At 42.0% G+C, this 144,179-nt stretch overlaps 1 protein-coding gene across 1 annotated transcript; it reads right to left on the bottom strand.

Moving 5' to 3' along the window:
- Window positions 1-51,275: 51,275 nt before the first annotated feature.
- TGFB2 (transforming growth factor beta 2) lies at window positions 51,276-135,376 on the bottom strand. The gene is made up of 7 exons (XM_081218878.1): window positions 133,643-135,376; window positions 82,900-83,063; window positions 60,852-60,984; window positions 60,618-60,728; window positions 58,907-59,084; window positions 57,381-57,534; window positions 51,276-54,079 (listed from the first exon to the last, which is right to left on the bottom strand). Exons 1-7 carry the CDS (start codon window positions 133,986-133,988, stop codon window positions 53,921-53,923), a joined length of 1,245 nt encoding a protein of 414 aa, XP_081075004.1. The 5' UTR covers window positions 133,989-135,376; the 3' UTR covers window positions 51,276-53,920.
- Between the last annotated feature and the right edge of the window lie 8,803 nt (window positions 135,377-144,179).

The following is a 144,179-nucleotide window of genomic DNA, read 5'->3' as shown; positions in this document are numbered from 1 at the left end:
CTGAGGTTTTCAAGGCACTTTCCTTTTTCTTTTTGGTCAAAAGTCTATTCTTGCTAGAAAGAGGAAACTACATCCTTTCCTAAGGATCATGAAAAGTAGTATGATCGCGTGGAATAAAATGGAAAGAGCACATGGAATGGGAATCAGGAGACCTGGAGTCTTGTCCTCACCTCAGAAGACACATGATCCAACTGTTGCAGGAAGGGGAACCCCTTCCAGGGCCCGAGAGTGGGGTCTTGTCTAACACTCGGAAATGAATTGCGTGAGGAGACACATGTGCTGACAAAACAAAAGACTTTATGCCCTGGTGGAGAGCAGCAGAGTAAGGGAACCCACGAGGACTACCCTGCCATGTGGCTCGCAGTCTCAGGTTTTATGGTAATGGGGTTAGTTTCCGGGTTGCCTCTGGCTAATCATCTTGCTTGGCTCATATTCCGTCTGACTTGACGTCCTTCTTGGTGGTGTGTGCTTCTCTCAGCCAAGATGGATTCCAGCATGAAGGATTCTGGGAGGTTGGTAGGACACATTATGGGCTGACGTCTCCTCCCTCCTTTTGTCCTCTCCCAAGTTCTTCCAGTTAGTTTTACAAGACATATTTTGGGCTGGCATCTCCTCCCTCTTTTTTTTTTTAAATATTTATTTATTTGGTTGTGCTGGGTCTTAGTTGCAGCAGGCGGGCACCTTTAGTTGTGGCTCGAGAGTTCCGTAGTTGTGGTATGCAAACTCTCAGTTGAGACATGCATGCGGGATCTAGTTCCCTGGTCAGGGATCAAACCTAGGCCCCCTGCAATGGGAGCACAGAGTCTTAACTACTGCGCCACCAGGGAAGTCCCTCCTCCCTCTTTTTGATTCCTCCCAAATTCTCCGGGTTGGTTTTCGGCTGTAGCACCGTGTTCCTTATCGGAACCTCCTGCTGCTAGACAGCTCACATAAGTGGTTATCATCATGCCTGGCAAAGACAGGCCGTTTTGGTCAATGGTTCCCTAAGACAACCTCAACAGGTCTCAGTTTTCTCATCAACAAAATATGAGGATTAGACTAAATTATCCCCAAGACTCCTGCCATTGTGAAAGTCTGTGACTTATGAGATTTTGTTATCAGATATTGGTCCCTTCCTGCAATGGGGCTGTGCTGGACTTCACACTTGTATGAACAGATGTGGGTCCAAATTCTATGAATTTTATCTCCTTCATCTGTAGCAACAGTTAATGCGATAAAACAAACAAACAAATGGAAAAGAAAATGTAATTAACTGCCATTAGTTAATAGCTGTTAGTCTGACTGAACTGTTCATGTTTTAACAAAATGATAGTCTGAGAGGAAAAAAATTAAGAATACTATATACATAAAATTGAACAGAGTTCATTAAACAAATAAATCTCATAATTAATAGCATACAGAGGCAAAGAATTAGTAAAATGTAGAATAGGGGTGGCAAGGTTGCTAGCATTTTATATTAGACTTATGAGCAATGTGGAGAGAAGAAAGATATAAATGAATTAGAAAACATCTAGAAAATCTTGGGAACAAAGAAGCTATTAATTAGCTGTAGTAGCTATGAGGGGTACCTGGTATAAAACTCAGTTTTGTGGGCTTAATACCTTCTTATTGATAACCATATCATGGTTATACTATGATAGAGAATTAGAAAAAAAAATAGTCACTTTCTCTCCATCTGGGAAGCCAGGCCAAACTCACTGAGAGAGAAACCGTAGTGGTCCATTGGACTGCACAGAAATATAGGGTGGAAAGTTGCCCATTCGAAGCTCACCACTTCCGACACCTGCCTTGTTCTCTGCTGCATCCCCAGAACTTATCACAATGCTGGCACATGGAGCAGACTCAGCAAAAATTATTGACTACATTTGCACACGAAACAAGAGTGTAATCACCCCTTTATTTTTTTCATCTTTATCAGTTATTCAAACACTATGAATCAATCACTCCACTAGTTGCTGGCCATCAAATGTATTCTGAGCAGATGTGTTTCCACTTTAAGGAAAGCTCACTCTGGCAAGGGAGATAGACATTAACCAGATAACCACATAAAAATGTAACATGCAGTTATAAATGACAATATATACCATAAAGGAAAAGGTAGAGCAATGAGAAGAGAAGCCCCAACTTGGTCCTGGTCAAGGGTGAGAAGGCCTGTTCCAGAAGCTTCCTAGAACAATGACTTTGGACTAATATCTGAAAGAGGAGTAGCAGTCAATCAGGCAAAGATGGGGAAAGAGCAATTTAGATACAGGGAATAGCATGAGGTAGAACAAAATTTCTTTTAGAAGAAATTTTGAAAGAAAATCATAGTAGCCAGAGCACAGAAAGTGAGGAGAAGCAAGAGGAACTGGAGATGTTGGCAGCAGCTGCATCCTGCAGGTCCTTAGATGCCATATTAAGAATTACCATCTGAGGGGACTTCCCTGGTGGTGCAGTGGTTAAGAATCCGCCTGCCAGTACAGGGGACACAGGTTCGAGCTCTGGTCTGGGAAGATCCCACATGCTGCGGAGCAACTAAGCCCATGCACCACAACTACTGAAGCCCACATGCCTAGAGCCCGTGCTCCACAACAAAAGAAGCCACTGCAATGAGGAGCCCACACACAGAAACGAAGAGTAGGCCCTGCTCGCCACAACTAGAGAAAGCTTCGCAGCAATGAAGACCCAATGCAGCCAAAAATAAATAAATTTATAGAAAAAAAAAAGAATTGCCATCTGGAAGAGCCCATTACTGAGAAGATACTTGGTGTAGGCCACTCTTCTATGAACTGAGCATACCAAGAAGGTAAGGCTCAATCCTTCTCCTCAAACAAATAGAACTCTAGTTCAGGAAAATAGGATTTGTTTTACATGATTTTTTTTAAACAGAAGGTAACAAGTATTTTCTTCTAGGGACCAATAGAGTGGGTCCCAGGCATTCAAAGAATGGAGCGTTCACTCGACTTGGGAAGTTGGGAGAGCTGGGAAGCCATCCCAGAAGAGGAAGACCTTGACCTGGACGGTGAAAAGTGAACCAATTCCATAGAGGTTCCAAGAACGAAGACCAGAGGGAGAAATGTGCAAAGATGCTTGGGGAGTCATCTGAAGATGCTTCTGACATGATCCACCTGATGGTGTAAAGTCAAATGAAGAGGAGCATCAGACAAATCATCATATAAACACCTACACAAAATGTCTGTGTGGCTGATTTCAACTGAGTTTTTTCCTGAATTCCATCAAAACAGAGTAGATGACACACACCAATTTATTTGTTTTGAGTATGTATCCCACAAAGATTAATTTAGCAACAGCACAGTCTACATGTAAATTTTTCCATCTGCAACAGAAGGAAAATACATCTGCTCATAGCAACTTACCCAAGATTCAAGAGAATGAACCAGTGAAAGAAGGAAGTGTACTTAGTCACTTGTATCATATCCCTTGGGATAAAATCAATGCACATCCCTACACTTAACATATGTTGTTTGTCTTTGAAACCAGCTTTGGTAATTTTCTCATCACAATATCATGTTAATGAGTGTGTTTCTAGAATATTTTAAGTAGTTCACACACATTAACTTATTTTATCTTCACACCTACACTATGTGGTTAGTTCTGATGTTTTCTCCATTTCACAGTCGAGAAAACCACAGCACAGAAACTTAACCCAGGCCACAGTTGATCAGGGCAGGAATTGGGATTTGAACCCAGGACATCTGACTCTAGAACTACACTCTTACCTTTACATTATACTGCCTCCCTAATGTACATAAGCTGGGGTAGGCAACATTTTTCTAGAAAGGCAAGAAATACTTTCAGCTTTTCAGGCCATATACCACCTCTGTCTCTTTTTTTTCACTGTTGAAATGTGAAATCAGCCACAGATAATAGGTAAACAAGTGAGCATGGCTGGAGTGGGCTCATGGCAGGTTTGACCCACCCATGACATAAGCCATCATCGCAAATAAAAAGAGAATAATTTTTCATGTATGTACATAGTATGAAAGGGATTTTGCTTATTGGTGTTATTAGGCCTCATTTGTACTTATTCATTTATTTATTCAACAAATCTGAGGCCATACTCTGTGCTAGGCACTTTTTTAGATACTAAAGAGACATGAGTGAACCAGATAGCTTCTGTTCTCCTGGAGCTACATTCTGGTGGAAGAGATAGAAGACAATAAACAATAGAGATATGCTAGATGTCTAATAGAATATCAGAAAAACAAAGGAGGACATGGGGATAAAGACAGACAGTGGCTGGTTCTGCAGAAAGCATGGTCAGGGAAAGTCTCCCTGATGGGAAGATGTGTGTAGAAGTGGTGTTTGAAATCTAGGGGCTGGGGGAGATCCCCCAGAGAGTATGTACAGTTTGAGAAGATAAGAGGTCCAAGGACTGAGCCCTGCAGTATTCCAACATTTTGAAGCTAGTAGGTGAAGTTTCCAGCAAATACTGAGAAGGGGCGGCCAGTAGGGTAGGGGGAGCATGAGACAGTGATGTCAGGAAGCCAAGTTAGGGAGTGCTTCGAGAAAGAGAGTGAAACCAGCTGTGACAAATGCTGCTAACACTTACATGGAAGAGCTCTAAGAGGTGCCCATCAGTTTGGGGGTGAACATGTCCTTTGTGATTGACAAGAGCATTTTCAGAAGAGGGATGAAAAGCTGACTGGTGAAACTTCAAGAGCTAATGAAGGAAGGAAAGGAAGATTGTAAGTGGAAAAACTCCTGCTGGGAATTTTGTTCTAAGGAAAAGAACTAGAACAGGGTGGATAACAGATAGTGTGGCATAGAGGAATGATGTTTATTTCTTCAGTAAGAAGACATAACACAATATGATTTCATATTAATAGAAATAATATAGTAGAGAAGGAAAAATTGTTGAAGTGAGACAAAGAATAAATATACCATGTTTGAAATTGATATCCATCTGTAGAAGGAGCATTAGTACAATTTAGGTGTTATTTATAATGTTGATCTCCACCTGGACAAGGTACATTAGGTACAATTTAGGTATCATTCCCATGTAACAGCTCAGTGGATGAAACATAGAAGCAGGATTGATATCCAACCAATACCTCCCATTACAAACATAGAAGTTGTCTGTGGTCACTATCTCTTCTGATTGTTAGGTGCAATTCCAGTTGTTAAATATTTTGATGAACATCCTTACTCAGAATTCTTCATGAGAGTCATAACTTTTACACATAATCATTGTATACATAATCAAAATTTCCTAAGGGGCTTCCCTGGTGGCGCAGTGGTTGGGAGTCCGCCTGCCGATGCAGAGGACACAGGTTCGTGCCCCGGTCCGGGAGGATCCCACATGCTGCGGAGCGGCTGGGCCTGTGAGCTATGGTTGCTGAGCCTGCGCGTCCGGAGCCTGTGCTCCGCAATGGGAGAGGCCACGACAGTGAGAAACCGCGAACTGCAAAAAAAAAAAAAAAATTTCCTAAGAATCTTTGCTGTTCTATAGACATCAACAGCAAAACCAAAAAAAAAAAACAGCAAAACTATAAAAAATGCATTAGATTTAGAACACCAGGCATAGCTTAGTGATGTTCAGATTATTGGTTGCTTTTAGCTAAAACACATCCCCCTCTCACTCTACTACATTTTGGGTAGTCATTCAGAGTGGCTGGGTGTGAGCATTTTTAGAAATCTTAGGTCACTCCAAGTAGGATGATATCTCATACGCAAACCGTTGTGTTTGTGGGTTTGCTTAACTAATCTCTGGGTGATGTAGGCACAGAGCACATAAGTTTTGCCCATGAAAGGACTGACTGAGAGCCTGAACGTGCCTGGCCACAGTGAGGATTTCTGCAGAGTTCATGATATTGGACCTGCTGGAAGAGCAGCCAGCACTCGCTGCATTTTTGAGATGCACAAATGCCTTTGGAGGAAAGGTAACTTTTTTGAAGGAAATTCCACAATCATTTTCAAATTCCCAGGTCTAGAGACAAAATCAAACATTAATTAGACAGCATCCTCATAATCCTGTGAAGAGCACCGAAGGAATAATGCCAAACTTCCTTTAAGATATTTTCCATTCAGCATTTTCTCATTTCATTTTATGCAACAGAACATACAGATTTAGTGTAAGAAGGGGGGACATTGGAGTAGACTCCTGAGCTCTTTAAAGGCAGTCACCTTGACATTTGTGTATCCCACCAGATGGCACTAGGCAGGTGTTTGATAAATGGATGGATGAATGAATGAATCAATGAATGGATGGATGAGAAAACATACCTGAGGAATCATATGTGATCTCTCACACACTGATTCTGTTGTTTCTACCCCATGATTTATTCATCTTTCCCTTGTTTCTCAAACCTAAGTAATTGAAGTCCAATTTCTCAGGCCAGATTTAGTGAACAAAGCCTATAATTATATCTGAAATGTTTATAACCTACTACCAGAGATGTATTTGGGGTATGCTTATTGTGTTGCTGATTTTTTGTTTTGTTTCTTTTCCTTCTTTTTTAAAATAACAGATCTATACTTGCTTAGCCATCAGACCATTCATTCATTCAACACACTACTGTGATATAGATCAGTGTCCTAAATGCAGGAGATACCAAGTGAAGGAAAGTGCCAGACATCTCTGAACACATTGGCTGGAGAATGAGGCCATGACAAAGCATAGGGTTATTTTAGTAACAGCTCACTTCTTCATCACCAACCTCTTTGATGTCGGTAACATTCATCTTTGAATCATCCAGATCAAGTCATTGTCTGAATCCTGAATCCTACTTGTTCAACTTTGGAAATATCTCCTCTGTGCTCACCAGCAAAAGAACTGACCAGTAGCTGTAGCATCATTATACGACCCTCATGAGGGCAAGACCCAAGGCTCCTTCATTTTCTCCAGGCTTTACACTAAGATGATAACTGCATGCTGTCTTGGAAAGATTTCTGGTCCTGGTTGCTCATAAAGTCAGGACCTCTCAAAATGTCAATTTCCTTGAATATAAAATAGGTCATTGGAGCGAATCATCTTAAGATCTTTTCTAAGATCCACTGACTCTGATTATTTAATACTAAAGAAATGTTTATTACTCAGCTAGAAGGAATCTGACACCTAAAAGTATATTCTGAAGGAAGTGTAGTTTAATAGTGAAATTTGACCTCTGAAGTACCCTGAAGAATCAGGGACAGGCTTTTAGATACAAATATCCACTTTAACACAATGACATAAATTTAAGAGCTCTTAAAGAGCAGCAACTAAATCAAAAGGAAACTTGCACCCAATTTCCCAAGCCAGATGCAAGTAAGTACTTAAATCTGGGCAGAGACTTTTTGTTTTCATCTGATCTTCCTGTTCTGGGAAAGTCAAGGCAGAAAGTTGTAGCCAATGAGGCCTGGACTCAGAGCACAAAAACTTGCCCTCCTGGTCCTGCTCTAACAGAAAGGGCTGGTGACATCAGGCACCTTCCTGGCCCTCTTTCTTCTCCATGAAACTAAAGGTCAAATTCAGTGACTACAAAATTCCCACACAATTCTATCATAACAGGGTTTTATGAAGTCTGTAACATTAACATGTCTATGTACTTCAGAAAATATCCTAATATTTCAGGAGTCCTATACAGCATCAGTTTAGCAATATTAGGCACTCAATATCCCAGAAACCTGTCATTCTAATTTCAGCCTAAATTACAAAAATCTCATAGTTTCCTGTACTCAAGGAAAATAAGGAGGCACAGATCAATTCATTTGGTAATTAAGCACCTATGTATGCATGGAACTTGCTGGACTCTATATGGAACACAGATAAATATATCACAGACTCCGTGCTCAGGAAACATGAGAGGTATATACAAGATACACACAATTCATTCACTCCTTTACAGTTCTTTGGGCCCAACAGTAACAGTGCCAGACACTTTCTGTTCCAGGCTAAAAAAGTGAAATTGGTTTTGACAGACAGTGTTCTGGATATGCATCAGAGCAAGGCATGCCTTGGAGGAAAATTGTTTGGCTGCTGCTATCATTATCGTGTAAGTCAGAAAACATAGATAAGAGGCAGAGATAAGAGGTTGTTGCCAGAGAATCCTTGAGGCATAAATATGTTTATTACATAATTATTTATACTAAGTAGAAAGTAAGAAATCACTGCAAGGACTAATCATAGAGGTAGGTCAGAATATTCCATAATCATTCAAGTACATTTACCAGTGAAACTACTGTGCTTGGCACTGCAATGGTAGATATATATCATTATAAATTTGTCCAAACCCATAGAATGTACAATACTAGCATTGAACCCCAATATAAACTATGGACTTCGTGTGATTATAATATGTCAAAGTAGGTGCATCAAATGTACCCACTGTACCAGTCTGGTGGGAGATGTTGATAATAGGGGTGGCCGGGCATGTGTGGGTACTGGGGATCTACAGGAAACCTCCGTACCTTCTGCTCAGGTTTTTGGGTTTTGTTTTGTTTGGTTTTGTTTTTGCGGCACGTGGGCCTCTCACTGCTGTGGCCTCTCCCATTGTGGAGCACAGGCTCTGGACGCACAGGCTCAGCGGCCATGGCTCACGGGCCCAGCTGCTCCACGGCACATGGGATCCTCCTGGACCGGGGCACGAACCCGTGTCCCCTGCATCGTCAGGCGGACTCTCAACCACAGCGCCACCAGGGAAGCCCTGCTCGGTTTTGCTATGAACCTAAAACTGATCTAAAAATAATAAAGGCTATTAAAAAATACATTTGCCAGGAGTTTGTAATAACTTGAGGAAAATGCTTATTTTATTAAGTTAACTGAGAAACGTTGTAAGGTAAAAAAAGATATAAGTATACATATATACCCATACATGTATGGATGGATATGAATATATGTATACCTCTAAAATACACATGGAACAGTAGCTAAAATAAAGCATACATCTACTTCTAATTAGGGACATTATAGGTGATATTTTTTCTGCTGCTCTCTTTATTTTCCATAATTTCTACAATGAGTATATAATGATATTATAATTAGCAAGAGATAATATTCTTCAAAGATGTTCAGGTAAGAGGTGATGGTGACTTATGCTCTAGTATCAGCAATGGGAATGAAAAAGCAGGAACTCGGTGACATTATGTGGAAGATGCACTTTGGAATCCCAAGACTCTTCAACTTCTTTCTCCATTTTGACCAATAACATCGATCGCCTCTGACACCAAACCTTGCAAATTCCATATGCGAGGAGCTATGTAGAATCGTGTTCAAGAGCATCAGCCCTGGAGTCAGAGAGCTTGGGTTTGAATTCTGTTCTGCCACTGACTAGCTTGGTGATCTTGGGCAAGCCGCTCTCTAAGCCTCAGTTTTCCCATCTTTAAAATGGAATTAATAATACCAAGTTCCTAAGACTGGTGAAAGGATTCAATGAGGTCATACATTTAACCATTTAGTAAACTGCTTTACACATAGCAAGGACTCAGTAGAGGCTAATTACTATTTTTATGATTATTGTTTGTCTTGTCCACCCTCTCAGTAAAGATCAAGAGGAAAAGGGAGCTAAGAAGTGAGTTTCCTCAGCCTCTGGATCTTTGGAGGTGCAGAGGCAGCAACAGGCACATGGAACCAGAAAAAACCACTCCCCGGCAGAGTTGCATTTATGGGCACACCCCACAATGGAAGCCTGTCCCCAGCACGGATCCAATGACCCTCTTCTCTTCTTGGCCGGTGTCTTGACTGGACTTTGACTCTATCACGCCTCCTGAAACACAGTGATCGCGCTGCTCCCCACCTCACCAAACCAGCCTTCTCCATTATAAACTAACTGTGATTTCTGAGTCCATATACAGAGTACTGGCCCACGACCCTTGGACCCTGTTACCACTCAGCCTAATTCCACGAGGTATTATTAGCATGTGTGATGCTTACCATGAAATGGCAGAGCTGCATCATTGCTTTAGAGAACTTTCAGAAGATGCCAAAAGGAAGCACAATGCCTTCCTCTTGGGACCATCTTGCGTGACAATGTGTGCTTCAGGAATTAAAATAGCAGCTTTGTTTATTGTAAACTAAAAACTCGCCAAAAGGAAGTAGTGCCTTTGTACTGTGACTTTCTGTGACTTTTCTGGATCATGAAATGTTCTTCATTACTCATGACTACAAAACAGAGGCATTTCTGTGGTTAGTGTTGAAGAATTATGCAGCTATCATCCAAAATATATTATTGACCTTCATTTTCCCTAAGGAGCAAGTCCACTACTTTTCATCTGCTGCTTAAAATTCTTCGCTTCCACTATCTTAACTGTCCACCCTTGTTCCCCTCCACGTTAACATATATTGTAGAGACAGAAATACCACATATCCTATCAAATAGGATATCAAATAAGAACATAGATTCATGGAAAGTGTTTAAATAAAGTCTCATATTTGTATATAAACCCATGTAGGCAAATATTCATACTTCAAATAGCTTTATGGCTAAATGCTGCTTCTCTAAGCCAATAGATAAAGAAACTTATAGATAGAGAAAACAGAAAACTTATTGCTACTGTATCAATGGTACAGTAGCAGAGAGGCAGTTGTAGAGCCAAGAACAGAGTACAGGAGCCCTCTCTGCTCATTATATTTAATTATATCTCCACATTATCCCCTTCAGAGCAAAGACAACACCCAACCTTTCTTGGAAACCATCACATTTTTCAGGCTATGTTTCTTTTGAAGTTGTTCTGGAGACAATAACATCATTAAAATTTGAGGCAAGGGACAGACACAATGTCTATCTGGTTGCTATTGGTGTATTGGAGATACCAAATGAAATGCTTCTTTCCAGTTAACAGTGAGAGGTGTTGATCAAACAATAGCCAGCCAACCTCAAAACTGGATGTACCCAGATGACTGCACTCAAACATTAGAATTTAAGGGTCTGTGGATAAGACTTGACTAAATGTGGTATTGACCTTAGGATAGCCATAGAGAACTGACTGTGCTGAGTAGCCCTACATCTGTATGACAGAAAATTCGTATATTGTGTTTATGGCATGCTAGAGACAGCACTCCACATGACATTACCAAACTCAGGACCTAAAGCAACTTTGAGCCAATGCCCTAAACCATCAGAGTTCGTGGTAGTCTTTTTACTTTATTTTTTATTTTTTAAAATTTTTATTGGAGTATAGTTGATTTACAATGTTGAATTAGTTTCATATATACATACATATATCCACTCTTTTTTAGATTCTTTTCCCGTATAGGCCATTACAGAGTACTGAGTAGAGTTCCCTGTGCTATGCAGTAGGTCCTTAATAGTTATCAGAGTTTGTGGTAATCTATTGAATAATTCATCTCACAGCCACTCTTGTGCCCCATTTTGTAAACTGGAGAATATACTCCAGGCATGAAAAGATGGGAAAACATTCAGATATGAATTACTGAAATAACTACAAGGAAATCTCACTGCACACACACAAGTTATGTTGACATGGAAGAATATCTCCCCATCAGTCTGAGTAAACTATTACATAACAGTTAAGCTATAATAAAATCCTGATTCCAAATCAAATAAGTCTCCCAGACTTCTAAAATGAGTCACCAACAGCTTTATAAACATACAAAATACTTGACAAGGAAGTCTCTGATAATTTTTTAGTAATTATGTCTGCAAATTGTTCCTTGCTGACATCACCATCAGACATGGTTTCCCATAAGTTTGCATTGCTTCGTCACATCTGTTCATCAATCCTTAATGCTTTGAATATTTCTATCATTATTAGGTAATTCACAGGGTTTACAGGATTCCACAGCACTCTTCCTGGTGGAATTTTTAATTAGTGGAATCAGTATGATCAAAGCTGCTATAATCATGGTCTCATGTTCCTTGCAGTGTTTTTTAGGGCAGCTTCACAATATTGACATACTTTTATCCTAAGATCAGATTTCACAAACAAAGATGACACAGCTTCTAAACATCTCAAAAAAATGCAGGGAAGAAAGGAAAGGGCAGGGTTGGAGGGGGGTCACTGAATTGACATAGTTTGTGTTAAAAGACATTTCAAAACACTGGCGTCATCTCTCTTTGTGTTGGACGTGAGATTTAAAGTTCTGCTCTGACATGTGATTCACAAACCAACCCTGAGCCAAATATGAGTGTCAGATACTGGGTTCCACATACTGTATTGTCTGGCAGTGAAAACAGGAGAGAATCAGAGCTATGAAAAACAGCACTGCTGCTTTAGAATAAAGAAAAAGCAGTCACAGCCTGGGCACATGGATTTATCCTGGGAAGGAGGGCAACGTGGCAGAAAAGTTCAGTCTAAGACCCAGGAAAGTACTTGGGAACAAGAGGACTCCTTGGTCTAAACTAGGCCATTATAATGGATGTGACCCAGAATAAACTAAGTCCTTGATCTCTCTGTAACTGTACTCATCCAGTGATAAACACTGGCTCCCTGGAAGCCTGAGAAAGTACAATATTTAGAGGAGTTCAAAATGTGTCTAAATGGAATTTGGATTTCTCCCTAGATGACCTGTGTGGCTGGCATGCCAGAAACTTGCCACTGGAATGCCACTGGAATGAAGATGGTTGAACAAGCAAAGGAATAAGCACAGTACTTCCTGTTGAAAACAAAATTGCTATCTTCATCAGGCCTGAAGCCTTCAGTTTAATATTTAGAATAAATACATGGGAAAGATGTTTTCTATGGGAAAATGGAAGTTCTGAGGATAGGTTTTAGCTTAATACCAAAGAAAAGCTTTTTGTCATTAAAGTTATCCAAAATAGTAATGGATTGCCTAGCAAAGCAGTATTTCAGAACAAGAAGCACTCCAGGAGAAGTTGCATGTAAGTGTCATATAAGTGATTCATACATTAACTAATTCATTTATGGCACAGTATTTATGGAGTGTCTATGAAGCATAAAGTGCTGATAATGCAGAGATAAGATGTAGCCCCTGACATCCAGGAGTTCACAGAAGAGTGGGTGAGCCACTCCCCAAAACAGAAAATTAAAACACAGTATAGTCAGTGATGAGTTGATAACATGACCCTGCTTTGGACCACACATAGGCCCTAACTTTAGAAGGAGCTGGACAAATATATATCCTTCCACTGGGCATCTGATGTGTTGCTTTTCTGTGCTTTTAAACAAACAAACCTTTTGACCCATTGATTGTGTTACTGGAAAAAAAAATTGATGCCTAGCCCTTTAATTTAAAGAGAAGCAGCAAGTTGGAATAATAGGAGGAGAAGAGTAGAACAAGCCGTGCTGCCAAAAAAAGTGAATCAGTAGGGGGAAAAGATAAAGGAAAAAGAAAGTAACATTAGCAGACCCTTGGAAATCATGATTTCTACGCAAAAAGCTTGTTCTCTCTCTTCCTCTGATCCGAGAAGTAAATATTTTCTCATCACTCTAATAACAAGACCTTTTTGACTTCAGAAACTTGCACTGATAGGAAAATTCACACACACATACAAACACACACACTCACACATGCATACGAGCCTGTTTCAATAAGCTAACCGTAACGATGATTTAAAAATTGAGTCATATAACCTATGCCAAGAATGTTTGAAACTAATTTTCAGATCTAAAGAATAGAAAAAATATTAACAGGAAAGAATGAATGCTGAAAAAGAATGAAGACCAACTACTTAATTTATACAAGATCCCTGGGATGAGGAAACCAAAAGATGAGAACCATGAACCATTGCCAATTATTTTGAAGAGCTATGAGGGACATGAAAGGTGACAGAAGCCTGGAGAGAGAAAAATGTGGTTCTGGATCAAGCTCACCATGGGTTTGCTGAATTAAGCAAGAAGTATTAACTTATTTCCTGTTCTGACAGCTGAGAACTTGACTGTCTGGGAAGGACATTGGACAAGGTGAATCATGATGTCCTGGTGGGGATGATGAAGAAATGTGGACTGAAATGACCAGTTAGTTGGTGACTTTATAACTGTTCAAATGACTGTAACATATATGGGGTGACTGTGGACAGCACTTAGCCTGGGAGGACGATTCTCACAGCAAGCCATAAATGCCGTGTCCAAGTTAACGTATTTATCACCAAATTAAATGACAATGCTGATAGTCAGCTGATTCCATAATTAGATAAAATGAAACTGAGAGGGATACCTGAGCAGTTAGTTGCGAGAATTCTGTTCCAAAAGAAACTGTGTCGATCTGAAACGATGAGTCAACTAGCAAGAGGATAATAACTCTAAATAGAAAATTCTGTATCTGATCTAAAAAAATCCAATTTCAAAAATGGAGAAATGTGGTTTAAGAAGAGAAAACTTGAGCATAACCAAGGTTACATCATGTTAATACTGTCACTACTGAAAGTCAATGTGAAATTTCAGTAGTATTCAAAGTAGGATTGAGACAGTAGAACCAGGACTAAGGGGAGAAATTGAAAATATGCAGATGTCAGTGCAACACAAGAAGAACTTTCTGATCCCTAGAGCTGTTAAAAAGTGTAATGGGTTTCTAGAGGAGGGTCAGAGGGTATTGAAGATAATTTTCCTTTGTGACTCTACGTACATCTGTGCTGTTCAATACAGTAGCCACGAACTACATGTGACTATTGAGTACTTGAAGTGTAGCTAGTCCAAATTAAGATGTGCTTTAATTGTAAAATACCCTGAATTTTCAAGACTTGATATGAAAAAGAAATGAATGTAAAATATCTCATTAATAACTTTATAATGATTACATGTTGAAGGAATAATGTTTTGGACCTACTGAGTTAAAACAATGTTAAAATTAATTTCACCTGTTTCTTTTTACTTTTTTAGTGTGATCATTAGAAAATTTAAAATTACATATGTAGCTTTATTTTTAGTTCACAGTCTATTGCTAGTGGACAGCACTGATGTATTAACAGTGGCTGGACAACCATGTAGAGGGTGGAGGGAGTTTACACACTGCATAAGGACTGGGCCCCATCTCTAAGTCCTTCAGACTCTGAATTTTATGCTGTAGGTTAAAGAACCACCAATAGAAACTGAAAAGTAGTTAAAACTTCACTGTTAAATTGCAAATGCTTTTTCTAGCAACAACCATTTGTTGACTTAAGAGTCCTGCTTAGGTTAAGACCATTTGTGGAAGAAGCTAAATGTCAGTGACTCATCACACAAGTGTCTTTGAATTCTTGGCATTTTCTAATGGGGCCATCACGTTGATCAACCATCATGTTGATAACTGTAGTCATAGAATCTTAGACTAACAAATCATGATCTTTTAAAATGGGCCTTTATAATAATCATATTCAAGAATTTTCTAATTTTTAGTTCCTACAGCATCTTATAGATAGGATGTTTAGGAGTTTAAGTAAATAAATGAAATAAAGAACTTCAGAAAAGAGTAAAACAACTCAGGCTGGAGTCTCTACTCTGTGAATTAAAGAAAATTGAGGGGAGTGAGTACAATCTATATTCATAAATTGCTGTATAATGGGTGCTCTTTGTGTTTCAAGATTGAACTGTTTATCTCCTTAAGACTGAACTGTTTATCTCCTTAACTAGACTATTATGACTTTGAAATCAATATGCAAGTCCCTTCTATGAAGTGTGAGCTTTGTACAAGAGATCTGGGAGACACTAGCTAGATGCCTGCTGCATGTAGAGATTACAGTAAGGCTCACTCTTTTGGAGAGACTAGTTCATTTTCAGACAGGAGTGGAATTTCCCGGTAAGCCCAGGAAGCCATATAGAAATGGATTTGATTTCAGATCAGTATACATTCTAACCGCCAACTTCCTCCTTCCAGAATCAATAAGCCCTTCAAGGAGTTTTGAATCTAGCTAAGGAACTCATCATCATGGATTACAAGATATTAGAGCTGGAAGAGCTGACCCTGAAACCTACAACTCCTGACTCCAGTCCTGACTTCTTAAAGTTCACCTGTATCTTACTACCTAGGCATCGTTTATGATTGTAATGCCTTAGCATTTTAAGGTAGGATAATAGTGCTGGTTAGTTTCAGTGAGAAACCTAGACTTCAGATGCTCTGCTCTTCAGTGACCTTAATCACTGATGATCTAAAAATTCTGACAAAATTTTGGGATCCCAAAGCTCTGCAGAGACTGCTTATGTAATTGCTAGTCATCTTGTTTTATAGGTACTTGGCTTAATAGGAAGCTAACGATGGGCATTTAAAAGTCAAATGACAAGAGTCATTAAGAATAACCAAGGAGGATGATGTAAAGGCATCTCCATTTCAGGCTGGAGAGAGCACAGGAATGTTCTACCTCCTGGATCATAGATAAAAATAGCTGCTGTCTACTGGTGCCAGGTACTTTACATGATTCTCTCATTGCCTCCTCACGGCCACTATATGAGATGGGTGCCATGTTATTCCATGTAATGCGTGAGGAATCTAAGGCAAGGAGAGGTTTTGTTACTTGTCAGATGTTACAGTCGGTCATGGGGGCTGGAACTGCGTCCTACAACTGACCTGATACCCAAGCCTGCTGTCTGTGCTGATTGGGGGTAGAGGCTGCCCCACCCACCAGGGAGCTGAGACCATCTCAGATGAGCCCCTGCTTGGATCTTAGTAAACTGTGAAGAGTTGTTTCTTCTGAGAGAACAGGAGCAAGGAAAGAGGAGCTGTCAAGACACAGCTTGGACCCTCAGGGAACGCTATGCCTAGAAAGTCCTCAGTGGTAAAGGATCTTGCTCCGAAGAACCGCAGAGACCTCATGGCTCTAGCCCTCACTCAGTAAGGCAACTTAAAACAAACAGACAATCACCTAAAATTAGGGCTAAGAAATATTAGCAGCACAATATCAGTAACAGTTTACACCCTAAACCCCAAAGGAAAGAGGTGAACCAATATCTCATTTTTCCCATTGAAATTTTTCTTTTCTGTACCCTTAATCATTACATTGCTCCAGTGGAACTTTGTACAGACTAAAACCCCTTATGGACTTGCTACCCTTGTTTTCTGATCCAAATTCAGTCATAAAATGAAGGACTCTGGTCACAATCAGAGGGAAACAAAAATGCCTGTAAACTCATTACCAACAAACTATTGAGTCCTTATCCTGTAACAATGTTGGGTCATTAATGTTATCTTTGGATAAGAGAATCCAAGCAAAAAACGATGGAGGCATGTCTCTCAGAGACGAGCAGGAAATATTCCAGGAAGGTGGGATGACCCCTCATGATGTAAACAGGATGAAAGGGGACAGAGGAGGAAGACAGGGCAAACACTGAGTCCTCTCAGAAGAAAGTTTGAGAAAGAATGTGACATAGCTAAAGGGACCACAGCACAACAAGAACTGGGCTAAGGAAAGGTCAGGAGCAGAGAATCTCAGCCGTGCACTTCCCCTCACTTCACTATCTGACCACGTGTAGAAGTAAACAACAGCTGGGAAAAAGGGAAAGAAAAAAAAGAAGAGACACATGATTCAGGTGCTATGAAGTGTGAGGGCAAGTCGGATACGCAGGAAAGTGGCATCTGATGTCAACGAGAGGACAGCACATCAGTGGGAAGCCCTTCAAGCAAGAGGACAGCCAAATGTCATGTTAGAAAACATCTGTAGACAGTTACAAAGCCAAAAGGATGTTGACTATTTTGTGCAGAACCCAGTTGTAGGCACCACGAAGGGAAAAGTGCCAGGAAAAGAAGCAGAAGGGAAGGAAAGTCCAGGCGGATGAATGGCAGAAAGGTTGAATGACCAGATGGTAGGAAGCAAAGAAAACATACATCCTGACTTTGAAGAGTTTATCTTTGCCCAGCCTTCACGACCTGGCTTATGGGCAACCAGTGGATAATTGGAGTTGTAAGAAATGCGAAGTTGTCTCCCATGGCTAAATCAGCCAGTGGTTGAAAAGAGAGAAGGTGAGAGTGTGTGGTAGTCCACTCAAATTCATCTTCAGCAGTGAAATATTAACTCAAATCACAGGGTCTAGAAGAGGACAATTTGGATAAGAATAGAAACTTTCTTGAAAAGCAGGCAGTCAATGACAAGTACAATGCAAGTAACAGATATTAATTATCTAATTCAACTGAGTTAAATGTTGTGTTTGCCCTCTCCATTAAGGAACAGCACTCCACCAATGAAGCCAGTTGGTTAAAAAAAGTACAACTTGGAAAAAGAAAACAACTTCATATTTAATACTGTGTAAAGGGAATGGCCTCATTAAGTGTGCATCAAAATGATGCATAATCAGTACCCTTATTATTTGTTAATAACAGCGTTATGGAACCCAATTTCACAGTGACTGAGGTCAGCCTCAAATGGGTGACTCACACACATGGCTGATCTACATAAATAGCATGTGCTAAGATTACCATCTGGTATAACAATCTACATCACAAGACTCCACATTTCCTGTTACCCAGGGTAAGTAAATTTCAAGCATGAGGGAAAATTTTAGCAAGTTTCTCCAAGTACCTTTACTGAGAGACTAATGTGGCTTACACAGAGAGGAGGGGAAGGGAAATTATGAGGTAAAGTTTATTCTCTCTTTCATCTGCCCCCAACTCCCCTTCCCAGGAGAAGAGAGACGTCACCTTTGCTCTTCTGGCTCATATCATTTAGAAAATCAAATCTGCCTAATTAATCTCTAACAAAGACACTCCAGACATACCTTGAGACAAATATTTGAAATGTTAAAAACGGGCAGTGCACATTTGAAAAATCTTTTTCCCTTCCTTTCTTTTCCTATTCTTTTTTCATTTTTTTTTCTTTTTTCTTGAATGAAGATATTAACGTATATCATGGACCTATGCAAGGGAAGCTGTAGCCCCCGAAGATGACTTTGGTATTTTGTATTTCCAATAAAGACATCCACATCTGAAATTGTGCTCAGATGAAACAAATTTTGATTCATTTTAAAGATTTTCCTACCCGTAAATATGTTATTACTGCTATAGCTAGAACTGCGTTGTTTTCTATCAGAGGCAAGTGAGGAAGCTCCTACTTTCGCACCTACACGCATGATGCCTCCTGGCGCATTATTATAATACCCATCTCTTTTTCTGAGAACGGCCCCCAGGGTCTACCAATCACAGAATCCCTCAGAGGGATTTTTAGAGCTTGGGATAAGCCAGCATCTCTACTCCTGGTTTGATTCTTCAGATTCTCTTTTATTATTTAATTTTCTTTCTCTTTTTCTTCAAAGTTTCACAAATTTGAAACTTTGCAATTCAGATTATAAAATTCAGATTATAATTCATCTAGCTAACAGAATTCTCTCCCTTTTTGCAATCTCTAAGAGGTATTGTGTTATACAAATTAAAAGTATAAACAGAGATTTAATATAAGGGTGGAAAAGCAAACAAATAGTTTACAGCAACCTTTGCTTGAGAGCAAGGACTATGCTTGTTATCAATAATAGAAATCCCTTTGCACAATACTTTATAGCAGGGATCAACAAGCTTTTTCCATGCAAATCAGATAGTAAACATTTTAAGCCTTTGTGGGCCAAGAGGCAAAAGAGAGGATATTATGCTGGTGTTTATATAACCAAAGAGAAGACAAGTTTCCATAAAATCTTTATTGATGAAATTCAAAATGTAATAATAATAATTGAGTGCAATTCTATTGTAATACAGACCTACTAACAAGAAAAAAGGAATTCTTGGGTGTGGAGAGTGGTAACATTTTTCATAGCTGGGGTTCAAAGTTAGCTAGCGGTCCCTATTACCAAATTGATACACACATTCATTGGCACAATTCTTTGCTCACTGGCTCTGCAGAAACAGGCAACAGACTGAATCTGACCTACAGTGTGCCAACCTCAGCTTATATTCTTGGGTGTTTTTCAAGCAACGTGCTCTCACATCTACTATCGTATTTGTGCTTCACAATAATTCTATGAGAAATCTAGTTTGATACGTTATCCCCATATTATGGATGAAGTTCCCAAAACTTCCACAAGTAAAGTGGCTTCCTGAGGGAATACAGCTGGTAAATGCTGGAACGAGGACTTAAACTTGTACCTCCTAACCTCTTACACATTCCAATTTAGGGCATATGCTAAGTCTTTGCTTCCTCTGATTTACCAAGGAAAATAGTCAAATGAAACTCTAATAATATCCCAAGATAACAAGATAACATTACAAAAGATTTTTGTAATCCTATTTTTGAGGTATCTATCAGAATATCTTCAATGGTGGTCCATCTCTTTCCTTAGACAATAGATTTGGCTTTTTTGAAGAGCCCCAAATCATTTGATGCCAAGTCTCATAACATGAGCTCCATTCGAGACACAAAGTTTGGATATAATGTAATGAGACTTCTTCTCTGGATTGACCTCATAAAGCCAATTCTGAAGATAATGTCCCAGCAGAAACACCTACCTCTGCATGAAAAAAGCAAAGGAATCTTCACTGGATAAGTGAATAGCCTCCAAGTTGACCAATTTTCATACAATTTTAGAATTAGAAGGGACTTTTGTGATAATTTTTTTTCTAATTTTTCTTATTTACAGAAGATGAAGAAGGAAACAGTCTCAGAAAGATTTATTTGAAGAATAGCATTTATTTGAATTGTAAAATCTAATATTTGGTTTTAAAACCCCTCTCTCAGAAGTAATGGCAGTTGAATGAATTTCTCTCCAGTATATATCTTATAAATAAAACTAGATATTACAGTTTAGTGACATTAAACTAGCAAGAATAAGATATCTACCCTAAAATAACTGGGAGTTTTGGCCTTTTTAGGGCAAGTTACTGGTTCAGATAACTTCTCAAAATCTCTGCCAATCCTCAAACCCCATAATACTATGGAAAATTATGTTGAGTCAAAGTCAAGTTTTGTAGGTAGTAGTAACCATTAATTGAACACTTCCTGTATGCCTTGCATAGTACTCAGCTCTTGGCTCATATAATCTCCACAACACTCCTATATGGTAGTTAGTATTATCCCCATGTTATAGATGAAGAAATTTGCTTAGAGAGATTTTCCTACTATTGTATTTATAGCTAGAGAAAGATATTGGATTCTAACCTAATCAGTTAGTTGGGGCTCAATCAGAGAAGCAAAATCACCAGGAGCCATATATACTTGACCTTACATGATTATAGGAACTGACTGAACCATTTACATACAGCTGGGCCTGAAGTCAGAAGGGCAGGCTTTCAGGAAAGAAAAGATGGACATGGAGTAAGGGAGAGCAAGGACAAACTACAGCCATGAGAACAAGCTGGAATCTATTAGGATGAACTGGAGCCAATGCTAACCTCTCACTGGCTCCAAGACTCCGACTCCAGGGATGCATATAACCTGCACAAGAGCCAGTGCATTTTGCCACAAAACTGCATGCAAACCTGTCAGGTTCTCACTTCCAGCTTAATGAAGGCATTGCTATATCCACTGTCTTGGGGACTAAGACCTCTAGACCAGCAGAGCAGGGACAGGTAGCAAAAATTCCACTAGTTTATCACTAAGGATGATAATTTCCACCTCTTGATTCCTAGAATGTAAATCCTACCTATGGGAGAGAGAGTACCATATATTACTCACTGGTTTAGAGAAGATAATGCATCTTGGAGGCTATTCCTTCAGTCTTCCATGCTGTGTATATCTGGTTGGCACTGTAACCAGTCTCAAAAGGTCATTCTACTCTTTTACTATCAGACCACCTGTTTCAGAGTGGTAGGGAACCTAGTAAGACCAGTGAGTTACATGAATGTGAGCCCACTGCTGCACTTAACTTCCTGTGAAATGAGGTCCTCTGTCAAAAGCAATGTCGTATGGTGATCATGGCATCTGTAAGTCTGTAGAAGGTAGTATGGGCAGAAGCACTGAAAGAAGTTAAGGCAAATATACTTCTAGAGTAAACATCTATTCCAATGAGAACAAAGTGCTGGTGCTGTCCCTTACATGATAGAATTGGTCCAATGGAATCAACCTGCCACCAGGTGCTTGGTTAAGCCCATCAGAGAGTGGTGCCATATTGGGAGCTCATTGTCATTCTCTGCTGTTGGTAGGACATATCTTCAGCAGTGGCTGAAGCCAAATCAGCCTTAGTGAAGAGTGTTGTTGAGCCCATTTGTAACCTCCACCCATACTTCTCTGCCCACTTTGTTCACAGAGCCAACTGGGCAAGGATAGGGGTATCCACTGGTATCCATAAGACAGGCCATTTGTACACCTGATAATTGAGTCTTTTCTGTTTAGGTTGCCCTTTGATGCATATTCACAGAGGTCTACCCACAATCAGAGGATGCCTGAATGACACTCTTGGAGATAATGACCTGTGACCAGTAACTTCCCAAGACCTCTTTGTCACTAATTTTCCAGTTGAGCTCCTTCCAAGTTCCTGACCATCTAGGCAAACCAATAGCCACAGTCCATGAATTGTCGTAGAACCATATCTCTTACCTCTGTCTTTCTAAGCAAGTGTACTTGAACAACCAAGTGCACTGCTAGAAGTTCCTTCCCTTACCACTGCCTTTAGGACCACCCCAGAATAGGGCTACAGGACTGTAACTGTCTACTTTGGGGTAGTGGCAGCATATTGCTGAAAACTATCCATAAACAAGACCTAAATGATTCCTTCTTCAGTCAACTGGTAATAGGGAACCCCCATGGGGCCATATGTTTGTTCGAGATGGAAAAAGGCATATAGCAGAAAGATGTCCCATGAGCATCAATACATTTGCACATGCAATTTACATTTGCCTTCAGGACCTGCTTTAACCTAATCTCATTTATACTGCTTCCATCTAATAATGGAATGCTTCTATGCACATACAACGTTATGACCCAAATATGTGTGTCTCCATAACCCATAACCTTAACTACTGTATGTACTGCTGTTGGAGTCCATAATCAACAAGAACCATTATATTTGGTACAGAAAGAAATGTCAGGTAATGATCATTATTTACAACATCACCGCAGACATTTATTATGTTAACACTGATGATTTCTGATATAAAGCAGATATAATGGAAGAGCTAAACCCAAGGAACCCTGAGAAAATGATAATGGAAGATGCCTGATTTACACTCCTGAAGATAATGATCTGTGACCAGTAACTATACAGGAGAAAAGATCTCTAAAATTATATATAATTTAAATCCTAAATATCTTTATAAGTAAATAGGTGCTTCTCAAACTTTTTCTGTTAATGATGCATTCCCACTGCAAAGGAACAAAGAATCCAACCTCTTCTTAACTCTTTAGTTTTCTTCTCAGGCTTTCTAAAGTACAACATTATACAAACTAGGGTAATTACTAAAAAATATAACATTTTTCCACCATCAACCTTAAAATATTCTGCATCATATTTTGACAAATGTAATCAACCATACCTATCTGATATGCTTGATTGCCCTTTTAAGAGGTTCTAATTTGATTCAGACTGATCTGATTCCTGAATCTCTGAAGAAGGAGAAAGTAAAAGCAAAGAGAAGAATTTCCTTTGTAAAGCATGAGGGAAAAAGAGAACTTATCTGAGGAAACAGAGTGCAAACAGGACATTGTAAAAGCACAGTTTTGATGTTAATGTTACTACTTCATCCATCATGGACCAAAGGAAGATTCCATATAAGCTAAAACATGGTGCACCTATGAATAAAGGGATGTTAGGTATGTCGACATTTCACAAAGATGGAGTGATTTTCCTCCAAAGAGCTCTCCATGTATTGCATTTACAGAGATTACAATATTAAAAGTAGAATGAGACACCCTTAGAAATTTGAGCAAGGATTTTCCTTCTAGTCTTTGGGTGACTTTGACTCTTCCGGCTTCACAGTGGTGGCTGAGGCCTGCAACTCTTAGCATGACTACCTTGCTTTTGGCACCCTGGGAATTCTCTAGTTTTTCCTGGGGTGATTGTCCCACCCTGGTTACTCTTTGACATAAATGAGCAATGAAGTTGCAAATGCAGTCATTGTCAAGGCTTTAAAAAATAAGGGAAGTGGTGACAAGGATAATCCAAGAACTACAGTTACTGTCAAATGCAAGGATAATCTAAGAATTGCAGTTAAGCCAAAGAGCATTAATGCTTGGCTTTGGAATTGATCGTGAAATTTAGGAAGCCTTCTTGTTGAACTCTAACAAATACTAAAATGAGTCTATGCCCTGAGGATATCCACCAACTCCTAGTTCTGGGAGGCTGGCCTGCACTTAACATTTTTCTTCAGTTGAGGTCCAAAGTGGACAATCCACACAGATTAATGGAGAATTGATTTTAAATGCTGGGTGATGAGAAATGCCAATGGGGTAAGGAAAGGGAAAAAGAGATGGGGCAAGAAGGAGACATAAAGCACGTATAGGCAGGTGCACGGTGCCTCCAATCAGATCCGTAATTCTATCCCCCATACTCAAGAAGATGCTTGCAACAGTCATGGGTCACAACACAAGCTCCTTTATTCCCACGGCAAATAACATTTGAAAATGATGCTCCGTGCAATTAAGGTTTGTTGGGAACTTCTTTTTTTCTTTTCACATATGGCAATATTTATCTTCAAAGTTTTCCTCTTTGGCTCACGGGCTCCTTTGTAAAGCAGCTGGTCTTGTGTAGCCTAATTGTGAGATGATATGTTGTGTGATTCAGTAGCATTGTTTATTTGTACAGTGGTTTGGTGGAATTTATAAACTGCATAATATTGTTCTAGACTGTTTTCTTTTTATTAAGAAGCCACATTTTCTCCAGCATTCATGACCGGGTCTGTAATTAGGTGGAGCATTCAAGATATTTTCATCCCAACTTCCTCTGTTAATTAATGACACTAAACCAGAAACTCTTGCATTTAAATGAAAAGATGGGAGCAGAACATGGAAAGAGAACTCGAGTGATGAATCAAGTTGAAATCCATCTTTGTTTTGCATACAAGAGCTTGTTAACAATTACTCAGAAGTAACTAATACAAGCTGTAAGTTGTGTCTAATTAGTCCTAGCTGTTCTCAGGAAAATCAAGACAAATCATGGAGTCTTTTAGAAAAGCTCCCTTTGCTCTTCTTTGTCTGTCTCTGAGAAACCCTCAGTAAATTGTCCCAGTGACTTGTCACACGTCCTTTAATGATGAAATATTTCCAGTGCTGCCAGGCCTATAAAAAGTTCTAAGAGCAAATTTACTTCCCCATCTTGCTTCCTTCATTAAAAAGAAGCTGCATGTGGGTTTTTTGTTTGTGGGTTTGTTTGTTTGTTTGTTTTTCCAATAAGAATATTTCTAAATAAAGTAAGAATGGAATTTTCAAGGGACTTTGGAAGTGAAAAAAGGATAATTCCAGGATCTGGGATGGGCTGTGAAACCTGACAATGGTAAGATATGTTCAAGCTGAACAGAAAGGCTTGAGGCAGAATAGGGTGTCACAGGGGAAAATGGGTTAGATGATCAGTCAAGCAGTTTCCAACATGGCATTGCTTTGGTGAATGAGTCACAGACCAGAGTCTGGCCCTTTGCCTTTTCAGTCCTATAACTGGACCTTATCGAGAATCTCAGATGTAGTCAGAATCTTGAGGAGAGATTCACACACTAAGTTCACAGGAGAGTAATGTGTAAATGCAAAGCTCAATTTACCAATTTCTTATGGGGGATATCTATGTCAGGGTGCTGAATGCTTGCCCCTCCCATCTAAGGCATCCCTTTCCATGTACTGAGTAGCCAGGAAGATGGGTTATTCATCTGAATGTGGCTTGGTTGGAGTGGAACTGAAACCCATGGGTGGGGAATGCCTTGAGGATCATGTCATCTAAGCAAAGATAAGGTTCCATGAAATTCCCATCATCTCACAGGGAGCAACACTCTACAGAGATCTGTGTGTCCCAAATGCAGTCACTTTGGTCCACTCAATAAGACAACATAAATCACTAATTCTTTTGCCCCTTTTCTTCTGTGCTGCATGTCTTTAAAGGTGTTAAGATTGTTAACCAATTATTGAATGGCTATTTCTGTGGACACCAAAATATACACTGTCCACTTCCATTATATGCTTACTTAATTTCTTTGAATCTCTAATAGCATCCATTTTTACCCCACCGCTAAGTTTCTTGGGGAACCCTTGCTTTCACTCCAATGTATCATCTTCAAACTTCAAGATTCAATCGTTCACTGAAGATATATTTATTTATCAGGAGTGTACTGAATATAAGGTAAGTCCAGAGTGTTAAGTTGGGTATAGTTAAAGGCACAAAAGGAAGAGGAGATAAACCCTGACATCGGGAAACCTCAAATCCAATTAGGGAGATAAGCTATAGAAAAATTCAGAAGAACAATGCCATGCAGAACACAGCTCAGTATCAAACACACAGCAGAGTTCAAAGAAGGGAGAAAATAGCCTGGTCCAGAGAAAGTTTAATGGAAGAAGTGGAATTTAGGAGGAAAATACATAAATTCCATCTTAGGTTAAGATGGGCCTTCTCAGTCTAGGCACTAATGACGTTGTTGTGGAGGCCTTTTCCATGTATTGTAGGATGCCTAGCAGCATCCCTGGCCTCTATCCAACACACCAGTAATATCCCCCTCTAAGTGTGACAACCAAAAAAATCTCCAGACATTGTCATATATCCCCTGGGGGGAGGGGAGAGCAAAATCACCCCTGTTGGAACCCCTGGGGTGAAGGTAGCCAGTCATCTAAGTGAATTATTCAATTGACCCTTAGAGATGGGGGACCAGTGCCCAGGAGAGAAGTTAGGGCTAAAGATTCAGAGCGGAGAGTTAGCATCACAACGGTGTGAATCTATAACATCGGGGAGGCAGGAAGAGTGGGGAGAATCTAAGAGAAGAGGGGGTTCTGAGACTGGATAGAGCATAAAACGTAACAGGAGTTAGGAAATGTACTTTTTGCACTTAAACTGATGTTTTGAAAGCGCTTAAAACGTTCCTGCCATTATTCTGAATTGGTGAGGTTTTTTTTGATATACGATTCTCCTTTGAAAAGACTCCAGGACTTCCCTGGTGGCGCAGTGGTTAAGAATCCGCCTGCCAATGCAGGGGACACGGGTTTGAGCCCTGGTCCGGGAAGATCCCACATGCTGTGGAGCAACTAAGCCTGTGTGCCACAACTACTGAGCCTGCGCTCTAGAGCCCCACAAGCCACAGCTACTGAAGTCTGTGCACCTAGAGCCTGTGCTCTGCAACAAGAGAAGCCACCACAATGAGAAGCCCAGGCACTGCATCAGAGTAGACCACAACTAGAGAAAGCCCACGTGCAGCAACACAGACCCAACACAGCCAAAAATAAATATATAAAATAAATAACTTTATTAAAAAAAAAGAAAAGACCCCATATAAAGGGAGAGGTTGGCTACGTACAACTAAGTATCTCAGAAGACATCTAAATAACCTATAGGAACAAATATGATTATAGACACCAGAACAAGATGTTTTTCAGGGTAGAGAGCTCCCTTTTTACTATATGTGATTTTGCTTGAGAACTTGGCACCTAAACTGAGTGCCAAAATATATAACTATGACAGAACACATTTCAAAATGACACTCAGCATAAACAATGTCATCACAATCCATCATATAATCTCTTTCCAGGGCACTTTTTTCCAGGGCTGCACATGAGCAGAAGTCTTCAGCATCATGAATAGCCACTAGTTTTCCCAAAATGCATAATGTCACAAGCCAGCTTGGAGTAAAAAATTGTTATCTCAGCCCAATTTGTGACTTTGCTGGAACCCTGGAGGGGAATCAAGGAAAGACCCACTGGCAAAGGGGCACGTGATACTATAGTAGACCTGCCAATATTCCATGTCGCTTTCAGCAAGCTCATTGTCTCCCAGATTCATTTTGTAATCATTCTAGCAGAAAGTAAGAAGGCCCAGTGAGTCATGCAGAAATACATCCTTAATATATATATATATATATATATATATATATATATATATATATATATATATATATATATCCAACTTGTTCAGATGTACCCCGTTTTAAAATTGTGCTTGTTTTGAATTCACCAAAAAGCAGGTACTGTGGGGAAATACGGCTGGATGTTGGGCAGAAGGGATCCATTAGCCTAGAAGGTGGTGAACGGGAGCATAAAGGGACATGGGAGAGAGTAGTCCATTCAGAGAGGAACCTGGGATCTACCAGAAACCTTTACCAGCCTCGATGAGTTCGTTTCAATTCTTTTTATTTCACTCTTCGCCTGGACTCCAGTGCATGAGGAGCAGCAGTGCAGAAACAACGTTGATTCAGAAGGGCGGTTTGACAGAAACAGAAAGACGGAAAGGATGCAGTGTGGAGAGGGCAACCTGGACATGGCAAGGCCTGTTATCCTTGCACACAGGGGAAATCATAAGAATCTCTTGAATCAAAAAAATCAGAGTGGAAAGCAGCCTTAAAAAAAAAAAAATTGGGGGGCTTCCCTGGTGGCGCAGTGGTTGAGAGTCCGCCTGCCGATGCAGGGGACACGGGGTCGTGCCCCGGTCCGGGAGGATTCCACATGCCACGGAGCGGCTGGGCCCATGAGCCATGGCCGCTGAGCCTGCGCATCCGGACGGAGCCTGTGCTCCGCAAAGGGAGAGGCCACAACAGTGAGAGGCCCGCATACCGCAAAAAAAAAAAAAAAAAAAAAAAAAAAAAAAAAAAACCTTTCGAGGCAATGATTCTTTTAAGCTATACGCAAATGTTAAGGATAATTTTGATTTTGTCAAAACGCATTCATTCGTCTCTTCCTTTGAATCCTCTCCTTGCCCAACCATTGCTATGAGCTTTCTTTAAAAAAAGAAGAAACCACTCACGTTATGACATACACTAGAATAGCTCCAAGTCCTATTCTTAGATTGATATATAAGGAATTTACTCACCACTCCCTTCAGGATTAAGGAGCATTAACCTTTGGAACACAGTCTCCATATGCATGTCAGGGTATTTTTAAGAATGGGAAAACCCAGGATACAGATAAACAACAAGGGTTCCAAAGGGGGTTATTTTTAGATCTGAGATTCCGAAGTATATAAAACTACAGATACCGAAATGGTTCTCATCCTAGTGGACGTGCCCCTCCCATCACCTCCACAGACTGCTGTCCCCTTGTTCTGTTGCATTTGTGTGCACACACATAAACACACACAAGCACACACGCACACCTCAGACCCCTTCATAAAATCCTACTGCCGCAACCCCTAATTTTGCTCATAACCCAAACCATGATGAGGAGTAGAAATATTTAACTGTTTCCTGCAGATAAAAGACCATTCTTGCTGAGGCTTCCCCCTCAAAACTGTAATAAAAAAAAATGCCTGGGTTGTGGTAAGTGTGTCTATAAGCATTTGAATATTAGTGATTTCTCCAAACCACTCTTGAACTCTGTGGCTGTCATGAGAAAATGCTGTGGATGTTACCTTTCTTTGCAGTTACTACCAACCACCAGTCTCTGAAAAATGGAAAAGGATGAAAAAAAGCCTCCTCACAGGATACAGCCTATCGAATGTGCAATGGAAAAGAAAGTAATAACACTTGAAAGTTTACCACACTTGGGCTGATCTAGAACAGTCTTTTGGGGTTCTACCCAGGGCATGCAGAATTGCACGCTTATTCCCGAGCTGTGAATCTATCTAAAATATGGAGTACCCTTTAACGGGTCTTTGGTTTTCCACTAATCTAGAACGCATGGCATCCCCTAAAGGATGAATGGGATCTCAGGGTAATGGAACTGTTTGCTCTATCCTTTGGGAAAGAGCAGCAGCCGTATGGTTCTTGCACCTGGAGAGAATCAATTTCTCTAGCTGGTTTTACTCAAATTGTCTGTCTGTCTATGTTCCAGAGGAGTATCATTACGCTAATGATTTGTAAAATCTTAGTCAACAGATACAGTATCTGAGATTTGTTTCAAAATAATCCAGTGACAGGAAGAGGGAGGTGAGAAGAGATGTAGACAAAACAGAGCTGAATAAAGGGTACAGGAGGGGGGTTATTCTACTATTCTTGCTACTTTTGTGCGTGTTTGAAATTTTCTATGATAAAAAGCTTTTTAAAGTTGTATGCAGTCATTCATTTATTTTCCATCTCAACTCTTTGAGTGACTCTTTCAAAAAAAGCACAGTTTCCCAGTTTAATTCACACAGTTAAAGCATACAGTCGGTAACCTAGTTGGGGGGGGCATTATAAAACAATGTAAACAATAAGACAGTGAAGGCCCCAAATCCTGATTTCACTACTTACTAACAGAGAGACTTCAGGGAAAATGTCTTAACCTCTCTGAACTCCGTAATTTTACTTTTAAAATTGAGGGTAATAATACCTACTTTATCAGAATTGTTGTGAAGTTCAAAAAAGTTAATATATCCAAAAGGGTCCTAACACTATAGGTGATTAATACGTTAGTTTTATTTCTCAACAAAACCACTGATGGAATATCAAGTGCTGAGTTTATTTCAAGCTCCAAGGAAATAGTCCAAGTATTCATTTAGGCATGTATTCGACCTACATATATCAAGCAACTTTTGTGCGATTTGAACTGTGCTGGGCACAGCACAGAATAATATATGATCATTGCTTTAGAAGATTCTGTAGCCTAGTGGTAGGCAGAGGTATACATTTATATCACCAGTTGGGGAAAAGCCACAACAGGGGTATATATGCAGAACTCTTAGAACCCTGGACAGGACACTATGAACTCAGCCCAGAAGGGGTCATGGAGTGGTTAATCAAGTACTCAAATAGGGCATCCTACTGACCACTAAGCCCTGTTCCCTGGCCTCCCAGGGAATCCATCCAAGCTCCCAGCCAATCCATTGCCTCTCCTGGTGATATCCTAGGTAACCAACCGACAGCCACGGAAACGGAGCATACACAGTGGAAGGAAACCAGAACAAATAACCTCTGGCATTTCCACTCATTTCAGGACAGTGCATCTGAATTGTTAATAAACAGAGGACTGAACTGCTGGAAGGAATAGAGCAGATTGGAGGGTCCGGCTTGTGGGGCTGGGACGAGGATTTGATAGGGGGAGATATAATGGGAACATGAGTATTTGAGAGGTTGTGAGGGGTCAGTGGTGGAGCCCCAAGGGCATCAGAAGGCAGTCTCACATGCAGGCTTTGCCTTTGGTCAGGGAACAAAGAAGACTTGAAAACTGAAAAAGAGAGAAATAGCTGGGGTGGTGGTGCATAGAAAGAGGCAATGTCCAAATAACTTGCCCCCTCCTATTTTCTATTGGCACTATAAATACCATTCTAAAATGTTACCGTAACTTAATGAGTCTCTTTTAGGAAGCATTGGGTAGTGAGTCATCTCAAAACTATGCATGAGGCTGAACACCCTGCTCGGATTCTGTGAAGCTTCTCAACTGGCTATTACTGGGTCTGGTTTGGAATCCCATTTCTGTGGCGAGGAAGGATCTGAGCTACGTACAGAAAAGGTCACCTTGGCTGCCAAGGTCTCAGCAACTACACTGATTCCCGTCTTGCCTGGGGGACTTCCAGGAGAAGGGGAGCTCGTTAGCAACCTGGATGGCAGGGATCTGCTTTTAAAGGAGAAGGTGGGGCTAATTTTAATGAATAAAATGTTTTCAGAACAAGGCTCATTGCAGATGACAGGAAATAGACAAAAGGGAAATAGACTGAAGGCTCAAAGCAAGGGACTCGGGGCAACTGGACAAAATCTCTTGGATCCCCTTTCCTCTGAGGTCAGTGCCACCGGGCTGGCCAAGCCGCCATTTTGGTCACCTGCCTAAGGACACCCCACGGATGTTCCTTTAGGCCTGGCCCCCTCCATCTCATGGCTCTTCAGAAAGTCAGCAGCCAAAACCAAGGCCCACATCAGACAACAATCCTAGCAAAATCGTTGCATTACCTCATCAAGTGAGGGCCTGAGTTTGTATTTCATCCTCATCATACTCTGTAAAGTAGGCAATGTTTACTAGCATTGTTGTTAATATTATTTAATGATTTTTGCCTTCTTTCTTTCTTTCTTTCTTTCTTTCTTTCTTTCTTTCTTTCTTTATTTATTTTTGGCTGTGTTGGGTCTTCGTTTCTGTATGTGGGATTTCTCTGGTTGCGGCGAGCGGGGGCCTCTCTTCATCGCAGTGCGTGGGCCTCTTACTTTTGTGGCCTCTTTTGTTGCGTAGCACAAGCTCCAGACACACAGGCTCAGTAGTTGTGGCTCACGGTCCTAGTTGCTCCGCAGCATGTGGGATCTTCCCAGACCAGGGCTTGAACCCGTGTCCCCTACATTGGCAGGCAGATTATCAACCACTGCGCCACCAAGGGAGCCCTGATTTTGCCTTTTGAATAAAAATTATTTGTACCATAGTAATACATGCTTACTACATGATGATTATAAGGCAAAAATCAAAAATAACTCAGAGAAATAAGAACTATGATCCACCCCCTTGGACATAAGAACTGCTAGCATTTGGATACATTTCTCTGCTGAATTACATGGAGCTTAAAGGAATAGACTTGGAGAGAGGTGTCTGCTTTGATATTAGTTCCTCCATTTGAGACCTATATGACTTTCTTTTTATTGAAGTATAGTTGCTGTATAATATTATGTAAATTACAGGTGTACAATATAGTGATCCATAATTTTTAAAGTTATTGTAAAATATTTTATAGTTATTGTAAAATATTGGCTATATTCTGCATGTTGTACAATATGTCCTTGTAGCTTATTTTATACCTAATAATTTTTACCTCTTAACCCCCATCCCTGTACTGCCCCTCCCCCCTTCCCTCTCCCCACGGGTAACCACTAGTTTGTCCTCTATATCTGTTAGGCTGAGCTTTTTTGTTATATTCACTAGTTTTTGTATTTTTAAAATCCCACATATAAGTGATATCAAACAGTATTTGTCTTTCTCTGTCTGAATTATTTCACTTAGCGTAATGCCCTCCAAGTCCACCCACATTGCTGCAAATGGCAAAATTTCATCCTTTTTTTATGGCTGAGTAGTATTCCATTTTATACACATATCTTCTTTATCCATTCATCTGCGGATGGACACCTAGGTTGCTTCCATATTTGGCTGTTGTGAATAATGCTGCTATGAACATTGGGATGCATGTATCTTTGAATTAGTGTGTCTGTTTTTTTTGAATATATACCCAGGAGTGGAACTGCTGGGTCACACAGTGACCTATGTGACTTTGGCCAATCTGTTTAACCTCACATAAACCCATGTGCCTTATCTGGAAAATGGGGACTATAACAAAACCAATCTCATGAGGTCATTGTAAAAACAAATCTCCAGAAAAGATGTATCACAGCAAAAAGAGAGATAACAGACAGGAGCTCAGTAGCAGAGGGCAGGAGAGCAGAAAGAGGGGGAAATTATACCTGACAACTTAAGCTAAGGAAGCTCCTATCATTGATTATAAAATTTAGCTCTGAGTTCACTGGCAGCCAGAATAAAAATAGGTAATTGATACATTGTACTCTCTCACAATCTCATGAAAGAAAGCTTCCTATTACATCAGGAAAGACATATTCTATTAGCAGTTGACTCTAAGCGGAATTATCATATGGTCTTTTCTATACGGGACTATAAAGAACATATTAGGAGCTATGTTTTAAATATTTTCTAAAAACACGGATATTTCTCAGGCAAACACCTCTCATCTTCTCTTGAGGCTCTCCAAGTGCATGATCATTTGCTTTTAAAACTGAATAATCATTGTAAAAACAAACATACATCACTTCACATACAACAGATTGCCCTTAATTTAGTAGCTTCTACTTGCTGTATCTTAACTCCATGTGGCTTAATGTAGTATTTCACTTTCCAGCTATAGATAATTCCTACTTACAGTCTTTCTTGATAGAGATGTGAAAGAACAAAATGCAACTGAGTAAATGTTAAAGATCTTAACTGGCCTTATTCAGTGATTCATAAATCATACAACATCCAATTGGGCAGCAGACAGAAAGGAGCTCCGAAGAGTTGTACAATTTGAGAGGGTTTTATAAATCAAAGTGAGCAGGAACAAGGAAGTTAGTTTGGGCAAAAGCAGACTGGTTACTGAAAGGTTACTTTCCTCATATGGAGTGAAGGGAAATCTTGGCACCCTGTCAGGTAACTTGTGCTGAGCAAGCAAACACTGGTGGCTTGACCTACACCTTCCTTTACTGGGAGAGCTGAGTATAGAAACTTAGCTAAGTTTTCGTTTGTTGACGTGGAGCTTAGCATGAGAGATTTCATCTTGAGTCCAGTAGAGAGAGTACATGAATTCATTCTCGTTGAGAAGAAAACATGAATTAAAAATAAATGCCGGGCTTCCCTGGTGGCGCAGTGGTTGAGAGTCCGCCTGCCGATGCAGGGGACATGGGTTCGTGCCCCGGTCTGGGAAGATCCCACATGTCGCGGAGCAGCTGGGCCCGTGAGCCATGGCCGCTGAGCCTGCGAGTCCAGAGCCTGTGCTCCGCAATGGGAGAGGCCACAACAGTGAGAGGCCCGGGTACCGCAAAATAAATTAATTAATTAATTAAATAAGTGCCGACATAGTATGTTGATTATGGTATCAAAAAACAATATGTTTTTACAAAGCTTGAGAAAATGAATGAGAAAGACAAGATGGCACCGAGTTTATTAAACATACTTGAGAATCATTGAAAGCTCCTCATAAGCTGTTTACATACCTCAAACTGACAACGGCTAAAAAGAGCTCTTCCGTGTCTTATCTATTCATCTTTAAGTCTCCCAAAGTCTCTATTACATAACACTTTCTTTATCCTAGAGTCAGTGCTCTTCGACCCCTTGAAAACATTAATAATGCATTTTAAGTGATTTCTGATATTTCGATTTTCTATTAACTCAAATGGCTCGATTAATACATTCCTACAATTTAAAGCAGCATGGATTAATGATAAAAATAGGTCAGTGATCAGAACCAGGCCCCTAGAGCTGTAGACATTTCCAAAACCAACAGGCGTCCTTTTTGAACAGCTAGTTTATTTTGCAAAAGATCGCAGAAACCTCGAGATAGCATTTTCTTTGTGTGAAAGAAAGATCTGAGTAAGAGTTGACAAGATTCGTATTCAGGAAGTGACGTCACAACTTTACCAAGAGTGACGTCGGTTTACTTCATCATTTGTGCACTTCCCAGCTTTTCTGATGGTGATCGGTGGTCCTGGGGTTGGGGGGAGCAGGGAGATCCTTTTCATACCACCTGCAGTGTACCTCCATGGGGTGAGGGAGACTTTCAGGCTGACTGTGATGGCATTGGAGGTGACAAAGTGTAAAAGTACTCTACTCATCTGAAAGGGTCACGGAGCTTTGCATGTCTCAGGTGGGACATGTCCAAGCATTGCCTATCATTTTAGCAATATCCCCCTAAATATCCCCGACACACCTAGCCTTGAGGATATTTAGGCAGGAGAAATGGTGAAATAGTAGAAAAGCCCAGCATACAAACTGAGGAAGAAATTTCTGCTCTAAGGTTCCATGGCTGACCCCAACTGGTTTCCTTTATTGGTAAAGTTTTTCTTTGTGGGTTTTCTTTCTGGTCTACTGAGGGCTTGACCAATAGCCCATGGAATGTGTCAGCTCTAATTGCCTGTGTGGATTGGCACAAGTCATGCCTCAAAATTGGAATGTTGTCACATATAACATAGTCCTCCAAAGGGATAAATGTGGCCTGGAAAATGTTTTACCCAAACATTCATCAAAAGTGATTGTGTTCTGCTATGGTGAGGTGAAGACAACCTTCACAGAACCGCTGAGCCAATTCCCAGGATGCTGAAGGGATTCGACACATGTCAGGGCACTGCTACCTCCCCTGGCCCCTATAAAACAGATTTCCTCTTCCCTCCAAGGACAGGGACGATGACCAATTGCACCCGGAGTTACCCTGGCACTGGAGTCAGGGCAGCTTTCCAAAAGTGGGTAATTGGAGAGTTGTGAAGACAGACAAGGGATCTACAGACCTGGGCTCGCTTTGGGGGTGAACCTCCTAATTGATGAGCTCTTTACACAAGTGTTGCCTGATGGGCAGCTAATAGCTGTCAAGCGAGACTCGTTGGAACAGGTTTGAAGAAAGCAAGGAAGCAGTCTTCGGGGGAGTTTTGCCATGAAGAAAGATGCCATGAGGTAAGGACATAATGAGATTAGGGAGACAAAGAAAGGACACCAAAATCTTGAGCACCTATTATGTGCCAGGCCACGTGAGTTGGCATTTTTATCAATTTTATCTCAGGACTCTTAAGGTCAAGCACTCACATTCTCCTGCAGGGTCTGCTTTCTTTAGAAATAAATTGTGGCAACCTGGTTCCTGTGAACCAATTAAGTAGTAAATATTGGGTCATACAGACAAATCAGTTCTTTGCTTATCCACTCCATTTCCCTCTGCACCTGGCAGACAGGTGCTAGCAGAGGAAAACAGATGCTTGAACCAAATACTATCATATAGTTGGGAAAACATTCATTATATGCCAGAAGTCCAGATAATGTTCCTCTTGCCTCAGAAACAATTCTCATTAAAGGCACATAGGCAGACAACAAAGCATTGTTGGAAAACAAAACAAAACACAAACCAAAAACTAGTTATGTTAGCTACCTATGATGAATCAACTAGTTGACTGATTTAATTTTTGCAAAAATTAGCAAAGTTGAGTTGCACTTTTTATCATGAGAGATTGAGTTGATTGGAGACCAATAGCAAAGCCAGAACTCTGTATCAGTTGGGGAGACCCAATCAAGAGCTACCATCAAGGAGGGACTCTCTACCAGAGACACTCTCAAGAAAGTTCCCATAGAAAAACTCAGGTCCACGGGAAATGTCTAGTTGAGATGGTGGATTACAGACCGTCCCACTTGCCAAACTTCCATTTCAACCTCCTGCAGCCACCATCATGTGAAGAAACAATTCTCTTTTTTGTCCTGGGAAATGATAAACTGTGGTCTTCTAAATATTTCACGTTTGATATTTGACATTTTCCCAAGAGACCCAACCCTATCCTCACCACGCAATGGACTGGAGATAAAGATGCTTCTTTTTTTCAGAGACAGGCAACACTGCTTTTGGAGAGCTAGACAGAGCCACAAGCATCTCCTAACAGAGAATGGAGCCGAGACAATCAGATCCCTGGAGACATGAGTGGGAATCAATTACCACATGACTTTATCAATACTCATCTTCTGACTGATAGCTTTTCAAGTATTTATGGTGGGCTTCCGTGGTGACGCAGTGGTTGAGAGTCCGCCTGCCGATGCAGGGGACACGAGTTTGTGCCCCCGTCTGGGAAGATCCCACATGCCGCAGAGCGGCTAGGCCCATGAGCCATGGCCCCTGAGCCTGCGCGTCTGGAGCCTGTGCTCCACAACAGGAGAGGTCACAACAGTGAGAGGCCCGCGTACTGCAAAAAAAAAAAAAAAAAAAAAAAAAAATTTATAGTGTCTGGAAACTCTCTCATTGAACTGGTCCCATTTTTATGAACATTTTCTAATAAATTTATACGCATTTGTTTAGACAGTACTGTTGACGATTGAACAATGCAGGAGTTAGGGGCGTCAACCCTTCCCACAACTGAAAATCCTCATATAATATATACGGCCAATATATAAAATAAATAACCAACCAGGACTGTATAGCACAGGGAACTATAGTCACTATTTTGTAATAACCTGTAAAGGGAAAGAATCTGAAAAAGAATAGATATATATGTATGTAAAACTGAATCACTTTACTGTACACCTGAAACTAACAAAGCATTGTAAATTAAATGTACTTCGATAAAACAAACCAAAAACTTTACATTTGGCCCTCCCCTATCCATGGATTCAGACGACAGCAGATCAAACAGTACTGTAGTATTTACTAGTGAAAAAATATCCATGTATAAGCCCCTGTTGTTCAAGGGTCAACTGTAATTGACAAATGCTAGCTTGGGACTGCATCAGATTTCCTTAGAAGAGATTTTCTTTTTTTACTACAAAATCCCCTTTTCATCTCAAAAATGACCTGATTTAGTAAGCCTGGGTTGGAGATAGGAATCTCTAATTTTTAAATCCCTCCAGGTGACTCTGCTGTGTACCCCAGTTTGGGACCACTGAGGGTAGACAGAGAACCCATCCATAAGAGAATGTGAACTTTTTTCCACCCCACAACTGTAGACTTTTTGAAATGTTTCACAAAGGAGACTTGGTAACAGAGTTTGGTCTAAATTGGCCCAAATCTTTCTCTATTACTGGCAGAAATATCTAAAAATTAGCTGATGGGTGAAGCCCACTTTTTATAGAGTTTATTATTTCCTTTAACTTCCCCAGGGATAATTATTCATTCTCCTTTGCACTTCTGATTTAAACTGTTAAGGGTTAAATTGCATTCCTCCCAAAAGAAATATCAGAGTCCTAACTCCCAGAACCTCAGAATGTGACCTTATTTGGAGACAGGGTTTTTACAGCAGTAATTAAGTTAAAATGAAGTAATTAGGGTGGGCCCTAATCCAATATGACTGGTATCCTTCTTAAAAGGGGAAGTTTGGATGCAGAGATAGACATATCTCTGAGGGAAGATGGTGTGAGGAAACACAGGGAGAAGACAGCCATCCATAAACCAAAGAGAGAGGCCTGGAATAGATTCTTCCATCGCAATCTTCAGAAAGAACCAACCCTGCGGACACCTTGACTTTGAACTTCTAGCCTCCAGAACTGTGAGGCAATCAATTTACATTGTGATGCCACCCAGTTTGTGATGCTTTGCTTCAGCAGCCCTACTAAACTAATACATAAACATTAGTCAGTATTTAGTGGCCCAGCCTCCATCTACCTTCCTAATAAACCTGGCTTTTCCCCTGTGTAACGATATTTCCCCAGTGTAAGCAGCCTTGCTGGAAGGATAACTTCCTGTTGCTACACCCACCATGGAAGCCAAGGGAACCAGATTCCTCCTCTGTAAACCCAGGTTCTAAGCATAGGAATTGGCACATGACCTAAGCTCAGACAACTGGTTGCTTTCTTCTGGGACTTTCCATCTTGAATGAGGGAGGCACAGATGGAGGAAGCATCAGGCCATTCTCATAGCCTCCACAGCAGCAGTGGTGGCTGGCTCAGCAGCGCCCCAATGGCAATTCCTGCAATAGGAGGTTTGTTCCTCCTCCCTGTCTCTGGTCCCTCCAGGGTTTCCTTGATCCCTGCTAATCCTCAAGTCTGGTCTCCCTGACTCCTGTTGATTCTGTGAGCGTCATATAAATTTATCAATAGGGCTTCCCTGGTGGCGCAGTGGGTGAGAGTCTGCCTGCCAATGCAGGGGACACAGGTTCAAGACCTGGTGTGGGAAGATCCCACATGCCGTGGAGCAACTAGGCCCGTGAGCCACAACTACTGAGCCTGTGCATCTGGAGCTTGTGCTCCGCAACAAGAGAGGCCGTGATGGTGAGAGGCTCGCGCACCGAGGTGAAGAGTGGCCCCTGCTCGCCGCAGCTGGAGAAAGCCCACATGCAGAAACGAAGACCCAACACAGCTAAAAAGAAAAAAAGAAAAAGAAAAAAAAGCCTACAATCTGGCCCCTGCTGCCCCTCTGACTCATCTTTCACATCTCCCCCACCTCTAAAAGAAAAATTATCAATAGACAATCTTTTTTTTTAATTAAATTTTTTTTTATTATTTATTTATTTAGTTTTGGCTGTGTTGGGTCTTTGCTGCTGCGCTCAGGCTTTCTCTAGCTGAGGTGAGCAGGGGCTACTCTTTGTTGTGGTGTGTGGGCTTCTCACTGTCATGGCTTCTCTTGTTGCAGAACCCAGGCTCTAGGCACGCAGGCTTCAGTAGTTGTGACACACGGGCTCAGTAGTTGTGCTATGTGGGCTTAGTAGTTGTGGCTCATGGTCTCTAGAGTTCAGGCTCAATAGCTGGGCACACAGGCTGAGTTACTCTGCAGCTTGTGGGATGTTCCCAGACCAGGGCTTGAACCCGTGCCTCCTGCATTGGCAGGCAGATGCTTAACCACTGCGCCACCAGGGAAGTCCTAGACAATCTTTTTTGACCTACAGTAAACGAATTTCATATGGTCTGACCTAATAATTTTACTAGACTTATTTTCTGTTGTTTGTTACTAAGAACCTTGGTACATTTCCAGTGTGCTTCACACATATTATAACCCATTAGTATCATTTCCATGTGTTTGTCTTCTCAAAACCACAATATTCCCAATACCTGTAGAGTGCCTATCACATCACGGGTGCTCAATAAATATTTGATAAAAAATTAATTGCTTTTGAATTCCAGATTGTATTTTACATATTTATGTATCTGGCTCTTTCAGAAGACTGTGAAAATTTTGTGGCCAGAGACTGGATTTCTTATCTCTGCATCTCCAGAAATTTATACAGATCCTTGTAATATTAAATGTTGCTGAGTGACTGAACACACAAAATTATTTTTTGAGAGAAAAGAGTCCATGCAGACCATCTAATTAAATTTTCTTATTTCACAGGGGCTCTTAGTTTAATAAGTAAAAGTCATGCAGCTAACTTCTTAATTACAAAGTCAAAAATAACCATGGTTTCAGTTATCATTGCTGTATAACCAATCACCCCAAATCAGTGGCTTAAAATAGCAATGATTATTTTTACTATTACCTTTTGTGATTCTGGGCATTAATTGGACTTAGCTAAGAAATTCTCTTTTTTTTTAAGTTTGTTTATTTATTTATTTATTTATTTATTTATTTATTTATTTATTTAGGCTGCGCCAGGATGTGGAATCTAGTTCCCTGACCAGGGATCGAACCCGGTCGATCCCTTACCCACTGTACCACCAGGGAAGTCCCTTAGCTAAGCAATTCTTGCTTGAGGTTCTTTGTGAAGAATGTCAGTGGCTGCAACTGGAGCCCTTTGATGCCTTCTTAATCCACAAGTTGGATAGTTGATATATTGACTGTCAGCTGGAATCTTGGCTGAGGCTGTTGGCTGGAAAATTTTAATGTGGTCTCTCCATGTTGCTTGGGTTTCCTCACAGCATGGCAGCTGGTTTCCAAGAACAAGTATCCCAAGAGAACAAGGCAAAAGCTCTGCCTTTTATGACCTATCCTTGGATATCAAATAACAGCACTCTCACTGTAGTCCCAAGCCCAGGTAGATCCAAGGGGACAAGACATAGACCCCACAAGTAATGGAAGGAGTATAAGTTTCATGCTGTAAGATGGGCATGTGGGATGGGATACCTGTGGCAGTCACTTTTGGAAAATATTATATAATTTGCCAGAGTCTGCCCTCTGACTACAATAGATCATATCCTTCCCACACACCGCATACACTTAACTCCTCCTTCCAAGCCTCAATGTCCCATGCCATAAACTCACAGTCCAGGATCTTGTTATCTAAATAAGGTCTAGATATTGTGAGGCTTAGGTGAAATTCCTCAGGTGCATCACTCCAAGTACTGCTTCTCTTGATCTGGAGACAAAGGAACTAAGTTTTTGCCCCTTCCATATGCCCAATATGGAACAAAAGAATATGTTTTATTTCCTCAAAGAAAATAAGAGTTTCACAAGTAAATAAGAAAGAGGAGATTGGAGGCAACTTGATTAGGGTTTAGAAGGTGAGAAGGGGACCAAAGTCCCATAACCTTGGTCATGTTTGAGGAGCATCCATGTCCCAGTTCCCTAGAGAGCAAGCCTCATAGGGGAGTTAAACATGGGACCTGAGCTGTGGAAAACAATGACTGAAGGAGGTGTTTGAAAGGATGAACCTAAGGCAGCATCAGAGAGTTTTATGAACTGTTAAAATCAAGAAAAACAGGCAAGAGTACCCAACCTCTCTGAGAAAGGCTCAGAAGTGAGAGGCTCAATCAACCAGAGGAGACATGGGCATTAGAATGAGGAGAAGGTAAAGCACATCTTCCTGGCAAGAGGGCGGCTACAGCAAGTCCTCCAACATTAGTAGCACATGAAGCAAGCACACATGGTGTGTTGGCCATGACATCAATCCTCACCATTCTCCGGCCCTGTCCTCCAACATAGGGAGGCTAACTCTTGCATGTCACGATTCCTAGGCTCCCATCTCACCTGGCTTCCCACTGGGTTTACCCAGTGAAGACCTGGGCTGAACACTGAGGACAAGAGGGAGAAAGAAACTTGGGAACTTCTCTCTTTCTTTGCCTCAGGCAACATTTCCAGCAAAGGTCATGTGTCCTTCAAGGTGCCAGCTCCCTACAGACAGGGCCCCTCTGCCACCAGTCCCTGGGCTCTGGAAACACTGCTTCTTCTCTCGTCCCTCTTGGTTGGGTGTGGTTACCAGCCCCTTATTGTTACTAATCTTTGGGTTGCCTTGAAGTCCTCTGTTTGGTTTCTCAGCCCTTCCATTACCTGGGTAACCAGTTCTGTACATAAAATTCCTGTTTCAACCACTAATGGTTTTTATTTTCCTGTTTGGACCCCATCTGATATGAAGCAATGTCCAAGATTTGATGGGTTATGATATACCCCCAAGGCCAGTGAAGAGAGAAAAGCACCACAGACCAAATATATACCTCCTTGACTACTGTATATAAAATAGATAACTAATAAGGACCTACTGTATTGCACAGGGAACTCTTCTCAATACTCTGTAATGACCTATATGGGAAAAGAATTTTTAAAAGTGTGGATATATGTATACATACGACTGATTCACTTTGCTGCGCAGCAGACACTAACACAACATTTTAAATCAACTATACTTCAATAAAAATTAATATATATAGGGCTTCCCTGGTGGCAGAGTGGTTGAGAGTCCGCCTGCCGATGCAGGGGACATGGGTTCGTGCCCCGGTCCGGGATGATCCCACATACCGCGGAGCGGCTGGGCCCATGAGCCATGGTCGCTGAGCCTGCATGGCCAGAGCCTGTGCTCCACAACGGGAGAGGCCACAACAGTGAGAGGTCCGCGTACCACAAAAAAAAATAAAAAAGAAAAAAAAATTAATATATATATATATATATATATATATATACACACACACATATAAATAAATATATATATATATATATACATATATATATATGTATATATATATGTGTATATATATATATATATATATATATATATATATATATATATATATATATATATATACACCTCCTTGTAGTCCCCATAGGGTAAGGAAGACTCTCCTTGGGCCCACATGCTACCCAAGCAACAGAGAAAAGGAAAAGGAGTGGGCAGAACAAATCCAAAACGGACTGAGTGGTTAGCCAAAAGAGACAGCTTTTAAACTGAAGTGACATAGTTATCTTGGCTTGGCAGGCTTAATTGTTCTGCTACCCAAATGAACCTAGAGGTTCAGAAGTTAAGTGGATTCATAGAAACATAAAAGTCCTTTTTGTATATCGAAATACCCAGTCTTAAAATGCCTATCCACCACGTGAAGGGTTTTGAATTTGTCTTCTCTGCAATGGGAATGCACTGAAGGGATTCACACAGGGACTGACCTATTTATCATTGCTGGAGAAAGATTCTCTTGCTAAACTGTGGAGATGTTATTGGAGGGAACAAGGTAAGAGGGAGAGAGATCTGTTAGTCTTTTCAGAGCAGCATAAATTTAGGAGTCCAGAAGTGGCCTTCCTTAAACGTTTGAGCAGTATCTGGTTGATATTGCTGGTTAAAGTTGAGGACAACTTTGTATACCCTCCAATAGAGTCTCCTATTGTCACCGAACTCACGTTCAGCTGCTCCTCACTTGAAAACCAATACTTGAGAGACAGTGTTGATTGGAAAGGAAAGGATGCTTTATTCAGGAGGCTGGCAACCTGGGGAGAAGCCAGACTCGTGTCCAAAAGCCGACTCTGAAAATTCTGCTTGACCATGGAAGTTTTTGAAGGGAGAATCATTTGGGGAGGGGGACAGAGTTATCTTCCACTGTGTGCAGATCTTCTCTTGATTGGCTGGTTGTGAGGGAATAGGGTGGTGTTCCAGGAATCATGTGTTCAGCCTGAAGTTACCATCCTCCCCCAACTCCTCACCCCCAGGTGGAGGAGGGCCTTAGTTCCGCAGAAGAACTCAAAGATACTGTTATGCATATCCCTTGAGGAGGAACCAGGACCTTGCTTTATCCCTGCACTATTATTTCTTGACTGCTCCTCCTTTGTTTCTGCATTCCCTCCCTTCCCTGATTAGCAGATGTTCGAATCTGCCCGTTGGAACCCAGGTAAGGTCAAGGAGGCTGAATGAAGCCCATTTCCTGCAAACAAGAAACGGGGGACACAGAAAAGATTTGTACCTGGGAAAGCCCCACAGGGTCCTGCTCCGTTTCACTAGAAGCCTACTCTCTCCAGAGACCTAAGACTCCTGAACACATTGAGGGTGAAATGACCTTCCAATATATGCAGTCGTGATTGGAGCCTTAGAATAGAAACAAATTAACGCAGAACTTGCTTTAAGAGACTCTCAGGTTGAGGTGAGTGCTTTTGGAGATATTCTCACTTCTGCTACTGTGTTATTTCAGAAACCCATTACAGTTACTCACACTACATTTCTGCAAATGTGTTCATCATGGTTTACTGTCTTGTGAAATACTTGATAACTACCAAATGTTGCAGAAGTTTTGATCTAGATCAGAGTTTTTTAACCTCTGCAGCACTGACATTTTTTGGCTAGATAATTCTTTACAGAAGGAGACTGTCCTGTGCATTGTGGGATGTTTAGCTGCATCCCCTGCCTCTACCTCCTAGATGCCAACAGCACTTCCTGAGCTGTGACAACCAGAAACGTCTCCAGACTTTGTCAAATGTCCCACAGGGGAAGGGGGATGAGACAAAATAGCTCCTGGTTCAGAATCATTGGTTTAGATGGAACAAGTTAGCCATGGGAGATAAACCAAGATACACACACTTAGTAAGTTGTAGTTATGATTTTGTTGATGATGATATTGCTGGCAACAAAACGAATGATAAGTATAATTGGGTCCACTGTTTCTTTCACTCTAAACTGTGAGCTCCTGGGTTGAAGAACTAGTCACTGTTCACTGGTAAGAAGGAGTATAGGTGGTGGAATATGCATCTGAAGCCCTCTTTGCTGAGCCTCCACCTGCAGAAGCAACATGGTTCTGGTCTTTCTTCATCATGAAGAGCAGTTCAACAATTCCTTTGTGTGAACTGCAGAGTTGGTTTCTCTCTCACACAGGGGTTATAGACCAGCCGCTTCTGAGATTGGCAAACGAAAGGCTTTGCTCTAGTGGAGAAAGTATTGGGGAAGGAAGGCTTCTTCCTTTTCCATTACCTCTAAAATCAACCAAAGAAGTGGCTGCTGATTCTGCCTGCACCATTGATCGTCAACCAAGTCTCAGCGCCCGCAGCAAGGAAGATGCAGCGAGAGAATGGGTTATAGCATCTTCTTTAGGGTTTCACTGGGGTGAAATTCCCCCCATACCCACCCAGAGCATCACTTCCTGAAGGCAGAGACTGAGCCTGTTTTGTTCACTTTTGTGAACCTAGAACCTAAAACCTGAAACAAAATCTGTTACATAGGATATGTTCAGTAATTATTTGTTGAATGAATAATAGTGGAGAGATGTTTTATGCTCACAGGTGCAATCATAGAAAAACACACGAGGGCATCTGACCAATCAGAAAAAAGGAATTTATAAAGGACTTTGTAGATCACCTAATCTAACCCTTTTGTTTTATTGAAGGAGACACTGAAAGTGATTTCTCTGCATCCCAGATAGTGTCAGGGGCAGAGTTGGGACCATAATCCCATCTCATGCCTTTCTTTGATTTTTGCCATGAGCTGAGCTGTATAGTAGGGGCTGAGAATACAAGATAAATGAGGACGGGTACAGAATAGGAAATATAGTATTGGGATGGCTCATGGTTCTGAGGGAGATCCCTGGGGGTCGATGTGACCATCCTAAACACCCAACACAGCGGGGCAGGGTCAGAGCACAAAGAACCACTTCTTCCAGTCACATCTTTTATGCAACCAGCTCCTTGGCTTTTCAAGACGCGTGTTGAAAGACAATGGCACAGTGGGACTCTTCCTTTGAATCTTCTGCTTGCGCTTAAGCCGGTTGACCAGTTGTTTTATATTTCTCACTATATTTGTTTAGTTGCTTTGGTGTTTTATACAAACATCATGCTCTTGACTGAGTGAGCGATGCACATAAAGTTGGTGCTCAGAATAACCCACTCCCTTTCCTGTCCCCCTCCTTGTGTCCCCTCCCCACTTCCCCTTCCATTGTGTCCTGAGTGTTCATTGGTTTCACTGTTCCAAATCCTGGAACAAGAGGAAATAAATAAAAATTGATCCTAGCACCCTTGGTTGGAATTGTTTCCTGCACTACACCCCTGAGGATATTAAAATAAAAAATTTTTAAATCTATCTATCTATCTACCTATCTATCTCATCTCTTCGGGTAAAATTCTACAGGAATAATTCCTCATGGTTGACTGTAGTCAGGGGTTTGCCAGACATCCCTGGCCCACCTCTAGGTCTTCCACCTTCTCTCTGTGTTTCACCTTTGTAGAAATCTGAATGTAGCCAGTGGCTTTGGGGGACACCAGGATGTGAGCAAGAGGAAGATGTACACATGTGGTGATGTGAACTCTGATATTTCATGAAATGAAAAACGACCACTTGATTGAAAGTTCTCCTCAGTTTTCTGTACTGTTTAACTTAATTTTGTTTCAAAGGAAGAAATTAGTGTTACACCCATGTTTGAGGACAAGCCAAGCTACATGACTTCACATTGCCTTCAGAGCTGGATGGGATTACATAAGTTCTTTACTTGTTTGCTCCCAACATCCTGAGATTTGGGATTTTCTATATGAATCAGAATGGAGATTTGGGCCTGAGGAGAAGGTTTCCATCTCTAGATCTGGCTAGACTTTTATGATGTCACCTGAGTCACACATCTGTGTTCTTTCAGTTGGGTTGGCATCTGTGGGAGAGAAAATCCCACTTTGGGGGAAAAGCCTGAGAGATCGTACTGGGCCTTTTTGTGGACCACTAATTTCTTGCTTTGCTGTTTAATTATGTCTGTTCTCTTAAGCTGAATGATTTTCCTAGTTTTGATCACAGAGCACTGTCTCCCTCAGTACATTCTGTTCCTTTTACTAGGTCTCTGCCCAATTACAGGAACACACTCATCTCTTCTCCAAATAGCCATTACTTGCTGAAATAAAGAAACAAGCTACAAAGTGTTTCAGGGAAATAAAGACAAAATCACAATCATCACAACTGGGGAGGAGGGGCAGGGGACCAGAGAAATACTTTCCTTTAAAAAAAGTAATTGAAAAGCATTCTTTTTGCAACTTCAGGTGAAGTTATTCATATTTACTGACAATTGCCTAATGTTTATATTAACAATGTCTCCAATCTCATAGGGTGTTTCAAAAGAGGTATAAAAATAACATCGCCTCTACTGCCTCTGACTCAGAATGTTAGAAAAAGCAAGGTCATTTTTTCCTTTGTTCAGCACATAAGGTGTGATTTAGTAGATTATCAATAAAGAGATGGGATATAGTTTTTGCTAGAATTACAAGCTGACCATCTGATAGTAACAAAGGCATGTGTTAGCTTAAGCCCAGAGGTCATTTGCAGTAAAGCTCTTAAAGCTCAAAATATCCCACCTTCTCACTTTTGTGGGCCCTCTCTAAGGCTCTGAATCTAATTTTGTATTTGTAACTTTGATTCTTTAAAACAAAAAACAAAGCCTCCCTTATATAAGCTTCCGGAACACAAAGCCTGGATCCACCCTTCTAAGACCTGTTAGTAAAGAGAGCACAGCTTATTTACAGATAGAAAAGCAGTGTCTTCTCAGGACCAGTGACTTAAAAGAGCACAGTGAGTATTCTGGCTTTTTTCCCCCCTTCAACGCAGTAGAAAATGTTGCCACAGGTGCATAAATGAAGATTTCTATGGACTGAAAACATTTGTACGATAGTCCAGCTACCCTAGAAATAGGTTGTGCTGTCTCAGTAGTGCTTTGCTGATAAGTAACCATAAATTTTATCAAGAGCTTTGCCAGTAGAGCTTGTAGAATGTATGTACTTTCATTGCCACATGTGTCAGTCAGCTCCAACTGTTAGGATGAACCCTAAAGAATTGGCAACTTTCAACAAATCATGACCTACAAGAACAATTTCATAGAGTTTGACTCAATATTGTTCAATCATAGGTTAATTACAAAAACAAAAGCTGGTAATACAAGCAAAACAAAACAAAAGCTGGAATCTAGGACTTCCTGCAGGGGGCAGGCTAAGGGAATAGTTTAGCCCTTAAACAAATCTGCTTTCAAATTCTACACCAGAGCTGTCTAACAGAAGTAGAAAGAACTTCTGGCTCCACATGTAAGGAGCTTAGGAGTCACCACTCTGTCCTAACGACTAGTGACAAGCTGAAAAGACTGAAAAAACCCCAACAAATCTTCCTGGATCCATAGAGAGGGGAGGATACAGGGCAAACCACTGTCCCCAAGGTTGAAGAGATGGATGGGAAAATAGAGGTCATCACCACTTATCAGAGCAGAGACTTATAAGCAGAAACTGCTGTGGGTGATATGATTTACATAAAATTCAAGAACAAATTAATAGTATGTATTATTTGTGAATACATACATAGTAAAAATATAAGCAATACAGATATAAAGATAAAATCCAACTTCAAGATGGTCATCTGCACATGTATTTTTATAACTTGCTTTTTTCACTCAACATCATATTTTTGAGATGTATGTATGTTGATACATTTAAATCTAATTCATTTTCTTTTAATTACTAGACAACATTTCATTGTATGAATAGACTATGCTTTATCCATCACATTATTGATAGACAAAAAAAAAAAAAAAAAAAGAAAGAAAAGAAAGAAAGAAACCACTGCAGGAACTAGTGCCGGGATAGGAAAACCTGAATGGATATTTATGAATTGCTGGAGACGCAGTGTGAACACTTCTGAGAGTTAAAAACTCTGGGGGACCCACCCACAGCCTCCTCCCAACCCCTACATACACACACAATATTGTGAGATTCACCTCCAGGAGATCCACCAGATTCCCACAGTAAATACCAGAGAAAAATCTAGGACTTCCTGCAGGGGATGGTGCAAAGGAATCATTCTGCAATACACCAGAGCACTCTGTTCTTATCAAGCCCTCTAGGGAAACCAGTTAACCAGAGGCTAACCTGCTGGAGTATTATCAGAGACTAACAAACTGCTGACTTTGAGGAAGGGAAATATCCAACTCTACAACATACTAGCCATCCTGCCCCAGCTAAGGAGGGAGAAGAGATCTGAGCACCTCTTGTGAATGTCACAGTCCAGAGGCCCAGGCTCACTGGAAGACTGAGACCTTATCATAGACCTATAGACTGCTTTCCCTCCCACTTCACCACCATATTTCTAAGGCCTATTTGTAGCAGTTCCTTTTACCCAGTACATCATGTCCAGCTATAAGAAAAAATTACAAGATATAACAAAAGGCAAAAAACACAATCTGAAAGGACAGAGCAAGCATCAGAACCACACATGGCAGGGATGTTGGAATTACCAGACCTGGAATTGAAAACAACTGTGATTAATATGCTAAGGGTTCTAATAGACAAAGTAGACAGCACGCAAGAATAGATGGGCAATGTAAGCAGAGAGATGGGGAAATTCTAAGAAAGAACTGAAAAAACAGTTCTAGAGAAATAGAATAGGGTAGGAATACGAGCCCCATATGTACTTTTAAATTTTCTAGTAACTGTATTAAAAAAGTAAAAAAGAAACAGGTGAAATAATTTCAATAATATACTTTATTTAATCCCATATATTCAAAATGGTATTATTTAGACATGGAATCAATATAAAAAAGTAATGAGATATTAGATATTCTTTCTCTTTTGTACTGTCTTCAAAATATGGTTTGGATATTACACCTTGGAATGTCTCAATTCAGATTCGCCATATTTCAGTTGCTTGAAAGCCACACGTGGCAAGTAGCTAGTGTACAGAACAATGAAGTTCTCGACCTTCCTCTTATAAACTGGGTGATCTTGGACATGTAATTTAACCATTCCGAGTCTGCTCATTTCCCTGTAAAATGGAGTTCTATCAAAAAAGCCTACATCGTAGGGTGACATGTGATGTTACGTAGGATAACAGAGAACAGTAGCTGGTGGGTGCTCAACAAACTGGGGTTCTCGGTATCATCATCTTAGAAAATGGGACCGTCAACTAACCGCCTTGTCTCTGTTACATTGAATTTCAGTCGGTGGACTGGAAGCAAAGCTTCACCTGAACATTTCCCCATGATTTTAAACAGTTTCTGGTCAGTCATGTAACCAAAAGGTTAAGAAATTGAGTGACAATATTCTCAGGAATAACTGATGGCCTGACTCATTGATGAGATTAGGGTCTGGAGGTTACACATTCAGTATCAAGAGGAAAGAGTGTGGCCCCTGGTTACAGTCTGAATAGATGTTAAAAAGCTGTTAAGACCACGATTTACTGACCATCATCTACAGGCCAAACACCAAAGTACTTTTCCCATGTCCATTTACTTAACAATAGCAAGGGCACAAAAACAAACACACAAAGCCCCATAAAGCAGGTAAATCTCATCTTCATTTTAAAGATAAGGAAACGAGGCTCAGAGTGGCTGACAAACTTACCAAGTTGATACAGCTCTTAGGTGACTCTTTTCATGACCTTATGATACCCTCTTATTCTCACACTTCAAATAAAGGTGATGGGGGCTGGGGTGATAGGCCTGGTACTGGCCCTCGGCAGAGAAGCACGAACAAATTGTTTTCAAGTGAAACACTTCCTCTGTCTATAACAGATGAGTATAAAAGATGAAACACAGAGTGTAGAAAAGGGAACCGTTTTCTGTTCTACCTAGACGTTTGAATGGACGGTTTGTTTCTAGGTGATGTTTAGAAAACAGGCACAAATTCGTTCTTTCATTAGATAAAGCAGGACAGCCAGATGGAGCCACAACGACTTTTTTTTATTACTTTGATTTATTGAGAGACTGGCAACTCACTTGCATATTCTGGTCTTGCAGGGAACAGCCAAGGAAGTTTGCGGGAATAGGGGTTTTTTGGTGCAGCGGTAGGGGAGAAATAGAGGAGTAGCTGCTCTCAAAGACCGACCCCAAAGAGCACGTGGCTCTTGTTATATCTGGCTGGCTCAGCAACTATCCAAGTTATGGGGCTACAGGGGATACTGTCTAGACCGTTCTTTTGGCCCTGGGGTTGGCAGAACATAGGATTAGAAAGCCAAAGCATGGTCCAAACAACTCTCTGCATTTTTTTTTTCTGGTAGACAGTCAAGCTGGATGGAAACTAAATATCCAACAATTACCAAATAGCAATAAACAAGGGAATAAAAAGACTGCACAGGGCTTTCTTCAGGCCTTGATAGATACATCCTGGCTCTTGAACTCTAAATCATGACATCTCTGGACTGAACCTCTCTGAGGAAAAAAAAAAAGCAAGATCTTAAAGCTGGTATGACTTTTCTAGCTTGAGATCATGCTCCCTGAATCAGAAGTGTTCTCTGGTCTCCAGGATGATACCAGGACAGGAAAAACACATCGACATATAATTGAAATAATTTATTTACCACTAGAGCACCACAAAAACAGACATACATTGTGTTAAAATACAGCGTAATCAGTCATCAAAATACAAAACAGCTATTCTTATGTTCCATTTTTTTAAAAAAAAATCATGCCAACCATAAAATCGTATTGCTGTTTATCACAGAAAAACTGCAGGCCAAACCCACCCACATACTAACATTTTCCCCACTCCCTCCCCTCTCATAGCAATATTTACTTATGGGAAATAAAGGCCTTATAAAACCCCCAAACTAAAAAAAAAAAAAAAAAAAGATTCAAGAGATCTTAAAATAGAGCATTTAAAATATTATCAGTGCATTCATGAGGAAAGACAAAATAATACAAAACAAAATGTCATTCTATCGAGAGGAAAATACCTGCAGAAATAAAAGTGATTTACATAGAATAGATAGAAAAGTGGAAGAGAAAAAAAAAATCAACACACTCCAATCTGGGATTGGGTTACATCCAACCCAAGGGTTGTTTGGTATTGTGGCATCCTATCTCTTGCTTTTCCAGTTTTCAAACAAATCCAATTTGTCATTTTAATAATGGTCAGGAAATTCCAAAAAAGAAGTACACTATATCAAACAAACAACTTCACGCTGGATTCACACCTCATTGTGCTGCTCTTTAGGTAAAACTGCAAATATTCCATTGACTTACTATTAATTGTTATCCTAAAGCTAAATAAGAGACAACTGACAAACTGACATATCCTACAACCCCTGACATAAGTTTACCTCCTCTGCAAAAATGTGGCAAATCATGTATTTCAGCAAGGTAAATTCTAACCTCTGATTTGATAACTCTCACTCAGAGGAAAGAAAGGATTTTTTGATCATGAGAGAATTTGCCTAGTGCCTTTTCAACCTTCAAAGAACATCTATAAAAACCTTAACTTCAGTGAAATAAACTACATGACTTATGCTGACCTGGGCTTTTTTTCTTCCTTAAAAAAAAAAATCAACTAAAATGCAAATCTTTCCATTTCTCCCTGAACACTAAAAACTCGATTAAAGAAAAAGTTGTTTCCTATGAACTGTCTGCTCTTTTATAACAGTAGAATTCTGTGGAAATACTGATTAAACCAAGTTAGAGAAAACTTTCTTAACCCAGTCACCAACATTCTGAGTTCCAGTCAGATCCTTAAGCCCTTGCTAAAACTAGAACATTTCACCTCAATTATCTATGTATCTATAATCCCCAATTTCCCTAAAATAGAAGATTGTTAATGTCTGAACTGATTAGTAATGATGCTTAGAAAATGAAGGAAAACTACATCTTTTTATAAAAGAAAAAAAAAAGGACAAGTGGACTCAGGTAGCTTATGTCATAATAATGGACAATGCAAAAGCACAGGTGGAACAAATACTATCAAACATGTATTTGTAGTGCAAGTCAAAATACAGGGGCTTTACTCAAAAGTACTGGCCAGCTAAGGGAAACACACAATTCTGAACAATCATTAAAAAGGGCCCAAATTTAAGTCCAATCTAAATCAGAGTTGACATTATTACAGAACATTAAAAATATGGTAAAAATTTATACATTACACAATAAAGTAATTAATGTTTTGATTTCATTGTTTGCAAAAGAGATCTGCAGATGTGTTTCCAATTATACTGGCTTCTATACCCATCTATTGTAGTAATATAGGTATGGTTACATACACCAAAATGAAGGAAAAATCTAGAGCATAGCTATACAGCAATACTTTAAGGTCTGAAGTTTGACCAGTACATATCAAAACATTTCAACATTTCACTGGTTGACTAAACTGACAAAGAACAATTTACAATTAAAAAGGAAAAAAAAATCTTACAGACTTATTCTGACCGAAAGTTTCCTTTATTAACAGGCTTTTCAGTTTTGAACCTTACAAGAAGCTTCCTCCGGCAGTTGGTAGAGAGCATGTGTTTTCAGGGTCTTGTCTTCATGCAGACTTGCTCGGTCATATAATATGTCACTTGCATTTTTCATCCCGTTAATATGACCTCTTTTTTTTTGCTGGCTTGTTTGAGTTCAAGTTCCTTAAGCCATCCATGAGTTTCTGGCAAAGTATTTGGTCTCCACTTTATACACCTGTTTTATTTTCCAAGGGCAATGAAATGTTCATTATATAGTAACACACAATAAATAACTCACTGTTAACTCTAAGTAAGAATGGGAAGGATGCTTATTGCATAGCAATACAGAAAAATCAAGTGAGGCGTGGGATAAAAACGTATGTACAGCAACTCCACTTAACGGGATTTTCCTGTTTTTGTTTTCTTTCACATAATTAACACTAACAAATTCTTCCAGTGTTTATTTTTTTTTCTCAAGAAAAAAAGGTTTTGCTTCTTGTCTCTCTCACTTACAGAGTAGGTAAAATATAGAATAAAGCCTTCAACTTTTTTTTGTTTGTTTGTTTCAGATGCCAGTTTTAACAAACAGGACACAAACTTCCAAAGTGTTGGAACTAGTACCGCTTTTTCAAATTTTTTTTAAACACTGATGAAGCAAGGCTCTCTCGTGTTGTCTTGTTACAAACATTGCCTTTGTCACTATCATCATCATCATCATCATCATCATTATCATCATCACTCTTTGATTATCGTCTTGTCACTTTTCCAAGAATCTTAGCTGCATTTGCAAGACTTTACGATCATATTAGAAAGCTGTTCAATCTTGGGTGTTTTGCCGATGTAGTAGAGAATGGTGAGCGGTTCTAAATCCTGGGACACACAGCAAGGGGAAGCAGATGCTTCTGGATTTATGGTATTATATAAGCTGAGAACCTGAAAGGACACAGGAGAAGAAAGAAAACATACGAATAGACCAAAAAAAACAGGCCATTATTTTTTAATAGAACCATCACACATGGTTATCTTATCAGTCACAGCACTGCGTAGGCAATTTAGATTATTTGGGGCTTACACTTCCCTTTACTTATTTTCCAATTATAGTCAAATGGGTAGGCATCCTGAGGAATCCCTGAATTCACCATTTTCCTACAGAATCCTTTTCTCATACATTGTAAACAAATACTTCTGTAAAAGTCAGATTAGACAAAATTGCTCATTCAACAGATTTTCCAGTTTTTCCAAGGAGTCTTTACTTTGATCACTACTTTGCTGACCATACTTCCCAGGCCCTCAGAAAACTTGGTCCAAATACCAAACTTGGTATTTCGCCTTGTGTCTACACTTCTTTGTAACTGAAGTTGTTTCATGAGTAGTTTCAATCCCCACCTAGATGAAGAGTTCGCTTGAGGTCAGGGACTCTACACACATCTTTTTTTAACCTTATAGCCCTAGTGAGTCTTCTCTGGACAAAATCAAAACAAGAGTCACATGCTAGGTGAAGAAATGAATACATGGATAAACAGGAGAATAACATTTTTTATTAAAACTCTCATCAGAGCTTTAATCTACCCTTAGGTAGAGCAAAAGACACCTGTCTGCAGTGTGAAATCTTCCTAGGCTAAGTGTCTTCTCAGGCCAATTTAATGTCACCTAAATTTTCATTTAAAATAAAAGAAAGATCAAAGCCTTTTCATTTTTCATTGCTTCATAAATACAATCATGCTAAGAACGACCTCAGAAGAAATCTATATTCTTTTTTTTTTTTTTTTTTTTTTTTGCTGTACGCGGGCCTCTCACTGCTGTGGCCTCTCCCGTTGCGGAGCACAGGCTCCGGACACACAGGCTCCACGGCCATGGCTCGCGGGCCCAGCCGCTGCGCGGCATGTGGGATCTTCCGGGATAGGGGCACGAACCCGTGTCCCCTGCATCGGCAGGCGGACTCTCAACCACTGCGCCACCAGGGAAGCCCAGAAATCTATATTCTTAATTATTCACTTTGTTACATTTTTCTTAAAATAATAATAATAATCAATCCTCCATTTAGCTTTCCATGTGGTAAATGGTAGTGGCTAAGTTGGAGGAGTGAATAGTCAGTCTTAGAATGAAAAGAAAGTTCTATGGTTAGTGCTATACCTTTAACCCCATCCTATATCAAAGGGGTATGTGACTTCTACCAACGGAAGTATGGAGCTTCCCCAGTGATGATAAAGAGACATTTCCAAGGATGCCATTAATGTGTTAATCAAACAGCGAGTGACCTTTTCCTCGAGATTCACTGCAATGTTTTCAGCCTAAGACAGAAGATCTGTTCAGCACAGCAACACTGACTACTTTATTAAGCTACCTCTGGCTTTTTGGGTAACTGTCCAAACCACATATTTGTGATCATGACAGTGATTCTTCCTCTCTCCTTGAAAAACAAGCATGGTCTCAGCCTTCACACACTCCCTCTGTGTATCAGGGAGGAGAATTATGTTTCTACTTGGCAACTGGGTCTTGCCCACATTACAGCTACTGTTGCCACAGCCCAGCTGAAGCAGCCTGGCCAGAGAGCTCAGACCAAAGGGACAGGCATGAGCAAGCTTCCCTCACGTGGCCAAGCACGTGGTCAGCCCAGAGAGCCAAAACCTCCAGGGGTGTCAGGAAAACAGCTGAAGGAAAGGGAGCCGTATTTGTCAATTGAAAGTTTAGCATATGTAAGCGTTTATCAATAAATAGACTTCATGCTCCACCAACACAAGATTTTTTCAGCTGAATTCAAGAGGAATTTTATAATACAGATTATCTAAAATCATTGGTATCCCCCAAACTCTTGAGTTCAGCTGAACGCATTATGTGGCCTTTTTGGCAGGAGATTCATTTTCCTATCCTGCAGTGAAGGCAATTTTTCTAATGTTTCTTTAATAAGGAGATTTACAGAGGCATAACCCCAACGTGTAGCCACATTTCAGGAATTAAAGACGAAGTGAACGAAGGCCTGGTTATAAAACAAGGAGGCCTGCGTTCCAAGCTCTGGTTTGTCACCAACTGTTTGCTCCTGGGCAAGTCATCTACTTGATCTAGACTTCAATTGCTTTAAAAAAATGAAAGGTTTGAACAAGAGAGCCTATTATTTTTTTGTATTTTATTTTATTATTACTTCATTTTATTCTATATTTTTATTGAAGTATAGTTGATTTACAATGTTGTGTTAGTTTCAGGTATACAGCAAAGTGATTCAGTTATGTGTGTGTGTGTGTGTGTGTGTGTATATATATATATTCTTTTTCAGATTCTTTTCCCTTATACATTGTTACAAAATATTGAGTATAGTTCTCTGTGCTATACAGTAGGTCCTTGTTGTTTATTTATTTTATATATAGTACTACAGGATGGGACAAGATAACTTATGAAGTCCTTTCCATCTCTAAAAATCCTCCATGACTAGGCACCAAAAAGACGCATTTGGACAAATATCATTATTACATAGAAAAAGTCTTTGCTAATCTGGGCTGGGAACCCATGGCATCCAATCTAGGACCTGCCTTCTGAATTAGCCTTCATTCCTCATTGAAGTAACTTAATAAAATATTCAGATTCTCATTTACTTTGGGTTATATTCAAAACGACTGGGAGATACTGATTTTCAAATCACTGTTACATATATCATCTTTATGTTCTTCACATCCACTCTCGAGTTGGACATTATTATTTCAAAAATAATTTTTAATACAGACATTCCTTTTTACTGATAAGAAAACTGAGGTTCAGAGAAGTTAAATGATTTTATAACTGTCATACACTAGTGAATCCCTCTGCCAAAGCATCTACTGAAGTCCTCAATGTTCTTTCGAATATGACAGTCCCTGATGAAGGTGATAACGGATCCTTTTTTTAGCTGGAGACCTGGGTCCCTGCACATCTTAACAGCACATGACACTAAGTGATATATTGATCCTACCTATTTATGCTTACAGCTGTTAAGAATATAAAACAAAGAAAAAATTAAACTGTCCTCAAGTTGCTTGTAATCTAATTGGGAAGGCCAGACCTACTGTCCAAACTCATCAGTGTTACTTTCTGAGTTCACCTACAGATTACATTTTTTTCTCATCATTCAAACCGGTGTCTCCAGCACCCATTTACGTGTGATGACAAAAGGGCACCAGGCTATTTAGAATTCATGTGGAAATACTATCAGCAGGTACATATTAGCAGCCCAAGAATAGAAGAGACAAGTGAGGCCCGTACTTACCCTACTGTGCTGAGTGTCTGAGCTCCACAGATACGGGCACGCTCCAGCACAGAAGTTGGCATTGTACCCTTTAGGCTCATGTATCCATTTCCACCCAAGATCCCTCTTGAAATCAATGTAAAGTGGGCGTAGGCAACAATTATCCTGCACATTTCTAATAAAAGAAAGAGCAATGGAGATTTCAAAGCTGATTTCACCCCAATCCCCCTGCCCCTCATCCCAAACCAGGAAAATGACTCATTCATTTATTCAACAAATATGTATGAGCAAATACCACGGGCCAGGTTTTAATGGTTGAACTGCAATCTCAAGAGACTGTCATGATGAGGTGTGATGGTGATTCGCTGGACTCCCTTGCGAGTTCTATGCCCCGACCCACTTATCTGTGACCTCAAAAATCAAACCCTTCCCTTAAATGATGAGATATAAGCAGAGACGTGGCAGACGGAGACCAAGCCCCTTCCAACCTACGGTGCACAGTTTTGCCATCCATCCTCTATTGCCTTTTCAAATGCAAAATGGATGAAGTACAATAGGTATTTACAGAGAACAATCTAAGGCATTTTCCTTTGAGAAGAAATCCTTTACTTCATTTCCTGTTCCTGGATCTAGGAATGAACTAGAGATCAAGAAACACGGAGTCTTACTTAGAGCAACCACTGGTTCTGGCAACCAAAAAACACCCTTTTTCTTGTGAACTCAGACACTTTGAGCACTTTATCAGTGAGGACCCCTCACCACCCCACAGCTCCTACTACACTTGCTAAGAAACCACAGAAAAGGGGAACTCCCTGGTGGTCCAGTGGTTAGGACTCCGTGCTCCCAATGCAGGGGGCATGAGTTCAATCCCTGGTCAGGAAATTAAGATCCCCACAAGTCACTAAGGCCCCTGCAAGCTGCACCTGTGGCACGGCCAAAAGAAAAACGAAAAAGAAAAAGATACAGAAGAACATTCACACTTTCCCTCCATGAATTCATGTGGAAATGGGAGATAAATTTATGTTACCCTCCTTTCTCATATTCTCTAGTAAAAGACACGACAAATAGCATCCTTCTTCTGTCTCTCTCATCACAGTTACTGTGAAGAAGGTTTGACCATGGGTACCTTGCAGGGAGAGTGAAGGCTTCTACAGGTGGTGAGTCTCCCCAGTTAGGGACCCGCCATCCTGCACCTCAAATCAACCTAACTTTGCTCTGGGGAACAGACAGCTCCTTTTCTTCTTCAGCCTCAAAGTACTTCGGAGGGATTTGGGAAAAAAGTTCAGGGGGCTAGTTTTCTCCCTTCACAGTAGATTCATTGTTAAAGAACTGATGAATACAGCATAGAAATAACTGTTTAAACCCCCGGAAAGGATGATGTTACAAAATACGATGGCTCTACTTTTCTAGTCCTGGTTTTATGCAATGAGTTGCAGTTCAAGTCCATTTTTAGGAAAAAAAAAAGAAAAGAAAAGAAAAAGGGGGCAAAAGCAGTACAAAAGTTAAACAAACACAGTTACTTTTTGTTTTCTTTTTATTTCCTTTACCTAAAGCAATAGGCTGCATCCAAAGCACGCTTCTTCCGCCGGTTGGACTGTTGTGACTCAAGTCTGTAGGAGGGTAACAACATTAGCAGGAGATGTGGGGTCTTCCCACTGTTTTTTTTCCTAGTGGACTTTATTGTTTTCTGATCACCACTCGTATATGTGGAGGTGCCATCAATACCTTGAAAAAATGCATTCGGGTAATAAACATTTAGCTTCACCTTCATCAAATAGAATCAGCCATATCTTTTTTTTTTCCTTTGTCTATTGTCACAAATAGCAGTGATGACCACACAGCAGCAGCAGCTGGCTCACTCCCCACGGCAATGGATAGGACTAGTGCAGGTGACAAGGAACACGGCTAAATGGGACTCATGTCAGAAGGTATTTCAGTGTCCAAGGCAGGGCCTGTTGGTTATGAAAGTCACTACAGAAGAAGTATTTGACCACTAGTCCAAGGGCAATCTCGACTGTTTATTTTAGTCAGTCCTCAGTGTAGGCTCTGCTCAACCTCTCAACGACTGATGACACGGCCATACGACGTGTCACCCACTGGTCCCCTCTCTTCCTAGGACTGCTCAAGTCAAAAGACTTCCCTGATGAACCTAAACTGAGACTTACACCAAATTGCAGTGAATGAGGTTCAAGTGAAACAGAAGTCACCCACCCTTACCTAATGCTATTTTGGGAAGCTGTGAAGAAAGGTTTTTTTTCATTGATTTTATGACATTCTCAACACCTTCCTGATTCCATCTGAGATGGAGAAACTCAAGCTCCCCAAAGCACACTCAGGAGACTGCCAGCTTAAGCATTTAATCTCCATACTCTAGAGAATCATGACTAGGTTAGAGACTGAAATAGATCTCTAGACCGCTGGGAGTATTTTTCCATGAGCAAGGCCCACTGGAGCCTTCTGCCAATGGATGGAGGTCCCAGGTGGGGTGAGTTAGGAAAGGGCCATCAGCTCCCTAACCTGGTGGTGTGGAGCCAGTGCTGCGCCCACAATTGGTCCAGACTCCCCTCTCACCTCTTGTCCTCCAACGACTTGTTATCTAACATAAGACATGACTTGAACCCTTGGCATCTCCTCATCCTCTTTGACTTTTGACTAATTCACTAAAAGGTGAGCAAGACTAGGGGGGGCAACTAAAACCTTGTTATGTGTTTATAAACTATTATGAAAGTCTGATAAGGAAGCCACTTGGAATATTGGGCACCAACTAGAAAAGGGGGTGTGTTCTGGTACAGGTCAGGTTAGTTACAGAGGCTGTGGTGGGAGAGGACGTTCTCTGTGAGATACAGTGGTGGCTTCCCGACAACGTTGGGTTTTGGGGGGGATAATCAATGGATGTCCTTGAATGCATGTGATCTTCTTCTTCTGTAATATTAGCATAGATGGAATGTTGGTTTGCTCAAGTGAAGAATAAAGGGCTGAACAGGCTATTTAAGAGTCTGGAAGGTTGGTAAGTCTGTCAGTTAGTACTGCCAAGTCATCACAGGGCATCGAGCAGCATAAACTGGGAAGGAATCCCTTTCTTCCAATCCTTTCTGCCTTCATATATATTTCCCCAACCATATCTCTGCCCAAACAAATGAAACTCCCCAGGCCTCACCCAGCCATCTCATTTTCACATGCAAACTGACCTCATTCCCCCAGAAGGTTATCAACAGAGGCCCTTCCCTCCCCCACCTCATACGCCCCAGTTTCAGTTACCTGCAAATCGTGCTTCTAGTTCTTCACTTTTGTTGGGGATGATGTAATTATTCGATGGTACAAAGGTGCAGCAGGGACAGTGTAAACTTATTTTAAATCCCAGATTCCTGTCTGGAAAACATTAAGTTAAGGAGGTCATTTTTCTGTGCATCTAATACCCCTCAATCTGCAATCAACTTGCAATAACTTGGGATCACTGAACATCGAAGGAGGAGAACAGAGGGCGGTGGTCACCTTTATGGTGGAGCCATTCGTGAACAGCATCAGTGACGTCGAAGGAGAGCCATTCACCTTCTGCTCTGGTTTTCACGACTTTGCTGTCGATGTAGCGCTGAGTTGGAGATGTTAAATCTTTGGATTTGAGAATCTAGAGGAGGAAAGGGCAAGTGAAAAAAGCTCAGCTGGCATACTGACAGCATGACTAAACACAAACCATTAACAGTATTCCAGTTCATTATCTAAATTTAGTCCCACTCCAGTCTATCCATGTATTGTCATCTCACTAGCATGTCCACATGCAGAAAAACATAACACCAGGCCATGTGCCATGAAAAACAGAGCTACTAAATCAGCTGTGTGTTATGATAAAGGTGACAGGAACCATAAAGTCAAGTGTCTCAAAGAAAGTGACAGTAATTATTTTCCTCTACTGACATACTTTGCATGATTTCAGCCATAAATTCTATGCTATTAAGTTAATGGTTTTGTTGTCCTGCTTCCCTGCTTATTTCATTTGGGGAGCTGGGATGTGGGGAGGGGCTGGAGGACGGGTCCAGGTCAGAGGATCCAGGCTCACCCTCAGAAGGCTCTGAATTATAAATCTTCTTCTAATAGAGAGAGAAAGGTCCTAACCTTGGTTCCTAGATCCACCGCCATTAAAATATGTGGCACGCCTCAGCTTTTGAGGTAGGTCTTGAGCTGGGATTTTTACCCTCCCTGTGACTTGTTATGATTTATAAAAATATTCCATATCCCGCAGACAAAGAATAAATTTGGGCAGGAGCCGTCTGGCACAGTGTGGAGGGAGAGTTTGAAAGGAAATCAGCCTGAACGCTGAGAATTTAGAAGGATGCATTTATTTCAAATAAGTTAAGAGTAACTGCAGTATGTTCTTAGGTTTCTATAGGAAGTGAACATTTTAGGTTGGGTTTTTTTCTTTAATTCTGTCTGTCTTTAAATGATACTCTTTTATGAACCCGTCAAACCACGACCCTAAGTCTCCAAGAACTATATTAAATCCCTACCCAAACCTGTATCCTGCCTTTCCTCAGTACTTACGGGCTCAAGCCCTGTTGTTTTATACTTCCTTTCCTGAGATTGAGTCTAACCGTTCTGTGGTCATTTCATATATACATGTTTGGTCTCTCCAACAAGTTCATAAACCCTCCCAGGGCAAGGATCATGTCTTCAATTTGATATCATTTCAAAGCACAGCACTCGATTTAATCAATGTCTATTAAATGACTACCTGCATATCTAGAAGACTGATTTATTCTCCTTTAAACCTTGTAAAAAAAAAAGCATAATCCCCCTGCTGATTTTACAATGCACTTTCCTTCCATGTGTGCACATAATTTGTTTCAAGTAGTTTGACAACAAACGCTTCCTGGAACATCTGGCATTATAGTGGACTTTTTTTTTTTTTTTCCTGGATTGAGTAAGTATAGAAAAGGGGGAAAAATCATACAATTGGACTTCGGGTGCCCTCATGAATTTTAAACCAACCCTACCCTACAAACCTGCCCCTAAGGTCCAGCAAAGCCCACGAGGGAAGAGAATCTTGGGGCAATCATGATGTTACCATAGGCAAGAGATGCCCTTTGTGAGTCAATGACTTAAGGGCTGGGCACATGAGCTCTGAGCTTGGAGCATACTATTGCATTTAATTTAGTCCTGAAAACATTCTTGTCAGGTAGATGAAGGAAAGTGAGACTCAGAGAGGTTAAGTAACTTGCCCAAAGCTTCACAGTGAATGAGTGATTTAAAGCAACCCCAGGTCATTTTTCCTCCTTCAATGCTGGATTTTTGAAGACCAAAAGAGTTGTGGGAGTCAGGCTGGATTATGGTCCACCCCACCCCTTCCCAGATGCCAGGGAACACTCAACGACAGAGGCAAACATTTCTAATAAGCTTAGAGTAAATGTTGGTACAAGTTGAAAATATCCCATGTGGAACACATACGCAGTTAATGCTGATAAAAACCTATAATTTTCCAGATATAACCTGACAGCAGTCAATCCTCTGGAAATGAAACCTTGCCTTGAAAACACTCCTAGTTGGGCAAATAAGACACCCCTTTATCCAATTCAGAATAAACAGTAAAATTCACCTAACACAGGATAACAATGGTGAAACAATAGTTGAGAAGAAATTTCAGGCATTTCCATCTGCCTCGTTGACTAAAGACTAGTAACATTCCCCAAACTCACTTTTCTGTCTTTAAATTTCTTCCCCTACCTGACTTTCTATAATGATGCATTATTTCATAATGCTTTGTGTATTTATTTGCTTTGTTCCTAATTAGCATGGTGTATAGCTTATTCATCTTCATATCCCTAACACACACAGACACACTGTCTAGAATGAAACATTGCTTTCATTGTTGAATTAATTACATATGATAATATATATCTATATCATATAGCAAATATCTACAATATCTATGAGATATATGTGTATATATCTCATATCTTAAGACACCACATATACACACATGCCTATATACATGTATGTATACACATGTATGTGTATAAACAATCTCACTAAAAACACAGAACTTTATTTTTAAAGTCATGACCACATTGACCAAGTGGGCAGAAAAAAACACACACTGGCAAATCTATGGAAATTTTTCATCTCATACAGAAGAAGTAAATCTAGATTATCTGGCTTTAAAAGCAGATGAAGGGGGAGCAAAGAGATTCTTAATTTCTTTTCTTTTTAAATCTCCTTAGAAGATAAGTGCTTCCTCAGTCACAGAACACTGGTAAGTTCTGACACTGGACAACTTCATACTCTCACACAGGGGAAAGGTCCTCCATATCTTTTTACTAGTTCAAGAACAGGCCAGTTGAAACCACCCAAGAAAGATAGCTAGTGAACTACATAATTCTGAAACAGAGAAGTGACTTTGGTCTTGTGGGTTTGTTGTCTTGAACTTTATGGCCAAGTAGTTCTTAAACCCACTTGTTGCAGTTTAACTCTATTCTTTCTTATCCAGCCCTCAGTGGAAACAGGAAACAGCTGCTTTCCATCACTCATAGAATATCCCTCATATTCTTGGAGACTATTATTAAGTCCCCCTCAGCATGCTCAGTCTCCCTCTCTAAGCTAAATAAACCCAGTTCCTTTAGCCCATATTTAGAGGGGCAATTTCCCAAACCTTTAATCATTTGGGTCGCCAACAAGGATGGATGATGCTGTATAAAAGTACTCCTCCTACAGCTTGGTGATTTCATTTCAGAACTGGCTAGAAAACCTTCTAATCACATCCCAAAGTCTTTTTTTTTTTTTGACCATCTTTATTGGAGTATAATTGCTCTACAATGGTGTGTTAGTTTCTGCTTTATAACAAAGTGAATCAGTTATACATATACATATGTTCCCATATCTCTTCCCTCTTGCGTCTCCCTCCCTCCCACCCTCCCTATCCCACCCCTCTAGGTGGTCACAAACCACTGAGCTGATCTCCCTGTGCTATGCAGCTGCTTCCCACTAGCTATCTATTTTACATTTGGTAGTGTATATATGTCCATGCCACTCTCTCGCTTTGTCACAGCTTACCCTTCCCCCTCCCCATATCCTCAAGTCTTGAATCTTAACCTGAATGTATTTTCTTTCTAAGAAAGAAAGAATTCTTTCTTTCCCTATTCTTTGTTTATCTTCCATTTATCGCCCATGCTAGGTGAAGCTGTAAGGGAAGAAAATTAACCTACGGCTCTTATCGATTAGAACTTTCTTAAATTCAAGAGTTGATACAAAAATGACCACCTCGGTCAACTTCCCATTCTATTTTAGCCTTTGCTGTGGACCTTTTTCCAGTCTCCCAACAAGTGTATTGAATTTTAACAGTCCTGGATGTGCAGCTGTTTTTTTTTTTTTCTAGAGCCACAGTCATTTCTAAATTCCTTTATATATCTTATCATGACAAAGGTAATTTAATTGAATGGTAAAAGCTCTCTTAACTGACCTCCATTTGACTGGACATATAATATATTAACTAATATTCTCCATTTGTTCTGTAATAGGTATTGGCTGATGCCCAGCGCACCCTGGGGCTTATTGCCAGAAAGCTACTCTCTAGTATGTTACAAGGACTTCTGGTCATATCAGTTGAGCTGCGTGCTTAGCAAGTATCAATTGTATATGTTTCTAAACCTGTTTATGATTGTTGGACTTGATATTGTATTTTTTTGACCACGCAACATGCGGGATCTTAGTTCCCCAACCAGGGATTGAACCCGCACCCCCCGCATTGGAAGTGTGGAGTCTTAACCACTGGACCACCAGGGAATCCATGATATTGTAATTATACAAGTTAATTAGATGGTCTAGAAACTGATGAAATATAGGACCAAACGTAAAGAGAGCTGTTGCTTCTGTGAGAACCAAGCTGAATGCCTTAGAAAGTCTTCATAAAGACAAGTTGCTTAGAAAAAAATTTTTTTTGAAAAACAGTTTGTGGGTCCTCAGAAAAGGTAAACATGAAATTACCATATGATCTAGCAATTCTACTGCTAGGTATATACCTAAAAGAATTGAAAATAGGGACTCAAACAGATACTTGTCCACCAATGTTCATAGCAGCATTAATCACAATAGTTGAATGACGAAAACAACCCAAGTGTCCATCAACAGATATATGGATAAACAAAATGGAGTATATACATACAATAGAATATTATTCAGCCATGAAAAGTAATGAAATGCTGACATATTACAGCATGGATGAATCTTGAAAACTTTATGCCAAGTAAAATAAGCCAGACACAAAAGGACAAATATTGTACGATTTCACTTATATGAGATAACTAGAATAGGCAAATTCATGAAGGTATAAAGTAGAATTAGAGGCTACCAGGGGCTGAGGGTATTTGGGAATGGGGAGTTATTTTTTATGGGCACAGAGTTTCCATTTAGGATAATGAAAAATTTCTGGAAATGGATAGCAGTGATGGTTGTACAACATTATAAATTTACTTGATGCCTCTGAATAGTATACTTTAAAAAATGGTTAAGGTAAATTTTATGTTATGTATATTTTACCACAATATATTTTTTTTTCTAATTTTAGATGTGGGAGAGATAACTATCAAAGAAGGAAATAATATGTTAAAAATCTAGAAGGATCCTGCACTCGGTTTGCTTAGCAATTGTCCTGAAACGTCTCTCTCTTCTTCAAAGAAACTAAAAACAAGAAAGTATTGATGGTGCACTATGGATGTGGTTTAGGCAAAAAATAAGACATGGACTGGCAATAGGCAGAGCCACAGTCAATGAAAAGTCCTCGGTATTTTATAAAAAACTCAGCATTTAAATTGTGTTGGTGTGTGTGTGTTGTACATATATATACACATATATATGTTTTAAATTAAAATATAAAGTTTGCCCCCCAACTCATGTTTTTATAATTCCCTGCTTTAACTGACTTTTTTGTCTTTACATAACAGAACAACAACTGTTCCTGATTGAATTAGAAGAGAGCTTCTAATATATTAAAAATGAGATTTAGCTGTCTTTTGCTTAGCTACCACCCACAGCCATGCTTGAATGGTACCTTCATTATGTTATTGATATATACACATTATCTGTAATATGTGTAAAATACCCACATATCGCCTTTGGCAAAGCTCTCAGTTCTTCCCTGAATTACAAAACTCCCTACACAAAAGGATCCATTCATCACTCTGCCACTGGAAACCAGCCAATCAGGGACTGGGGAGAGGCAAAAGTCGCTAATGTTACCCAATAGTTTAGGGCCAAAAGAGAGAGAAAAAAAAAAAAAGAAACAGAACTCTAGATGCAAAATTATAGCCAGAGGAGAGCTTAGTCTTAAAGGAATAATGCTATAAATCAACTCAGGATTTGGCTCAGACCTCGTGAAAGACACCTCTTCCATTCCTATGAGACATCGCAAAAAACTATAAGAAAGCATTGGGGATTCGACTTTACTTTCCATATTCAGACATCAACAGATCTACAGAAGGACCCAGGGGCCCATTCAACCAGACTTCTAATGGAAAGAGAAATTTAACAATAGGGCTGGAGAGAAAAACTGACACCAGGTTAACAAGTGTGGGCCCATCTTGTTCCTTTTAAATGTTTTTAATGTACTTAATGTTTAAATATATTTCAGTGTTTAAAATGTTTGCAGTGGTGTGCACGGAGTGATGAGGAAATGCTGAATTAAACGTTCACTCCACTGGCTCTGAGCACCATTCTCTTAGATCTGCCTCGCCTCACGCACTAAGGTCCATGTCATGAAACACGTGTCAGAGAGGCACTTAGGGGCCGTCTCTCCAACCCCAAACAATTCATCCTCTAACATCTCTGGCTTTATCTGAAGACCTCTCATGACAGTGAACTTGCTACTTGTTGAGAAAGATCATCCCACTTTGGGCCAACTGGTAAGTTGAAATTTTTCTTTATCTTGGACTTAAACTTTCCATCAACTCGTTAATAATAGTACCATTGCCTTACCTTCATACAGTGATCTTAGCTTTTCAAAAATGTGAAACATTTTCACATTTTTCAGTCTTCACAAAACCCTGTGAGGTCGAATCCTAGCCCTTATTATCTCAATACTACAGCAGGAGGAGAAGAAGCCTGAAGGACTTATCTGAGTTACCAAAACCCTGTAGGAAAAGCCTGGAAACATCTTGCCCTGTTCATACCAGTTGAGGGGGCTTTTGAACATTGTACGTATTTTGCTCTCTGGAACAAGATGAAAAATTCTCTTTCTTCTCTATGTCAGCCCCCCATCACAGGAGATGGCTTTCCCCAACTTATTCCTTTAAGACAAGGTTTGTGGTACTTTCCACCCTTGTCAAGCCCCTTTTCAATGTCCCTCTTAAAATCAGTTCCTCAACAAATTCAAGGTACAGTCTAGCAGAATATGGCGAATACACAGAATATGCCAAATGGGGAGGGGGGGAGCCTCATGCTTCCCTTGTTCTGGTCACTATTTTTAATGCAAACTATTTATTTTTGGCAGGAGCCACATCACATCATTGATTCCAAACTTTTTGTAAAATAAAACCTTTGTTCTTACACAAATCATTCAGATTTTCCACCCCAAGTACTTTCTTGGGAAAGACATGGAATAAAGACAAAGAAATGAACGAAGGCAAAGAGAGAAGGAAGGTTGGTTTTTCTAACCAGTGGTTCTCCAACTTTAACCTGCATTAGACACATCTGGAGGGCTTATTAAAACATCTATAGAGTTTCTGATTTAATAGGGATGAGGCTGGGGCACAAGAAGTTGCATTTCTAACATGTTCCCAGGTGATGCACAAGCTGCTGGTCTAAGGGCCACTTGGAGAACTACTGTTCTAGTCTATGTTGACGCAATTCATTTTTGAACCTAAATGCAAATTCCACATATATCTCCGTTAACTTTGAACTTCTTATCTGAGCTGGGTTTTTAGCATTTTAGAATCTCTCTGAACCTTGTTTGCTCTTCAACATCTAAACTATCCTTGCCATAGTACCAACCACTGTGCATGCAATGTCTTCATCAGCTTGATGATAACAGTATTAAATTGTATAGAGCCAAAGCCATAACCTGGTGCTGTATCCATAGTTACTTCTTTTCTGGTTGGTCTTGTTTTCTTTAATCAACATCCTGTCTTGTGTTGTATACAGCAGAACAAAGTAGAACTTCACTAGTGTACGTAAGGTGTGAGGCCCAGTTTAAGCCAGAGTCCTGCCCATCTTTGTGGATCCATTCCATAGCCTCTGTGATTCCTTAGGTTTCTTTGAAGAACCCATGGTGCTTGCCAAGTGCCTTTGGAAATCATTAGTGTAGGGAAAAGGCTCATAGGCTTTGAAGTCAGGCAAACATAAACCATCACTTCCTTAGTATGATAATCTCTAGGTCCATCCATGTTGCTGCAAATGGCATTATTTCATTCTTTTTTATGGCTGAGTAGTATTCCATTGCATATATGTACCACATCTTCTTTATCCATTCATCTGTCAGTGTTGACTTAGGTTGCTTCCGTGTCTTGGCTACTGTAAAAAGTACTGCTATGAACACTGAGATGCATGTATCTTTTCCAGTTAGAGTTTTCTCCATATATATGCCCAGGAGTGGGATTGCAGGATCATATAGTAATTCTATGTTTAGTTTTTTAAGGAACCTCCATATTGTTCTCCATAGTGGCTGTACCAATTTACATTCCCACCAACAGTGTAGGAGGGTTCCCTTTTCTCTACACTCTCTCCAGCATTTGTTATTTGTGGACTTCTTAATGATGGCCATTCTGACTGCTGTGAGGTGATACCTCACTGTAGTTCTGATTTGCATTTCTCTAATAATTAGGGGTGTTGAGCATCTTTGCATGTGCACATGCCTGTCTTCTTAGGACACTGACCATATAGGATTAGAGGCCTACCCTACTCCAGTGTAACCTCATGTTAATTTAACTAATTACATCTGCAACGAGCCTGTTTCCAAATAAGGTCATGTTATGGGCTGCTGAAGGTCAGGACATCCACATATCTTGTTATTATTATTATTATTATTTTTTTTTGTGATACACGGGTCTCTCACTGTTGTGGCCTCTCCCGTTGCAGAGCACAGGTTCCGTACACGCAGGCTCAGCAGCCATGGCTCATCGGTCCAGCCGCTCCACGGCATGTGGGATCTTCCCAGACCGGGGCACGAACCCGTGTCCCCTGCATCGGCAGGCGGTCTCTCAACCACTGCACCACCAGGGAAGCCCCACGTATCTTTTTTGAAGGGACACAATTCAACCTATAACAGTAGGTGTTCATGCATTACTGTGGGTTGTGTAGGTTCTGATGCTTGATCTGAAGGGGAAGTTCTTCAAAGCAAAAAACACTCCTTTCTTATTCTTCCACAGAGTTTTTTCCACTGTAGTTTACACAGTCCATCCTTGGTAAATCCTTATTGACTAACAGACTTCATTAGAAAGACATATATGATCAAGTGACATACAAGCCGCTGAACAATCAGACATTTATAGTGATAGAAACTACTTCTCAGAATTTTACACATACACGTGGACATACACCTCACAGAGACTTCATAGATAAACAAACAGACAGACATCTATATCTATATATCCATATCTGTATCTATCTATCTATGATGACAAAGAATCACCTGACAATGTAAACAATTTTATACGTATTTTACCCTTTCTACTTAACATATTTTCTTGTGGGAATGAAAATGACGAGAAAAAGCAAGAAAGTAGAATTTCCAAGTACTAGAAAGTGGGGTCTTAGAATCAGAACTGGGTAAACGCCTTCTCTTCCACTGAGGCATAAACATAGCCCTTTGTCCCTGTTCAATTTTAGACTCCCTGAACAGCACTGGGTCACCTTGGGCGTGTCTAACAAACTGACACACTGCATGATTACCCTTCGGAAAGTGGCCTAACAGACCCAGCTCTTATCCTACTTCTCCCATTACCACGGCCTGTAATTGCCGTGGCCCCTTTGTGACTGCATCCCTCTAAGAGGTCGTAAGGAATGCATACTTCACAAGAGCTTCACAAGAGCCTGCATAGCACACACTTATGGAATACACATCAGCTTCAAAAGAAAGACTCACATTAAAAATACAGTCTCTTTGGAGCTGAGATATCTACATTATTATGTCCCGATATTAACTCTTTCTCATTATAGCACAACGTAATGTACATTGGTATGTTTCTGTATTACACAGATCCATGTGCAGTAAAAGTATGGCATACAGAGGTCTTTAATGACCTTTATGGAAATGACACCAGCAAGCTACATGCACACACTCACACACATACACACACACAGGAAAGCCTCTCCTCTGTGATGAAAACACCTCATAATTCCCTATTTTTTCCTTCACTTTTTTTATTCTCCACACACGGGCCTTTGTGCTGACTGCACATGTGCATAAGCAAGCAAATGCATCTCTACAGGTCTGAGGGATGAAGGAGTCCTTTGTGTAAACAGAAGTCTCTGTGATGCTGCAGCTCGACCTCATTCACAAGAGCATCAGATATAAATCACACAGCAGAGAAAACGATTCAACCAGACACAAGTCACATCTGCACAGGCAAGGAAAGAGGCATGTGCCACACAACAGTCAATGATGGAATCTGATGAGAAATGAAGTCAAGACCACAGGTCAAGTCAGTCCTTGGGACCAAACCACACAGCTCAGTCCTAAGGATGTTAATAATTACCCAGTTGTTTCCTACCACGGGGGGAATGAGTGTCCCCAACAAAACTTCGAGCTGCCATATCTTCTGATTTTCTCATTTGATATCCCCTTCCAATTCTGCTCTGACTAAACACAGACACACACATACTTAGGGAACACACTTCCAACCCCCTTTTCCTTCTTCCAGGCTCCCAACAACCCACATGACCTGTACTGTAATTCAAGTCCCTGCTTATCTTCAGCTGAGCCCTTTAATTTAGAGGGTGTGATTCTAAAGTAATGAATCTAAAAAAATAAAGAGCATGGTTTTTCTACCATGTTTATGGGTTATCCAAGAGGATCAGTTTCATTACTGTATTATATATATATATATGTATTTTTCCTACATGGTTATTATTCACTTAACCAGAAGTAGCTCCGAATAAGTAACAGAAAATGGGTAGCTATCAACATTGCTTTCTTCATTAATAGCTACCGAGGTATCTTTAAAACAAATCTAGCAGAATTTCCAAATCCAAATAATTGATGTTTCTCAAGAGTCCCCTGATGATGTTAAACGCTTATTTCCACAGTGTTCCTTGTACTCAACTCTTTTTCTTTAAATTTTTATCGGAGTAGAGTTGATTTAAAATGTTGTGTTAGTTGCAGGTGTACAACAAAGTGATGCAGTTATAAATATATATAATCCTTGTACTTAACTCTTATTTTGAAATGTTTCTTCGATGTATTCAAAGACATTTATTGAACATCATCTATGCACCAGGTGCTGTTCTGCGAGATTATCTCTAGAGGTAGAGACAAGACCATAAACAAGATGAAGATGGAGAAGATCAAGTATAGCATGTGACAAGAGTATGGAGGAGAAATGTGGAGAACAAGGACGGGAAGTGTCGGGAAGAGGGACCCTGAGATGTCAGACAGGTTGGCTAGGAAGGTATCTGAGCAGGTGACATTCGAGGAAAGATCTGAAGGAATGAAGAGAGGGAGCCTTCTGGAAAATGGCAAAGAGCACTGCAGGCAGAAGGAACAGCAGCCACAGGCTTTAGAAGAGGGTGATCCCAGGGTGTCTGAGGAACAGCAAAGAGGCCAGGATGGGGGAGCCCCCTGAGTGGGGGAAGTCATGGCTGGGGAGGCGAGTGAGCAATTGGCCAGGGAAAGCCTGAGAAGGCACAAGAAGGCCTTTAGCTCCTACGCGGAGTGAGGTAAGAAGCCACGACAGGGCTCTGACCAGGGAATTTGGATCGGACCAACCTCTCGGCAGAGATCGCCCTCACTGCTGTGTTGCAAACAGCCTCGAAGGTGGCCAGGGTGCAAACAGCAAGACGAGGCCAGTGCAAAAGCCCAAGCAAGAGACAAGAACCCCTGGGACCAGGGTAGTAGCAGCAGAGATGTGAGAAGTGGTTGGATTTCGGTTCCATCTTTTAAAAACTGCCATTAAATAGGAAAATCAACTTAATTACTTTATATGTTTCTCTTATTTAGAACTTTGGCAGTTTTAAAAAATCAATAGTACCTTTCAAAAAATCCAGATTTGTCCCCGTTGAAGGAATTCTCAATTATGTATTTGTAGGCTGTGAACACAGTTCTAGAACCCAAAGTTCCCCCCAAATATTCTGATTACTCTTGCTATCAGGAAATAAACACATAACCTCCCTTGGAACAACTTTTGCCCTGGTGGAGTTATAGAAAAGTTGACAGACATTTACAAGATGGAAATAAAACTACTGAAATCAATCCAGGAAGCAGGTATCAAGCCTAATTGTGTGGTGGTGAGGCAGGGAGAGGTAGTTATGGTGCCAGGGATGAGGTAAAAAGACATCCCCACTGGGGTCAGTCACTCTGTAATGGTTTCTTCAAAAAGAAAAGCAAGACACATCACAGCCCCCAACTCATCGCAGCTGCCCTTGGAGTTTTTATACAGCAAAGACCCAGAATGCTAACACCATGGCTGTTCCCATAATCCTGCTCTGTTCCACTGATCCCCGGAAATGGGTCAGATGACACCTCATCCAATCAGAGATGAATGACATCATCCAACCAGAGACAACTGACATCATCATGGAGTAGTTTTACGATCACAAACCCACTCTAGGGGAAGTATAAACCATGTTCTAGATGACCAGCAAAACCCTGGTGAAAATAATCCAGGCCTGACGCAGCCAACGTGCCAGACACTTTACAGTTGTGTTCTCCTCACAGCAACTCATTAGACAAGAACTGTCAACCTCCAGTGGATGAAGAAAATCTGAGGCTCAGAGAGCTGAGTGATTTGGAAGACCAGAAAGCTACTAAATAAAAAAGGTGAAAGGGCTGACTGGCTGCAATGTTCCTCTTTTTCCTACCCAGAGCTACTCACCAGCAATTAAATGAGACCACCACACACAGAATGAGTTGAAAATATTATCTAAGAAAGTCCTGAAGCTAACTTCTGGGGCAGCCACTGCAAACCCAGGACCCGCAGCAATAGGGGCTAAGATGAGTTTTCATTACTAAGAGATTTGGAGCAGATCGTAAATTTAAGAGATTGTTTCTGATAAAAGTTCAAAGTCAATGCTTTGGAAACAATAATAATCATAATAATAGTAACCACTGAGTCGACTAATATTGTGCTAGGAGTTTCCATGCATTCTCTCCATGCCTTACAAAATCCTTGCCAAGTAGGTGCTTCTATCCACATTTTACTGATACAGAAATCATCTCGGTGATGTGACTTCCTCAGACTCCCCAAGGGGGAAAGCCACACCTGGAACTCACACTAGCCCAACTCCAAACCCTGGACTCCTCCTACCAGTAGGGCAAAGCAGTCAACAGCATGGCCTTTGGGGCCAGACTGCCTGCGTTAGAATCCTGGCACTGCCTCTTCCAAGTTGTGTGGCCTGGGCAAGTTTCTCAACCTCTCTGTGCCTCCGTTTCCTCATTTGTAAAATGAAGATAATAATAGTAACCACCTCATAAGGTTATTATAAGGATTAAATGAATCAATCTTTATAACGCACTTAGAATAGTGCCCAGCCAAGAGTAAGCACTACATGGGTTAGCGATAATTCTCAACACGGTTACTGAGCCACGCTACGCAAAAGAACAGAGAATTATTAGTTACCATTGCACGATTATTAACATTTCTTTGAATACAGTGGGGAAGGACTACTGTTCACACCATTTTTGGGGTCCTGTCTGCTCACAGCGTTCATAGGCTTTGGGTAACATCATAACCTAATGCAAATGACAACCATCCAATTTCCTTACGAGGCAAGCATGTCATTCGATCAGTTTGCAAAAACCTGAGATATTAATAGCCTTGTACAAACAAAGTGTTTATTATACCTCACGGCTTTTTTTAAAGTGGGTCACTATACCTCGTGTGTCTCCAACGTGGCGCCAGAGTTAGGATCAGTATTAAGGGGTTTGTACATTGTAAAATTCTGGACAACAGGAGCTCAGTATAAATTTTTTTTTTCAGTAGAACATTTTGCAAGTCAAATTTAACAGACAGTCGGGTTTCTTGGCTGACCCCTTTATATTTTACACACCCTTGGGCAATATGAGAAATGAAAGCTGAACTCTGTGTATGTGTGCATGCATGCGCGTGTACAATGGCACATATACGCATGTGCATGTGCACATGTTTGGGATTAGGAAAAGGTTAATTTTCATTAACCCCACTAGTGCTGTGGTCCTTGCAATGACAGGAACCTTACCCTTCATTTTGCAGCTTTAGAGTCCCTTAAAAAGCAGGCCAGGGCTTCCCTGGTGGTGCAGTGGTTAAGAATCCTCCTGCCAATGCAGGCGACAAGGGTATGAGCCCTGGTCTGGGAAGATCCCACATGCCGCAGAGCAACTAAGCCCTCGAGCCACAATTACTGAGCCTATGCTCTAGAGCCTGCAAGCCACAACTACTGAATCCCGTGCACCTAGAGCCCATGCTCCGCAACAAGAGAAGCCACCGCAATGAGAAGCCCACCTACCTCAACAAAGAGTAGCCCCCGCTTGCTGCAACTAGAGAAAGCCGCGCACAGCAACAAAGACCCAGTGTAGCCATAAATAAATAAATAGATAAATAAATAAATAATAAAAAGCAGGTCAAGGCCATCTACCTTGAATTATCACTGTAAAGCCTTAGGGGTGTGCATCGTTTAAAATCTTTCACGGAGATGAGATACAATGTCCATTAAAAGTAGCTGGGGATTCGCTCCTCCACACTAAAATCTTTGTTTACTTATTTTGCTCCATAAACATCATTTCACTCTTTCACCCTCAAATCTGAAAAATCATTTCATATGGACTATACAGCTTGAAGCCAAAGATAAATGGATATAAATGACTTAGGATTTAGCCGCTGTTCTGTACAGCCTTGCAAGGGATCTCTAAAGATGAGATTTCATCACATTTGACAAACCCATTACTGCACAAATGCAAATCCAACTAGGCCTTAAAATCCAAGGATTGGGAATTCCCTGGTGGTCCAGTGGTTAGGACTCCGCATTTCCATGGCAGGGGCACAGGTTTGATCCCTGGTCAGGGAACTAAGATCCCGCATGCTGCACAGCACAGCCAAAATAAATAAATACATCCATCAATCAATCCATCCCAAGGATTAAAGAAAGAGGTCAGAAAAAGCAGGAGGACAGATTTTATTTTACTTTTGTTCATCACAGGTCTGATAGAGTATTCTGTAGAGGGGGGAGTTCCTTTGTTAAGGCAAAGGTGACTTCAACTGAAGCTGGATGTCCTACCTCTACCAAAATAAACACCACCATTGCCCCTCTTAAGGCCATGGTCAGGAAATCTAAGGTGCCTTGGAAATCCACAGAGCTTGTTTCATCCCAGCACGTTTATCTTCTACTGATTAATAGGGAACTACCAGCAGACTGTATTCTATCAAGATCTGACACCAACATTTGTGGCCTCACACCAGCCCCATGTGAGAAGGTGCCATTTTTCTCCTGATGTATGATGTATGAACCCAGTATATCGCATTGCCTCCCAGGGAGTTCTTTTGCATGGTTTTTTTAGTGGTCTCAAGCTAATAAATTAATCGAATGATAATCTGGCAACTGACTTTGGCAGGTAATTCTGTAGAGAGCTCTTCCTCTTGGAGGAATTGAAGACTTAGAAGTCAAAATCTAAGAGATGATGAGGAAGGAAGGGAACTAACCTAGGTTGACTGCCAACTCTCCATCCGACAGTTATATACACTGTTTTATTTCACCCTTACAATAAACAGCAAGTGAACTGGAATTATTAAAAAAAACTTGGATCACAACGCCCATACCAGTGAACACTACACCATGCTGTCTCATTAAGGGTGACAAGTGAAAGAGTGAATAAAAGAAAATGTTGTGCATAGTAATTAACCAAACCTGCTCCTATCTCAATCTGATGCATTCAGATATTCCTGCTATAAATATTGTTGGGCTCAAAGAAATCTCTTGAGTCAGGCACATGGTATACTGGAATTATCTGCTTGTCCACCCAAGGAGTCCAAACAAGATGGCAGACTGCCTCCAAATTCTCACAGCTCCCTTTCTGGAAGGAATGAGTTCTGAGGCATTCCTCTGGATTCTCCAAATTTTGTTCTAGGAGTCCCTTGGGTATATCTCTATTAGTGGAAAGACGGTACTGTTGAGACACCATTTATACGTCTGTTCCTCCACCAGAGCCTGAGCAACTGGAAGGCAGAGTCTGAGTCTGATTTCTCTCTAGATGGCTGGCACCAGTTCTGGTGCCAATGCTAGGAGGTGTTCACTTGGAGTTTGCTAACTACGACACCATACAGTGGGTTAGTGTGACAGATTAAAGATGGCTGCAACTTCTTTGACACTCCTCCCATCAAGAGTTGGGGTCTATTTCCTTTCCCTTTGAATCTGGGCTGGGCTGTAGGTCATTTGATCTATAGAATAAGATGAAAATGATGCTCTGCTAGTTCTGGGCCTTGTTTTTAAGTGGATTGGCAGCTTCCACCTTGGACACTTGGCCCCTTGAGCCTCATGTAAAAAGCCTGACTATTCTTCTGGGAAGACTGCTTGGATACATCCTGAAACCATTTAGAGAGAAGGGGGGCTCAGTCATCCCATCCAAGCTCCAAGCTTATGAGCAAACTCATCACAGATCCTCCAGACCAGACCAGCTTCCACCTGAATACCATCAAGTGACCCCAGTCAAAGTCACATGGAGCAGAAGAACAGCCCAGCCAAGTCTTGCCCAAGCTTCTGACCCTTAAAAGTCAATAAAATAATTGATATTTGAGGCGATGAAATTTGGGGGTAGTTTGTTATACAGTGACTAGATCATTGAAACATTACAAAGGTATAAATCTTATTATCCTAGAGGTGGTAAAGTTTAAAAAGGAACAGTAAATAGAACCACAGAGAGAGAAAACAAATTTTTGGTAACCAAAGGGGAAAGGGAGGGGGGGAGGAATAAATCAGGAGTTTGGGATTAACACACTACTATATATAAAATAGATAACCAACAAGGACCTACTGTATAGCACAGGGAACTATACTTGATATTTTGTAATAAGTCATAAGGGAAAAGAGTCTGAATAAGTATATATATATATATATGTAAAGTATATATATATACACATATAAAAGTATATATATATATATATATATATATATATATATATATATATAACTGAATCACTTTGCTGTACACCAGAAACTAACACAACATTGTAAATCAACTATACTTCAATTTAAAAAAAAGAATTGGGAAATAAGTGTGAAAAGGATGTAAGTTGGTGAGAGAAAGCTAGAAATACCTGGGATTTCCAAGGCCCTCTGAGGTCAGCACCCCTAAACATAAGTATTTTTTGGTGGTCTCCCATGGCCATGAGGTCATGGGCACTCTTACATAAGTTATTAATTTCTTGGTGCTTCATTTCTTTGCTTGTGAAATTGGGGACTTAGCCCCCTCCAAGATGGCAGATACCCTTGCTCTTGTTGGTGATACTCAATTGAAGAAGATTCTCCTCTCCTATTTTTTTTTCCCTCTCATAACTCTGGGCATGATTTTAATCATAAATACAAGCACAACTTAATCAGAAAAAGATGTATTCCATTTTCCAAATGCGCTGAGAGTTCTACTAAATATTAGTAGGTTCAAAAGCATTCCCAGAGCACTGGAGCTTTATCGGAGCATATTTCAATAAAGGTTGCCTTCGTCATAAATCTCTAAAAATATGGTAAGGGTCACTCCTATTTGGAAAAATTTTCAGTTTTCCTCCTTTTTGCCCTCTTTCCCTGCATATCAGAAGGCTTTATCCCTTTCGTATTCCCCCTGATACTGGTGTACATCTGAAGTCATACTATGATCACACCAGTATATGCTCTTTAGAGCCTGTTAACATAACAGAAGTCAGAGGTAGCAGGAGGACAGTGCGGTTTTATATTACCACCATTCATCACAGCTCTGACAGACTATTCTGTAGAGGGGAGAAGAGTGAGAGTTGCCTTGCCAAACTAAACATGATTTCCACAGAAGCTCGGGTATCCTGACTCTCCCAGGCAGGGAGAAATCAACAGATGCACAGCCCTGGACAAAACTAACTCTGAACTCACTCCCGGAAATGCTATCTTAGGTCTTTCTAGCCTGGGATTCGGACTCTAGAAAGAGGACCCATATACATTTTATGGGACAGAATGACCCCCAGAACTTGGGATATGCCTTAAATCTGTGATTCCCAATGGAGAATGGAGAATGATCATATCTGAATCATGAGGAGAGCTTTTCGAAACCACATCTGTCCAGAGGCAAATCTTTTCCTCTCCAGGGAGAATCAGAATCTCCAGGAAAGGGACTGTGGACAGGGCTTGTAGAAGCTCCCCCAGGACATTTAGAGGTGGGGAAGCACCTCCTGCACTCACATGTGAGCTTGCTCACGTGTGCACACACACACACACTTCCCCTGCTTAAAATCGATGTCCTGAGGAATCTTAATAAATCATCCATACAATCATCTAAACACCCTGAAAACCTATTCCTAGTCATCCTATCTCTCTTCCTCTAGGAAGTAGATTGTCAACCATGTGTCCAGTAATACAGTAGTCAAAGGGAATCTAGAAACTTCACAGGCTTTGTTCTTCTGAATAGTTGAGCTCTCCTCATAGCTACAGATCTGCCCATTTAAGCACTGAGTATTTTATTTTTCAAAATAACATTTCAGCAATTTTGCATAGAAAACCCTCTAGTACCTTACGGCACGTGTTCAGTTACCTGAATATAATTGAGCCTCACCTGCATAATTGAAAGCCGTTATTGTAAGCATCAATGTCTGTCCTGGGACTTGAAGAGGGAGTTTATCACTGAAGACCACAAAGAGTTCCAAATGCATGGAAGGCAAGAGGCAAGTTGGAGAAGAACAAGCCAAAAATGGGACTCCAAATAAAAAGGCCACAAGCAGATGTCAGAATCCAGATAGGGTGCCACAGAGATAAAGATTGGGTTAATTACAAACAGGATAAGATTTAGGCAAATTGTCCATACAGGCACTGCATTCTATGACTTGATCTTTTGGGCCAGCATTATTGGGGTGCACAAGCAAACATCTCAAGTCTAAAGGGTCATCTCCTCCTGTCAGAGTGTCTTCCCCCAGTACTCCTTCTAATCCAGTGCTTCGAATTTCTTGTGGTCCCAGACAGGACCAAAGGCTGCCTTTCCGGTGAGTCAGCTGTGTGTGTGTGTGTTGTGTCTTCTGTGAGGGTGCTCAGGGATCTCTCTGACTCACTACCTGGACTTTGGCTGTGTTTCAGGGGGTTAGATTGCTGCATAGCTGAGCTCCAGATAGATAAGGAGATGTTATTCTTCCTTATTTTCTTCTATAACTACCTCCTTCCTGGATCCCGTGTTCAGTGTCACTGAACAAGCCCAAGGTCATGTTCTCCATACGATGAGCTTCTGTTTTGGGCTGTATCTTTTCCAATTGGGGGGCTTTAATTGGAGCAGAGCCTGCTGCTTTTGTCATGGGGTGGTCAGTGCTGCAATAACCTCTGGGAAGGTACACATCCACTGAGGACTCACTGAGGTCCTCTAAATTACCAGCCTCCAGGGACAGATCCCCTCCCGGAGATGAGATGGCCTCTGGGAGGAAGACAAACTATCAGTAACCCGCTATCAGAGGCCACTCCTCGGAGCAAGGTCAGGAGCCAAAGAATAATGGTGATTTAGCAGCTTACGTTACAGGCAACAAAACCTAACAGACCTTGCCTTCAATGAACTGAAGTCACGTAATTGAAACAGGGCCAGAGAGAACAATCTATCTGCACAGAGAGGCATGTACGAGAGACTTAATTGAAAAAGAAGAAAAAAGAGGACGGGGAATAAAGTTTTTGTTTTTATTTTTCAAATCACCTTGCAATATCTCTGGCTACCTCTGATCAAGCTGCTTTTTCAGAGAACTCAGTCTTTGCTTTCCCTCCTAATACAACTCCACCCTCTGGCCGGCCTAGTTTCTCTTATTTTTCTTCTATTCTGGCTGATATTGAGGCAAAGAGGTAGGGAAGGATTTGTTACAAACAGCAAATGTGGCGAGGAGTGAGTGCTTGAGAATCAGAGCTGGACCTGGATCCCAGCCCCACCTCCTCCTAGCTGTGTGACCCTGGCCAAGTGACTTAATTTCTCTGTGACTCAGCATCTTTCTCTGTAAAAAGGAGAAAGAATCCAGTAGTAGAAAGAATATTTGAAATGAGTGAAGATGGTCTAAAGGTACGAACTTCCAGTTGTAAGATGAATAAGTTCTGGGGATGTAATGTACAATATGGTGACAATAGCTTGTAATAGTGTATCAAATATTTGAAATAAGAGAGTAAATCTTAAAAGTTCTTACCACAAAGGGGAAAAAAACGTGACTATGAGAAGTGGTACATGTGAACTAAACTTACTGCGGTGATCATTTTGCAATATATACATATATCGAAACCTTATTCAAGGTTGTACACCTTGAACTAATACAACATTATATGTCTGTTATATGTCAAAAAATGAAACAAAAAGATACCTCATCATGCAAACTTCACAGGAGAGCTATGGACACAAATGGAGGCAATACTTATAAAGAGCTTAGCAGAGGGGCTGGTACACAGAAAGCCGACACTGTCTGATACTCTTAGAATGCGCATTAAGATTTTAAGGTCTCCACGGAGAGGTCCCTGAGGATCTAAGCAAGAACTACTTTTCATGAACACACATGTAAACTGGTACTTGAAAACTGTTTTAACAACTTCAAACTCATTCTCAGAGATTCCATGTACAATGCTTATTTGTGTGGGAATTTTTCCATTTTCCCAATAAATGCAAAGAAAAGTTTTATCCAGATTACCAAAATTTCCAGATGTTTACAATCCAGGACAATTAGAGGTCTCAACGTGCAGATGTCAATTCCTTTCATTCCCTCAGGAAGCACGCTTTTTAGTCATATTGTCTCACATGCCTCCTCCTTAACGTTGGGGTTCTCGGGTCTGTTCTTATTCAGTCTCCCTCTACATACCTTCCCTGGAGGGCAACACTCTGCCCTAGTCTCTCCTCACCTCCTGGCACTGAGTACCATCTCTTTGGTACCCTCAACAGGCCCCTTCAAAGGAGACCCTGTTTTGGCACAAGTGGCTCCTTCTGTCAGGAATGACCATCCCTCATCCTGTTTTAACAGATGCTTCTTGAGGCCCCACCGTAAACGTCAAGTCCCTGGTGAAATCTTTCCAACTCTTCCCTCTACAGACACTGTTCATACGACACTATGACATATTCACTATGACCTGATCTGCCTCCCTTGCCCAACTCAGGGCTTTCAGAGCAGTGCTTTCATGTGTATCAGATCCCCTAAAGATCTTGATAAAAATCTAGATTCTGATCTACATTCTGTGCATTCTGATTTGGTAAGTCTGGGCTGGGGCCTGAGATTCTGCATTTCTCCCAGCTCCTAGGTAATGCTGATGCTACTGCCCGATAACCCACGTGAGTAATAAGCTGTTAAGAACATCTCTCACATCTCAGTAACTTGGTATCACCATCATCATCATCACCATCATTATTACCATCACCATCATCATCATCATATCATCACCATCATCATCATCATCATATCATCACCATCATCATCATCACATCATCATCATCATATCGTCACCATCAGCAGCAGCAGCACCATCATTATTACCATCACCATCATCACCATCATCATCATCATATCATCACCATCATTATCACATCATCATCATCATATCATCATCATCATATTATCATCATCACATCATCATCATCACCACCATCATCATCTTTTGACACAGCTGCCTAGCAACTGTACTTAGGGAGATGAGATATCAGGGCTGCCTGAAATCGTGGTGGACAGTGGTGAACAGAGATGTGCATCTGGTGTGGGATGGACTAGAAAGTGCGGGTAGAATCAGAGAGGAAAAGGAGGCAGGATGAGGTTAGTGAAGAGACAGGAGGTAGCAAAGAGAGGAAGAAAAGACAGTGAAAAAGATGGAGAGAGAGACAACAGGAAGGAAGTGACGAGGGAAGAAAAGGAGAAAGGGATGGCCATCAAACGAGAAAAGAAAGGTAGCTGACTTCCCTCCTTGGGGTGGGACTGGTCCTACTTCATCTGACTTTACAGAGTAGGGGGTGGACTTCTGGACTTGAGCCCTCCCGAGGGTGGGCACTCTAGCCATTCATGCCCAGAGCTTCCCCCGTTCACTCTAAATGTTCTGCCTTCCTGAGCAAGTGAGGAATGAACTGTCACTGTGAGAGGAATAATAAATGAGGGTCTATGTCATGATTATGCGTGTAGAAAACGGCGTATCTCAGTTCAGAAAATCTCAGTCTGTAGGAAGTCCTTTATCCTAAGACTTCAAACTGATTGTCCATTCAAACAACCCAAACAAAAGTTACCTGATACAGTTCGATCCGTTGTTCAGGAACTCTGGCTTTCGGGTTCTGTAAACGAAAGACTCTGAACTCTGCCTTCACCAAATTGGAAGCATTCTTCTCCATGGCGGAGACGTCAAATCGGACAATTCTGAAGTAGGGTCTGTAGAAAGTGGGCGGGATGGCATCTGTAAAAAGTTAGGGCAATCATTCAAAATGATAAAAATCCATTGTTCTCTCACAAAAGACCACGCAGCATGAGATAGTCTTAAGAAACCATACGGGAAATATCTACAGAATGATTTCGTTTCCAATGGCCAATTTAATATAATTAACAATTGAACCAGAAAAAAAAAATAAACATCTGCATTTGGTTACAGGAGCAGCCGATTAATAGGGATTAACAAACCACTTCCAACTCCATTTGAGGCTATAAAGTTAACCCTCTCCTTTGAAAGTTGACAGAGTGGTGGAAAACCCTAGATGGTTATAAATTGGAACAAGTTCATGACAGTGGATGCCTGGAGAGATCCGTCGGGCTTGCGTACACTTTCGTCAGTTGTGCCAGGAAAAGAGCTCCTAATGGCAAGCAGTTTGCCCATGTATTTTTTTTCCTTGAAATTTTGGCACTCAAACACTCTGTTCTCTCCAGCTTCATGGACTGCATCTTTTTTGGCTTTGATAATTTGGTCTTTCACACACATAGGACCAAATACACCCTCTAGACAAGTTAGGGTGAGGACATTTGAATAAATATACACAGATACTGGCTATACCAGGCCAGTCTTAAAATTCTTTATTTGGCATAAATGTCCATTGGTGGGAAGGAATCCTAGCTAATGAAGAGAAAAATAATCAACCCAAATGCCTTCTGTTCTGAGCCATGAAAAATACAGAGATGCAGAAAGCCCACAGCAATTTCAAGTTCATGGGCTGCTAGAATTTTGCTGTTATTTTGTAGTAACCTGTCATTGCCTTTGAATATGCAACTTGAGGTTACCCCCAAACCAAAGCAAGTCCGAATTCTAACCCCATACTTCATATACAACACCGATTTATTAAGCACCTACACTGGGCAGGCCACCTGTTACAGGTACATTCCTACAGTATAGGTAGAATAGGTATATTTCTACAATATTCTTCCAAAATCTCCTGCAAACTTACTTTCATTATTCTGGAATGTTCCACCCAACTCTGGTGCCTCCATGATTTTCTACCCCCTCCTCAATTATGTCACTTCATTGCTACATAATCACTAATTTTTTTAAGGCTTCTTACAAATGTTTTTATTCATTATTATGTTTGCTTATTTTGTTTCCCCATGAAATTTTAAGAATCTTGAGGACTAACCATATTTTTCAGGTGTTTCTTTTTCCCCATCTACCTAGGACAGGGCTCTGCACACATGGAGTTCACCAAATATCCACTGTTTACAAACCTGGTCATCAACAGGAGTCTTGAAAGACTCAGGCATCTGGCTATTGGCAAGACCAGCTTCTTATTAAACGAGTGAACCATCCTGCTGATCTTAAAACAGAAATAAATACCTTTTGTGATTTCCTGGGAAATCCATGCCCTGACAATTACACTGAAAAAAAAAAATGCTAGGAACACACCAACATTTCCTCATCTTAAGAGCTCTGAACATTTTTCCCTCATAGAGGCTTTTCCCGATCCCTTTCCCATGTCCTGTGGCTGCTGGAAAGCAGCTCATGGGGAAGTGGTGAATTTCAAACCATGCTCTGCTCGATGACTGCTTCACAAAGGACTGTGTGAATTGAAGCTTTGTAGCTCAGAAGCCTCAGAAACAAAAACAAACAAGCAAGCAAACAAAACCCCCCAAATCTAAAGCACCCACGTTTCAGAGAAAAGAAGGTATTCATGTGGACACGGGGATGGCCCACTGCATCACTACCGTGAAGTACTTGGTGGACAGTTTCAGGCAGACAAACATTCACCCGGCCAGAAAGGTTTGGGGAGCCCCCTAGCTTAGCAATTTACAAAGGTAGCTGCAAGAACAAACTGACCTTTCTCTCCACTGGAACATGCCCAGCCCAGGTGATTGGACAGGCTTGTCCCATCCTGATCAGCTCAGCTGAAAACAGTCTGGGGGCCCAGGTAGAGAGGCCTGGAGAGGGCTGGGGCCAGGCCTCCTGGCTTCACACACTCTCTTGTTTGGCCAGAACCTTCCATAGGCCTAGTGGCTGCATTCAAGTTCGCATGGCCTCCCCATTAGACAGCAGAAGCTTCAAACATGCTTTGAAAGAGCATCCTGAAAGCACAAAGCTGCTTCAGTGCATTTCCTGTCATTAGCAAGAGTAAACATCTCATTGGTTTTCTCCCTCTTATTGGAACCCCCTTCAGGCCTGTGTTACTTCCACAGACACCCATCATTCACACCCGCCAACCCCAACCTTATCCTTCCATCAAGTTTGTAAATCAGTGCTCTTGAGATTTATTTTTATTCTCTTTTGTGTTTATTAAACTTTGAACAATTTTTTTTCCCTTTCTGGTCCTCTGCCCATAAACACAATTTCTTTTTATGGCCGCTTTGGACCAGGAGGTCAATTTTGTTTCTCCTTCTTCTAAGCAAATCATCCAATGATCCTGTCCTAGGCTTTCGAGCTTTGAAAGGGTGTTTGCAAATATTTACAGGAATCGCTTGCTAGTTAAGTACGTTGTTCTGCTCTGCTCCCTATACCCTGGCAAACAGCCCTCCTTCCTTCTGGCCATTATAACCATTTTGGCTGTTTCAACTGCCTGATAATACAAATCCACAGTTTTGGTTCTTACTTTATAAGTCGAAGCAGTTAACACAGGAGGTGAAATGGCAGCTGAGCATTCCCCACCAGCACGTCGGCTTTGGTCTTGTGACCACAGTGAAGGGACCAGGCCAGCAGGACACAGCAGCTTTTCCCACACCCCCGCTCCAGCACCCGAGAATGGGAGCTCACTGGATAATGACTGGTAACTAAAGAACTGACTACCACCTCTAAGGGTCAGCCCCAGCTGTCCCTGGCTTCCCTCTGTTATGGGTCACCAGTCCCCTGCCTGGCTGAGGAACTTGAGCGACTTGCCAAATATCCTTACATTTGGGGGAAAAACTAAAAATCACAGCAAAGTGCCGGGGCCTAGCCTGTGACCCTGCCCTTACTTCATAAAGGCTTTTGGACACCTGGTGCAAAGAGCTCAACGTGGCCCCGCTACACCCAGCCTGGATGCTGAGGCTCGTTTCTTGGGCTCGGAGTGGCTGGGTAGGTAGTTAATGGCTTGGGCAGCCCTAATCCGCCCATCCAGCCTTGGAGGGATGTAGCTTTTGTTCTCCACCTTCTCCAAGAACTCATTTCCCCCTTTGGAATGGGACATGTCTCTAAAGGCCTCTGGAATTCCGATCCAGTTCCTACCCCATTGCCAGGTAGTTGGGGACTTGCGTTTGACCTTTGCTAACTTGCCCACTCTCATCCTAGTTGGCGCCCTCCTCTCGATGTCTGACTCACTTTTTTCGGTGCGGTCAGATGCACTTTCCTCTAGCCCTGAGGATTTCAGACCCAGGCTTGTTCTCATCCTCCCCTTCCCTGCCGCCCACTGTCCCCCGTGCCTTCCTCTCGTGGAAAAGCTTGCACATGGGACATTCCAGAATGCCACCCAGTGAGTGGTATTCCCCTCCCCTCAACCCTGGCCACACATCCCTGCTAAATCCCACTCGGGGGAACAGACAGAGGAAACAAAGAAAAGGAGGAAATCTAGCTACTGATTTACAAAGTAATCATGTACAGGATGCCTAAACCTGTGATAGCATAGGATCACAAGCTACTTTTATAAGCATTCTAGGTTGACTTGTCTTCTCTTCCAAATTATTATATATATATATATATATATATATATATATATATATATATTTTTTTTTTTTTTTTTTTTTTTTTTTTTTTTTCAGTACGTGGGCCTCTCACTGCTGTGGCCTCTCCCGTTGTGGAGCACAGGCTCAGTGGCCATGGCTCACGGGCCCAGCCGCTCCGCGGCATGTGGGATCTTCCCGGACCAGGGCACGAATCCGCGTCCCCTGCATCGGCAGGCAGACTCTCAACCACTGCGCCACCAGGGAAGCCCTCTTCCAAATTATTGATTGGCTCATTTGTCAATCATCTTCTCCTTGTGTTAGCACCCTACGGTCAGGAAGCTTCACTTAGAGTTCTTTGGTTCCCCATGGCCCAGGGATGGCTTCATGGGCATGTGACCAGGGTGGTGGTACCGGGTCCCAAGCTCAGAAGGGCCTCACACTGGAGTTTGATGCTTTGTGTCACCATCTTGAGACCCTTAATCATTTCACCTTTGAATTGAGGCTTCGTACGTGAAGTCTGATGGGACAACGGAGCACGTACAGGGGCATGGAGCCTCACTCATGTGCTGGGCCACCCTCCCGTCACCTCCAGGCCTCCCCGGAATTGGCGCTCAGCCCCCTGCCCCTCGCACCCAGGACAGCCGGCATCAGACGCCCACACCTGAACATCTCCAGGCAGGGCACGGGGGTGGCTGTTTCAGCTGAGGCTGGCAGCGTATTCAGAGGCTGCCCAGTGAGAGAAAGTGGCTAGTCCTTCCACAGTCACATACACTTATAGGATCCGAATGCAGTGGGACCTTTAAGGCCATTTGAATTTTAACCCCAAATCAAAAAGTCCTAGCTATGGGGCAACAGGGACATCAGTAGGCTTTTCTGAGCCTGTTTCTTCATCTATATAAGGAAGGAAATAATTTCCTATCTCATATGTATTGACTCAGGTTGTCAGTTCACACAAGCGAGCAGACAGAACATCAAGCACTGGGTCTCGCACAACTTTCCCCTCAAAAATGTCCCTTCCGGGCTTCCCTGGTGGTGCAGTGGTTGAGAGTCCGCCTGCTGATGCAGGGGACACGGGTTCGTGCCCCGGTCTGGGAAGATCCCACATGCCGCGGAGCAGCTGGGCCTGTGAGCCATGGCCGCTGAGCCTGCGCGTCCGGAGCCTGTGCTCCGCAACGGGAGAGACCACAACAGTGAGAGGCCCACAAAAAAAAAAAAAAAAAAAGTCCCTTCCTATCCCCCTTTCCAGCCTGCAACAGAGATGCTACATGGTTCTTGGGCCTTCCTTGAACGTCCCACCGAGAGAGAACACTCTCTTACCACCTAACTTAATTAGAAGAGAAGGAGTGGAAGCTGCTAAGTGTCCTGGGACAGTTTATAAATGACTCTGAACAGAAACCAAAGAAAAGTCTTACAACATCACCAATACATGAGGATCTCTGACAGAAAGTGTAGATTTGGAGCCTGAAAGAAATACCCCAAGGATGTCCAGAGCTCAGCCTTTAGGGAGGCAAGGCTTCAATCATCTGTCCTGAATCTGGTAGCAGGTTGAGCTAGATGGCCACCCAGCTCACTTGCAGCTCTGCCATTTCATCATTCTCATTTTGATATTCTCCACGGATGGAGCCTCCAAAAAGTATTTTTTCTCCCCTAAATTTTACATTAGATGACTGTCCCTCACCACCTGCTTTAGAGTCACATGGGAGGCTTATGAATATGATTATCACCTGCCTCTATCCCAGACCTACTGTGTGAATCCCAGGTGATTCTGTTTTACTTCCAGATTTGATAACATCTGCCCTAGACAATGTCTAACCATAATGAACTTGGCCAGGCTTCCCTTCCCTTCAGTGTTGAGAACTGGTTAGGGATGAATAAAAAAATATGTCTATCCCACCATCCCCACCCTAAAAAAGAATGGCCTGGTCTCACTGCAGCCTCAGAATTTACTTCACAATCCCCTCCCATTTTCTAATAGTTTTATATGCTTCCTGTCTGCTAAGAAGCTGTTTTTCATCCCCATTTCACAGATTCAGAAATGAAGAGCAAGGAGAGTGAAATAACTCCTGGCTAAGGGCAAGGTGAAGCTGGCCTGTCAATCAAAATCTCTGGCTTTTCACCACAATATCCTGCCTTCTGTGCAAAAGAGTCCCCTGAGTCGAAGACATGAATCCCACCCCAGGCAGAAGGACCAACACCCTCACTAGAGCACTGTTGCAAAAACGGGCACAAAGAAGTAGCTCCTGCATAACTAGAGATCTGTTTGACCTTGCAGGAAAGCCCCAGAAGCTTTAATGCAAGGCCCAGTATTTTCACTGATACTCCTTAAAAAAATGGCTCTGGTTTGGAGATCTGGAGCTTGTTCATGTGGAAGTTCCCTGCCAAGAGGCACTGTGCTAATACTAGGACTGCCCAGGATCATTTGGATGCCCATACAAGATGTGCCTGGTGCCTCTATCCTCAGTAGCATCCACTGGCTCTCATCCCCAAGCTCCTCAGACAAACAGAACAGACTCTTCATTCCCCTTTCCAGAAGAGACTGCACTTTTCCTACAGCTCTGCAGTAATTGGCGTGGACTTTTGACAGTGCTTAACGGGTGTAGTGGCCCCTCATTCCTGACATCCCCAGCTTTGAGGGAAGTAGTTTGGGGTTCATTAGACATTCCTCAGAGAGCAGCAAGACAAGCAACCCGCCACATGATGGGAGGGCAAGAAATGAGCTGCTATTTGTATGTGCGCGGACACAGCCAGCAAGAAACCAAGACAATTGTGTTTGGGGGTTTTCTCAAATTTGTCTTGGCACACGGGAGATAGATTTGATTTCACTACCACATCCCAAACACTGCTGACATTCAAGTCACAGCAATTTAACACAAAGTGACTGAGGAATAAACAGCGCATCACCAGTGGTTTCTGATGTTCTCCCCGGCCATCCCTCCTATTAAATGTAACCCAGCACCGGAGCATCTGTGATGGAAAGTGGGTGTCTCCGAGCAGGGGACAGACCTAATGGGCTGCTGGCAGTTGGGAGTCACTGTGTCAGCATCCGCTTATGTGACTTGGCCTTCATCTAACTGCTATTTGAGTCTATGCACACTGTCAGCGGGACCGTTTTGGCCCCTTCTTACACAAAACCAAAAAAAAAGTAAAATCACAGTGATGCTGGCCCACAGTGGTTGGTTTTCTTGAACTATGACAGACATGGTGTTTCTAGTGTCTACTCCAAAGTTTCCATCACCTTCATAAAAACCCCACTTATGTGGAGACACTTATTTTGTTTTGATTCTTCTATGTTTCTCATTGTGCTCAGGACTGTGTATGGAGAGGGCACCTGGACACACTTTTGTGGGCAGGTGGACCACGAATGGGACATGTTCCTTTGGAATGATGTCACAGTGGGAGGCTGTCCTCTTGGTTGGACTAGGTGATTGAAGCCACTCTTCTCTGCCATCGTCTCATTCTTTAAAGCCCATACAACTCTCTTGGTTTCTTTTTTTCCTCTCTCTCTCCTTATTTTCTCTCCTTCCTTTGCTCCATTTTCTTTCTCTCTTTTCTTACTTCTCTTCAATCTGTGCTTCTTTTTCTCTAAAGAAAAGCTGGGGGGGCTTACCTGGTGGTGCAGTGGTTAAGAATCCACCTGTCAATTCAGGGGACATGGGTTCAAGCCCTGGTCCGGGAAGATCCCACATGCCACGGCGCAACTAAGACTGTGCACCACAAATGCTGAGCCTGTGCTCTAGAGCCCACGAGCCACAACTACTGAGCCCTTGAGCCACAACTACTGAAGCCTGCGCACCTAGAGCCCGTGCTCCACAACAAGAGAAGCCACCACAATGAGAAGCCCGCGCACCACAAGGAAGAGTAGCCCCTGCTCGCCACAACTAGAGAAAGCCCACACGCAGCAACAAAGACCCAACACAGCCAAAAATAAATAAATAAAATTTTTTTACACGTTAAAAAAAGGGGAAAGGGGCAAAATCGCCATGATTTTGGTCCACTAATGGCCTTTAAAGAGGCCAATGACCTCATGACATATTTATCCACACAGCTATTCTAGAACCCAGCAATGGCTCCCAACAAGGTCAACAGAAAGAAGGCAATATGCATCGATTCCACTAACAAGTTAAACTTGGAAATGTAGGATCTCGCCCTTAATCTCTTAATGGATGAGAAGCACCCTTTATTTTTAATCTCTTTCTACAGATTGAGAAACGAGTAAAATCTTGCCAGACTTACACCAAACATTGCCAAAGTAAAGATGAAAATGTACCCTCTCGGATATTCTTGCTCACCGCTGCAGAGAGCCTTCTCAGCCCAGAACAGACAAATTTCAACATTCCCCTTTCCAGAAACTACTGCATGTTCCCTGCAACTCCATGATGATTGGTGTGGACTGTCTGACATGCTTAATGGGTGTAGTGGCTCCTTATTAGCCTGAAAATCTTTCTCTAAGTTTTCTAAAATTATAGCAGTGATGCACGTAATGGTTATTGCGTGTCTTGTACCGGGAGCTCGTCTCTGTGTTGTATGTAAACTTCTTGCTTGTGGCCTAACTTCTTTGTCAGGCAATCGCCTAATTACTTTGAGGCACTGTGCTGCTTTCCTGCTCTGCCCTGAAGCTCAACTAATAAGCAACAGGGCACACCCTGCTAGGATTGCAAGCTATTTACCAACTTCACCAAGTGGGACAGGCTATTATTGCTAATGTATTAAATTCATGCCTTGGGAGTGAGTAAAGGTGAAGAGGAAGAGATGGTCTGGATTATCTAGTTTGAAAAGGAAAGCAAATACAGCTAACGTTCATTCTCTCTGAAACTCTTCATTGCACTTAGAAATGAGAACACATAAAGGGTTTGCCTGGCACCTATTATGTGCTCTCTCAGTGTTACTGGTATCGAATTCCTCTTACTGCAGTTTTCTCTATAAGACAAGACAAGACAGTCTCTCCCAGAACTCCTTCAGTGATGGAGAACTCAAACTTAGGCAGATTGACCTACTGCAGTCTCTGACAGCTCCGACTGTACAGAGTTCTTCCCTATCTTGGGCTGAGATCTGCTTACCTACAAGGTCTGCCTACTGGGTCTGTTTCTGTCACATAAGATGATTTACCCCCTTTCCAACTGACCCTACTCAGAAATTGTGAAGCCAAATCTCATGTCTCCCTACCCCCATCTCCTTTCTTTTCTAAGCAAACATTCCTATTTCCTTTTCTTATTTTTCGTGAGAGCCTTTTCCCTTCGTGGATGGTCTCCTCTTGGCTCCAATTTTAAAATCAGACCCTTAAATCTGAACATAATTCTCAAGGCAGGATAGAGTAGAACTATCACCTTCCTTCTTGTGGAACTTATACTTGTATTAATACATCCCAACTGTGAATGGTTCTCATTCATTCTCATTCTCTCTCTCCCTCCCGACTACCCACCACACACACACACATTCTCTCTCTCTTTTTAACCTTTGTACTCGTATCATATTTTCTATGTGTTTTGAATGCATAATAAATGAGAAGTCTTGGGTCTTTTCCACACAGCCTGTTTTACAGATGTCATTATCTTATGTTTTATACCCTGAGGCTTTTTTGTGTGCAAATTTTACAATATACCCCAATCCAATATGTATTTATTTGATTTGACTCCTCTTTTCAAATATGCTGAGATGGATTTGATGTCTGATTTGGTGAACCTGAACTTTCATTTCTTAAATAACATTGCAGAGGGCAGAGTCTGAAAATCAGAAATGTTGTTTATGCTGAATGCCAGTCCTGAACCTCAGCTAGAAAGATGGTAGGGAGTAAGAATTGCTTGAAAGGAATTTTTAGTTATCAGATATCTTTATTAGCATTTCAGTAGATGGTCATTCAGTACCTTAAAAAGAATACTAGAGTTTCAAAAGATGGTGCTTTCTTAGGGTTAGTAGATGTATTCATTAAGGGTGTGGACTCTTCCTCCATCCTGTTTGTACTGGCAACACAGCTATGGGCAATTAAGATATGGGAACATACAGGAATTATAGGAATCCAGATGAACTGTGGCATGACCGAGTTCTGGAATGGAGCCACAGGTGTTACGCTTGTTTTAAGAATTCATGTTTATTTGGGTGCTAAGCAGCTTTCTGTTCAAGGTCGGGACACCACTTGTGAGAGGAGAAAAAACAGTCTTTAAAGTAAGAATCTCCACGGCAAAACTAGACCACAGCTAAGTACTTTGAAATGTTTGAGTGTATCTTATTTTTATTTAATTATCTGAGAGCAAGCCCTACTCTTTAGTTTCAGTCTCATGACTTTGGTGTACAACATGTACAAATTTTCCTCTGCTCTTAGGGCCACTGGGAGAGAAAACTGACGAAATAGTAGCAGCCAGGACATCCAAAGAGTGAGTCCAACTGGTCCCAAGTTACTTTACACCCCAGCAAAGGAAGAAGGCACTGTCATTTTTGAAAATGGAAGGAGAATTCTTAAGGAAAAAAAAAAAAAAAGAGTTTCTCCTCTTTGGGGAAGCTTCAGCTCTGTCTTACAGCTCTCTCTCTCTATTTTATCTTTTGAAGGCTTCAGAAGCCTTAGTGGCAGGGGTCAAAATTCAGGTGCTTTCTGAAGCTTTCCCCACTCTCTTTTCTCACCGGCAGTTGTGTAGATGGCACAGGACAAATGCCTTTATTTAGTTACAAGCCAATGGCTCTCCTACGCTTCTTAAAAAGCATCTACTAAGTCCCCTTTAAAGAAGAGCTCTTTGAATAAGCCAGTACTTCTTAAATATGTTAGGGTGAAAGCAAATAGCACTCCCAGGGCACCATAGTGATATATACACACATGCATAACCAGAATTTAAAAAGCAGCAAACTAAGGTAGAGAGATGGGACCTTTCTACAACACCAGTGTGGGGTTTACCTGCATGTACTCGGGGAATACTGCAGGTACGCCCTAAAATCAGGGGAATAACTTTCACCAGGTTGGGGTGCGTCTGTAATGTGCTTGACACACCATATTCCGTTTCTTGTCATATTACATTGGTTTCATTAGACTGTTTTTAAAGCCCAGACAACACATCAGAAAGATTTCCCCATGTCAGAAAAGTGGGAAAATAGTCAGTTCCATGATCTCATCTGAATAAATTAACTGAGCTTTTGTGTGTGCAAGGGAAGGAAGGTTACCAATGAAGAACACTGTACAACGGAGCACCCATGAGACATGGTCCTGAGGACAGTTGCTGCCAGAGGAGGTTTGACAAGGGAAACTCGGTAACTCCTCTCAATTCCTTCAAGGGCTCTTAGACACCCCAAGAATTCTCCTTAGCAGGGAGCAAGTCCTGTGGCTGCCTGGCTATACCACTGGACTGGAGATCCCTGAGGGCCAGGAAGAGATCTGCGCACATCTATTTCACCCATCAGAGAGCTCCTTTTTAGACCCTCCTGACCAGGCCACCCATTGGACTGACACTTGTAGGAGCGACCCTGGGAACACTGGCTCTATATTGGAGAGAGAAGCCTTTGTAAGTCTCACAAGTACAGGGGCTGAATCATTCATCTTCTCTCTCCCCAAGGCCTCCTAGTACATAGTAAGTGCTCAATAACTATCACAAAGGAAAAGAAGATTAATTCTTTGCTCAAACAGCTAAATCATATGATGAGGACCAGTGTAAATCACAAGGCCTGACATCTTCCTAGGATTTTAATGCCTCACAATGTACTTTCACATACATTACTTCATCTGAGCCTGGTAACTCCTAGGTAGTGTTATCTCCATTCTACTGTTGAGGAAACCATAGTTCAGAAGCCAAATGGTTTTATTTAAATGAGTCTGGGGACTTCTTAGTGCAAACCTCTGACACCAGGCTCGGGACCTACCCTTCCTGTAAGATATAAAGCAGCTGACAGAGCAAGCAGCACAATCTCTTAGACTGGGCATCCTCAAGTGAAGACTGGGAAAACCAATTCTGAGATCTTCGTGGTATTCCGACTTGAAGAGATACAGCAACGCTAAAATAAACACTGTCTTTCCACTGGCTCTGATGCTCTGGTGAGAGCGGTTTTCATTGTTATTGTGAATAGCTATTCTAGTGCCAAGGGCAGAAGCATCTTCCTGTAAATGCCCAGCAGCCTGAGAGGGACGGCGCTTAGAAGGGACCAAGATGGAGAAGTGATTTATGCTCAGGCAGCTACCTTGGGAATCACGACATTCAGTGATCTTCCCTGGAACTGGTACTTTGGGAATGAGGCCAAGAGAGATTCAAGAGAGAAGGAGGGAGCAGATTCCCCCATGTTTCAGTGGGAGATTAAGATGTCTTCAGGCCATCTCTTTCTTCCACGGTGGGTAAGGGGGAGACTGGACCACAGGCAGCCACAGCAGTGGGCATAAGAAAGACTCAGAGGGACTTCCCTGGCGGTCAAGTGGTTAGGACTCCATGTTTCCACTGCAGGGGGCATGGGTTCGATCCCTGGCCGGGGAACTAAGATCCCATAAGCCGCGCGGCTCAGCCAAAAATAAAAATTACAAAAGCAATTAAAAAAAATAAAAAAGAAGAAGAAAGACTCAGAGATGTTTTTTGACCCTCAGCCTCAATGACAAAATCACTTTTTGGTGTATAAAGTGAGTCCACAATTGCCCAGAAGTTTACTGCACTTTTAAAATTTTCCCTCTGGATGTAGGGGATCAGCTGTAACCTCTCCTCCCTCAAGATGGCTTCACAGAAGTCATTCTCCCTTGAACAGGCAATCAGTGCAGCCCAAACACAGATGGACTTTTACAAACACCAGCTGATCCCTTTGCTTCCTTCTTTTTTTTGAAACCAATGGATTATACATTAATTACTCCTTGTTCATTGTAAGAAGGAAGCTGAGGGGCCCTCAGAGACAAATATGTGTTCTCCATAGCTCTACTATAATCATACACACATCTAAGCTCATGTTCATGGCTCTGTGGGTGCCTGGGATCCTCTAACTACAGCTTCTAATCTTGCAGAGGACAGAAACATGGTCTTGCTCCTGGTGGGTCTCCCAGGCTGCTTTGTTTCCATCAAGGGTAACACTGATGGGGAGAATGATGGGGGTTGGTGGTGCACATACAGACACACGAACTTCGCAGCGTGTTCAGCAACATAACATATCCCAGAGAAGGATCTAAGAATCCTAAAAGCATTTTACGAGTCTAATATAGAGAGAGACAACACAGAGTCAGTCCTATTTCCCCAGCCTGCAATCAAACCAGCTTTTCTCACAAGTCTAGTGTGAATGAAGGGAAGCAAAGAGTGCAGGTGACAACAGGTCTCGGGTGGCGGCCATTTGGACGGTGGAGGGATTTAAAAGGTACAATATGGATCTATTTCTGCATTGCAAATAAGTTCATCTGTACCACTTTTCTAGATTCCACATATAAGTGATAATATACGATGTTTGTCTTTCTCTTTCTGACTTACTACACTCTGTATGACAAGCTTTAGGTCCATCCATGTCTCTGCCAATGGCATTATTTCGTTCCTTTTTATGGCTGAGTAATATTCCATTGTATATATGTACCACATCTTCTTTATCCATTCCTCTGTTGATGGACATTTAGGTTGCTTCCATGTCCTGGCTACTGTAAATAGTGCTGCAATGAACATCGGGGTGCATGCATCCTTTTGAATTATGGTTATCTCTGGATATATGCCCAGGAGTGGGATTGCTGGGTCATATGGTAGCTCTATTTTTAGTTTTTTAAGGAACCTCCATACTGTTCTCTATAGTGGCTGCACCAACTTACATTCCCACCAACAGTGTAGGAGGGTTCCCTTTTCTCCACACCCTCTCCAGCATTTATTGTTTGTAGATTTTTTGATCATGGCCATTCTGACCAGCATGAGGTGATATCTCACTGTAGTTTTGATTTGCAAAAGGAGTAGTTATATGTATCTGTGTAACTGATTCACTTTGCTATATAGCACAAACTAATACAACATTGTAAAGCAACTATAATCAAAAAAAATTAGAAGACTAAAAGGCAAAAAATAAAAAATAAAATAAAATGCACAATATGGGAGGGGCTTGTCAGATGCCAGCCTGAAGAGGGCAGGGTGGTATGATCTCTTGGTACTTCTCACTATGGGGCATCAGCGACCTCTCCAGGACTCAGTTTCCTCATGTCTAAAAGGATGTTGGGCTTGGACTAGACTCTAAGGCTGGGAGAGTCACTGGCTACTCTTGAGGTTACGGGGATTCAAGATTAATAAGCTTGGCCTGCCCTTTCTAGCAACACAGACACCGTGGTACAAAGCAAGCCCACTTTTATTCTCAGCCATCCTTTTCTCTCTCATAAACTCTAACCTGTGAAAAGTCTTGGACAATTTTCAAATAAAGAGACAACTTCAAGACGTATCTTGCTTTGCCCCCTGTGACGCCAACTTACATTTCTAGCTTCACGGGCACGTCACCATCTCTGCTGCCATGTCCCCTCCCCCCGACACCCACCACAGTGGACTCTGCCCGAAGCCCGAAATGCACCATATGACTTCCAATCTCCAAACATGCCAAGTGCTGACATACCACCACGCCCATGCCACATGAATCCTTCACCTAGAAACTGCTTCTTTACATTTGGCAAATTCTACTCATTCTTGAAGGTCCAGCCCAGTTTCCCCTCTTATCAGAAGAATTTCCAGCTCTTCCAGAGCAGAAGCAATCTCTCCCTTCTTTGGGCCGGACAACAATTAGCCTATTGTGTATGATAGCTCTGTCTTTAGATGTTTACCTGACAGATGACAGCATGAGAGCAAGGACTCAGATTCATTTACCTTTAATGTGTGATAATACCAACTCTTGCCTCTAAGAATCGCTCTAAGGGTTAACTAAGGCAATGACTATGAACACAGTGAGTGCTCAAGAAATGTAAGCTTATATTATTAACAGACCACTGAGAGTAAAAGACGAAAGGCTGCACCCTACTCTCAGAGCCCCATGCCAGGAAGACTCTCCTAACCAGGAACAAAGAAAAGGTCACATATGTCCAAACAGCAGGGGTACCTGAAACCCTGTGGATGGCAGGAATTTTCTCTGCCTTTAAGAGAATGCCATTTGCAGCAACATGAATAGACCTAGAGATTATCATACTAAGTGAAGGAAACCAGACAAAGACAAACATCATATGATATCCCTTATATGTGGAATCTAAAAAAAATGATACAAATGAACTTATTTACAAAACAGAAACAGACTCACAGACTTTGAACACAAACTTGTGGTTATCAAAGGGGAAAGGTGGTCAGAGAGGGATAAATTAGGAGTTCGGGATTAACATATGCACACTAACTATATATAAAATAGATCCTCAACAAGGACCTACTGTAGAGCACAGGAAAATCTACTCAATATTCTGTAATAACCTATATGGGAAAAGAATCTGAAAAAGAATGGATATGTGTATATATACTATAACTGGATCACTTTGTTGGACACCTGAAACTAACACAACATGGTAAATCAACTCTACTCCAATCTAAAATAAACATTAAATTTTAAAAAATAAAATAAAATTGCTACACATTCCTGCCCTCCACGGCTCCACCCCACCCCCCCCCCCAAAAAAAAAGCCTGCACCTACTCTCAGAGTCCTATGCCAGGAAGACTCTCCTAACCAGGAATGAAGAAAAGGTCACATACGTCAAAACTGCAGCAGTATTTGAAACTCTGTGGATGGGAGACGCTTTCTCTGCCTTTACAGAGTCAAACCAGCCAGCACAGTCCTTGGCTCCGCCTCTGCTCCTCAGTTTATAACTATCAATATCAGGAACCTATGGGCACACGTGAGCCCAATTCAACAGGACACGTCTTAGAAAACCACTCTGGGGTCACTAGATTTGTAGACCCATTGGCTCACTCACATAAAACCAGGTGTAAAAGGAAACTTCAAGTGATTTTACTATTAAAGGTACCCAGATTTACAGGCAATTTACAACATGCTTTCTTGGATATAATCTCATTTTTGTTGTTGTTGTTGTTTGTTTTTTGCGGTACGCGGGCCTCTCACTGCTGTGGTCTCTCCCATTGCGGAGCACAGGCTCCAGACGCGCAGGCTCAGTGGCCGTGGCTCACAGGCCCAGCCGCTCCGCGGCATGTGGGATCTTCCCGGACCGGGGCACGAACCCGTGTCCTCTGCATTGGCAGGCGGACTCTCAACCACTGCGCCACCAGGGAAGCCCAATCTCATTTTTAACCTTAATGGCATCTCATGTATACGCTCTTGTACAATTGCTGTCTTATTGACAGCATCTGCTATGAGCTAGATAATTCCCACCACCCACCACCTGTTGTACACATGAACAGACTGAGGGTTAGAGCAGGCAAGTCACTTGTGCGTGCAGCTAGAACAGAGAAGTGGCTGGTCTGCTTCTTCTCCTTGGTTCCTTATAAGTCAAGCATACGTTTTGTGTGTGATTTTCTAGCTCTTGATCCAATATTGTCTGTTGCAGCTAAGTGAGGAGACTGGTCTTTGTCCTGACATGTGGTTGTGCTAGAACCCTTCTGTAAAAAACTCCCAAACCTCATGGTTAAAGGGATGAAGGGTTTACACACAGGACTATCACTTCTTGGTAAGAATTCCCATTTACCTCTGAAGCTGTGTTGTCTTGAACCTCTCTGTGCCTTGGGAGCTGGTGACCACTTGACAGGGCTCTGGTCAGGCTCAAATATGATGATGTATGTGAACGGGCTTTGTTAAATGCAAAGGGATTCATACATGCAAGGTGGCATGACTGTATTTACACTTATTCTTTTTTAATATCTTTTTAAATTGAAGTATAATTGACCTACAATTTTATATTAGTTGCAGGTGCACAACACAGTGATTCAACATTTTTATACATTGCAAAATAATCACCATGATAAGTCTCATTACCACCTGTCACCACACAAAGTTATAATATAATTGACAATATTCCCTATGCTGTAAATTAATATCCCATGACTTATTTATTTTAAAACTGGTAGTCTATACCTCTTGGTCTTCCTCACCTATTTCACTTATCTCCCCACCCTTCTCCCCTATGGCAACCACCTGTTTGTTCTCTGAATCTATGAGTCAGTTTCTGTTTCGTTGTTTGCTCATTGGTTTTGTTTTTTAGTGAAATTATATGGTATTTGTCTTTGTCTGTCTGACTTATTTCACTTAGCATAATACGCTCTAGGTCCATCCATATTGTCACAAATGGCAAGATTTCATTCTTTTGGTGTCTGAGTAACATTCCATTGTATATATACCACATCATCTTTTTCTGTTCATCTGTCAATAAACAGCTAGGTTGCCTCCTTATCTTGGCTATTGTGAATAATGTTGCAATAAACACAGGGGTGCATCTATTTTTTCAAATTAATGTTTTTGTTTTCTTCAGCTGAATACCCAGAAGTGAAGTTGCTGGATTATACAGTAGTTTTATTTTTAATTTTTTGAGGAATCTCCATACTGTTTTCTATACTGACTGCACCAATTTACACTCCCACCAACAGTGCACAAGGGTTCCCTTTTCTCCACATCCTTGTCTACACTTGTTATTTGCTGTCTTTTTGATGATAGCCATTCTGACACTGTCACTGAAGAAGAATGTACTAGCCACACTTCCCCAGAGGTCACTCAAAGACAACAAGCATTTGCTGACACAAGCTCATCTAATCCCCCGGAAACAACTTTTGAGGTTGATCTCCGACTTTGCAAGATAAGGACACCAAGGCTCAGAGTTAGTGATCAGAAAACACTGGTAAGTGGATTATCAGACCCAAATCCTGACTCCCAACAGGTGTTCTTCCCACTCATCACATCACCTCAGACTTAAGAAGGGTCCATTCAGGTTACAGTGCACAGAATTTGAGCCACTCTCGGGGGGCTGTGAGATCACGGTGTCATCAGTCCTATGAGCCATACCTGCCCGGGACCTCAACATGAACATGGGCAGCCTCCGAAGCACCTGTAGCCAACCCTCATCTGTTTCCCTGGCTTCCCTGAACCCCCCTACAGGTCATCCTCCAAGCTGAGTTTTAACCAATAGATTTGAGTTTTGCCTTCTCTCCCTTTGTGGCCAGACCCTAGGCATGTAAAGGACTGTCCACGGCCCCGAGCTTAAGGAAGAATAAGGTGAAGCAAATGCATGGTAAATCCACTGCCTGGAAAGTCTGCCTTGCAATATGTAATATGCCAATAATAACAGCAGCAGCTCAGAGTCCTACCTGCATTATCTCATCTAAGCCTCACAAAGACTCGACAAGGTAGACACTCTTTTCATTCCCATTTTGCAGACTAGGAGACTAAGGCTTAGGAGGATTACATAATTTATCTAAGGTCACATAACCAGTAAGTGGCGGTGCCAGAGTGAAAGTGACTTATCAATACAATGGACTACTTTTAGCACTTCACTTCATAAGGTAAGATGAACCCATTTATACACAGTCTTGTTTATAACACATAGTAGAGTATTTAACATACTTACTTTTCTCAGCTTGGCAAATAGACCACACACCTGCTAATGCCTTTTCCATGTCAAGTTATCCTGACTCTATTCCAACATACATAGCAATTTAAATTATCTACGTCAAAAAGATGATAACTTCTAACCCTATAAGATAATAAATGACAATACACTCTCACTAAAAATAAGACACATACCCAATGCATTCAAAACGCTTATGCTACGTAATTCCTTTTTTTTTTTTTCTCTTTTTGAAAATGAATCAAGATGTTCTCGAGGAAGAGGGGGGAAAACCCCTGTGAATTACTTTATATTATTTAAATAAACCTTAAATAAACTTTCCCTATATCTCATCTCTACAGAACTGTCACCCCACCACAAAATCGCCATGCATGACTGAAGGAAAGGGTGGAGGAAAGGCATTCTTGTGCCATTTCACAATTTTTGGGAGGCACCAGAATGTGGTACTTCTTGGTCAGTGTGTGTTTACGCTCTACCTTTTTAGGTTGGGAAATCCAAAGGCAACATTTCTTACTTGCAAATGTGTTTCATGGAAAGTTCTTCAGAAGTTTGTGGTTAATCTTGTTGCGACTTCTAACTCCTTGAAACCTGACTCATAGCACATATCACCAAATCTGGCGAATCCTCTGACAAGTAGCTGTGTTAAAATTCTTTGGTAAAAAACTCCCAGACATCATGGTTAAAGGGATAAACGGTGTATGCAAGGGTTGCCACTTCTTAGTAAGAATTCCTACCTCCTCTAAAGCCAATAGGAGCCTGTGTGACACTGAAAGCCTGTGACTCCCTCCCCACCCCCATGTCACCTGCTTTCCCATCAAACAGAAAAGGGACCTCTGAAGGGCAAAAGAGCAATCTTGTTACTGCAATTCAAAATGTTCTTGTGTTTTTCTTAATGTAGATTCATATTTACAGTAGATGATACACTTTTTTAAAAAGGCACATGCTTTCCCACCTTGCAGTTTCAACTTTCCTAAAAGATCACTTACAAACCCTAGGAGGATTATACAGCCACAAAACAGCAGTTCGATATCCTGTCTAAATGTGGGTGCATCTGTGTTGCTAGGCTTCCCATTAAACCCTCTGTTTAGATCATAAATCCAGCTCCACAGCTCTCCTGTAATATCCCAGGGCAGAATTCCCAAGTTTGAGGCTCTATCACATAGTTTTCTTTCCTCCTGATTGGGAATTGCCTTTCCTTTTGCATTTTATTTCTCCTGAGACTTTTCCTAAACATGCAGTGTTTGATTAAAAAACCCAGTTATGGGAGGGGGAAGGGTAAGCTGTGACAAGGTGAGAGAGTGGCATGGACATATATACGCTACCAAATGTAAAACAGAGAGCTAGTGGGAAGCAGACGTATAGCACAGGGAGATCAGCTCGGTGCTTTGTGACCGCCTGGAGGGGTGGGATAGGGAGGGTGGGAGGAAGGGAGATGCAAGAGGGAAGGGATATGGGAACAGATGTATATGTATAACTGATTCACTTTGTTATAAAGTAGAAACTAATACACCATTGTGAAGCAATTATACTCCAATAAAGATGTTAAAAAAAAAAACCCAGTTATCTCTGAGAAGACTCTAAAAACAATTTCCAGTAGGCTTGTGTCATCTGACAACCTCCTCGCCCCCATAAATATTTATTTGAAAAACTGAGATGAGGGATTAAAAGAGAAAGAGCACATCATAGCTCCATATAGCACCAGACCTTGGAAAGCAAAGCCCGTTCAAGACCTGTGTTCCTGAGGAAACTACAGATGGTATTTGAAGACGATCTTAGCATTATATTGGGAGCAGAAGTTGGGAACTTTCATCCTCCTTTTCCTAATCCTGACTCCTTTCCCTAAACACTGGCTGTTTCACTGCAGGCAAGTTACTCCACTCTCTTCTGCTTCAAGATTGTGTCGAAGGTATATTTTTGTCAAAACTCATCAAGTTGCACACTTAAGAGCTGTGCATTTTGCTGTATGTAAATAGTACATCCATTAAGAATGGGGAGTGCTTGCTTCGGCACCACATGTACTAAAATTGGAATATGATACAGAGAAGATTAGCATGGTCCCTGTGCAAGGATGACACACAAATTCGTGAAGCGTTCTGTATTTTTGGGTGGGAGAGGTTTGGATTAGGAGTTTGGGATTAGTAGATGCAAACTATTATACATGAAGTGGATAAACAACAAGGTCCTACTGTATAGCACAGGGAAATAAATTCAATATCCTATGATAGACCATAATGGAAAAGAATATGAAAATGAATATATATGTATAACTGAATCACTTTGCTGTACACCAGAAACTAACACAACGTTGTAAATCAACTATACTTCAATTAAAAAACAAACTAAAAAAAATGGGGAAAAAAAGAAATTAGAAGGATGAAAATGCATATAAATATTTTAAAAATAATATCATTATGTAAGGTCCTACAAAGAAATACTAGTCCCAGGCAGTTATACAAAGGAATCTCACTAGACTTTTAGGAAACATATCATTCCAATCTATGCAAACTATCCCAGAGAAAGAAATGGGGAGATACCCCAACTCACTTACACAGGCAGTATAACCGTGATACCAAAACGGTATCAGAAGAGGGAATGTATAGACCAAATCCACTCATGGAACAAAACCCACTCAACAAAATAGTAGCATAACCAAGGTCTGTTGTATTTATACCCACCCCCCAAAAAAAGAAATTGAAATGATGGAAAATCATCCTTTGGATTCAGTTCCTGTGACCAAATGTCCAACACAGGACACAGTGGCACTGTGAAGCCAGTAGAGAAAAACTCTGAACTTCCGCAGAGAAAAAAACCTGCCTACCTACTTCAATGTAGAAGTGAAACCAAGGGCTTAAAACTAGTCCCCTCATTGGTTTCGCGAGAGCCGGCGCCTCGGAATCAGGGGCCCGGCCCCGAGTCTGGATGCGGATCTTGGAGCAACTTTCTCTATGCTGGGGTGACTGTTCTTCCACTGACAACACTCACTAGAGAGCTTCATTGCACACCTTTGCTTTTATAATTTTCCACCTTCGGCTAAAAGTACTGCTTTTGGGGTGAGATTCAACCAAAGCATCCTCCCCCAAAGCAAAGGGAGCAGTAGCGAATAAGGGCTCTTGCAAGGTGCCTCCGGGCGAGCTGCCTCTTCCGTTTTTATATCTCCAGCCTCATCGGAAGACAGCCCTGAGCACTTCGGGTGCGGCCAGGGGGCTGCTTCCAATGCTCTGGCTTCATTTTCACACGAACGCTCCGCCAAAAAAAAGGAAAGAGCAAAATGACAGCTGTGTTGAGGGTCCCGGTGGCAGCCCCCATCCGGGAAGAGCAGAAAGAACTAGAGGCAGTTTTCACCGTCTCCTTTTCCTGACCTTGGGGATCTTGTCACCATTTACCCGTTGGATGAAGTGATGATGAAAGTAAAGTATGGTTCATTACACATGTGCTGATCTGGCAACCGCTGATCTCTTCAACTTGAAAATGATTCTCACCTGCTCCGGCCTACGACTGCCCCACTGTGTGTGCATGGACACACACACACACACACACACACACACAGTAACAATATGTCATTTACTAGCTCTGTTTATTGACATACAGGGTTCAGTACAGACTGTCTGGAACTCGGCCTCCAGGCCCTTCTCAAAATTTAGGAACACCGCAGAGAGCTGCTCTTGTCCAGCGTTTTAGGATGGGGTTTTGTTTGTAATCTTGGCGCTGTAACACGAGGAGATTTAAGGTTTGGGACTCAGCAGACCCAGATTCTGCTTTGGTTTTGCCACGTAAAAGCTGGACCTGGGCACATCTCTTAACCTTTCTAGGCCTCAGTTTCCTCATCTGTAAAATGTGCGGGACACCTTCCTGGCAAGGAGGTTGGGAAGGTCAGAGGAAATGAAAATCAAGAGAGGCTACAGGGAACGATTCAGCCCCACTTGGCCACCATCACCCTTTGCTCTAAACCAGCTTTACTAATGTAAAAGTAAAGATAGGCCTTGGAACAGAGCTAGCTATATGGCAATCCAGTTAATTCTCTAAACCGCACTTTGCCCGTCTTTAAAATGGGGACAAGACAGCATTTATCGCCTAGAGATGTGAGGATAAACTAGGACTGTGAAAGCAAAAGCACTCAGCACTGTGAGTTTGACGGGTACCCCAACGTCATAGCTTCTGTTATTTTTTCCTAGATTCCCAGTCGCCAGCAAAAGGGCTTGTTTCTGGCAGACCTCTGTTCATCTTCCCAGCTCCCTGGTCATTCAGGGATGCCTCTGCACACGGAGCTCCCTTCCCAGCAGCTGCAGGCTCCCCAACTCAGGGCAGCTCTGCTCTTCATCTCCAGATGAAGTGAAAATCTGGTAAATATTACACTTACAAGGTAACAGGTCTGGAATGCTCGGCATCCCAGGCGGAGCACAGTTGCTTCCTGGCATCCAGATACATATAGGCTGCAGCCCAGGGCCAAGCTACATTTGGCTGCTTTGTGCCATTCAAATAAAGATATTAAAAATCCTCCAACTCTGTCAACATTTGTACTGTTTGCTAATCAAAGGGGTTCGTTTAAGAAAGTCACCTGACGAGAACTTGGCACGTTGACTGCTCTTCTCAGTTTAGACCCGAAGGAGCACTGCGTGTATACATACCACATCGGTTTCTCATATATAAATGGTTTCTATATTTTACGCCAGGTGGACTCTACTTTCAGAGTGCACTGCCTTTCCCCAAACAAACAGGCCTAAGCGGTTTTCATTCTGGAGTTATGCCCTTAACCATTACACCACGTTGCTCCTTCTGTGTCACGTGATCAGCTCAAACTTCAATCCACAGGAGTGAGTAATGGTGACAGCGACAGCGACAAATACGGGAGGTGGGGCACCTTGGCTCTTCCACTTATTAGCTATTGATCTTGGGAGTGATTTAATCTATCTCTGTGCCTTGGTTTCCTCCTATGTGAAATGGAAAAAAATAATAATGCCTATCCATTACTGCCAGGATCAAATGAGTCAATATCCCTAAATGCTTAGGAGGGTACCTGGGGTAGAGGAAGCACCACATCGGTGTAAGTAATCAATATTTTTTTTTTTTTTTCTTTTTTGCGGTATGCGGGCCTCTCACTGTTGTGGCCTCTCCCGTTGCGGAGCACAGGCTCCGGATGCGCAGGCCCAGCGGCCATGGCTCACGGGCCCAGCCGCTCCGCGGCATATGGGATCCTCCCAGACCGGGGCACGAACCCGTATCCCCTGCATCGGCAGGCGGACTCTCAACCACTGCGCCACCAGGGAGGCCCAGTAATCAATATTTTTATTATAAATATTATTCTTGTTGCAGTTGTCATTGTTGTTATGGACCAAACACCAAGTGCGAATAAAAGAAACTAGATACAGATCCTTAGCAAAGGGTAACTGGTTCCCCCAGTAAGTAAAATCAGTGTAGTTAGACATATTTAGGTCCACCTTTCTCTCTATTACCTAGAAGCAAGTAGTGGCAAGTGGTAAAATTAGATTATATCACAGCCAGTGACAAACTTTGGCCTTCACTGATTCAGAGGTCAGGACTGAACTTCCCTCGGTTAAGAACACAAAAAGGACACTGTTTTCCACTGGCTTCATCTTCCTCTCCAAATATCTAACCTCAGAACTTTTAGATAAAACCTCCTCCCAAGTGGCAACTTTGAGAAAAAATATCAAAGCCGACTTTGAGTGGAAACAAAGAAAGTGGCACCATTTTCCTAAGAATAAAGAAAACGGAGCACATTCTCTTGGTTTGCTTTGACAGTTAAAGGTGATGGGGAGGCCCGACTTCCCCTGTGGGTGATGGAAGGTCAAGGACTTCCGGGATGACAGCTCGAGTCTGCTGGCAGACACCCTTCTTGCTTTGCCGGCCTGGGAACGCGCTGCTCCAGCAGGTAACGGTCAAGTCCAAACAGCAAGCAAGCGACAGCTGTCTCTGCCCTTTGCACACCTGTGTGGCTCCCACCCTCCTTTCATCCCCTCCCCTCTGGCCTCCCTGTGCATTCACAACCCCTGCTGCCGCCTCAGGTCACTTGTGCGTAAGAGCAAGAAGGAAAAAACGCTACAAGATCCATAAGGAATTAAAACGAAGGAGGTGATGGCCCATGTGGGCCTCAAGATTCACTCTACAGACGATACAGGAGGAAGCCAGTTGTTATCAGTAAGAGAAAGGACACGACTTTTTACTCAGTAGGGCCTTCTGGAGCCTCAGGCCACATCCTCTGGACACATCTCTTCTGTGCACCCATGACCCTGGGCAGAGTTCCTCTCTGGCCACAGTCACCCAAGGCACAGGACAGGACGGGGCTTCCCAGGGGTCAGGAGTGGGGCAAGCCAGACAACACGAGGGGCAGGCAACCGGCACAAGAGTGGGCCTTTCTGTTCTTTGTACTTGAAGAAGCGTAAGCCTCTCTCAATAGAGTCTATGGGGGCAGGTGGTGGGGAGGGAGCAGTAGACTGAATGAATCACAGTGCTGATCGGGGATGGGGTCGGTCGGGAAGGATGTCCTTGTGGCTAACCACATTTTACTGGGCTTTTTTATTGATTGCAGTTGTATTGAAAGAGACATGACTCAGACATACTACATCCGAAGCCACGTAAAGCACTGGGTTCTAATGGAATTTCAATGTATGAAAATGTCAAGAACTGTACTCTGTAATGTGAAAAGCTTTGCTATCAACACAGACGTCACTTGCTTCTGTCCTTTAACAGCTGAAGGAGATGCTGACTTTCCTATTTCCCTTTTCATACTGAGGCTCTGGCTATTCACTGCTCAGCTACACATATCTATTCTATGTACGATATGGATCGATGTTTTAAAAAGTTGGTTTCCTTGCCCAGTCACCTTGTCTTTGTGTTACCATTGGCCTTGGCTTGTAAATATTATTCAGCAACTTTTTAATGGTTCTGCTTTGTGTAGGGCAGTGGGTGTATCAATTTGTCTTCACAAATAGGCTCTAAGCTACTTGAGGGCAGGGGTAATATAAGAATAACAATAAAAAGAGGAAGAACAATGATAAAAGTAACACTACAAGTGTTGAGGGGCATGCCATCTGTCACATGGCCACCATGATTGTCCCATTTCGGTGGAAGCTAAGAAACTGAGGCTTAAAGAGGGTGTGTGCCTTATCCAATGTTACATAACTAGAAATAGGGTGCCTCCACTTACACCTACGTTATGTGGTCCCAGTGCCTTCCTCTGGGCTGTCTGTGCTGCCTCTTCTGGGGGGATCCACCCCTACTCTCCTCATTTTTATCCACTCGTGTGATTCAGGCAGCAAGCCCTTGAGGCAGTACATGCTCAGTGAATAGTTATTGAATTAAATTGAATAAAACAGTATTTTCCACATCATTGTTTTCAGGGACAATCCAGGAAGGGATTAAAGTGAAATAACAAGGGAGAGAGATGTACCACTTAGTTGTAGAAATAGTTACTAACACACAGAGTTCTTTTAGGCAGGTTCTGAAAGTTTTGAGCCATCCTGATAAGACAAAGAATATCATTCTGTCTTATTTACTTTTACCAATGTTTAAATGATATCTTCAGTATTATTTTCCTCTGACAGAACTTGGTACCACTTTTAATTTTTTCTTAGGCTTTAAAAAAAATATATCACTTGCTTTTCTCAATGTATAACTTGATATTAAAAACATGGGTTGGAATTTCTGGTTTTCCTATAGTTCTCAGACTACAAAAGCAAGAAAAAGTCTTCACTGATCACCTTGAAATAAGTGAATGAATGAATGAATGAATGAATACAAAGTATATTCATTCCCTACCACATGCAAGGCATTTTTATGTGTTAATTTCTTTTTTTTTAAAGTACCATTAAGAAGCATTATTTTAAAAAATCAATTCTCACTTTAGAGAAGAGAAAAATGAGGCTCAGAGAGGGTAACTGACTTGCCCAATGTTTCACAGTCAGGATTTTACCCAGGATTCTCCTTTATGCAAAACCTGTATTTTCTATTATATCACAGACTAAGTGTCACCCTCAAGAGTCATCTTTGGCTCATGTATGAGTCACTTTCTTGGCTTATCAGTGGTAGGCTGGGATCAAAAAACCAAAGGTTGACATCCTCACAAAGTTGAAAGGAAGGGACCACCGTCTGTTATAACAAAGCAAAAGAAACAGAGAGGCCCATTATATGAACTCGTCTGTCTAGACAGATGACTAAACAGGGGTCCCCCCAGGGTTAGACTTAAATTTCCTCTGTTCAGCGTGTTGGATATTTAGAAAAAAAAATATGCTTAAGGGCTGTAGTACTAATCCAAGCCCTCCTACACTACACAGAGAGTAGTTTAAAAGTTGTTTCAGTGCAGCCTGCATGTGTTAAAGTTTCAAGCAGAAATTGGATTGAAACAAGAAGAACCCTAAAAATACTTGTGCTGTCTGGCTGAGGACCCTAGAACACAGGCCCAACTGTCCCACTATAACTCCAGGGACAGCAGTTCGAACTCACAAAGGGAGCAAGTGTTGATCCAGGCGTCCCCGTGGGACCATCCACAACAAGAGTGCATCAAATATAGGCTTGGCTTTCATATGGGCTGGCAAGTAGCTTCACTCGTGTTCTTTCTGTGCCCCCAAGGGCTCTGAATTTTTCCTAATTTATAACATGAAAAATGCTACTGACAGTAAAGAAGAAGTCAGTATCCCTTCATCCAAGCTGAGAGATATAAACAGAGGTTGGTGATAATAAGATGTTTTTAATCCTATTAATATTGCTTTGCTTAGAGTACAAAAACTTTCCCCAGGTGGGAATTAGGAGTTGGCTAACAGACCAAGTGGCCCCATGGAGAAACTGGGAGCAGACCAGTGGACTAAGACATGGCTCATTTCCCAAGAGTCCTTAGCAATATGCAAGGTGCTATTTCTCTTATGGTCCATATTTGCAAAATTCACTCACTCCCACATTTAACAAATATTTATTGGCTGCCTTGATCTGCAACATTCCTTCATAGGTATGAGGATACATATGAAGGCCTGGAACTGGAGATGGAATTTCTAGGGCCTTGGCCTGGAACCATTCTGATCTTTAATAGGCATTAAAGGATTAATGCAGTAGTCTGAGCAAGAACTCAGATTTACTAGCCAAAACACAGTTGTTCCTATCTAGGGAGAAAAAAAAAGAAAAACACCAGGATTTTACACTGCACGGTCCAGTGATTATCCAGTGTGGACAAGAGAATCACATAAGGATGCACCATATTTCATACACGTTCATGTAAGAAGCAACCATTTCCGTTCTTCAAACAGGGAACCCAGAGAATAAAGATGAGCTAAACTCAGAAGCCACTGCCTAATTCCAACACCTGTGTTCAAGCCCTCGGGTTCTGCTGCCTGCTTTGAATTTCCATAAGTTTTTAGGAGAGAAATACTGGATTTAAAAGAAAAAAAGAAAGCATCCAAACATATCAGTTTTCCTTTTTCAGAAAAGAATGATCTCTTTAAAATACAGATACATATTATTCTCACTCAGTGAATTCTCCTTTTCTGACACCTCATCCCCTCACCCCAAATATTCTTGTGTATACTTAAGTTTATCGTCTTAGGGGAGCGATTAGTTGGACCTTTGGAACCAGACAGACCAAGTTCAAGTTCCGGCTCTGCCACTTATTAGCTGTGTGACTGTGGGGAAATTACATGATGTCTGTAAGTCTCGGTTTCCTTATCTGTAAAACTGAGAATAACAGTAGTGTTTATCCTATAGGGCTAATAGAGAAAGATTAGTGCATTGCCAAACATTAAGTATTCAATAACTAATGGCTATCGGTATCATTATTATTCATCTTATTATTACTAAAGCCAGAATCCACCCTTTTTATCTATCAATACCCCCAAGCAGGTATATGCCTTTTCTTCATGCAGAAGTTCACTCATATTAGAACATGGATAGCTAGACAGAAAATCATAGTAGTAAAAGTTATGTAAACCCCCAAAACAGAGGTTCTCAAACCTGGCTGCACATTAGAATGCCCTGGGAAGCTTTTTAAAACTAAAGATGCCAGATCCCACCCCAGACCAACTGACTCAGAATTTCTGGAGGTGGACCTCAGCCTGAATGTATGGTAAATATCTCCCAGGTGATTCTCATGCCCAGTGAGGTTGAGAATCCCAGCACTGGAACACCCAAGTAGAGACCACAGCCCTGAAGGTCAACACTTCCAATAAAGGATCTGAGTGCTTTGATATCTGAAGCCCAAGTTCAAGTCTTTGCCGTGGTCCCAGCATACCTGTGGGTGAGCTGGTCTTGGTGCTTCCCCTGTTTAGTTTCTGAAAGCCAGTCTGCTCTCTCCCTAACAATAGCACTTGAGTAATCCATCCCTGAAGCCACAGTGGCCTCAGTTCCCGCAGGGAGCTGCCCTCCTGCTCTCCTGCCTACACACAATGGACGAGGTAAGTAGCAGCCTTGAGAAAACAAGCAACGCAGACCAGGAAAACAGAGAAGCAACCCCTGCCGTGAAGGCGAACACATACGAATCAGCTCCGCTTCAGAGCAAAGATACAATCCAACTGAAGATTAGAAAAATGTGGTCTGACCGTTTGGATTTCACAAGGATCCAAAACCAATTTTAAAGTCCAGTCGGTGGACAAAGTTCACATTCAGCAAAACAGTTCCAGTGGTTGCATCATCCACACAACAGGGCAATTCAGAAATACAGATGTCCAGCCAGGGGCAAAACAATGCTTTCATTTTCTTCTGCTCTTTCCCACTGCTGACCCCAAGAGCAGGATGGAAAAGCTCAGCATCTGCTGCTACTAAGAATAGACTGTGGAGATGACAATGAACTTGAAAGCACAGAGTTACCCAGCATACTCAGGGGTGCTTGGAGGGGATGGATGGCTGCCCCTGTGTTGAGAGTGGTACAGAAGATGCCTCAAGCCAGGCAGGGTCATTCTCCAGTTTTCTCACTGGACACAGCAAGAAGGAGCCTGAATCTAAGGCATCGACCCGATAGGTCACTGGCAGGGGACTAAGGTTCAGGTTAGACAGAATTCTAGGGAACCACGTGGTACACGATGTTTAAATCAATTGGCATGGAAGTCACACAAGAGAGAGAAGAAACAGGAAAGTCATGGTCCCTCTAGCAAACAGTTAAGCATCTTCAAACTTATAGTCTCATGGAAACTTAGCCTGGATCCTTACTGTGAAGCACATTTATCAGATATTGCTGGGCATGTGAGGACCACAGTGGCAACCGGAGACCCTAAGGCTAAGGGATCTGAGTACATGCTTTGGAGGTAAGCCTGAGCTTCCCTGACATACATAAATTTCACATAACACATCAGGACTTGCTTCCTAAACCTAGTACTACCAACAGTGCCTCTGACACCAAATAAACTTGTCTCGGTTGGAGGAACAAGTCATACATAAAAATGGAGGAGAAGGACATTGATGTCTGTCTTATAAGGCCAACCTACTAATTATTCAGTAAATATCCATTATAAAGCTCCTGATAATTCAACAGATAAAGCGATAGTGTGGCTCCAGCCAAGCCGTACCCACAACACAGACAGTTTTTAACATGGGTGAAATCTTTGTCTTTCCCCAACTCCTGCACCTACACTGTAGTAGACTGTACCATTTTGGTCAAAATGTGGTCTGTCCCTCTCCGCTGGGCCCACGACCACATGGACCCTTTCTTGTGCCTCTTCTTGTCCTCCTGAAATCAGGCTTGGCCAATGGAACGGGGTGGGGATAACTGTCAAATCTCCTGAGGTCCAGCCAGGAGGTCAGCCTGCCTGGGTTAGATGCTGCTCCCTCAGCCTGTGTCCTGCAATGAAGATGTCATGGAGCACAAGTACAGCCAACCCACACATCCATAGTACATGAGTGAGGGACCAATCATTGTGATATGCCTTCAAGATGAAGAAGAAAAGCTCTAGTGACTTTCAGCTTATAAAATAATGTTATATTCCAGAGTCCCATTACACAACAGCACAACGTGGTGTAATGGATTTTATACACCATGGGTCCATTATGTCTCCTGAATGTAACAATTTTGAATAACACATACTTGATATAGTGATCTTGCCCTGTTCTCCAGCCTCAGTATTTCACAGCGGGTCTCCTGTAGGAATACATCCAATTTCTCAGAGACTACACTAAGTGCTTCTGCTGTCTCATGATTCATCAAGATGGTAGTCATGCGAGCTCACAGAGGAAGAAAACAACATGAAAGGGCAAATCTTCTCCTTCCAGAAAACTGAAGCAGCTTCCTCGGGCTACTGGATGACGGCCAAACGATCATCCCAAAGGCCATCTTTTCAAGGAGCAAATACCACCTTCCCCAAGAAGGCTCCCTTGACCTCTCTCAAGCAAGTTCAGCAATTCTTCTGACCTCTAAGACCCTTACTAATAATCAACCACATGGTGTTAGCTTCTCAGTTTGGTTTGGTTGGTTTGGTCTGCCTGAGCTCTTCAGTAAGTTGTAGTTCTCCTGAAGTCGGGGACTATGCTCTATGCCTCCATCCAACGGCAACTTCACCCAGCACCTGCATGCACTATAGACTCGGTAGACATGTCTTATACAGATGGATGAAGGGGTCAAATCGACATCCCAGTGTAAAGTCTTGTTGTTCAAGACTTAAACATTAGAATTCAAAGTCTCATCCAAGAGAAATGCTTTTTGACTGATAAGGGACATGGTCTTACAAATTCCCTGGCTTATGACCTCATTTCAAAGTTTAGGCAAAGGCATGAGACACGGCTGGACAGGTCCAAAGACACTTCCAAGCCCAACTTTTCACTTTGCACAGGGAGAGATAGTTTGTCATTCTCCGAGGCCAACTGTGGTCACCTATGAGTTTAGTGCCTTGTGTCCCTCCCTGGTCACTGAATCAAGGGTGGCTGTGACTAGGCAGTACAGCAAGCACAGCCTCCAACAGCTGCCATTCTACACTTGTCAGCACAAGACGGGAGACCCAAGAGGTTATTTTCATACACAGAAAGGTGCAAAGATAGCTTCTTTCCCGAAAGGAAGGTGGTGGGTTGCCAATAACTCAGGAGTATTCATTTAAAATAATAAAAAACAAAACAAAACAAAAAACACACAAAAAAACATATTCTACATACAGAACCCACTTGTAGCCTGCCTATCAAATTATCTGCTAAAGAAAGAACTCAGCACGAGGGAGGTCTAGTTGTAGTTCTTGGTGCAGCTTCACCTAGAGATGCAGCTGTGAAGTGCCTTTCCCATGCATTGCCAAGTCCAACTCACTGGGCTTCGTACTCCTCCTTGGTTACCTGTACACTGTTCTCAGTTTAGCCACAGGAACCCCTTGGCTAGAACCACCCTTCTCTCTATTTTATGCAGAGGAAAAGCCACAGACTTTACAGTGGCCTCCAAGGCCCTACCTGACCCATCATTAACTCTCTAATCTCATCTCCTAGGATAATTTTGATCATCCTTGAGTGTGAAAGGAACGGTACCCACTGCTCCTTCTGCCAGAAATGCTCTTCTCCACATTGTCTCAGGCTGTCCTACACCCTCCTTCAAGTCTCTGCTTCCATGTCACCCTCTTAATGAGCCCTTCCACGGCCAGCCTACTTTAAATCGCAACTCACCTCCCCATTTCCCCAACGCTGCTTTTCTCCCCTATCGCACTGATCAACTTCTACCATTCTTATCTCGTCTTTTGAACTAATTGTCTATCTTCTTTCTCCAAAATGTGAAGCTCTCCTAGGGCAAAGTTTTCTGCTGTTTTATTCACTGATGGCATCACTAGTGCCTAGATGGATGTTTATTACATAGCGGACAATGAACACTGTGGAGTGAAAGACAGTAGCGTAAGAATGTCTTGTCTTTACCTCTGTCTTCCCACGATCTCTGCAGGCACTTGACATTTTTCTTAAAACTCGATCTATATTTGTAGTGCACGTAGAGACCTTTTAATGGAAGGCTTGCTGGGAAGTAGAATGAATATGACCAGTCATTCTTTTCCTACTTCAATAGAAAAATGCTTTTTTCCCATTGTTTAAATCTGCAAAGTGATGAGTTCTTATAATATTAATATTTTAAACTTCATGTTTTCTAGTGGTTATTAAGCCTGACCAGTATAATCCTAGGGTGGCTATAAAGTAACCACTGTAGTTAGTGCCTGTTCCTCTGGTGTTAGTTGACTGTTACATTTACCCTTCACCACACAGCAAACAACCTAGTTCTCAAACTGGTAGAAATAACAGAGAAATCACTTGGGGCACAAGGACACTTTCTGGGCATGTTTATAAAAAAAAAAATAACAATTTTTTTTTTTTGGTTTAGTGATACAGACCATGTAGAAGAACTGGCTGCTTCTTTAGTTTGATGGTCAAAAACACTACATAATATCCACACTGTATGGCTGGAATCAAAATACTGGATGGTTCCAAAACAACATCAAAATAACAGGAGGTCTAGGGTTGCCCAAAGAAAATACCAAGTAATTTATCATTAACTTTTTCTTTTTAATATCTGGGTCAGATTTTCACCTGCTTGAATACCTCTGGTTGAAAAAAAAAAAAAAAACACTATTTGGAAAGAGAAAACTGCAGTTACTTGTGGCTGAGTTTGGCTGAGAGAGTAGAGTTTACATTCCATTGTTGGCGAGATCCTTACACCATGGAATGTCTCAGAACAGGATTCAGGCCACGAAGAGGTCAGCAGTGCTTTGACCAAACACTACCTCAGCGAATTAAACATTATACATTGACTAAGACATTATAACTTATGCATCACTTACACATTATACATTAGTTTCGAAACTTCCCTTCCCAATCCACACTCGAATGGAGGCATTCGCTCCCGTACATAACATCCCAACTAGGCATCCACCCGCCATGTGATCACTTGCTTGCACATTCAGGGCCTCCTCTGTGGTGCATGGTGAGCAGGGGTTGTGTGTGAGAAGTGTAATTAACCACAGATCTACCTTGATATCTGTATGCATTTGGGGACATGAGGAGCACAGGGTGAAAACTCAGCCATGCTGTGGATTCAAGGTCTCACACTTGCAGGACCAGCTGATCAAACAGAGGCCCCACTGGATCTGCATCCTTCAAGCTGAAGGGCTTCGAGTAAACAGAGCAGCAGAATGAGAGCATCCTCCCCTTAGCGAGGCCTGACTCACCTGTGCTGCCTCTTAAAGGTACAGACTCCTCAGCCCCACCCACCCCAGCGATTCTGACTCCGCAGGCCTGAGATAGGTCAGGGAATCTGCTTCTGATGACCCTTCGGGACATACAAATGCAGGCCACACTTTGAGAAGCCCATCTTTAAATCTGAACTAACCTAACAAAAGAGCATCGCGCTCAGTAAATACTTGAAGAACGAAGCTGAATTTCCCTTCGTGACTTCTAACCCATTTCTTCATAGTGAGACTGTCTCGGCTGCTTGTCTTCTGGATTCTTCTATCTCAGGAGAAAAACCTTCAGGCAGGCTCACCTCATCCTAACCTACATTTTTGGGGAGAGTGAACTTAAAGGGAGAAAAATTACGCAGCAGCCACATGGGCTGTGAGGGGCAAGGACTATTTCTTCCTCCAGGCCATTTGATGTAAAGCTGATGAAGCATCAGCGCTGCCAGTCCAAGCATGGGTGTCAGGACACATAGTGATAACTACACCCAGTTAGAGATGGAGGGAGGAAAGCCAGAGGCGACACCGGCCCCCGCCCTCCCTGCGGCCACTCCCAACATCTCCTTGGAATGGAGAGGCGGTTCACACAAGGTGACAGGGATGGCCCTCGAGACGCTTGGCACGAGCCAGGCTCCACTTAACGAGTGTTCAGAATCACAGTCAGCATGGAGAAATTCACCCTGACCCTGGACGCCTGCCCCTTGGCATCCGCTCACTTACATTTTTACTCAATTACTATTTCTAAGAACAGAGACAAAAAAAAAAAAAATGCAGAGCCCCACTGCTCAGCAGTCTTGAATGGAAGGTCTGGAAGGGTCCACAGGGTTTCCTCCCAGGAGGGAAGCTGGGTGGGGAGGGAGAGGCTCCCACGATAGGGAATCTGTGCGTCTCTCTCCCCCATCCTGGCCACACCCTCCGAGACACTCCTGATTTTCCCAGACTCAGGAGGGGCAGGGTGGGTTTCCAGTGTTTTTTCACCAAAGAAATAGGGAAGCTTGCGGGCGATTAAATGACTGAAAATAACCCCGAGGGAGAAGGCGTGTCTGAGGCCAAGAAGTAGGGGAGGCCTCTCCACTTATTTCCTATGAGAAGAAAACATGAAAAGGAAATGAATCCAAAGTAGTCGGTAAGAGAATTTTAAAATGAATGGGATGGGATTCCAAAGGGAAAGCAAAAAGAAGGGCAAAAAAATAAAATAAAAGAAGTTTGGGGTCCGTGTGGTGGAGGGCACCAGGGCCAGACCTGAATTCAGATTGTGGTTCTGCCCCTTTTGCTAGCTCGATGACCAAGGACAAGGTATTCACCTCTCCAAGCCACAGTTTCCTGTGGGGAAAAATGGGGATGTCACACTCGCCCTCCCCACCTGCCCACCCAGGATGACGTGCCTTAAATACCAGGGACGTAGGGGGTAGTCAACAAATGTTTTCCTTTTCTCATCCCTTTCCCTTGTCTTTTCCAAAAAGCTGGTGAGACCAAAAAAAAAATCAGACAATTAACTCCTTGGTTTAGACAGTGAAATAAAATACACATTTAGAGATGGAAAACCAAACATAATCTGCCTAAAAAAAGGGAACTTTAAAAGCATGGATCAAGCCATTCACTCTTTTGATTCACATAGCAGCTTCTAGCCACTCTGAGGCCTTCTGTACTAAAATAAATGTATATTCTCAATAGAATCAGTTTTTGTTTTTCTTTCTTTTTTTTAGGAAAGCCCAGCTTAGGCCACTGTAAATAAACTATTTCATTTCTTGATTCCTTGATTCCTAAGAAGCAAGGTTAGGCATGGTAAAGTTCATGGTAGGATAACCCAGTGAGTCAGACATCTACTGGGGTAATAAAAACATTTCTCTTGTCCTTATTTGGGACCTCCACCTGCATTTAGAATCAATATAATCCATGCTTCCTCAGGGCCTCAAAAGTGCAGCGGGAACCAATGCCAGGGTGGCGAGTCCATTTCCTCCCTTCCTGAATGGATCAGGGTACAACCTGGGCCAGAGTTCTTGAGTGTCAAGATCATCTAAGACCTGTTCTTTGCTGTGGTCTCATGGCCCAGCATACAATAAAAGATGGCACTCAATCAAAGCTGGATAAATTGATTAATGTTCCAAATCAGAAAGGGGTGAGACCTCCGGCTTCGGTGGCCCCCGACCTAACACGTGGCCCTAGCTCCGAGGAGTCTGCACTTGTTCTGAGGGTCAGGGCGAAGTGGCAAGCTCCCAGGTTCAGTCAACTGAAGCCTTGACCATGACCACCGCATTCTCTCATGCAACCCATTAATGGCAACGTAAAGGTCACAATGATCAGCATATGTTTCCCACAGGCCTCCCTCTAGAACTTCAAAGGAGAGAAAATCTCCTTCCTCCCTTTCAGTTCAGTACCAGAAACATTAATTGAGCCATTGCTATGTGCCAGAAACAAGAACATAGATTCAAATAAGATACCAAAAAAGGACCCTTGACATTCTGGCCATACCATTCAACCCTCCAGAGAGTATCCTCCCAGGGTGTCAAGAGATCAGTCTGTCAAATCCCTCATTAACCCCTGGATCACACACATCTCATTGACCCACAATCCATTCTTCCCCATACTGCAATCAAGTCATCATATCACTTCAAAGCATTCATGAGTCTTTCTCATAGAAACTCTGACTACAAAATTGGGGGCACCTGGGTGACTGTCCAGCTACAAGGCTGCACTTCAGAATTCTATTTTGCCTCTGACAAGTTCCCCCCAGGAGACATACACTAAAGATGGGCTGGCTATCACTACGTCAAACGAGGTATATAAAGCAGACGAGTGTACTCACCAAGGTACCCACAGAGCACCTGGGGCTGTCTGTAGCACAAGCTGCCCACTGAGCCAGAGGGTGTTGTAACAACTGAGCAGACAGCTAGGAGTTTTAAAAAGCACAGTCATTAGCTATTTTACTGAGGAGAAGCCTTGTACAGAGCTATACAAAGATTCAACGCAGAAGAGGGACTCAATGAACTTACTTATCATTCCCCCAGAAATAGAAGGTCCCCCCTACTCAGGGCCAGGGGACTAGGCAGGAGGGATCTTTGGGGGATTGTGGATTCTCGCCCCAGATCTTTTGGCATCCCTTAACCAGCAGTCAGTTTCCTGAATTCAGCGTTCCCTTTAATACACATTCTAGTGCTAAAACAGCAATGTACAATTTATATACGGAAATGGTAAAATAAATATCTTGACTTACATTAAAGATGAATAAGAAAGGCCTTGACCTCTTTGACAAAAGACAGACTGCCTATTAAGAGTAAAACTCTGATTTTCATTTGGTTGGCCTCGATTTCAGTTTTCTTAAAACCACCTGTCATCATTTCTAACCCGCACATGAAAACTTCTTCTCCAGTGAACAAAAATCCGAGTGTATATTGCTTTGGGGCTGCTTAGCTGCAGTTTAAAAATCTAGGGCTCCTTGGAATGCATGAAAATATCTTCTGTGATAGTTTTGACATCCTGAAACTCTGAACTTTGCTTTTTTTAAAGTAAAGGTAGCAACTAGATCTTGTATATTGCCCACCATATTCTTATAAACGAAAATACACCAAAAAATACCTCCAGCTAAAAACATTGCTGAGTGTTCAAAGGCTATCCTATCTGTGATAGAGTCAATAATAAATATCAGATTTTTGCATGAGAAGATGTGGATGGACACCCTGCTCTGTCATTAGTTTCCTGGGAATCTCTGGACAAGTGCCTTGATGTACCCAAGCCTCTGCTGCTATAAAATGAAACTGACCTCATGTTACCCCTGAGGGTTTTTGAAAGACTGAAATGAGATATTTAAAAGAAACTGAGAAATAAAAGATGCTCAAGGGATGTAATAATATTAGTTATCTAACTTATTTGATAGATTAACCCCTGACGGCCTTCTAGGTCTGCATGAATATACCTCTTTCCCAGCTCCTTACACCAATTTAAAGTCCATGCACCTTCCATTCACCTAGGGCATGTCTTCCAGAAGTAGCATGGCCACTATTTATACCTGACTTGAAAACTTCTTTGGACAAAAGACAAAGGCCTTGTGGGTTCCCTCCCACCCCATACGCACCCCCCCCCCCTTTTTTTTTTTTTTTTTGCCAGATTTGTACTTTTATCTCTCAACTTTAAAACAGATAAGGAAGACTTTTTCCATGGCCTGTAACTTACCATCTCCAATATTCAGCCCACTAACAAGATCCCAGGGACCTATATTCACACTTGTGTGGATTCCACCTTCCAGTCAAAACCCCTTTAATTGAGATGTGGCATCTGCGTGGCCTGAATGGCCTGGAAGACGAAGGCCCAACACCCAGGTCTTGGTAACACGCTGCTATCATGTTGCCACCATATGCTGTTACCAGCTGACATCTGCTCACACATGTTCTCACCAATAAGTAACCATGTTGTTTATTTTTAGAGCCCTCTCCACAGCCTCACAGAGAGAAAATTCCCTCACATCACCCGTCAGCAAAGACAGGAAGCTACAGACTGGGTATAAACTGTTTGTCACAAGATCAGCAAGGCACACAATGTCTTCTCATTCAGATCTGACCTCTAAAAAAGAGATGCTGAAGTCATCTTCAATAAAAATCTCAAGGAACGGAACCAGAGACGGGCAGGGTACGCAAAGCATCGCTTGGTTAGCAATGCTTTCTCTTCAGACTAGGGCCCTGTGCACTTCTTGGGGGGATTTCACTCCTTTTCCTGGGAAACAGCACCTTCTTCAGGCCAGTGGGTGTTGTGGTGCCAAAGAGGGATGTTTCTATTACCGGAATCCAGATCCCTGAAATCACCCCAGGTCACCGGGGTCAAACAGAAGTCTGTGGGGAAACAAGGCAAGCTAACTGTCATCATTTGTCGTTTCCAACTTGCAGCCCTCAGGTATTCACCTTTGGTTTACTCTCTCTCTGCCATCAAGCTACAGTATTAAAATGCTTTCTTTCCTCCCCTTCCTTTTTCTGTTGGTTTGTTTTGTTGGTTTGTTTGTTTTTAAGCAGGACCAAAGAACAGGCTGCTCTGGTGCTGATCCAGTGCCTCTGAAGTTAAGCCCATGAACTGGATGCAGATAAATGATGCGAATAGGGATGATTTAGGCCAAAGAAAGTAACTGTTAGTTTTTGTAAAAATCAACTTTCAACATCTATGTGTTTGAAGTGGCACTGTGGTATGCATAAACTTTTTCAGATCAGTAAGTTTGGGCGTCCATGTGAAATGCTTTTTAAAAGATGAAACCCCGCAAAAAATAAAAAAAAATAAAAATAAAAATAAAAAGATGAAACCCTATGAAAAATCTGAGACATGAAGAGTCCTAGAGAAATAAAAATTTTTAGAATGACCTGGGCACTTGGTCATGAATAATGGGGTACTCGTATGGCTCAAATAAGTCATAAGAGAAAAACAGTCCTGGAATTAAAATTTTGCATGGGTCATTTACAAAATAACTAAGAAACAATGAAGCTAACTCTAAAAGTGTTGGGACTCATTTTTGCCTGTGATGACACAGCTAAGAAATAAAGCAACAAAACCCAAATACATGGTGTTTCCAGAGTGAGTTTCTGAACTACCTGCTTGGGAATCACCTGGCCTTCTTGTCAAGAGGCAGTTATCTGGAGCTCACCTTAAAACTACAGGATGATAATCTTGGGAATTCCCTGGCGGTCCAGTGGTTAGGACTCCGCACTCTCACTGCCGAGGGCCCGGGGTTCAATCCCTGGTCGGGGAACTAAGATCCCGCAAGCAGCGCAGTGCGGCCAAGAAAAACAAAACAAACAAACAAAAACTACTGAATAATAATCTGGATGGAGGGTAGCAGGCAAAGGTTTGGGAATCCGCACATAGTACTCCAGGTGATTCTTTTGCTTGGTAAAATTCAAGAAGCACTGGTATAGGCCTTTGTGACTTAGAGGTTAGAAAGGCCTTTTACAAAAAGCTCGTCTGAACTCAAAACAAGCCAACCGGGTGGATCACAGAGAAACCGTTCTCTCCTAAGAGTTGCCTGTTCTGAGTAACGGTTTTATGTAGCGTGAAAGCGTCTCTCAGAGAGAAAGCCATTCTTAACGCAATGATAGCTTAAGCAGAATTAAATGTCATTAAAAATGCTGCAGTGAACTCCACATCAAATTGGTCCTGCCCCTCAACCCCTCCCCAGCCCTTCACCCAAACATCCTCCACGCAAACACCATCTCTCTGATAACAGCAACTCTGGAAGTGGGTACTGTCATTTCCTCCCAGCACTGGACGACCGTGAGTTTCTACTCCACTTAGAGAATTCCCAGCAAATGTTACTGAGAAAGGGCAAACCGTTGATCCCCAGTGTCTAAGGACTCGGGGTCAGCTTGGCTCAAGACCCTCTTTCTAGAATCCTGATACAATTGCCAAAGAATGAATGACATTAGACATGACCTTATACACATAGTTTCATTACTGATGGTGATGTTTTCTGACAGTGGAATCCTTCTGAAATATTTCTCTCTACAAGACAAACCAGCACCTGCCACCTAATTCCATGGAGGAGAAAAGCAAAAGTTGAGTAGGTGAAACAGCGTTCGCTCAGGAGTGGGTTGCTTCACAGATGTGACCAGTGAACTCTACTAATACGCTTAACAACCTAAAGCTTGACACTCCGGGGAGGTACACATGAATGACTAAGATACTATTCAGATCAAAATGACTGTGTAATAGACATATGTCAGGGTGAGAACTGCTGCCTTAGAACCTGACGTGACAGCCATGATTCTCCTTTGGTTCTGCCCGGCTACTTCCGGGTAAAAGCTCCTACCTCTGTTTCTCTCTCCTTAACTTCCAGAGCCCCGGATGCTAAGGTGTGAACTTGGATGTAGAAACACTTCCCCAACCGAAAACCCTGACAGACCGCCAAGTGGGCAGTTCCTTTACCAAATCATCCGTCTTCTACAAAGAAATGTCCTCAGTCTGTGATTTTCCTTTTTTTTCTCCTTCTAAAGTCGAATCAGAATAAGTCACCCACCTTCCCCCTCCGCCACCAGCCCCCATTTTGGCCTTTCTCAGCCAGCAACTGAGTTATAGGAGTTTATTATAAAGTAAGAAGAAACAACTTCAATGGCATTGTCATTAAGTTGTGAAAATGAGATTAAGTCAATGGATAGGGAAATAAATGACCCTATAAGAAGAAACCACCCCCCCAGTGGAAGGAATGACAAAGGGACGGCTACAAGTGGTCTAGAGAGAATAACTCCTGATGAATTTGGTCTAAGAAGTGTTGAATTCCCAATACTGAAATGACTCCAAAACTTAAACATTAAATTTCCCAGAAAATTCTCATTTATGGGCAATAATATATTTTAGCGCTCTTAAAATGCATTAAAAAATATGGTCTTCTCTTTTAGATAGTGCTTCCCCCGAGATCTGCAAAGACCAGTGGACTTCTGATCGTTTCAATTTCTTTCTCAAAACCGAACTGTGCATTCTCGTTCACAAGCTGAAGTAACAAATAAGGATTCTTACAACAGCCTGAAGTTATGAATGAGCAGTTATTTGTGAACTAGCTTGTCAAGACAGATGTGGTATTTGTCAGTGTGGTGTGGGTTAGATAGCAAAAGCCAAATGAACGGAGCGCCAAGGTCAAAGTCACAACATTTTTCTTTTTCTTCCTTGAGACTGGAAAGATGCTACAGCATTTCCTGAAACAAACACCTCCAAAAAAGCAGCCTTGCTCTCCAACAGCTGCCCCATGACTCTCCTTTCAGAAACACCACGTCTCTCCCTCAGGAACGTCCTGCTTCCTAATTACTGACATGGAGCCCGCGAGGAAGGCCCGAAGGGAGAGTGACAGTCTCTCTGTGGACAGAGATGTGTGCGGCATGCCAGTGTGAGAGCAAACAGCTGCCCGGGGAGGTTGGAAATGCATTTGAACTATTTTCAGAAGGTCTGGGCTTTGTAACATCCAGAAAGCATTTTCCATTTGCTTTAAGTTCCTCAAGTTGTTGTGATTAAAGGAACATCTAAGCCCCACATTTTTGACTTATCAGGCAGAACCAAATCCAAGGGCTCATTTTTGAGAATGAAGGGATGGGGGCTGGTCCACACAGAGGAGCTTTCTGGGCACCAGCAGTCTTTCCCTCCTTGTAACAGACGCTAAATCCAGTAAACTCAATTCCTCTTGGATGGCAACGTCTTCTCATACCAACGAAGTGGTTTTACTCGGTCGCTCCGGGAAAGCCAGGATGCTACCCCACACAGAGAGCATTCTGCTCTGTTAACAGCTACCCTGGACCTAGTACGGCCTCTCCTCTCTGACATCACCTCCTAAGTTTTCATTTCCTCCTCAAATCCTCTGTGGTGACTCCTCCACTACCCTCTCCCCTTCCTCCCATCCATCCTCCTCTGGGAGACTTCTACCCCCTAATGGCATTTTGTTGCTAAAGTCTCTTTTTAAATGAGTCGCCTGACAGTGAAGAAACTGCTGTGGCTGGTGCCTGGTCATGGAGATGCAGGGAGGTCCAAACGTCCTGGCTTCCTTCTCAACAGAGCCTCTCCCCAGGGGAGCGGGTGAGACAGGGGGCCTGGGAGGAGGGGCCGCGCCAGCCCAGAGGCACGTTGCCCACAAGTCCCTTCTGCATGTTAGACTTTTCTGAGCAATACCCTCCCCCCATCCTTTGTTGGATTTCAGCCTTTAAGGCCCAGAAAGATAAAGAGGTGAGTGCTATGTGACTCATACATGTACTCAGAGAGATCCGTTAAAATAACTTTAAACATTTTTTCCCTAGAAATGTAAAGGCCCTTTGAAACAACTGGTAACATCTTGAGATGTCAAAAAAAAAAAATCAAAACTGGATATGAATGCACTGAGCATGCACAGCAAGACACTCCAGCTGGGAGGAATCCATGGTGCGGATCTCCTGCTTCTGGTGCCAGAGGTGGCGATTACCCGTCGGAGGCTCTTAAAGTTTACTAAATAGAAACGTTTTCTGAGGGCAGATATCATGCTCCCACTTAATTTTATTTTCGATGTGCTTCTAGGACATAGCACTCTGCTACATGCACATGGACCGCTATTCTCCCAATCCACAAATATTTATGTGACTTCACTGATTTTACATATTTTTCATATTTTCATACCTCTCAAATCCTGGTGCCCTCTTAGAATCAATGGCACGTTACAATTAATCGGCAATGATATTTCTTTTTAAGTGGCATATAAAATAATGGTGCACTGTAAAATCAACAGCGTTTGAGATTCAGTGAATGACAGCTGCCATGTAAAGCAAGCCTATTATGTGCCAGAAGCAGCTGCACTTGGCCTTTCTCTGCATGTCATCATCCATCCTCTACAACCCTAGGGGCAGATATCATCTTCTTCATCGTTACAAGTGAACAAACTGAGATCAGCTTAAGTGCAGGGGCTTCGGCCTGGTCACCAAGCCAGTGATGGCAGAGGTAAGACCTGAATTCAGCAGGAAGCAGCTTAAATGTCAATGAGGCAGATTTAATAACTTGCACGGAGACAGCCAAGTTGCTAACCCAAACGAGACCACATGTTAACAACTGCCATTGGCCTGGAGTAGGACTTCTTGTCTTTGATGCTCCCTCTTCCCTTTCAGCCTCTGAGATTCCTCTGGTGCAATTCCCTTTTATTTATTCTCTTTCTTTTACTTCTTGGGGCTGTCTGGCTCTCAAGTCTGTGCTCACTGTACAACACCATCCTGCCTTCCTCAATAAATTAATTTTCTGTGAGAGACAAGACGAATCACCCATCAATCAAATTTATAAACATTTTGTGAAGCAAATGGTTGCAGTTCAAGATCAAGACCAGGAGACTTGAGAAATCACAATTTTTGTATCAAACAAGTGCAGAGATAAAAGTGGAAGAATGTGTTAGAGGCAAGAAGAGAGACCCAGGGTGGTAGGAAAGGCTTCTGAAGTATATTTCCTTCTGGAGGGAAAGAATGCAGAGCTTCTATGAATGTAATTCCTGCCAGGTGAGGACAGTCACCACCCTTTCATGGAGGGGCTGTATCATTTTGCAAGAGGGCAGGAGAAGTCATGCTCTCCATTTCCTGGTCTCTATTTGGGGCCTCTATTACTTATGGTACCTAAAAGTCTGACTTCCAGTAAGACATCACTGATAGAAATCGTTATAGCCATGTCCTCATATGTCACAGGGAAAATACCAGTCTGGACCGTATAGGGTCACTTTTGAGTGTGAAATAAGTGCACGCATGTAAAATGTTTAAAACTATGCTTGGCACATAGTATGTACCCGATGAGGGTTAGCTTTCATTATCATCATTATCACCATCATTTTCATTTTTATCTGCAAAACTGGAAACAGGAACTGAATGGTTCTGAGAAGCCTGTGTTGCCTTCAGCACAGGGACAAGTTCCATCAGGAACGCTGTCCCCCAAAACGGAGGTGAGTCGATTTCTGTCTCTCCATATCTCCTGGTCCTAATGATTTGAACTCTTGATCCTTCTTCTGGTAACTCAATCTTATTCTCTAAAGGGAAATGCTCATTCCTTTATTAAGCATTGATGGAGCAACAACAATGTGCTGTAAGAACATAGGTAAGTTAGAGTGGGTTCTGAGGCAGTTTACAAACCAATGAAGAAGACAGGTCAGGACACAGCTAGATTTTACCTACAGCAAAAGAAAAGAGGCTGAGCTAGAGATGAATATCAGTATTGTGAGAGTGCAGAGGAAGAGCTACTTACATAGGACAAAGAACATCAGCGAAGGTTTCATAAGGAGATGGTACGAACTAAACCTCGAAGGACATTTAAAGGTGTTAGAAGATGGATCTCTAAGTGGAAGAAATGACATAAACAAAGGGCGGGAGGCACAGAAATAAAGGGCCCATTTGGGTAAAGGCAAAGAGGGTGATCTGGCTGGAGTGTAGTTTTCTTGGGGGGATTTAGTTGGGGGGCTGCTGAGCAAGGAGGAGGGGCCTGACCCTGAAAGGTCTTGGATATTATCTAAGACATCTGAGATCTTACCTACGAAGCCTAAATTCTCAAGGCCTCCCTGTATGAGGATTAGATAGTGCTGGGCATGCTGGATTACCAGCCCTGCCAATCTCTGTTCCCAGCCCCTTAGGTGGCAAAGGTCACCTAAGGACCAATCCGAGTGAGCCAGGGAAACAGATCCACTGAGTGGAACTTACTAGGAAATGAGTGAGTTGTTGGTCCCGAGACATCCCAGGCTACTGGTGGGAGTGGTCCCCAGGGCATCACTTTTAATCATATTGGAATATCTCTAAAATATCTCCTTTTAATATCTCATAATCAATGGCACATTATAGTCAATTGTCAGTGATATTTCTTTCTCTGTGGCACATAAAATAACAGTGCACCTTAAAATTGATGGTGTCTGAGAATCAATGCTTAACAGCTGGCATGCAAAGAAGGTCTACTAAGTGCCAGAAGCAGAGCTCAGGACTTCTTTACACAGGTCATGGTCAGTCCTTTGCAACCCTAGGAAGCCAGCATCTTCTTCATCTTTACAAGTGAAGAAATGGAGCCATGGTTGAATGAAGTTCACCACCCTACACACAGATATTCCAGAAGAGAGAAGAACAAGAAGGCAATTTAGAGCCTGTGGGGAATTGGTCAAGGGGGAGTGCTGATGCAGAGTCAAGGCCACCAAGCCAATCCGGAAGCAAGGTGGTGGTCAGAGTGCAGTGCAGTTCTAACCTATCAGAGGTTGGAAAAGAAACAAAACCAATGACAACCACCAAAACCCACTTGTGACTGCAGCATGAGGCGAATTTCACCCCAACATAGGATGGAAACAAGCTTTTCAGTCTAAAGAAACCCATCAGAGAATCCCTAGCATGTGATTAAATTGAAACTACCTGGAGAACATCGAATTCCTAGGTTAAAAAGTATCTTTGTTTAAAAAATATTAAAAACCCAAAGCACACCATATGGTTTCAAAATGACAATGGAAACGTTTGTTTATCTCGGCCAGAGGCACATTTCATCAAGCTGTTCAGAATCTGCAAAGTGGATCCACCCTTCGGCAGGCAGTCGGGCTGCCTAAGGAGAGCGAGCACATCTGGCAAATCCACATCCTCTCTCCAGGATCCCTCAGGACCGGAAATGCTACATCAAGAGAGCTGACAGGGCTGTTTCCAGAGCTCTTCCCTGTAGGCTCTTTGCTCCCGGCTCACCTTAATCCTGAACCTGTAAAGGGCTGGGGGTGGCGGTGGGGAGGGAGGAGTCCCCCCAGAATCCCACCTCGGTGGTCAGCTTGTACGTCTCTCCCAGGGCCAGGCTCTTCCACTCTATTTTCCCTAACCTTCTAAAAATGCAGCTTGAAGTGTGTTGTAATCTCTGGGCAAAGGCCTAGGAGTCAGTGACCTCCTTTGTTCTAACCCAGATTTGATATGGGATCAACAGTGAGTCATTAGCCCTTTTCTCACATCTCAGTTTCCTCTAGGAAACAGGATCTGTCATTCTTTCATATCTTTTTATATGAAAGATGCTGTGACTGGGTTACATCAGCATCTCTTCACCAGGGAGAAGGCATCGTTCAGAAAGTGCAGCTCCTTGAGTAGACCCCAGGGGTCGCTGTGGAGACACAGAAGGCTCCCGGAGCCTCTGCCAGGTCAGCTGGTCCCCATCTACCCCTCCAGCTTCACAAAGCCCAGCCTCCATCCAGGGGGGACTCCTCAGGAGAGGAGACCGGCCTCCCTTGGCAACAAAGACGGCCCAACTGCTTCAGTTATAACCAGTAGATCTCTTTGAGGAGTTTTCCTAGACTTTGAAAAGTAAAAGAAAGGAGAGAAAATCCTGGAAGAGAACGTAGCCTAAAGTTAAACGCGACCACAATTAGGCACTAGAGTTAGTACAAGCAATGATGCAATACAAGTGGGGGAATTAAAGTTGGGTCTGCTGTGTATTAATAACTCAATCATTGGGGAAGTCTAGGGAAGGGGTTCAAGTCTGTCTCTCTCTCTGTGTGTCCCTCTTTCTCACACATCCACAGAGAATTCCCCCCCGCCGTGTGTGTGTGTGTGTGTGTGTGTGTGTGTCTCTTTCTCACACATACACAGAGAATCTGAAAAATAAAATCCCTATCACTTTGCTGTATACCTGAAACTGACACAATATTGTAAATCAACTATAGTTCAATTTAAGAAACAGAAAAAAAATCCCTGAACATCAAGCAAAAATAGTACTATGTTCCAGCAACTGCTAATATTTTCCTTCATCGGGCAATTGGCTGATAGTCCAGCAATGTGTACACAGAAAGATATATCCATGAATAGAATGTTAAGTTGCATCCCCCCCCAAAAAAAAACCATAGTGCTATTGGTATTCTTTCTATCTTCCTCAATTTCACTTGGAAAGCTACAGGGGAAACAGAAAAAGAGATTGCTTGGTATTAAATGTTTAGCATTTATGTGAAACAATTACAAAGGAAACCTCACCGTAATGTCTCAGGCTGTATATTTTAGTTTATCTAATTCAATACGATAGAATAAACCAACATGATGATTTACTTTCTTCCGTTGCCGAGCTTGGAGATTCCACTCTTCCTTAACATGAGCTGCTTATTTTCCTTGCAAGGAAAATCCACGATAATCCTTCACTTCTTTTTTCTCTGTCCTGACTAACAACACATTGCTGCTGACTGAAGTTACAGATGGGTGGAGCGACACCCTTACTTAGGCTAAATGAATGGGAGCTTTTGATGCCTCTAATTTAGGCCCTTTAAGATCATAATAATAAAGTATACACCATACCAAAGAGTCAAGTTCATCGTCCCACTTACTTCAGAAAAGTTTCTGATTATCTTTCTATTCCATGTTAATGTCCTTTTGATGATAAAGATGTTTTACTTTCAGATTATTACTTTGGAAATGGTACTACTAGCAGAATTCAGCAACTGCAAATAAATCCCAGGGTTACCGGCTTTCTCCACGTGGGGATTACTGACATTTGGAGCTGGATAATTCTTTGATGTATGGGGGTGGCGGGTGGAAAAGGGACCTTTCCTGTGCATTCTAGAATGGTGAGCAACATCCCTGGCCCTTCCACTCCCAATCATGACAACCCAAAATGTCTCCAGACATTTCCAAATGTTCCCTGAGGGTGTGGGTGGGGGAAGGAACAAAATCACCACAGTTAGAACCACAACACGTGCCTGATCTGTTACATGGAAAAGAGAGGGGAAAGAAAGAAAATAAAACTTTTTGTCTCTTCCTTTTTTTTGACTGTCGAAGGGTCTACATATTTTAATTGTTAATCACTTGGATTCTTACTCTGTTATGTGGAATCACTCTTTCTAAATTTCTAAAGCCCCGTACGGTGTCTTTTGAATAGATGTGCTTGAAGTTCAAGTGGATTGTCAAAAGGACGAGAAGTCCACTAATTCCCACTGGGTAAAGTATGGGTAAACCTTAGCATAACTCCACTTTGAGCCTTAAACTAACAGCATGTGAAAAGATCAATACGAATAAATTCAAAACTAATCAGATCCCTTCTTCAAATGTTGACACAGTATTATTTATATCCCATAAATACCTTCTTGACTAAAATTCATCCTAGGAGATTGGCACCTGGCCAGTTCTATTCATATTTACTGTATTTATATAGTATGCTGGGCCAAGGATAATATTTAAGACAAAATATGCCTGAAGGCATATACAATATCTCTTATATTTTTACTTTTAAAACTCTGCATTGCTAAAAACATTTTGTCTGAACTGTATAAAATGTCCTGCAAAGGGCTACCACCAATCTGTAATGATATATAGCTCACTGAGTATGATTAGAGCATATTTGTAATATTTGAGCTGAAGTCACTCCCTGAACGCTAATAAGTTGGTGGTAAAAAGTGAACCAGTGATCTTTCCCATGCCTTCATCTCTGGGGATTATGACCCGCCGCGGATTCCCTTCAAGAAATGACAGGCACACTTCCTCCCCACCATCTCTTCAGGGAGGACCGAGTTAAAAGTTAGGCGGAAAGGTCCTAAAGAAGGAAAGCTGGTATATAAGCCAATGCTGTCCTTTCAGTTTGCCCTTTAAAAATATGGTGGAGTGATTTTTTTTTCTTTTCTTCCTTTTTTTTTTGGAAGGGTTCACTATATTCCAGTATAACTAGAAAGTACTGGAAAATCAGTTAACCTACTTTCTATAAAATTATCCACAGTCCTAGCACAGTAGTATCAAATCTGCTATTAATAAGGCTTTCTGCTCCTAAACTTCCTTTAAGGCTTTAAGAAGCCTGTACTCTTTGTAGGAAGACTGATCATTTATACTTTATCCTGCACTGATCAGAGGCTTTCATTTCTTTGGTAGCTGGGAGAGGAAGCAGAAGGGAATCCACACACGCACCTGATATGCCAAGCTCTGAGATCCTAATAATTTGAGAATTTTTTCCAATTTGGTGATGATGATAATCTTGCGTGAGATCACCTCAGTTCTTTAGACTGAAGAGTGCTTGAAGAACAAAGAATGAACACCCTCTTGGGTAGTTTGTTCTCCACACCCATCTCGTGAAGGGATCAGACCTCCTCTCTGTTATGAAAGTGCCAGCAATTCATAAGAGCTGTTGCAGGTAAACACTGAAGGCTTGGCTTGTTCTGCTTCTACATAACTGCCCGCCTGCCTAAATTCCAGTAGAACGGTTGCACTTGCACGTGCTAGAGAATGCACACTGACTCAACTCCCTGTTGGGTCTCAATGACTTTGGACTAATTACAATGAACTTTCTTTCCTAATTATCTCCTTGGCTCCACCCCAGGTAGAAAGCTTTCCTTCACTCCCCGAGGGGGAATCACCAGGGTGGAGTGTATTTATCACCATTGTTTTGTATGGTGACATAATTACAATAATAAAATCATCCCGCTTGCCAGGATCTCCTGCCTCAGCTCTGCTCTTAAACAAGAAGAGATGATGCTGCAGCAAAACAGAGGTCGCCAGGAAGCCTGGGGTTGGATACTTCAGCTGACAATCTGAGACCATCAAATACAAGACATGGCAAGTCCCGGAACTACGACTTGTCAAACTAAATATAAATATTCAAAAAGAAAAGCACCACCCTGCAATTAGAACCTCTAGGATAAAATTACCAAGATGGCCATATTATCTCTGTAGGCAAGACACAGAGACGTCGTGAAGGCTGCCAGGGAGTATATAGGGCATGGAAAGGGGAGGAGAGAGATGGGCAACCAATGAAAAGTGTACGACTTGGGATTTGGAATAGGCAAATGTTGGAGCTCTTTTTTTTTTTTTTTTTTTTCTTTTTCTTCTTCCTGGTATTTAACCCTCTCAGGCATCAATATATGCTTCTTCTTCTTTTCTTTTTTTAAAGAACTTGGAAATCATTCTAAGCTAACTGCGCTCTTCCCTTCCCCTCAAAGAACACAACAATAAATCATTTGCTCCCGTTGCTACTGTATGCCAGCTGGTTTTGAGGACACTGCCCTCAGAGAAGCCAGTTTAAAAAAAAAAAAAAATCGGCTGTCTTCTACGCTGAGATTTAGGAATGCAACGAAGTGACTGCAGGAAGCCTATGAAAGGGCAGGGAACACCGGGCTCAAGAGTGAGAAAGATAAACGATAAACGCATAAGAAAAAGGATCTGCTACACCGGCGATTTTAAGGAGGCAGGTTTGAGTGAATTCTGAAAAAAATAACGTGAAGGAAAAACCCTTTTAAACGTAGTCAGCAACGAAGCTGTCCTTTCTACCATTCCAGGTGAAATCAAAAGGGGACGTGGTTACAAGATCTCGCCTTGGGGGGAATGTAAACACCTCGCCGAGGCAGGAGATTCAAGAATTGAGGGGTTGGAGGTAGGTTTTTGGAGGGGTCTCCAGATCGGGTTTTGTCTTGGCGACGCTGACATTTTTTGGGGAGTTAGAGACAATAGGGAAGGCTTGGGGAATCAGCTGATAGGTCGGCACGGAAAGGGGCGCCTTCCGGAGAGGCTAGTTTTGAGCCACTTTTTTTTTTTTTTTTTTTTTTTTAACCCCTCGTGCACCAGTTCGGCGGGCTTCAGGCCAATCGGAGCAAAGAAAACAAACCCACCAAGGTTTCCCGGTTTAACGCGGCCCCAGGGAGCGCCTCCAAGTTTGACAGAGGGCTGACTCCTAGCCGGTGGCCGAGTTGAGAATTCCAGGGAAGAGAAAAAAAGAGAAAAACGCCTTATAAAAGACGGGGGCGTTGGGGGAAGGGAGAAATGGAGAAAATTAAAAGTCGCAAGTCCACGTTTTAAAGCCTAACGTCCTCAAGCACACAACTGGCAAGGAGGTGGGTGGGACGGAGGACAGGAGCAGGGGAAGGAGAGAGCTGGGGCCCCGGAGAGGGCAGGGCGATCCCTGGAGTGGCTGCGGTTCTGGAAGCCTCGGGCAGCGCTAAGCCCCGGGGAGTGGAAGCGGGGAGCGGTACTTACTTTCCGAGGGGAAGAAAGGCGGCATGTCTATTTTGTAAACCTCCTTGGCGTAGTACTCCTCGTCGCTCCGCTCGCGCTCGCAGGCGGCCGCCCTCCGGCTCGCCTTCTCCTGGAGCAAGTCCCTTGTGCTGTTGTAGATGGAAATCACCTCCGGGGGGACTTCCTCGGGTTCGGGGTAGTCTTCTGGGGGGCTGGTGAGTTTCAGCTTGCTCAGGATCTGTCCGCGGATCGCCTCGATCCTCTTGCGCATGAACTGGTCCATGTCGAGCGTGCTGCAGGTAGACAGGCTGAGCGCGACCGTGACCAGATGCAGGAGCAGAAAAGCGCTCAGCACACAGTAGTGCATTTTTTTTTAAGGTGGAAAAAAAATTTTTTTAAAAAGTAAAAAAGTAAGAAAAATAAAAAAGAAACCAACAACTCTCAAAGTACGGATCAGGTAGATTTTTTTTTTTAATGCGAAACTTTTGCAAACAATCGGGAGTCAATGTCCGAGCGAAAAAGCTATCTTGCTTGAATTCCTTTAAAAAGAAAAGGCAAGTCGTTCTCCAAGTGGAAATATTAATACACGACGGGCAAGGGGGAAGCTTCACTTGGGGGAGTCAGCAAAAGTTTTCTTGGAGCGACGAGATGGGGACAAAAAAAGAGACGAATGGCTATTAGGCAGAAATAAATTTAGGAGGAGGAAACGGAGTTCAGTGTGTCAGTTTCGGGTGCGGAGTGGCGGATCCGAACTCGGCTCCTCCGGCCAAAAGGGAAGAGATGAAAAGGTCCCGGGGCTGGCAGCGGGCGCGCCGGCGGGAGGGCCGCGGGCGGCGCTGTCAGGGGGGCGGCCGAGGCCGGCCGGCTCCAATTTATATATTTAAAGAAGGAGCGGCGCGGCCCTGCCTTCCACTACGGCGCTGAGAGCAGGAGCAGCAGCAGCTCCGGAGCGGAGGGGCGCACACGTGTGTGAGTGTGTGTGTGAGTGTGTGCGCGCGCGCGCGCCCGTGTGCGCGCGCTGAGAGCGAGCCCGGCCCCGGCGGGGAGGCGGGAGCGCTTCGCGCTGCGCCCGGGACTCGGCCGCGTCCGGCGGGGGCCGCGGGGGCCGCGGCGAGGATCCTGCTCCCGGAGGTGCGCGCGGGGGCCGATACCCCGGCCGGCGCGCCGACCCGCCCGGTCACTCCACGTTGCCGCCGCCGCCGCCGCCGCCGCTGGCGAACGCGTCCGGCCTCCAGCTCCCTCCTTCTGCTCCTTCTCCTCTCGCTCCAAACGCCAACCCGGCAACAGACGAGCGGCGGCCGCCGCCGTGGCTTTCGCCCACCGCGGACCGCAGCGGCAGCCCCGGGACGCGCCGACAGGGGAGTTTTATTCCTAGGGGGTTGCGAAGGGGTCCCCTTGCACTCCCACCCCTGCCCACCCACTCCTGGTTTCTCTCCCACTTGGGCTTTCTCGCTGGGGGCAGTAGGCACTTGGCAGCCTGCAGTAGATCCTCTCCTTCCTCTTTTCTGCAGCCAGGCAGCCCCTCGGCTTGCCCCCGAATGGCTCCCTAGACCGTTATCCTAGGTTCTCCATCCCTCTCGCCAGGCCTCCCTCACTTGCGCTCTCGCCCTTCCCTGTGTGTCTCTCTCTGCCTCTCTCTCGGTCTCTCTGTATCTCTCCCGCTGCCTCTGCCTGCCTCTCTCTCTCCCTCTCTCTCTGGTCGGGAGCTTCTGGAGCTCCCCTCGGAGCGAACCTTCTGCTGCCAGCAGATAACATCACGATCCTGCCTGGGAGGAGAGATTTATAAGTTCTCTCTGAACCACGTGTTTGCCTTCAACGAAGTGACGTGCTAGGATTACAGTCAGAAGTCCTCTCGTTTACTTAGACCACGAGCTCTCCCTGAACCGTTGAGGGGGTGTGGAAATGAGGACGGCTGTGGGGAAGGGAGGGAGGAGGTGGTGTGCGCCCTGACAACAGTGATTTATGCTATTTACTTTATATAGTCATTTTGGACCCGTCTGGTGAAGGACATGCGATCAAGCCTCCCATTTTTACTTCGTGTGGCTCGCTGGCTCACAGCCTCCCAGTTGGGATCACTTGCTCTAGAATGGAAGTCTTCCCTCCTGTATTGTACACACACACACACACACACACACACACACACACACACTCTCTCTCTCTCTCTCTCTCTGATGCAAATGAGCATCAAACAGTTGACTCTGCGCCAGGCAGCCCTGATAGGTCATCCAAGCTCCACCTCCTAGCTTCTTAGTGGCATCATTTTCTGAGATTCCATAGCACCGTGCTGGTACCTCTATCCTAAAGCTTATTTTATTATGGTTTGTTGTTTACAGCCTAGTTCTGCATTTGACTGTGAACGGCTGAAAACAGAGCTCTCTCTTTTGCACCTGGAGGATGAATTCTATTTATTTTACTGTTTGAATGAATGGCTATCTTCTTAATTTGCTGCCTAAGCCACATCTTGACATGGCTTTCTCTTCACCTTCTTCCCCAGCTAGACCTCAGCAATCAGCTTCATTCTTTCCACAGCATATATCCAGGAAGCTGGGATTTTAAGTGTTTGATGTCGCTGTTATACACTACTCGTAACTTGACATTTTCTATTTCAACCTAGTCCAGATTAGATAAATACAAAAATAATTCTTGCCCCTGTACACTTTTTCTTTTCTTTTACCTTTAGTTACTCAAAGTCAACATTTTCATTTCATCATGACAGTAGCCATACCGACTAGACAGATGATTTAAACTGGAAACTGTTGAGTTTTCCCCCAAACTCAAAGCCACTATATCATTCCCTAGTTCAGATGTTCCTCTTATTATAGAAAGGTCACAAAGAACTTTCTCAACTTTTGGAATTTACACTTTCCATGTGTATGGGGCCTATACCATTAGTAAATAGAGGGGTAAATAGTTACAATAACAGTAGCTAACACATATTACACTTAGTAATGTGAGGCAGATCGACAGATGTATATATATGGTCATTTAATCTTCACAACAACATTCTAAAGTAGGTATTATTATTATCATCTCTATTTTGCAGATGAGGAGACTGCGGTACAGAGAGGTTAAGTACCTTGTTCAAGACCATAGTAAGAGGCAGAGCTGGATTCTGCAATCAGAAAGTACTGTCTATGTTCTTATCCACTACGTATTTCTAAGAAGCACTGGTACCAGAATATGTCTGACAAACAGGGATTGTGTGGTGAAGTTAAGTTTGAGAGATACTGGGTACTCTATTGCCTTCTTACAGATTCACAGTTTCCATCATGTTAAAGGCTCTGAGAATCTTACAGAAAATAAAACTGTTTAACCCTTTTAACCCAGCATATCCTGAACTCCCTTGAACATGGGATTTTTTCCTATGAAAACACATCAGAAAACTCTGGAATAAAGGAATTGTTCCAACCAACTTCTGAATAATTCTGAAAATTATGTGTAAATCAGCATTAGCACGTTCCTTTCCTGGAGGTCAATTTCAAATTGAAGCAACTTGAAAGCAGTTAGACAACCAGCTACAACTCCAATAGCCAAAGCAAAATATACTCAAGAGGTGCTGCTATGGGGCTAGTAGTTTCACCAAGTTTTCATCCCTTTTGAGTTGAGTTTGAGAACTGCACTAATCTAGCTATACACAAAGGGGAAAAGTGACTGTTCCTACACGTGGGGCAATTATAGGAAATAAAGCAGGAGCTACTGAGTGAAGATGTGGCTTTGGAAGGTGGCTGGTAACCTTAGGCACCATGCTCCACCAAGGACATAGGCTCAGCCTCCCCTCAAATTAGGGAGACTACCTTCTAGATATAAACACAAATGTACCTGAGGTTAAGTGGATTCAGATTGGAGTGTGGATAAAGCAGCAAAAGTCCATCTCCATCACTGCTAGGAAAGCAATCTAAGCCATAAATCCTTCTGACAACCCCCTTCCCAACATAAACACACACACTTTTGTCCATGGTATTTAGTTTGATGAACACGTACTGCTTACTTTACAACCCCTCAGACTCCTGCCCTGTTCATAAGAGGCTTCTTTTAATTTCCCCGAAGCCCAGGAAGTGAGGACAGGGGAGGGGATGGTAAAACCTTCTAGTGTGGCTGAGGAGAGTGACCTGAGTGTAGCAGGAGAGGAGGCGCCCCTTTCTACCTCTCAGGTGAGCAATCCATTGAAGATGCAACAGGTAAGACTTCAAGAGCTGTCCCCCTGGTTTACCAAAGCCATGCGGTAAAAGGGGATTTCACCCACACAGGCCATCCTGATTACCTCAAGGAGGCAGGTGAGCACAGTGTAAAAGGGGCAGGTTCCAGACTCAAGTTTTCTTGGGTTCAAATATCCATCGCTTTCTGGCTTTGTGATCCTGGCTAAGTTACTCAGACACTTGTGTTAGTTTCTTCATCTATGAAATGGGCATGACACATAGTACCAACAAGTTAAGATTACTGTGAGGATTAAATGACACAAGGTACCAAGAGAGTGTCTAACACAACCTGGCACTTAATATGTGCCCATTAAATGTTAGCGACCTCTTGTGTCCTCTCACTTCTTCATTTCTGTCAGCTCCTTCTCCAACATAAATAGAATGAAAAAGCCAGGGAAGATGCTAATTAGAATTTATGCCTCCTAGCAGTTTCTGTAAGTTCATTTTCATTGTTACTTTAAACATTAGGGTATTTTACCCCCACTAATTGTAGGAAGAAAGGGCAAGAAGATACACTTCGGGTGAATAGAACTCTAAATGATTATCAAAATCCAGTTAAGTCCAAATTCCAGTTTAATACCCTAAAATGGAATTCTTTGTTTTCCAGATCAGTGGGAGAGGGTACAGCCGCTTCCACCACTAGCCCTTCTCTGCTCATTAATGGGTATATTCACTTAACTAATGTGCAGGTCCTACAAGAGCCTAAACAAATGCTTGATATCAAAGCAACTACTCATCCCTGTCCCGGAGTTTTACCCCTAAGGATCACAGACAAGAGTTTGTAATGTAATAGGTCCTTCCTAAGTTTGGTGAAAGAAAAACTTCATTTGTAACAATTTTGAAAGCTTTCCACAATGGTTTCAAGCCTCAAAAACCAGGAGGTGGGGAAAATAAATATACAGAGCTACGCTCAATAGTTACACGTGATACACGCAAAGTAACCCCTTTAATGTGAAAATATACCAAAAGCCTTTTAAGTTCTTACTTGTAATTTTATCTTTGATACCACAATTCAAAAACAATGCTTGGTCCCTAACACTTTTTGTCTCATGTTCTGTATGCATTTTTATGCAAGCTTCTGCTCTCAGAATAAGGAAATGAAAATGTTTAGTGATTTCCACAAGAAAAATCATCCAAATATTGTTTCCATTCTGTATCTATAGGTTTATCCAAGAAAGACGTGATAAAGGACAAAGGATGGCACACTGGCAGGGAGGAAAAGGCTGAAAGAGAAGATCACAGGTGGTGAAGGATAAAGGGGTGAACTCAGGAGACAGGGAAAAGCAGACGTATCAGTAGGTTGTGAGGTTTTAAAGTGATAAACTCCTCACACTTTGATGATACACTGTGGGAACACTGATCTTACCCTTTGGAATTGTGATTAGTTGATGGATTACTGCTGGTGGCTTTGGGGCCCTTCCACCTCTATATTTTCAGCTCCGTGAGATTTCCAACAGGGGGCAACCTCCTGAGGCCTGGATACTGTCACTGCCTTCTGAAATCAGCCAGATTCTGGTTTCTTACCCCCGGTGAAATTCAGCCACTAAAATAGCACTTGGTGATTGATATAAATAAATGAACATTATGGGGACAGCTGTCTTACACTAAAATATGGAGACACGCTTGATAAAATGCTAATGCTGATCAAAAGAAGCCAGCAGCAGAGTTTTCCTTAGTTTTTAGGGCAGGGTTTGACACTTGCCAATTACAGAATCTCTGCTCCTACTTCACTGACCCCACCAGCCCAGCAGTCCCCAGATACATCACAAAGCAAGAGACTGGAATTAGGTTGCTGGGGACAAAGGGAGACAGAGAAGTACAAACAAAGTAAAAATTCAAAGATGAGGAAGGATAAGAGAAAAACACAATGATGTTATAATTAAAATGAGTATGACAACATAAAGTGGAATTTTTATCTTTTTAAGATATATAGTCTTTAAATGAATTTGTCATCATTTCAGTGGGCTTCATAGATTGTGGAAAATTCTGAATGTGTAAATTTCCATGAGCAAAGTTACCAACCTCTATTTCAAACAACCTTGCCTTTCTGCTGCAATTATCCTGCAATTAAAAAATGAAAATAAAACAAAAACCAACAGGCAATAGCAACTGCAGATAAAAAGAAAACCTGGATGTAGTTTTTTTTAATGTTAGAAGGAAAAACTAGTAAATACATATTTTAAAAAGCAAAGTGTAACTACACTTTTAATACGTATTTTAGACAACAAAGCTGTATCGGTAGTTATGATTTGTAAAAGTGGAGACTGAGGGCCACAAGCTTTTCCTGATGTTTGTTTCAAGACTTAGAAAAGAAAGTTAGTTCTTACATCGAGGGCGACCATATAATTTATCACACAAACCTGAGCACTTGCAAGACTGAAGAGGATGTTTTTCATCAATACACAGGACACCAGGGGTAAACCAGGACTGTCCCAGATTGTCACCCGAAAATGAAGCTACTTCCCAATCGGAATCTGTAACAATGCATCAATTAACTTTTCACCTTTTCTCGGTTCAGTATGATATATGTTGCGTATTTCCAAGCCTTTTTTTTTTCTTTGCCTATGCTACCGATTCTAATAATCACTATCAGAGCTATAATTTGAAAATACTTGTACGATTTTTAGCATTTACATAAACATGCACCACCCCCAAAATGAAGTTCCTGAGAGGTGCCTGGTCAAGATTCTTCTGAGCTCCATGAAAGCCCATCCCCCACACAGACAGGAAGAAGAGGATGAAGATGAAAATGGGGATTAACAAGTATTTCATGTATTCTGGGTACAGCCGAATTCATTTTTAAATTTTGGAAAGTGAACAATAGATAAAAGAATCTGAAAGGTAAAAATAAAGTGTCCTCTTCCTGTTTTAGTGTACAGAAAGAACAGAATGTTTCTGTCATTTGCTGCTTCCGGGTCACCTAATACTGACTTTTTACATGTTAATCTTCCCTGTTTAGTAAACAGGGAAGGCTGCAACAAAACCAGGGACACCTGGGAAGTTAATGTCACCTACAGTTCTGGTTTCATTTTAGAGTATTTCAGTTATCTCTATGTGTCTTTTCAAGTACAAAGGCAGTATCTTTACAGTCAGTATCAAATGGCAAGCTGTTTATCATAGACCAAAGAAATAAATCCATAAATGGGCATGTGCTATGACCCAAAGAGACTTCAGCAATACACAAAAATGATTTTGACTACCTGGTTATTAGAGATAAGCTTTTGTTTTTTAAGAGGTCTTTGTTAATTAAGTTACTTAAGGTCACTAGACAACAGATTGTTGCAAGGTCAATCTGGTTATTTGACCAGTTATAACGGTTAAATGGAATCGATACCCCGGTTGTACTGATTGTTCAGAAACTAGTCCCTCGCCTGGTGTGAGGGCTGGAGGGGAATCCTTTAATTCAATGATAGCCTAAATCGTGCCACCTAGAGGAGAAAAGTGGTATGTCCTACAGCTTCCTATTTGGAGAAAACTAACATACTCAATTTCCCTGGGTATTTTCATCACAGCCTATTAAACAATGATACAATATCATCTGGCTGTAATTTTTTTTAACTACTGTAATTAACTTTCACCTCAAGAATATTTCCCATTGACTTTTTTTCCCCAGAGGAAAAATAAAGGTTACTTGTTATCTCCTAGCCAATAACATTCTAAACTAAAATCTAGTCTTCATTTTTACAAAGCATAATTTGAATATCTAAATTCCTAATAGCAAAAATGTCAGCACTTACACTTTTATGAGCCATCTAAAGTCATTAAGTAACAACCAGAGCTATGGGCAATATATTGTATCTTAGTATAAAAGGAGCTAGTCACGTTCCAATAGATAAAACTATTGGACACTACTCCAGTACTTAGTAGTAGTTCCATTTCTGCAGCATCAAGATAATTAAATAGCGAAGTTTTAATTATCAGACATACTCAAACAAGATCTATAATAAATTCTCCAATAGTACACTGTATAATAAACTGACAGTAGCAACCAAAACAAAGCCTGAGCTGACAAGCTACCTTTAAATTGCTAGTGCCAGGAAAATGTTCACCTTTTGATACGTGCCGTCTTCCCCCACCTTCCACTGGCCATAGGTTCGTGTCATGAGTAAATGAGACTAAAAAATGTCATATGCCTGTTTATTTTTCCCAGAGCAAAGTGCAATTTCTAGAATCTCATTTTTCTATAAGACCTTAATAATTTCTAGAATGTCATTTTCTATACATTAGTATCATCTACAATGTGAAGAATCACCACTGTGTTTAACAGCTCTATGACTGGAGCTTGGACTCAACTGTATTAATAACTGTGAACTTGGGCAAGTTATTGAACCTATTGCTTGTTTCCTCAACTATATGTTGGGGACAATAACAGCACCTACTTCACAGGGTCATAGGAAGACTGACTGGATGAGTTAAGGGCATTATCAACTGCTAAATACTATCTGGCACACAATAATTACTGTATAAATGTTTGCTGTTCTTATGACTTGCTCTGGTCCAACTTATACTTGACTGGTTGATGGGCCGACCTTCATGCAGTTATCAGTTGCACCTCTCCATGTCAACCCCCTGGAGTGTTCTATTAAGACAGTATTTAGAGTTTTGGTTCTGGAACAGCTGAAGTAGACAGTAAATATATTTTAATTTCTCATTACAGGTCAGGATCTTGGTACTCAGTGTGAACTCGACTTTTCAGGCCGCCAAAAATTATTTTCTTAAAAAAAGAATGTATTATGTTCTTCTATTCATCTAATGAATTTCTGGCATTTGAAGATTTTACTTATGCTATCCATAATTTCTTAATCTTACATTTTCAGTCTACATGCAATTCTTGACACGTGATTTCACCAGTCTTCACGCCATCATGTTAAATGGGAGCACAAAAGTGGAAGTACCACAGTTGACGTGTGTGTGTGTCCTCAAGTCACTGAACTTGTAGGCTGTCTAGAATTTGTTATTAAAAATAATGCTATTATACTGTTCACACAGCATTTTCTGTAATTAGGATCTTTTCCTGCGGAGGGTTTCTAGAAGTAGAATTACTGGGTGAACACAAATTTTACTATCTGCCAGACTTTAAACTTTTGTGGGAGGAACTCATTATCTAGAAGAGGAATGATTATGATTACAGAGATCAGAAATGAATAACAAATCCACATGCACAGCATCTAAACCTCCAAATACATAATACTGTTTCCTGAGACCCTCCCTACTACATAGCAGAGTAGGCACTGTGCTAGACAGACGCTGTGCACGCATTATTCCAGTCCCTCCAATATACACAAACATATCCCTGTGCCTGAGGTACATGCTAGCCTTAAAAAGTTTTAAGACATTTTTGCAATGACACGTGGCTTAATGTGAGTCCAAACTGAACTCTGAACTCAGTTCTGATTCCAAAATTTTGCCTTCTGTCATCTAACAATGAATACTGATATTTCTAAAAATATTCCATGTAAATATAACCTCATTTATCATTAAAAAGTGTACTTGGGAGTCCTCGTAAGGACCAAAATATGGCAGCTGTGTCATGCAATAGATATTCCTATCATTCCTACCATTTGTAGAGAAGGATAATGTCACCTTGAACCTTTTGGACTCTGAGCTTTCACTATTTATAATACACTTAAGAGATCCCAGTGTTATTGTACAAAGACAAATATTATGTAGAAACAGCCCTGATGTTGTGCTTGGTACTACTCAGTATTTCAGGGTAACTGCTGTGTCTGGCTGCCTGGCTGATGTTTTGAGAGCTGATGTCAATCCCTTGTTTATGTCCATCCCATGGGAGGGGTTCCATTTTTACCGAAGACTGAAGTCTGGCTCTGCGAGCACGCGGAGGCAACTGTCTAGAAGCCTCAGGGTGAATCAACAGCTGCAAGGCCACCCACACAAAGGACACGGCTCTCAGCTGTTTCTCCATTCAGAGCCCCAGTTGGTCTTGACCCCATATAAATTTGGTGTTGCTGCTTTGATGTTTATGAACCGACTGTATTAAAGACGCAGGGTAATGATTCCGGGGTTAGAGAAACTGTTCTTTATACAAATGTGGTTTAACACCTCATCATTTTAAACTGGCTGTACTAATAACGCTCATGGTGCTCTGTGTTTTCGGGTTTTTTGCCCAAATCTGCAACCTCCATTTGCTCTGGCAGGATGTCGAGCGTGTGCTGGGTAGATCGGAGCTGCTCGATACCTCGGGAGCCCTGCCACTCAAGGAGCTTCCTCAGGAAACCTCCTAAACAAGGAGGCTCCCTCCCGGCAGAAGTCCCTAGCGCTGGAATTCACTGGCTTAGATGGCGCCTGCTGTCTGCTGCTCTGACAGTCCTCAGCATGTCCCTTTCGGGCATCACAAACCTATC

This window comes from Mesoplodon bidens, assembly GCF_964165515.1.
Source record: "Mesoplodon bidens genome assembly, chromosome: 2".
NCBI classification, from domain to species: domain Eukaryota; kingdom Metazoa; phylum Chordata; class Mammalia; order Artiodactyla; family Ziphiidae; genus Mesoplodon; species Mesoplodon bidens.
Note: the sequence above shows the minus strand (reverse complement) of the source record. Positions and strands in the feature narration are given on the sequence as shown.

Excerpts from the sequence above, each read along its gene's own strand:
- TGFB2 (XM_081218878.1), bottom strand. The coding sequence starts at position 133,988 with ATGCACTACTGTGTGCTGAGCGCTTTTCTGCTCCTGCATCTGGTCACG. Across the intron at positions 60,729-60,851 it reads CGAATGGCTCCACCATAAAG|ACAGGAATCTGGGATTTAAA; the intron begins GTGACCACCGCC and ends AATGTTTTCCAG. Across the intron at positions 59,085-60,617 it reads ACTAGAAGCACGATTTGCAG|GTATTGATGGCACCTCCACA; the intron begins GTAACTGAAACT and ends CATTTTTTCAAG.